Source organism: Narcine bancroftii, chromosome 3 (assembly GCF_036971445.1).
Source record: "Narcine bancroftii isolate sNarBan1 chromosome 3, sNarBan1.hap1, whole genome shotgun sequence".
In the NCBI taxonomy this organism is placed as follows: Eukaryota; Metazoa; Chordata; class Chondrichthyes; order Torpediniformes; family Narcinidae; genus Narcine; species Narcine bancroftii.
In genome coordinates this window covers 441,665-561,025 of record NC_091471.1, presented here as the reverse complement: position 1 = coordinate 561,025, position 119,361 = coordinate 441,665, and the positions used below count along the sequence as shown (strand labels likewise).

The window sequence follows — 119,361 nt, the reverse complement described above, 5'->3', positions numbered from 1 at the left end:
AGCTTTGATTGGAATAGAACAAGCTTCTGATCTGAGTCCAAGATGCCATCTGCGTGCACCTCGATGATTGCTTCAACCACGTGCCTCCAGATTTCTAAGCGTGTTTGGGCTTCCAGGTGGTGTGGGTCAACTTCGAGGCTCCCTGCACTCAGGAATTTTTCCATAGCAGCCGTGGGAAAAAGTTTTTGTGGATTAAATTGTGGTGCACTGTTAGACAGAACCAGACACACACAAAGTAAAGACTATACAACAGGCTTTAATCAACAAAGACTTCCACAGAGCCAGGCTGGCTGTTGCTGCAGTAACTCTGACTAAAACTTCGGAGGCTCTCTCTTTGGACCCAATGCTCTCTCTAATTTCCCTTGTTATCCACGGTTGAGTCACCTTTTTTGGTTTATTTTTATGCCAAACCGGTATAAACGATTTTTGCAATTTCTCCATTAGATCTGTGAATGCTTTCCATTGTCTATCCACAGTCAACTCCCCCATAAACACCACCCAATCAATCTTACTCAACTCCCGTCTCACACCGTCATAATTCCCTTTATTTAAATTCAGGACCTTAGTCTCGGTTTTAATTTCATCACTCTCCATGTCGAGTGAGAATTCGATCATATTGTGATCGTTCCTACCCAAAGGACCTCGTACAACAAGATTGCTGATTGTGGACTGATTATGAAAAAGTGTTTTTTTATATATTGAACTATCAGCTGGTGGGGATGGGGGATGGTGGACGACTCTGCATCTTCCAATGTCGTCTGCCACTATGGTGTTGACCACATCCGGTCTATAGAGGGGGGACCACAACGGTGGTTTTTTTGTTGTTGTTTTAGGGTTTTTTTTATTTTAGTTTTATATATTGCTAGTTTTAGGTATTTTTTTAAAGGAACTTCAATTTTGTGTAAGGGTTTGTTGGGTGCCACTTGAAAGGAGAGAATGAGTAAATTGAATTTTGCGACATTTAATGTTAAAGGGCTTAATCATCTGATAAAAGGAAATGTGTGTTAGATAATATCAAAAAGATGAAGGTGGACATTGCATTTTTACAAAAGACTCCTCTGATGGAGGAAGAACATCTGAAATTAAAACGGGATTGGGTCAGGCATGTGATAGCTTTTTCTTTTAATTCCAAAGCTCAAGGAGTAGCAATTTTGATACGTTAAAAAAGTGCCTTTTATTTTGGAATCTTATTTTGCTAATGTAGGTAGAGTCATGAAGGTTAACTGTAAATTATTTTCAGAAGTGTGGACTTTGATGAATCTGTATGCACCGAATGAGGACGACGTAGAATTTGTTACCGACGTGTTTTTGTATTTGAATCAATCCAATGAGAAAATTATGATTGCAGGGGATTTTAATTGTTGTTTGGATCCATTGTTGGATAAATCTCCAAAAATTGTGAAGAAAACTAAAATGGCAAAAAGAATATCTGAGTTGATGGGCGATTTATATTTAGTGGAAATATGGAGACAGATGAATCTGACTGAAAGATTTTTTTCTGCACGGCACGATTTGTTTTCAAGAATAGATTTTTTTTGGTATCACCACATTTGTAGGGTTGAATTGGACAAGCTGAGTATAAGAGTAGGATTTTATCTGATCATTCACTATTGTTAATTTCATGTAGTGGCACTGAGGTGCCAGAAATTATTTATCATTGGAGATTTAATGAAATGTTGTTTGAAAAAAAAACCTTGAATTTGTTACATTTGTAAGAGACCAGATCAGGCTTTTCTTAGAAATGAATGAGGGGTCAGTTCTGTTATGAGCCCAAAGGATCCCAAAACCCAGCAGCAATAGACATTCACCAAGACAAGTAGTTTTTAAAACAAAAGTTAATTTTAATCAACTTTAAACATGAAAATAGAATCAAACTTTAACTTAACTCTATACTTATACTTAACTATACTCTATACTAATCTAGATTAACCCCCTTCTAATTCTAAGCGCACGTGTATGCAATGTGTGTGTAAATTCAAGAAAAGTTATTTGGTTCACAGTTCAATTTCACTTCTTCTTCCAAGTTCTCTGGTTGCAGGCAATTTTTATACTGTGCACAGAATTTAACATGTATAAAGTTCACCAGGCTTTGGTGCTCAAAAGGTCAATGTTTACCACTCAGGAAGGTTCTTGTAGGGTTTGCAGAGAGAATTGTTTGTTGTTCCAGGATTTCCACAATTGAGGTATTACCATTAGTCACCTCAATGTCTCGTGGATGAAACTTGCCCCATCAGGGTTTTCCAGGTGGTAACCTCTTCCTCTGAGCCACCACAAAGCTCCACTCTGTTCCTTTTATTGCAAGAGAAACATCAGTTAGATGGCACTTCCAGTCATGCTTTGGAACTTTTCATCAGTTCTTCCTGGATTACTGTTCAGATGCTTTTCAGTGTCACACACACAGACTGACTGAGAGAGCTTGTGTCCTCTATCTCTCTCTCTCCAATGGAGATGCCAGTAAAAAGCATGTGACTCATGTGACTTGCAAAAGCCCCACCTTCTCCAGCAAACAACAGGAGTTCTTCCTTCAGCTCAAGTTGTTATCCTAAATATAAACAAAACCCAGGAGTGACCTTTCTGTGAGCACTTTGCAGAAAGGGTATTTATCGACAGCCTGACTCCAGCAAGACAATGGTCAAGCATTTTGTGAGCCGTTGGCACCTACTGGTTGAAATAACAGAGATCCTGCAATGTGAATTCTTCAGTCTTTCAAATAAGATCGGTTTTAAAATGTGTGGATGTATGTGACCGACTCTAAATCTCACCAAATTCCCCAAAATATTATAATCATTACAGTTCAAAGTAAGTTTATGCTATGGGATACTTTCAAAGCATATTTACTATGCCAAATTATTAGTTATTCTCCAAGAGTGAAGAAGCAATATATGGCAGAGATTCGGGATTTAGAAAAGGAAATTGCAGCTTTCGAAAAAACATTTCAGAAAAATGCAACTGAGGATAATAAAATATACTTATCTAAATTGAAACTTTGGTACCATACAATGCAAACTTATAAATATGAAAGAATGATCCAGCGATCCAAACAGCGGTATTATGAGCTGGGTGAAAGTACATAAGTTTAAGCTTGGCAATTGAAAACTGAACAAGTTTCTAGAAATATTAATGCAATTAGGAGTTGCCACAAGTGGGGATGGGTGTTTCATAAGCTGATATTTGGAAACTCAAGGTGAATGAATGTTTTCCGAACCAAGGGGCATGGGGTGCAGGTGGGCATTTGGAGTTGTGTCGCGGATCAGCCTTGATAGGTCATAAGTTCTGCAGCACATAAAGCAGGCCCTTTGGCCCAGCTTGTTCATGCTGCCCCATTTGGCCCACACCCCTGTTACACCCTTCTGATCCATGTTGCTGAATATATGTCTTCTAAGTTCACCCACCTCCACTACTTCCTCTGGCAGTTAATTCCACATGCCCTCATTCTTTACTCTCTGTTTAAGGTTAACTAGGGGAGTCTGTAAATGCTGGGACTGCAGAGCGATACTGGAGAAACTCAGCATCCCTAGGGTGACCAACGTTTTGGGCCTGGCCGTTGATTGGGTCTGAGCTAAAAGCAGGGAGACACCTATATAAAAAAGAGGAGGAGGGAGGAACAGGGGAAGCAGAGACATGATATAGGGAAAGAGAGGGACTTGGGGGAGGGGTTTAATGGAAACAGGAGTCGATGTTAATCCCACCTGGTTGGAAAGTGTCTGGATGGAATATTAGAGGTTCCTTCAATTTGCAGGCAGCCTTGATTTGGCCGTTCATGAGGCCATGGACAGACGTGGGTGTGGGAATGGGACCTAGAATTGAAATGGTTGCTCACTGGGAGATCAGTTATTTACAGCAGACAGAGGGAAGGTATCTTGACTAAATGATCTCCCTGTCTTGCGTCCAGTCTCTGACATAGAGGAGGCCATATTGGGAACAATATACCTCTGAGTCATGGTGTCCCCCTTGCGACTGTTCTAAACCTTGCCCCTCTCACCTTAACTCTCTGCCCCCTAGTTTCAGATCCCCTCTGTCCTGGGGAAAAGATGATGCTTGATGCCCTTCTCCGTACCCTTCTTTGGCTTGGCTTCGTGGATGAAGATTTATGGAGGGGTATGTCCATGTCTGCTGCAGGCTCGTTGGTGACTGACAAGTCCGATGCGGGACAGGCAGGCACGGTTGCAATGGAAAATTGGTTGGTTGGGATTGGGTGTTGGGTTTTTCCTCCTTTGCCTTTTGTCAGTGAGGTGGGCTCTGCGGTCTTCTTCAAAGGAGGTTGCTGCCCATCGAACAGTGAGGTGCCAAGATGCACGGTTGGAGGCAAGATCAGCCCACTGGCATGCCCTTGGTGATTTTATAAATCTCCATAAGGTCCTGCCTCCCTCAGCTCCAGACTCTCCTGACAATTCACAAGAATGTTGAATCCTTTTTTTGGCTCATTCAGCCTGTTATTAACCAGGGTCCTCTCTGTGTGTGTGTGTGTGTGTGGTGTTTGTGTGGGTGTGTGTAAGTATGTGTATGTTTGTGTGTGTGTATGGGTGTGTGTCTGTGTGGGCGGACGGATGTGGGTGTATGGGTGTGTGTATGTGTAGGTTTGTGTTGTAGGAGTGTCTGTGTGTGTTTTTTCCCTGTGTGAATTCTATAGTTTACACTAAGACATGCCCAGGACTTACTGCTTCGTGAACCCTTCCAACATGTTCCCACCATCATGGCCCTCTGTCCTCATCCCCATCACCTCTCAGCTTCTTTCCCTACCACCTGTACCAGCCTGTTACCCCCCCCCCCCTCAGTTTTCATTGCCACACACACCCTCCAACTTGCTTTACCATCTCTCTGGTCCCTTTCCTCCTCGTTCCCCTCCCCTGAACCACCTTCCCTTCCACCAATCAGAATGCACCTTTCTCAGCCCTCTGCCCCTTTACTCCCTCCCCCTCCATCACCTCATGGCCCTTTTGCTTCTTCCTCCTGTCACCTGTCACCGGCCAGCTCGTGCCCCTTCCCCACCACCCAGCCCATTTCTCGGGTGAAGGGTTTCTGCTCGAGACGACGACTGTTGATTTTGTTGCACAGATGCTGCCCGACCCACTGAGATCCTCCAGCGTTCTGTGCCCTGTTCCAGCTTCCCAGCATCTGTGGGCTTCTCGTCTGATCTCCTTCACTACTGGATCCCCGTGTGGGTTTGAACATCTTCGATCAGTGGGTGGCCCAGTTCACCCATGTGAGCTCACGGCTCTTGGTTCAAATCTCGTCTGGAGAAAATCCACCCTTGACTCTCCACCTTCCCCTCATCCATCTTGCTGTATTCCTGTGTCCACGTTTGAGGAATTGGAGAGAACAGGAAGGGGAAGAGGCTGAAAGAGCAGAGCACCCTTGTGGCCATTCCTCTCAACAAGTACACTGTTTTAGATACAGGGACAAGTAGAGGTGGTGACATCTCTGGCACAGAAGCTAGCCCCCCACCCACCACACAGCTCAGAAGGGAAGGGGAGAAGACAAGAGCGATGGTGATTGGGGACTCATTGGTTAGACAAGTGGATAGGAGATTTTGTGAATGTTTTCAACGTCAGGGACGTCTCTGATTGAGTTCATTGCATTCTAGAGTGGGTGGGGGAGCAGCTGGATGTCATGGCCCATGTGGGGGACCAATGACATAGATAGGAGTGGGGATGAAGTCCTGATGAGGGATTATAGGGAGTTAGGGAAGGAGTTAAAAAGCAGGACCTTGGAGGTGGTGATCTCAGGATTGCTGCCTGTGCCACGTACCAGAGAGGGTAGGAATAGGAAGTTGTGGCAGATGAATGTGTGGCTGAAGAGTTGGTGCTGGGGGAAGGGGTTTGGATTTGTGGATCATTGGGATCTCTTCTGGGGAAGGTCTGACTTGTACAAAAAGGATGGGGTGCACCTAACTGGTGCCAATATCAGGGAACCAATATCCTGGTGGGCAGGTTCACTAGAGCTGTTGGGGAGGGTTTAAACTAGTTTGACAGGGGGTGGGAATCAGAAAGTGAATGCAGAGATTAGGGTAGAAGGACAAAAGCATGATGCTATGTGTTCTGAGTTGGGGAGGAAGGATGGGCAGGGGACAAAACATAGAGGGAGAGAGTTAGAGGGGTTGAAATGTGTCTGTTTCAACGCTAGGAATATTAGGAATAAAGGGGGTGAACTTAGAGCTTGGATCAGTACGTGGAACCACGATGGTGTGGCCATAACAGAGTCTTGACTGAAGGAAGGGCAGGATCGGCTGATATAGGAACTGGAGTTTAGGGATTTTAAAAGAAATAGGATGGGAGGGAGAAAAGGAGAAAGGGTGGGAGTAGGATTACTGGTCAGGCTGTAGAAAGGGAGGGTCCACTGAGTCAGTGTGGGTGGAAGTCAGAAACAGGAAGGGAGCTATCGCTGTGCTGGGAGTTGTCTATAGGCCCCAAATAGCTCTCGGGACATCAGGAGCAGATGAGCAGGCAAATTTTGGAATGGTGGGAAATACAGGGTTGTAGTTATGGGTGATTTCATCTTCCCTAACATTGACTGGCACCTCCTGACTGCAAGAGGGATGGATTGGGCTGAATTTGTCAGGTGTGTTCAGGAAAAATTCTTTACATAGTACAAGGAGCGGGTGATGAGAAAAGAGGCCAGACTGGATCTGGTTCAGGATAATGAACCTGGTCAGGGGGCGGTCCTCTTGGTGGCAGAGCATCTTGGTGAGAGTGACCACAACTCCCTGAGCTTCAACAAAGCCATGGAAAAGGATAAAAACAGCCAAACTGAGGTAAGTGTTTAACTGGAGAAGGGCTAATTATGTGTATGTGAAGAACAGGATGTTGAGAATTAAGGTGGCGCCACTCAAGGATAAAGGAGGCAACATGTACCTGGAAGAGGAGGTGGTTGTGCAGGGGGATCCTAAATGAATACTTTCCGTCAGTATTCACAATAGAAAAGGTCCTTGATCAGGGTGAGGTCAGAATAGAACAGGCCTGTGTACTCGACAGTGTGGAGATTAAGGAAGTGTTGGATCTGCTTAAAAACATCAAGATTGATAAGTCCCTGGGGCCGGATGTGATATACCCCAGGCAGCTGTGGGAAGGGAAGGAAGAGATAGCTGGGGCAGTATCTATGATCTTTGAATCCTGTTTGGCTGCAGGGGAGTTGCCAGAGAATGGCAAATGTCATCCCCTTGTTTAAAAAAAGGTAATAGGGAGAATCCTGAGAATTCTAGAAGACCGTGAGTCTTACGTCAATGGTGTGTAACCTATTGGAGAGGATTCTTAAGGATAGGGTCCATGGGCATTTGGAGAAGTCCAGTCTACTCAAGAAGGTCTATGGGATTCTGGGATTCATTTATTGGGGAATTGAATTGAAGAGTCGAGAGGTCATGTTACAACCCTATAAATCTCTGGCGAGACCACATTTAGAACATTGTGTTCAGTTCTGGTCACCTCATTACAGGAAGGATGTGGAAGCTGTGGAGAGAGGCAGAGGAGATTTACCAGGATACTGCCTGGATTGGGAAACAAGTCTTATGAAGCAAGGTTAGCAGAGCTGGGCCGTTTATCTTTGAAGCTTAGAAGGACAAGAGGAGACTATAGATGTCTACAAGATTATGAGAGGCAGAGATAAGTTGGACAGACAGCGCCTGTTTTGCAGGGAAGGAACAGCAACACCAAAGGACGTGTACAAGTGAAGGGAGGGAAGTTTAGAGGAGATGCAGAGAGTTGTGGGGGCCTGCAATGCCTTGCCGGGGATGGTGGTGGAGGCTGGAACATTGGGGGCATTTAAGAAACTCTTAGGGTTACGTCTCAAACCAGCAACAACAGAAGATGCAATTCAAAATGGTTAAATTTTATCTCTATTAAATGACTATTATCCATAATATCTAACACAATTGACCCCTTTATAAGTATCTTTTGCAAATGGACACATCATATATGTAGAATCAGAGGGTTTGTGAAAACCCCAGACCATTACAGTCTGTGCCCAAGAGGTGCATCCAGCTGCAGCTCCTGACAAACTGAGTTAAGGAACTGGAGCTGGAGTTGGATGAACTCAAGATCATTCGGGAAGCAGATGGGGTGATAGTTTTAGGGAGGCAGTTTACCCTGGGAGACAGGCAGCTGGGTGACTGTCAGGGGAGGCAAGGGGAAGAGGGAGAAGGAGCAGAGTACCCCTGTGGCTGTTCCCATCAATAATAGGTAAACCGATTTGGATACTGTTAGTGGTGATGACCCACTAGGGATAAGTTGTAGTGGACATGTCTCTGGCCCTGAGACTGGGCCTTTGGCTCAGAAGGGAAGGAGGGGGCAGAGGAGAGCAGTAGTGATTAGGGATTCAATAGTTAGGGGATCAGATAGGAGGTTCTGTGGGAGAGATCGAGTATCTTGGATGATCTTTTGTCTCCCTGATATCTCAGATCGAGATCTCCTGGTACTAAGGGGGGAGCGTGAGCAGCTTGATGTCGTGGTTCATGTATGGCCCAATAACGTGGGTAGGATGGGTCTGGAGGTCCTGCTAGGAGAGTTTATGGAGTTGGGTCAAAGTTAGAAGCAAAGGACCTCCAGGGTGGTGATCCCAGGATTGTTATCTATGCCATGTACTAGTGAGGCTTGAAACAGAATGAAAATACAGTTAAACACGTGGCTAATGAGATGGTGCAGGAGGGAGGGCTTCATGTTTCTGGATCATTGGGCTTTGTTCCAGGGAAGGTGGGTCTTGTTCCAGGGAAGGTGGGTCCTGTTCTGATGGGACGGTTTGATCTGAACTAGAGGGGAACTAACATCCAGCCCTCCCACTTATTGGCTGGGTCTCCCATACTGCAAAAGGACTGGATGGCTTGGAGTTTGTCAAATATGTTCAGGAATGTTTTCTACATCAATATGTACCAATGAGAGAGAGGGCAATACTGGATCTCCTACTAGGGAACCAGGCAGGTCAGGTACAGAAGTCTGTGTAGATGAGCATTTTGGACCCAGTGACCATACTGTCATGAGTTTCAAGTTCCTTATGGATAAGGATAGGTCTGGTCCTCGAGTTGAGGTCCTAAATTGGAGAAAGGCCAATTTTGTGGAAATGAGAAAGGATCTCAGAGGAGTCGAGTGGAAGAAGCTATTTTCTGATAAGGATGTGTCCGGAAGGTCAAGGCCTTCATGTGAAGGTAAATCCAAAGGGTTTCTAAAAGTACGTTAAGAGAAAGAGGAAAACAGGGACAAAACTGGTCCCCGAGAGGATCAGATGATTAACTATGTGGAACCTCACGTAATAGGGGAGTTTTTTTTCATCAGTATTTACTCAGGAAACTGGCAAAGTGTATGTGAATGGAAGGGAAACAATTGGAGGGGTCATGGAACATTCAGAGATTAAGGAGGAGGAGGAGGAGGTGGTGCTGCCTTATAGTGGATAAAGGGAGACTAATCCCCTGCACTGGATGATATTCCCTCGCACCTTGAGGGAGACAAGTCTAGAAATTGCAGGTGCCCTGACAGATATATTCAAAATGACCTCAGGCAGGGTAGAGGTACCAGAGGATTGCAAGGTAGCTCACGTTGTCCTGTTATTTAAAAAGGGCTCCAAAAATAAACTAGGTAAATATTGGACAGTGCACCTGACGTCAATAGTAGGTAAATTATTGGAAGAAGTTCTGACAGACAGGATATTTATGTTTAGACAGCCATGGGCGGATTAAGGACAGTGAACATGGATTTGTGCGTGGTAAGTCTATTGTCCATCACCGGGCCACGCCTGACTTATGCCAAGCCTGGACCCATTCAGCCCCACCTACCCCCTGCTGAGCCTGGACCCCCCTTCCACCTGCCCCTCACCAAACCCAGACCCCCACACCTGCCATTCAACAAGCCTGGACCCCCCTCCTGCCCCTTGCACAGTCTATTTTCTCTATTTCTGCCCAGTTTTATCCAACACACCCATTTCCCTTCTTTATTACCTTCTCCCCATTGCCCCTTTATCCTCCCTTATTCTCCTCCCCTTTTCCCCTTTATTCCTTGTTCCCCTTCCCTTCGCCCTTTTATCCCCCCCTTCTTCCCCTCCCCCTTTGACCCTTTATCCCCCCTTGTTCCCCACCCTTTATCCCCTCCCCTTCACCCCTTTATCCCCCCCTTGTTCCCCCTCCCTGACCTTTTTTAACCCCTGTTCCCTTATCCTTCACCCCTTTATCACCCTTGTTCCCCTCCCCTTCACCCTTTTATTCCCACTTGTTTACCTCCCCTTCACCCCTTTATCCCTCCTTGTGCCCTCCCCTTTGCTCCTTTATCCCTCCTTGTGCCCTCCTCCTTTGCCCCTTTATCCCCCTAGTTCCCCTCCCCTTTGATGGATCCTGGATTTCCTCACCTCCAGACCACAATCAGTGAAGGTCGGGAAGAACATCTCCTCCACAATCTCCATCAGTACCAGAGCACCACAGGGCTGTGTTCTTAGCCTCCTGCTCTGCTTACTTTACACTTCTGATTGTGTCGCTCTGCGTGACAATAACCATTGACAATTTGCTGACGATCCCCCCAAATTAAAGGGGTGATAATGTCAGCGGGCAGGAGAGACTCAATGTCACCAAATCCAAGAAAGTGATTGTGGATCTCACGAGGGGAAAACCAGAGATGAACGATCCAGTGATCATTGGGGAATCAGAGGGTGAGCACATTTAAATTCCTGGGAGCCACTATTTCTGAGGACCTTTCCTGGACCCAACACACGAATGTCATGGTGACGAAAGCACGTCAGCACCTGCACCTTCTTCAGAGTTTGCGGAGGGTTGGGACGACATCAAAAACTGGCCAACTGATTGAGAGGGTTGTGGAAAGTGTGAGCCTGGTCGGTGGGCACCAATAGCCCTGAGCGGAAAGATCTGCAAAACATCATGGACACAGCCCAATACATCACTGGCAAAAGCCTCCCCACCATCGAGGACACGGATGGAGAGCAGCAGCGACCATCAAAGACCCACCCCACCCAGCAGACGCTCTGTTCTCGCTGCTGCCATCAGGAAAGAGGGGTCGGGGCCACAGGACTCCCAGCAGCAGGTTCGGGAACAGCTGCTCCCCCTCCACCATCAGACCCGTCAACGACTCGTTGAAGGACTCTCACTTTGAACTTGATTTGTTCTTGGAGATTTCTTTCCTGCTTTGCATCGTTCGTTTGTTTGCACCAAGTGAAACCCGGAAGTGCAGACCCCGGGGTTGAAGTGGAAACACACAAGGCGGGAGAAACTCGGCAGCTCCAACCGTGTCCTGATGTAGCAAAGGGAACGATCCAGGACGGAGGTTCCGGGCTGGTTCCCATCATCCAGGGCCCTTCCTCCCCCTCCTGACAGTCGCTCAGACTCTGTCCCCCCTTCCTCGCTGCTTTCTTCCACCTTCTTCCCGGTCACGATTCACACTGCGTTTCCCCGGGGGCAGATTTCACCTGGGAACGTCTCGCTGACCCGGGCCGGCCGCTCCTCTGATGGACAGCTCACACGCCCCGCCTCCTCTGATGGACAGCTCACTCCGCCCCCTCCTCTGATAGACAGCTCGCCCGCCCCGCCTCCTCTGATGGACAGCTCACACGCCCCGCCTCCTCTGATGGACAGCTCACACGCCCCGCCTCCTCTGATGGACAGCTCACCCCGCCCCCTCCTCTGATGGACAGCTCACACGCCCCGCCTCCTCTGATGGACAGCTCACACGCCCCGCCTCCTCTGATGGACAGCTCACCACGCCCCCTCCTCTGACGGACAGCTCACCCGCCCCGCCTCCTCTGACGGACAGCTCGCCTCGCCCCCTCCTCTGACGGACAGCTCGCTCAGCCTCGCCCCCTCTGTTGGACAGCTCACCCCGCCCCCTCATCTGATGGACATCTCGCTCAGCCCCGCCTCCTCTGATGGACAGCTCACCACGCCCCCTCCTCTGACGGACAGCTCACCCGCCCCGCCTCCTCTGACGGACAGCTCACCCCGCCCCGCCTCCTCTGATGGACAGCTCGCTCAGCCTCGCCCCCTCTGTTGGACAGCTCACCCCGCCCCCTCATCTGATGGACATCTCGCTCAGCCCCGCCTCCTCTGATGGACAGCTCACCCCGCCCCCTCCTCTGATGGACAGCACTCCAGCCGCGCCTCCTCTGATTGACTCCTCGCCTCGTCTGATTGACACCTCGCTCCGCTTCCTCTGATTGACAGTGTCCTCCGACCTTACTCTAATTGACAGCTCGTTCCGCCCCGCTCCTCTGATAAACAACTCCAGCCCCGCTTCCTCTGATGGACAGCTCGCTCCACCCCTCCTTTTCTGTTGGACAGCTCGCCCCGCCCTGTCTCATCTAATTGATGGGTCGCCCGCCCCTAACTCTCCGATTGACTGCTCGCTCCACCCCGCCTCCTCTGATTGGCAGCTCCCTCCGCCCCTTCCTCTGAGTGACACCGCTCTCAGCCACGCCTCCCAGGTTGCTGCTGCCCCGACACGTGATGCCGGAAGCGACGTTTGCGTCATGAGCACAGTTCCCTCAGTGACGGGCTGGGTTTGGTGAGGCGTTGGGAGCCCGGTTGTGAAGGTGAGACTTCTCCTCGACTCAGCGGCTCCGGGGTGGGAGTGGGTGGGGCTCGTACTTTTAAAAGGAGGAGGTGGTCACGTGCTGTTTAAAGTGGGGTCACGTGTTCTAAAAAGGGTGGGATCACGTGTTCCTAAAGGTCGGGTCACGTGTTCCTAAAGGTTGTTGGGGGGGGGGGTGTTCCCGTCTTCTGAAAGGTGGGCGGCGTTAAGGCGTGTGTGAAATATAAAGTGTTCACAATCACTCCTCTGGAGACAAAGTCTTGGAGAACAGGTTCCGCGTTATTTCGAGTCGGGTGTCCCTGGTCTGGAGACACATCGAAGGTTCAGAATCATCACTCTTTTATACAATCCCAGGCTCAACATCACCCCACCTTCATTTACCTTCTTCCAATCAGAATCCCAATACATTACAATGTTCTCCTTCTCCCTTCCATCAATCCAGGTCTCACTCAGTTCCTCCCTCTTCATACATCGCATGTTATGTTAATTAGTTCATTCTCTCCTTGTCTCTATTAAGCAAGTGCAGTACTAGCTTTAGACTACCTTAGGTCACTGTACCAGACTGAACCAGATCCTTGCATCCCTGGGGCTCCTGATAAGAAAGGGCCCACTAGCCAGTACTGTCTACTCTCAAGCTTTTATCTACATACTTTGCATTCCATCCCTTTTCACAGAATGGTGTGAGTTTAATCATTTTCATCCATATTTCACAATTCCTCCTTTTCTCTTTACCGTGTATTTCTATTAAACTGCATTATTGATCACCTATTGTTTCCTCAAATTGTTGTAACATGAGTTGATATTGTCGTTCTTCATCTGCCATGGGGTTTTTTAATACCATCTGCTTCGCTCCAGTAGCTGAGTAGATGAATCTGGTAATAACACATCGTAGGATGGCCAATCCAATAAATAAACCCACTATAATCATTAAACCAAGGTGCATTAACCATGGGCCCCAATCTTCGAAATTCCAATCTCCCCATGTCCAATCTCCCCATACACCTCCTTTTTGATATTTGTCTCCAGCCTCTCAGATTTTCTCTCTATACTTTTTAATATGGATCGCCAAATCTGTAATATTAGCTGATTCATCCGGGATGTATGTGCAACAGCGTATTATTGAAGTTTTCTTTTCTGTCCCTTTTTACTCGTCTTTCTTTGGTGGGTCCACTGGTCCCTTTATTTTTGAAGCGTATTCTTGAACCGTGTGTCCACCCTTTTTCCTTCATTCAGACCGCTGTTTCTGTGGTCAACGGTACCACAGATATGATCCGTTCCACCGGGGCTGACGCTTTTCCTCTTTCCATGATTTGATAAGGACCCATTCACCAGCATTCACAGAGTGGATAGGGAAATCCAGAGGAGGGCTCTGTGCCAGCAGACCCTTAGCTTTTTAATCTGCAAGAGAACGAGAGACTGCCAGTAAATAGTTCCTTAAAAACACATCATTACTTTAAACTGTAGGTCTTCCTTCTACCCGCCCCAAATATGGGAGTTCAAATAACATCTCGTAACGGGATATTCTAATGTCTTGTCTTAGGGTTAGGGTTCAGGGTAATTTAGTCTCTTCTTTTAGTTTTATAATTTGCATTTTTAAAGTGGCATTCATTCATTCGCTCCACTCTTCCCAAACTCTGTGGATGCCATGGTGTATGCAGCTTCTATTTTATCCCTAAGGCTTCACAGACCAGGTTGTGAATTTTAGAAGCGAAGTGCATTCCTCGATCTGAATTGATGGACTCAGCTATTCCATAGCGGGGTACAATTTGCTCCAGAATTATTTTTGCCACTGGTTGTGCAGTGGCATTGACGAGGGGGAACACTTCAACCCATCTTGTGAAGTGGTCCACTATTACTAGTAGAAATTTCCATCGCTGGACCTGAGGGAAATCAGTGAAATCCACTTGTATCTACTGAAATGGTCGGATTGCTAAAGATTGTCCTCCTCCAGGCATAGCTTTCATAACTTTCTTATTAACCTTTATACAGATCAGGCTAAAGAGATGGTGCAGGGGAATTCTGGATCATTGGGATCTCTTCTGGGGAAGATCGGACCTGTACAAAAGGGACGGACTTCACTTGAACTGGAGGGGGACCAGTGTGCTGGAAAGCACATTTGCTAGAGCTGTGGGGAAAGGTTTAAACTAGTTTGGCAGGGGGGTGGGGAACAGAGTGTGAGTGCAGTGTCAAGGGAGCATGGCCACCTAGATAGGAATAATAATGATAACAAAGGTAGGATGAAGATTAGGGTAAAAGGTAGAAAAGAGAATATAGGTGAGGGTCATTCTCTGAAATGCATATATTTTAATGCAAGAAGCATAGTGAACAAGGTAGATGAGCTTAGAGCATGGACAGATACTTGGGGTCATGACATTGTGGCAATTAGTGAGACCTGGCTACAGGAGGGGCAGGACTGGCAACTTAATATTCCAGGATACATTTGTTTTAGATGTGATAGAGCAGGGGGTAAAAAAGGGGGAGGAGTTGCTCTGCTTGTTAAGGAGGGCATTACTGCCGTGAGGTGACAGGATGGTCTGGAGGGATCGTCCAGTGAGACTGTTTGGGTGGAATTGAGGGGTGAAGGAGGCATGAGGGTGCTAATAAGGGTGTATTACAGACCACCAAATGGGCCAAGAAAATTAGAAGAACAAATTTGTAGGGAGATAACGTATATGTGTGAGAATCATAAGGTAGTGATCATGGGAGATATTAACTTCCCTCACATTGATTGGGATACCCATACAGTTAGAGGGCTGGATGGGCTAGAGTTCATTAAATGTGTTCAAGATTGTTTTCTAAATCAATTAGTAGAAGAACCGACTCGGGACGGAGTAATACTGGATCTCCTGTTAGGGAACGAGCTAGGTCAGGTATCAGACATTAATGTTGGAGAACAAATTGGGTCTAGTGATCATAGAGTTAGTTTTAGGGTAGTTTTAGGGAAGAGCAAGGAGGGGCCTAAAGTTGAGGTTCTGGATTGGAGAAGAGCAAATTTCAAAGAAATAAGGGACTTGGGGAGTATTAAGTGGGACAGGATATTTTCAGGTAAGGATGTAAATGAAAAATGGAGGATATTCAAAAGAGAAATTTTGCGGGTACAGAGTAAATATGTCCCAGTGAGGATCAAAGGAAAGGCTGGAAGTCATAGGGAGGCTTGGTTTTCGAGGAATATTGGAAATTTGGTTAGGCAAAAAAGGGAGGTGTACAAGAGGTATAAAGAGCAGGGAGCTGAGAGTTTCAAGGAGGACTACAAGGAGTGTAGAAGAAATCTTAAGAAAGAAATTAGAAAGGCCAAAAAAAGGCACGAAGAGGCTTTGGCTGACAGAGTAAAAATAAATCCAAAGGGTTTCTATAAGTACATTAAAAGTAAAAGATTAGTGAGGGATAAAATTAGACCCCTTGTAGATAGCGAAGGTAGGCTGAGTGAGAAGTCAGAGGAAATGGGGGAAATTTTGAATGATTTCTTTGCCTCGGTATTCACGAGGGAAAAAAATATTGAACCAGTTGAAGTAAAGAAAAATAGTGGGGAGGTCATGAAGCATATAAGGATAACCGAGGAGGTAGTGATGGCTGTATTGAAAAAGATAAAGGTGGATAAATCTCTGGGACTGGACAAAATATTCCCAAGGACACTCAGGGAGGCTTGTGGACAGATAGTGGGGCCATTAACAGAGATATTTAGGATGTCACTGGTCACGGGGATAGTGCCAAAGGATTGGAGAGTGGCGCATGTGGTTCCGCTGTTTAAGAAAGGGTCCAAATTTAAACTTGGGAATTATAGGCCCGTGAGTCTGACGTCTGTGGTGGGTAAGTTGATGGATAGTGTTCTGAGGGATGGTATTTACAAATATTTGGAGGTACAGGGATTGATAGGGAGTAATCAGCATGGTTTTGTCAGGGGTAGATCATGCTTGACAAACCTGATTGAGTTTTTCGAGGGGGTTACAAAAAAGGTTGATGAAGGGAAAGCTGTGGATGTTGTCTATTTAGACTTTAGTAAAGCTTTTGACAAAGTTCCCCACAGGAGGTTAGGAAAAAAGGTGGAGGCATTAGGTATAAATGAGGAGGTAGTGAAATGGATTCAGCAATGGTTGGATGGGAGGTGTCAGAGAGTAGTGGTAGAAAATTGTTTGTCCAATTGGAGGCCAGTGACTAGTGGAGTTCCTCAGGGATCGGTCCTGGGTCCACCATTGTTTGTTATATATATTAACGATCTGGAAGTAGGGGTGGAGAATTGGATAAGCAAGTTTGCGGATGAATCAAAGATTGGTGATGTTGTGGGCAGAGAGGAAGATTACCGTAGATTAAAAGGTGATTTAGGAAGGCTGGAAGTGTGGGCTGAGAAATGGCTGATGGAATTTAATACAGATAAGTGTGAGGTGTTACATTTTGGAAAGGCAAATCTAAATAGGTCATATGCATTAAATGGTAGGCTATTGAGATGTGCAGAGCCACAAAGGGATTTAGGAATGATGGTAAATAGAACCCTCAAGGCTGATACTCAGGTAGATGGTGTGGTGAAGAAGGCATTTGGAATGTTGGCCTTCATAAATCGGAGTTTTGAATTCAAGAGTAGGGAGGTTATGATGAAATTGTACAAGGCATTGGTGAGGCCAAATTTGGAGTACTGTGTACAGTTTTGGTCAACTAATTATAGGAAAGATATAAACAAAATAGAAAGGGTACAGAGAAGGTTCACAAGAATGTTGACAAGATTTCAAGGTTTGAGTTACAGGGAAAGGTTGTGCAGACTGGGGCTTTTTTCTCTGGAGCATAGAAGATTGAGAGGGGACTTGATAGAGGTGTTTAAGATTTTAAAAGGGACAGACAGAGTAAACGTGGATAGGCTTTTTCAATTAAGAGGGGGAGATTCAAACTAGAGGACATGGTTTAAGATTGAAGGGGGAAAATTATAAAGGGAACATGAGGGGAAATTTCTTTACGCAGAGGGTGGTGGGGATGTGGAATGAGCTTCCGGCAGACGTGGTCGAGGCGGGATCGTTGGTTACATTTAAGGAAAGACTGGATCGTTACATGGAGAGTAGAGGAATGGAGGGGTATGGACCGGGTGCTGTTCAGTGGGACTAGGAGGGTGGGAATTTGTTACGGCATAGACTAGTAGGGCCGAACTGGCTCGTTCTGTGCTGTAAGTGGTTATATGGTTATATGGTTAGATCACACAGCGGTTCACTGTCTGCCTTGCTAGGGTATAGATTCCTCTGCAGGCGTAAGTTCGTAACATTGCATCACATAGTGCTTGCTCTCCCAGTGGGAGCATGAGTGCAGTTCCCCTAGTATCTGCTGGGTGATTTCTTTATTTAACAATTGTCTTCCATCAGGGAGCCACCATTTTCCATCTTCCGTCTTTGCTCCCATCTTTTCCACTTGTTCTTCTTCAGGGAAGGAAAGATAGGCACCTTCTTCAGCCCTTCACTGAGAGGTATCACTCATCATGTGCACTGTTCCTGATTATGCCACTTGTCGGGCCAGTTCATCGGCCATCCGATTTCCTCGTGCTTCTGGTGAGTTCCCCTTCTGATGTCCTGGTACATTTACTATGGCAATTCTTTCTGGTTTGATTAATGCTTCTAAAGTTTTTCATATAAGAATCGGACTTTTTGTGTATATCTATCAATCCACTGTCGCCAATACTCGATTAATCCGAGGAACTTCCATATCTCTTTCTGATTTTTAGATATAGGTGGACCGGTGATACCAGAAATTCATTCAGGTCCAATTCTCTTTTTCCCTTGACTCATCAAGTGTCCCAAATACCTTACTTCCTGTTCCACGAATTGCAGTTTTTTCTTAGAAACTCTTAACCCTTTCTCTCCCAAGAAGTTTAGCAACTCAATAGTGGATTCACAAACTTCATTTTCTTTTGTTCCAGAAATCAACAGGTCGTCTACATACTGTATTAACTGTGTTCCTGTAGTGCTTGGGGGCTCTTCTAATACTTGCTCTAAAACTTGTCAAAATAGATTGGGAGATTCTGTTAAACCTTGGGGGAGGACTATCCATCGATACTGCTGTTTTCTTCCCGAATGAAGTCCTCCCACTTGAATGCAAACAAGTCCCGACTATTCTCATCCAAGGGGAAACTCCAAAAAGCATCTTTCAAATCAACAACACTAAACCACTAGTGTTCCAGGGGAATTCAATTCAATATGTTATAGGGGTTTGGGACGACTGGATGTCGCGTCTGAACAATCTTATTTAATTCTCATAGATCCTGGACCAAGCAGAAAGTCCCATCTGTTTTCTGTACAGGGAGGACAGGCATGTTATAAGGGGACATGCAAATTTCTAGCATTCCATCTCGCAGCAAATTTTCATTAACCGGCTGGAGGACTCTTCATCCTTCTACCGAAATAGGATACTGTTGTTTCACCCGTACTGGCTGGAACCCCTCCTTTAGGGTTATTTTGAGTGGGGTTATTTGCAGTCCGCCCCTGTTTCCCTCTCCAGCCCAGACACAGTCCCCAATGCCCTGGATATCCTCTTCCCTCAACGGGTACAATCTCACCATTATACGTCCTTGAACTGGAGCGGTTCCGACTCCTAGTCTAATTTGCAGATCTCGTCCCATCAGCTCCACCCCAGCTTCAGGAATCAGATTCAGGTCTTCAATTGCCTCCCCGTCTTGATACTTCACACAGACACCCTGGATCAGAGGGGTCTTCATGACTCTCCCCCAGTACTCCCGATACCTTTAATTGTGGACTAGTGAATCTAACTCCCTCTGGTATAATGTTTAATGATGACCTCGTGGCCTCTGTGCCCACCAGAAAAACGGCATCCTCTTTGTTGGGTCCCACCTGGAAGAAACCCCTGATAACTTTAATCCTCCCCAAAAGTCATCAGAAGGATCGCTTCCCTTTCCCTCTTTAATTTGGGACATTCCTGTTTGAAATGTCCCACTTTCCCACAATAGTAACCCCCTGCCTGCTGGGGTTCCCCAAAACTCAAGTACATCAACATAATCCCAACCGGAATATTTCCATTGCTCAATTTCTCTATCAGAGGCGTCCCTCTGGTGGAGTCTAATCTCCTGGATGGTAGGTATAAGGCTCGTTGAGGAGACTCATGTTGAACTAAATCTTTGGGGTCCCAATCCTGATAACCCTTTAGATACTTTATCTGCTGCCTCATTAAGTTACAAAATCACATCTTTATCATGGGTATGTGCTCAACTTTAAACTACAAACAAATTGGTATCTTGTATGGCCCCTTTAAGAGTATTCCTGGCTGTCTTCGTTCTCTGCTCTGTCGTGTTCTGCACAAATTGGCTGCGTTATCTCTTCTAGGCTTCCTGCCAATTTGCCTGGCTGGTATCTTATGTTTTTCTGCTGGGTTTTCTCTGTCCTCATTGAGAACAGCTTAATTTTTAAACTGTGCAAATGCAGATAAACGTATTTTAACAAAAACTTCTAGAATTTTCCATAGACTTTCTTTAAATCTTCACTTCTTTGTTACAGTGATTTATCATGGCTCTGGATTCGAGCATTAACAGGATCCAAAAATACTTTGGGTATTGCTGGCTAGGGGTCTAGATACAGGCAGATAATATATTAGTGGTGGTCCTTAGGGGGTCCCCAAGGAGTACTTGGGGTCACTCATCTCTCCCTCCTCCATCAACCTTAGGACTTCCATTTGACTACGTAGTCTTTGTTTATCCTCCTGTGCAGGAGGCTTCTCCTCCCTACCCTTTGCTTTTTTCCTTTCCTGATTTTTCCTGTCCTGCTCCTTTCTATGTGCACATTCTTTCTGGAGGACATCCATAGCTTTACTGCCCCACTTTCTGCCAGTTTTACAGCATTAGTTTGGCAACCTGCAAGCCTATCTCTTTTCTTTCTTGTGCTAACAGGCGCCACTTTCCAATGAGCCCTTTAATGAATTCATCATCCCAAATGCCCCCCAACGGCCAGCCTTCACTTCTTAGTCTTTTATTTAATGTCTCAGAAACTTTTTGAATTATATTTTCAACCTCTAGATAGTTGTATCTACACAATTCCCCATTGTACCTCAGGTTCCCAAAACCTGAACTCCCTGAGCACATACATACATACACACAAACACACAAACACACTAACGGTCCCTGACCGGACTAGTTTCCTGAACTCTTAACTGAGCTCCCTGAGCTCCTATCCAACCATGGTCCTGGACTGTCTAGTTCTCTGAATTCTCCCTGGAGACATTCCTTGGTCTCTGACCCAACCGTTTTACGCCTGTTTCTCTTTTTCTCATGTTTTTTCTGCCTGTCCGAGTTCTGTCCTGCCTTCTCCAACTCTGGGGCACAGGCCTCTACCCCTCCATCGGACTCTCTCACCTGTTGATGTTCCTTGGGAGGGATATCACCAGCATCCTGCTAATCCTCCCCTCCCCTCTGACTGTCATACGGCGGGGGCAGGTGCTTCAAAGGATCCCAGGGAGGTCCGTCTTCCTCCTCATTTTTTCACAGTAACCTTAAACAATTCGGTCACCCGGATCCAACACGCTGCATAATCTGACTCCTCCGGGTCTGGAGGGCTTCTTTCATTTACGAATAAGTTTAATTTCTGACATATCCAATCTTCATCTGACCCATGTCGGGGCCACCAAACCGAAGACCCCAGAATCGGAGTCTGAGGCCATTTGTAATAACAAAACTTTATCATAGTTTCCTTAGTCTTTCCCTGGGTCCTAACATCCGCCCCAACAGACTATCGAGCGGAATATCAATCCCGGGACCCCCACTTATTACCCATATCCCTGTCAGATCACTCACGTCTGACAGAATACCGGTCGCCCGAATAGTACTTAATAGTCAATTTTTAAAAGGTGGGGGGTTCTTCCATATAACCATATAACCACTTACAGCACAGAACAGGCCAGTTCGGCCCTACTAGTCCATGCCGTAATAAATCCCCACCCTCCTAGTCCCACTGACCAGCACCCGGTCAATACCACTCCAGTCCTCTCCTCTCCATGTAACGATCCAGTCTTTCCTTAAATGTAACCAATGATCCCGCCTCGACCACGTCTGCCGGAAGCTCATTCCACATCCCCACCACCCTCTGCGTAAAGAAATTTCCCCTCATGTTCCCTTTATAATTTTCCCCCTTCAATCTTAAACCATGTCCTCTAGTTTGAATCTCCCCCTCTTAATTGAAAAAGCCTATCCACGTTTACTCTGTCTGTCCCTTTTAAAATCTTAAACACATCTATCAAGTCCCCTCTCAATCTTCTATGCTCCAGAGAAAAAAGCCCCAGTCTGCACAACCTTTTCCTGTAACTCAAACCTTGAAATCTTGTCAACATTCTCGTGAACCTTCTCTGCACTCTCTCTATTTTCTTTATATCTTTCCTATAATTTGGTGACCAAAACTGTACACAGTACTCCAAATTTGGCCTCACCAATGCCTTGTACAATTTCATCATAACCTCCCTACTCTTGAATTCAAAACTCCGATTTATGAAGGCCAACATTCCAAATGCCTTCTTCACCACACCATCTACCTGAGTATCAGCCTTGAGGGTACTATTTACCATCACTCCTAAATCCCTTTGTTGCTCTGCACATCTCAATAGCCGACCATTTAATGCATATGACCTATTTAGATTTGCCTTTCCAAAATGTAACATCTCACACTTATCTGTATTAAATTCCATCAGCCATTTCTCAGCCCACACTTCCAGCCTTCCTAAATCACCTTTTAATCTACGGTAATCTTCCTCACTGTCCACAACACCACCAATCTTTGTATCATCTGCAAACTTGCTTATCCAATTCTCCACCCCTTCTTCCAGATCATTAATATATATAACAAACAATAGTGGACCCAGGACCGATCCCTGAGGAACTCCACTAGTCACCGGCCTCCAACTGGACAAACAATTTTCTACCACTACTCTCTGACACCTTCCATCCAACCATTGCTGAATCCATTTCACTACCTCCTCATTTATACCTAATGCCTCCACCTTTTTTCCTAACCTCCTGTGGGGAACTTTGTCAAAAGCTTTACTAAAGTCTAAATAGACAACATCCACAGCTTTCCCTTCATCAACCTTTTTTGTAACCCCCTCGAAAAACTCAATCAGGTTTGTCAAGCATGATCTATCCCTGACAAAACCATGCTGATTACTCCCTATCAATCCCTGTACCTCCAAATATTTGTAAATACCATCCCTCAGAACACTTTCCATCAACTTACCCACCACAGATGTCAGACTCACGGGCCTATAATTCCCAGGTTTACACTTGGACCCTTTCTTAAACAGCGGAACTACATGCACCACCCTCCAATCCTTTGGCACTATCCTCGTGGCCAGTGACATCCTAAATATCTCTGTTAATAGCCCCACTATCTGTCCAGAAGCCTCCCTGAGTGTCCTTGGGAATATTTTGTCCGGTCCCGGAGATTTATCCACCTTTATCTTTTTCAACATAGCTTCAACTGGCTGAATATTTTTTTCCCTAGTGAATACCGAGGCAAAGAAATAATTCATAATTTCCCCCATTTCCTTTGACTTCTCACTCAGCCTACCCTCACTATCTACAAGGGGTCCAATTTTATGCCTCACTAATCTTTTACTTTTAATGTACCTATAGAAACCCTTTGGATTTATTTTTACAGTCTGCCAAAGCCACTTTGCGCCTTTTTTTGGCCTTTCTAATTTCTTTCTTAAGATTCCTTCTACACTCCTTGTAGTCCTCCTTCAAATTCTCAGCTCCCTGCTCTTTATACCTCTTGTACACCTCCCTTTTTCTCCTCACCAAATTTCCAATATTCCTCGAAAACCAAGCCTCCCTATGACTTCCAGCCTTTCCTTTGATCCTCACTGGGACATATCTACTCTGTGCCTTCAAAATATATTTTTTGAATATCCTCCATTTTTCATTTACATCCTTACCTGAAAATATCCTGTCCCACTTAATACTCCCCAAATCCCTTCTTATTCCTTTGAAATTTGCTCTTCTCCAATCCAGAACCTCAACTTTAGGCCCCTCCTTGCTCTTCCCTAAAGCTACCCTAAAACTAACTCTATGATCACTAGACCCAATTTGTTCTCCAACATTAATGTCCGATACCTGACCTAGCTCGTTCCCTAACAGGAGATCCAGTATTACACCGTCTCGAGTCGGTTCTTCTACTAATTGATTTAGAAAACAATCTTGAACACATTTAATGAACTCTAGCCCATCCAGCCCTCTTACTGTATGGGTATCCCAATCAATGTGAGGGAAGTTAAAATCTCCCATGAAGGATGAGGGGGGACATGATTGAGGTATACAAAATCATCAGGGGGATAGACAAGGTGAAGTCTGATTACTTGTTCCCAATGATGGGGGAGACGAGGACGAGAGGGCATAGTTTAAGAATACAGGGTAGGCCCTTTAGGACGGAGATGAGAAAACATTTTTTTACCCAGAGAAGTGTGAATCTGTGGAATGCTCTGCCACAGAGGGTGGTAGAGGCAGATTCGCTGATTATGTTCAAAAGAGAGTTAGATAAGACTCTAGTGGGCAAAGGAGTTAAGGGTTATGGGGATAAGGCTGGAAAGGGGTACTGATAGTAGTGATCAGCCATGATCTGTAAAATGGCGGTGCTGGCGTGATGGGCCGAAGGGCCTACTCCAGCTCCTATTGTCTATTGTCTATTGTCATGACTACCTTATGATTCTCACACATATATGTTATCTCCCTACAAATTTGTTCCTTTAATTTTCTTGGCCCATTTGGTGGTCTGTAATACACCCCTATTTGCACCCTCATGCCTCCTTCACTCCTCAATTCCACCCAAACAACCTCACTGGACGATCCCTCCAGACCATCCTGCCACCTCACAGCAGTAATGTCCTCCTTAACAAGCAGAGCAACTCCTCCTCCTTTTTTACCCCCTGATCTGGTGTCTCGTGTTCTAAACGGTGGTGGGGGGGGGGGGTTGCATTGCCGTGTCCTAAAAGGTGGGGGGAATTCTTGTGTTGTAAAAGATTGGAGGGCATGTTCCTGTGTTCTAAAAGGTGAGGGGGTCGTTCCCTTGTTCTTAAAGGTGGGGGGGGTGGTGTTCCTGTGTTCTTAAAGGTGGGTGGGCATCCCTGTTCTAAAAGGTGGAGTGGGGGTTGTCCCGTGTTCTAAAAGGTGGGGGAGCGTGTTCCTTTGTTCTGAAAGTTGGTGGGTGTTCCCTGTTCTAAAAGGTGGGGGTGTGTCCCATATTCTAAAAGATGGGGGGCATATTCCTGCATTCTAATAGGTGGGTGGGGGGGTGTTCCCGTATTCTAAAAGGTGGGCGTTCCCGTGTTGTTAAAGATGGGATGGAATGCTCCTATGTTCTAAAAGGTGGGGGGGTGGCATTCTCGTGTTCTAAATGGTGGGGGGGGTGTTCCTGTGTTCTAAAAGGTGGGGAGTGTTCCTGTCTTCTAAAAGGTGGGGGCGTTGTTGTGTTGTAAAAGATGGGAGGCCTGTTCCTGTGTTCTAAAAGGTGAGGGGGTCATTCCCTTGTTCTTAAAGGTGGGGGATGTTTCTATGTTCTAAATGGTCTGGGGGTGATCCTGTGTTCTAAAAAGGTGGAAGGGTCATATTCCCATATTCTAAAAGGTGGGGGGGGGGGGTTCCCGTGTTCTAAAGAATGGCGAGGCGTGCTCCCATTTTAAAAGGTGGGGGGTGTCCCTCCCATGTTCTAAAAGGTGGGGGGGGGTGATCCCTTGTTCTAAAATGTGGGGGGGTGGCTTTCCCATGTTCTAAAATGTGGGGAGGGTGTTTCCTTATTTTATGGGTGGCTTTCCCGTGTTCGAAAAGGTGCAGGGGCTTGTTCCCATGTTCTAAAATGTGGGTTGTTGTCCCATGTACTAAAAGGTGGGGGTGGCATTATTTGTTCTAAAAGGTGGGGGGGCTATGTTCCTGTGTTCTAAAGGATGACCTGGTGTCCCGTGTTCTAAAAGGTGGAGAGTGCATTGCTGTGTTCTAAAAGGTGTTCTCGTGTTGTAAAAGATAGGGGGGAATGTTCCTGTGTTCTAAAAGGTGAGGTGGTCGTTCCCTTGTTTTTAAAGGTGGGGGGGGGTATTCCCGTGTTCTTAAAGGTGGGTGGGGGTCCCTGTTCTAAAAGGTGGTGGGGGGTTTTTCCCGTGTTCTAAAAGGTGGAGGGAGTGTTCCTGTGTTCTAAAAGGTGGGGGCCTGTCCTGTATTTTAAAATGTGTGGTGTCCCATGTTCTAAAAGGTGGGGGAATGTGTTCCTTTGTTCTAAAAGTTGGTGGGTGTTCCCATGTCCTAAAAGGAGGGGGGATTCCATGTTCTAAAAGGTGGGGGATTGTCCCCTGTTCTAAGAGTTGGGGGGGGGCATGCTCCTGTGTTCTAAAATAATGGTGGATGTCCCATGTTCTAAAATGTGCATGGGCGTGTTCCCATGTTCTAAAGGATGGTGTGGTGTCCCTTGTTCTAAAAGGTGGGGGTTGATCCCTTGTTCTAAAAGGTGGGGGGGGGGTGCCATTCCCATGTTCTAAATGATGGGGAGGGTTCCCTTGTTTTATAAGGTGTGGGAGGTGCTCCCGTGTTTTAAAAGGTGGGGGTTGTCCTGTGTGCTAAAAAGATGGGGGGCATGTTTTAAAAGGTGGGGGTAGGGTGTCCCATGTACTAAAATGTGTGGGGGTGTTCCCATGTTCTAAAAGGTAGGAGGTTGTCACATTTTGTAAAAGGTGGGTGGAGTTCCATGTTCTAAAAGGTGGGGCATTGTCCCGTGTTCTAAGAGGTGGGGGGGGGCATGCTGCTGTGTTCTAAAAGAACAGTGGATGTCCCATGTTCAAAAATGTGGATGGGCGTGTTCCCATGTTCTAAAGGATGATGTGGTGTCCCGTGTTCTAAAAGTTGGAGGGTGTTTTCACATGTTCTAAAAGGTGGAGGGGGGGTTGTCACATTTTCTAAAAGGTGGGTGTGGTTCAATGTTCTAAAAGGTGGGGGTGTGTCCCATGTTCTAAAAGGTAGGGGGCGTTCCAGTGTTCTAAAAGGTGTGAGGGGCGTGTTCTCATGTTCTAAAAGGTGGGGGGGTGTCCCATGTTCTAAAGAGTGGCGAGGCATGCTCCCGTTTTAAAAGGTGGGGGGAGTCCCGTATTCCAGAAGGTGGGGGGTGGGGGGTGCTCCTGTGTTCTAAAAGAATGGTGGATGTCCCATGTTCTAAAAAGTGGATGGGCGTGTCCCATGTTCTAAAAGATGGTGTAGTGTCCTGTGTTCTAAAAGTTGGAGGGCGTTTTCCCGTGTTCTAAAAAGTGGGGGGGGGGTTATCACATTTTCTAAAAGGAGGGTGGGGTTCCATGTTCTAAAAGGTGGGGGATTGTCCCGTGTCCTAAGAGGTGGGGGGGAGTATGTTCCTGTCTTCTAAAAGGTGCGGTTTGTCCCAGGTTCTAAAAGGTGGGAGGTATTCCTGTGTTCTAAAAGGTGGGGGGGTATTCCCATGTTCTAAAAGGTGGGGGGGGGCGTTCCAATGTTCTAAAAGGTGGAAGGGGGCGTGTTCCCATCTTCTAAAAGGTGGGGGGTGTCCCGTTTTCTAAAGAGTGGGGAGGCGTGCTCCCGTTGTAAATGATGGGGGGTGTTCCCATGTTCTAAAAGTTGGGGATGTGTTCCCATGATCTGAAAGGTGGGGGTTCTCCTGTGTTCTAAAAGATGGGGGGGTGTCCAGTGTTCTAAAAGGTGGGGGATGTTCCCATGTTCTAAAAGGTAGGGGGTGTCCCGTTTTCTAAAGAGTCGGGAGGTGTGCTTCCATTGTAAATGGTGGGGGGTGTTCCCATGTTCTAAAAGTTAGGGGTGTGTTCCCTTGTTCGAAAAGGTGGGGTAGGTGTTCCCATGATCTGAAAGGTGGGGGGTTCTCCTGTGTGCTAAAAAGATGGGGGGCGTGTTTTAAAAAATGGGGGTGGTGTCCCGTGTTCTAAAAGGAGGGGGGGTGTCCCGTATTCTAAAAGGTGGGGGGGGGGATTCCAGTGTTCTAAAAGGTGAGGGTTGTCCCGTGTTCTAAAGAGTGGCGAGGCGTGCACCCGTTTTAAAAGGTGGGGATGTGTCCCGTGTTCTAAAAGGTGGGGAGGTGATCCCTTGTTCTAAAAGGTGGGGGGGGGGGTCATGTTCCCACGTTCTAAAAGGTGGGTGGGTGTGCAGTGTTCTAAAAGGTGGGAGGGGCATGTTCCAATGTTCTCAAAGGTGAGGGTTGTCCCGTGTTCGAAAGAGTGGCGGCGCGTGCACCAGTTTTAAAAGGTGGGGATGTGTCCCGTGTTATAAAAGGTGGGGGGGCACGTTCCCGTGTTCTGAAAGGTGGGGGGTCCCGTGTTCTAAAGGTGGGGGGTCCCGTGTTCTAAAGGTGGGGGTGTTTCCATGTTCTAAAAGGTGGGGGAGGATGCGGGGTCCCGTGTTCTTAAAGGTGGGGAGGTCCTTGTGTTCTCAGGGACTGGGTGGGCTGCGAGTCCGTGTTGTCAGGGGAAGGGGAAAGCGAGTCCTTGTTGTCGGGGGAGGGGGTAGCAAGTCCGTGTTGTCAGGGGGATGGGGTAGCGAGGCCGTGTTGTTGGGGGAAGGGGGAAACTAGTCCGTGTTGTCAGGGGGAGGGGGATGTTGGTATCCCGAGTTCACTGTCGCATCACACTCTATGTTAAATGAATTCAAGTTTTGCAGAAATTAAATAAAGCTGTACTTTTAACAAGGTTACGTCCTGAAATTTGTTCAAGGTTTAGAAGTCTCGAAAACATTAACACTTGTCCTTCTTAGCAGGCTCTCAATTTAGGGGTCGCGGAGCAGGAGTGGGCGCAGAGCAGGAGTGGGCTGAATAAGCGGCCATCGCCAGTCTGTGGAGACAGAGACCGAGGGGCCCACAAGGTAAGATTACCTTGGTCTCGCTGTTATCGTTAGTATGGTGTAGTCCCTTTCCCCTGTCTGACCTGGACAAGTATGACAAGATCCTTAGAGACCCTGGTAGTAAAAGGTGGGGTTGATTTTCCATCCCAGCTGTTGATTACAGATGATGTAAGAGGAAGAGGAGGTATTGTTGTGTTGAAAGGGCGGTGAGTTCAAGTCTCACTGAGTTATGATTAAAATGAAATGGACGGGTGTTTCAGAGAGTACACCTATACCCCCCTCTACAAAACTAGACCGTCCCTACAGAACCTTTCGTAAGCCGAAATATCAAATTGAAGAGGCGATGTGACAGCCCCCTCTGGCCGTGTACTGACCATGGCAAGGAATTGGGTGGCCACTGGGAGATCTACACCACTGCGGGGGACAGAGCCGATGTGTTTTACGAAACAATATCCCATTCTGGTCCAGTTTTTCTGATGTAGAGGAGACCACAGCAGGAGCACCGCCAGTAGATGATCACTGCAGATTCACAAGTGAAATGATGCTTCAGTTGGAAGGACTGTTTGGGGCCCCGAATGGTGCTGAGGGAGGAGGTGTAGGTGCAAGTGGAGCATCTCCTGCAGACATGGGTAGGTCCCAAGGGGATGATTGGCGGGAGAGTGGACAAGGGAGTTATGGAGAGGCCGGTCCCTGCGGAAGGTGGTGAACACCTCAGTATTGAGGTAGGGTGAGGGGTGTGGTGCCTCAATGGTGGGAGTACCTGGAGCAGCAATGAGGGCTCTTGCAAACTCCCCTGCAGTCCGAGAGTTAATAATCAGGATCAAGCCCACCCAGAGGTGAGCACACCCCTTTCGATTGGCCCTTTGAAAATGTACACACCTTGCCCCAGGCTCCCTTAATTACCTGCCCTATTTTGGGCGTACCTGTGATGGCGCCATTAGCCGGATGGGGTATAAAGCCAAACACGAAGAGGAACTGGGCCTCTTTACTCCTGGGAACAAACCTGAGCTCCACTCCAGGTTGAAAACCATGGGTCATTTGCAAGGTGTGTGCTGGTAATGGGCTGGGGGCTTATTGTGGTTCACGCCTGTGTTGCTGATGGCGACAAGCATCAAATCACACAAAGCAGAATGCAGGTCAAACGCTAGTTTTAATAGACTAATATATGCAGCTAGGTCTTGTCTCTGTGCAAGTCGAGGCCAGAATAAGGGGGGGATGGGTGTCCACTGGTTTATATATGCAAGGACACCAGATGAGACAGGGATCAAAAGAATAGAAAATTGTTTTTCAGGAAATAGATTATTATCCTTTGAACAAATGAAAGATAAATACAATATAACTCAAGATACAGTGCTGGCATATTACCAATTGAGATCCTTCTTGAAGGACAAATTAGGAAGCAGTCTGAGTTTGCCAGAGGGAAGTAACTTTGAATATGTGATTACAGATACAATGATAATCAAAAGATTTATAACAAATATGTATATTAAACTGCAAGAAAAGGAGAATGAGGAAACAAATGGTAAAACTAAACAAAAATGGGAACAAGATTTAAATATAAAGATAAAGGAAACATGAGAGAAGTTATGCTCTGGAACGATGAGAAATACAATAAATACGAGGTTACGTATGTTACAATATAACTGGATACACAGGCTATACATTACACCTCAAAAGTTAAATAAATGGGACCCAACAGTATCTGACAGATGTTTTCGTTGTAAAAAAGAAATGGGAACAACAATTCATGCAATCTGGACATGTGAGAAAGTAGAAAAATTTTGGGAAGATCTAAACCAGATATTAAATAAAATTACAGAAAACAATATACCAAAAAACCCAGAGATCTTCCTCCTTAGTAACATAAAAAACAAAGAATTTGGACTTGATTTGGATCAAAAAAGATTTGTTAAGATAGCTCTAGCCGTAGCAAAAAAATGTATTATGTCAACCTGGAAATTGGAAGATAATTTGAGAATACAACAATGGTATGTAGAAATGAATAAATGTATTCCATTAGAAAAAATAACATATAATTTAAGAAATAATATTGAAATATTTGAACAAATATGGGAGCCATACATGAAACACAATAGAGAAAACCTACCAGGGACATCTACCACCTAAATTAACGAAAGGAGAAGGAAATGAAAAGAATTGACTCAGCGGAATTTCTTGTTTATTTTTATTGAATGACAACATTGGTTTAATGTGTCTTAGATTTTGTACTTTAAATGAATAGGGGGGAGGTAGGGAGGGTGGGATGGGAGGAAGGAGGGGGGAGAAAATGATACTGTATATATTTGAAAAGGAAAATGTATGTATCTTGGTCAATGTGGTTTATGGTGTGAAAAATAAAAAAATAAAAAAAAAAAAAGAAGGGAGGGAGAGAAAAATCAGGAAACTACAGACCAGTTAGCCTGACATTGGTAGTAGGGAAGGTGCCAGAATCAGTTATTAAAGATGTAATTGCAGTACATTTGGAAAGTAGTGGTATCATCGCACAGAGTCAGCATGGTTTTGTGAAGGGGAAATCACGTCTGATGAATCTAATAGAGTTTTTTGAGGATGTAACCAGTAGAGTGGATAGGGGAGAACTAGTGGATGTGGTATATCTGGACTTTAGTAAGGTTTGATAAGGTTCTGCACAGAAGACTGGCATATAAACTTAAAGAGCATGGTATAGGAGGTATGGTATTAACCAAATATAACTATATAACAATTACAGCATGGAAACAGGGCAATTTGGCCCTACTAGTCCACACTGATCCAAGTACCCTCCTCTAATCCCACTTACCAGCACTCTGCCCATATATATTTCCAACTCTTTCTTAAATGACAAAATTGACCCTGCCTCTACCACCTTTCCCAGAGCCCATTCTACACAGTAACCACTCTCTGAGTAAAGAAGTTCCCCATTATGTTACTCCTTAGAAGGTATACGGGATAATTTTTTCACCCAGTATGTTGAAGAATCAAAGAGGGAACAGGCCATTCTAGACTGGGTTCTGAGTAATGAGGAAGGGTTAGTTAACAATCTTCTTGTGCGAAGCCCTTTGGGCAAGAGTGACCACAATATGGTGGAATTTTACATTAGGATGGAAAGTGACAGAGTTAATTCTGTAACTCAGGTTCTGAACTTAAAGAAGGGTGACTTTGAGGGTATGAGACGCAAATTGATTAATGTTACTTAAAGGAATAACTGTAGAAAGGCAATGGCAAACATTTAAGGATTACCTGGATGAAATACAGTGTTTGTTCATCCCAGTTTGGAAAAAGAATAACTCAAGGTGGGTAGTACATCCTTGGATAAGAAGGGAAATCAGGGAGAGTATCAAGTGTAAAGAAGAAGCGTATAGACTAGCCAGGAAAGACAGAATACCAGAGGATTGGGAGAAATTCAGAGTTCTACAGAGGAAGACAAAGACAAAAGGAAAGGCAAAAGAGATTATGAACGAAAATTGGCAGGGAACATAAAAAATGACTGCAAAAGTTTTTATAGATATGTAAAGAGAAAGAGACTAGTAAAGACAAATGTGAGTCCCTTGCAGTCAGAAACAAGTGAATTGGTAATGGGGAACAAGGACATGGCAGACCAATTAAATAACTACTTTAGTTCAGTCTTCACTAGGGAAAATATGTATAATCTTCAGGAAAAAATAGGGGACCATGGGGCTAATGTGATGGAAAGACTGGGGAAAATAAGTATAAGTTATGAGATTGTGTTGGATAAATTGAAGGGATTAAAGGCAGACAAGTCCCCAGGCCCAGATATCCCAGAGTGCTAAAGGAAGTAACCCATGAAATAGTGGATGCATTGTTGATAATATTTCAAAACTCTTTAGATTTTGGAGTAGTTCCTGAGGACTGGAGGGTGGCTAATGTAACTCCACTTTTTAAAAAGGGAGGGAAAGAGAAATCAGGGAATTATAGACCGGTTAGCTTGACATCGGTAGTGGGGAAAATGTTAGAGTCAGTTATTAAAGATGTGATTGCGACACATCTGGAAAGTGGTGAATTCATTGGTCAGAGCAGCATGGTTTTATGAAGGGAAAATCGTGTCTGACTAATCTTATTGAATTTTTTGAGGATGTAACTAGTAGAGTGGATAGGGGAGAACCAGTAGATGTGGTTTACTTGGATTTTCAGAAGGCTTTTGATAAGGTCCCACACAGGAGATTACTATACAAACTTAAGGCACACGGTATAGGGGATATGGTATTAATGTGGATAGAGAATTGGCTGACAGATAGGAAGCAAAGAGTAGGAATAAACAGGTACTTTTCAGAATGGCAGTCAGTTACTAGTGGGGTCCCACAAGGCTCAGTGCTCGGACCCCAGTTATTTACGATATATATTAACGATTTAGATGAGGGAATAGAAAACAGAATTTCCAAGTTTGCAGACGACACGAAGCTGGGTGGGATTGTAAGCTGTGTAGAGGCTGTTAAGAGTGTGCAGGGTGACTTGGACAGGTTGGGTGAGTGGGCAAATGCATAGCAGATGCAATATAATGTGGATAAGTGTGTGGTTGTCCACTTTGGAGGAAAGAATGGGAGAGCTGAGTACTATCTTAATGGTATCCAAAAAGGAAAAGGGGAGATGCAAAGAAACCTGGGTGTCATGTCACTGTGCATCAGTCATTAAAATTGGGCAGGCAGGTGCAGCAAGCAGTTAAAAAGGCGAATGGTATGTTGGCGTTCATATCAAGAGGATTCGCGTTCAGGAGCAGGGAGGTATTGATGCAGTTGTACAGGGCCTTGGTGTGACCTCACCTGGAGTATTGTGTTCAGTTTTGGTCTCCTTATCTGAGGAAGGACATCATTGCCATGGAGAGAGTGCAGAAAATGTTGACCAGATTGATACCAGGGATGGCGGGACTTGCATATGAAGAAAGGCTAGAACGACTGGGAATGTACTCGCTGGAGTTTAGACGATTAAGAGGAGATTTAATAGAAATGTTCAAAATTCTTAAGGGAATTGACAGGCTGGATGCAGGAAGATTGTTCCCAATGTTGAGCAAGTCTAGAACTAGGGGTCACAGTTTAACGATAAAGGGGAAGACCTTTAGAACTGAGATGAGGAAGAATTTTTTTCACTCAGAGGGTGGTGAATTTATGGAATTCTCTGCCACAGGAAGTGAGTGAGGCTGGTTCCATAGCTATATTTAAGAGAGAGTTAGATTTAGTACTTGTGACTAGGGGGATCAGGGGGTATGGAGAGAGAGCTGGAACAGGGTACTGAGTGGATGATCAGCCATGATCAAAATGAATGGCGGTGTAGGCTTGAAGGGCCAAATGGCCTCCTGCTACACCTATTTTCTATGTTTCCATGTTAAACCTTTGCCCGTCAACTCTCAACCCATGACCTCTTGTATCCATCTCTCCTCTCAATGGGAAAAGCCTTTCCACATCAACTCTATCTGTCCCTCTCATTATCTTAAACATCTCTATCAAATCCCCTCTCAACCATCTACATTCCAAGGAATAAAGACCTAATTTGCTCAATCTTTCCTTGTATTCCAGATGCTGAAACCCAGGCAACATTTTTGTAAATCTTCTCTGCACTCTCTATCTTGTTAATATCCTTCCTATAAATCAGTGACCAGAACTGCACACAGTACTCTAAATCTGGCCTCACCAATGCCTTGTACAGTTTCATCATTACTTCCCAACTCCTATATTCTATGCACTGATTTATATAGGCAAGCATACTAAAGGCCTTCTTCACCACCCTATCCACATGAGCTCCTACCTACAGCGAACAATGCACCGTTATTCCTAGATCTTTCTGCTCCACTGCGTTCTTCAACGCCCTCCCATTTACCACATATGTCTTGCTTTGATTATTCTTTCCAAAATGAAGCACCTCACACTTATCAGCATTAAACTCCATCTGCCATCTTTCTGCCCACTACTCTAAGCAGTTTAAATCCCTCTGCAATCTTTGAAAACCCTCTTCATCATCCACAATTCCCCCTATTTTAGTATCATCTGCACATTTGACGATCTCCAAATTAATACCCAAGGACTTAGCCTTCCCAACTAACCTCCCATGCGCAACCTTATCAAAGGCCTTACTGAAGTCCATATAGACAACATCCACTGCTCTACCCTCATCAACATTCCTCGTCCCCTCTTCAAAAAATTCAACAAGATTGGTCAAACATGACCTTCCACGCACAAATCCGTGTTGAGTGTCCCTGATCAGACCCTGTCCCTCCAAATACTTACATATACTATCTCTAAGAATGCTTTCCATCAATTTACCTACCACAGACATCAAACTTACAGGCTGATAAATGCTAGACTTGCTCCTCGAACCCTTTTTAAACAAAGGAACCACATGCGCAACACTCCAATCCTCTGGCACTATTCCCATCTCTAATGACATTTGAAAAATCACTGCCAGAGCCTCCGCTATTTCCTCACTAACTTCTCTCAAGGTCCTGGGGAAAATCCTGTCAGGACCTGGAGACTTATCCACCTTTATATGTTTCAAAAGCTCCAGTACTACCTCTTTCTTATATAGTCTCCTTATATACCTCCTTTCCTTCCTTTACCTTGCACATAAATACTGAGGAAAATAATTGTTCAAGACCTCCCTCATCTCTTTTGGCTCCACACACATTTGTCCTTTCTGATTCTCTATTGGACCAATTTTGTATCTCACTTCCCTTTTGCTATTTACATATTTGTAGAAATCCTTTGGATTTATTTTCTCCCTGATAGAGAATTGGTTGAGGGACTGGAAGCAAAGAGTAGGAATAAATGGGTTCTTTTCAGAATGGCAGCCAGTGACTCGTGCCAGCTCCCCACCATGACTACCAGCCCCCCCACATCTCCATCGGGCACACAAAACTCAAAACGGTCAACCAGTTTACCTATCTTGGCTGCACCATTTCATCGGATGCAAGGATCGACAACGAGATAGACAACAGACTCGCCAAGGCAAATAGCGCCTTTGGAAGACTACACAAAAGAGTCTAGAAAAACAACCAACTGAAAAACCTCACAAAGATAAGCGTATACAGAGCCGTTGTCATACCCACATTCCTGTTCGGCTCCGAATCATGGGTCCTCTACCGGCATCACCTACGGCTCCTAGAACGCTTTCACCAGCATTGTCTCCGCTCCATCCTCAACATTCATTGGAGTGACTTCATCCCTAACATCGAAGTACTCGAGATGGCTGAGGCCGACAGCATCGAATCCACGCTGTTGAAGATCCAACTGCGCTGGGTAGGTCACGTCTCCAGAATGGAGGACCATCGCCTTCCCAAGATCGTGTTATATGGCGAGCTCTCCACTGGCCATCGTGTCAGAGGTGCACTAAAGAAGAGGTACAAGGACTGCCTAAAGAAATCTCTTGGTGCCTGCCACATTGACCACCGCCAGTGGGCTGATATCGCCTCAAACCGTGCATCTTGGCGCCTCACAGTTTGGCGGACAGCAACCTCCTTTGAAGAAGACCGCAGAGCCCACCTCACTGACAAAAGACAAAGGAGGAAAAACCCAACACCCAACCCCAACCAACCAATTTTCCCCTGCAACCGCTGCAACTGTGTCTGCCTGTCCCACATCAGACTTGTCAGCCACAAACGAGCCTGCAGCTGACGTGGACATTTACCCCTCCATAAATCTTCGTTCGCGAAGCCAAGCCAAAGAAAATATATCAACGACTTTGATGTGGGTGGCAGGGTTACTTGTGTGGAGGATGCTAGGAGAGTGCAGGGTGATTTGGACAAGTTAGGCGAGTGGGCCAGGATATGGCAGATGCAGTTTAATGTGGATAAATACGAGGTTATCCACTTTGGAGGTAAGAACAAGAAAGAGGATTATTATTTAAATGGTATCTGTTCAGGAAAAGGGGAGATGCAGAGAGACTTGGGTGTTGCTGTGCATCAGTCGTTGAAAGTGGGTGTGCAGGTGCAGCAGGCGGTGAGGAAGGCGGATGCTATGTTGGTGTTCATAGTGAGAGGATTTGAGTCCAGGAGTACAGAGATCCTGCTACAGCCTCGGTGAGACCACATCTGGAGTGCTGTGTGCAGTTTTGGTCTCCTTATCTGAGGAAGGACATCCTTGCCTTGGAGGGGGTGCAGAGAAGGTTCACTAGGCTGATACTGGGGATGGAGGGACTCGCATATGAAGAAAAGTTGGATAGACTAGGGTTGTATTCTCTGGAATTTAGAAGATTGAGGGGGGATCTTATAGAAACTTATCAAATTCTTAAGGGTTTAGACAGACTAGATGCAGGAAGGTTGTTTCCAATGCTAGTAAAATCCAGGACCAAGGACCATAGTTTAAGGATAAGGGGGAATTTTTTAGGACTGAGATGAGGAAAAATTTCTTCTCTTTGAGAGTGGTAAATATGTGGAAATTCTTTGCCACAGGAAGTAGTTGAGGCTGGTTCCCTGTCAATATTTAAGTGTAGGTTAGATTTGGCCCTTGTGGCTAAGGGGATTAGTGGGTATGGGGAGAAGGCAAGAATAGGGTACTGATCTGCCATGATCATAATGAACAGCGGTGTAGGCTTGAAGGTCCAAATGGCCTACTCCTACACCTATTTTCTATGTAACATTGTCCAGGTTTGGGAACACCGCCTGTAAGTGGTACTCATCCACTATATAGTTCATCTCCCGCTGGAACAGGGATACCCCTTTGGTGATGCCAAAGGGGAGGCAGAGGAACTGGTACAGCCTGCCATCCACCTCGAATGGCGTGTATATCTGGTCACTCTCCTTAATGGGCAACTGGTGGTACGTAGCCTTGAGATCAATGGTGGAGAACACTTTGTACTGGGCAATGCTGTTTACCATGTCCGTAATACGTGGAAGCGGGTAGGCATCCAGCTGCATAAATTTATTGATCGTCTGACTATCGTCCACAGACATGTGCCTCTTTTCCCCAGACTTCACTACAACAACTTGTGCTCTCCAGGGGCTGGAGCTCTTCTCTATAATGACCTCCTGCAGGAGTCTGTGGACTTCTGTTCTAATGAACTCCCTGTCTTTTGGGCTGTACCTCCTGCTCTTAGTGGCCACTGGGGTGCAGTCGGGAATGAGGTTTGTGAATAACGGGGATGGTTCTATATTCAGGGCCATAAGGTTACAGTGTTGGCCATTTCTAAGGAGTAGTTGGGGGGGGAGCGGGCCGTCACGCACTATTGCGATGCTTTTCAGCTGGCACTGAAAGTCCAGCCCCAGCAGTACTGGCGCACAGAGGCACAGGAACACCAGCAACTTAAAGCCCTCATACTCCATACCCTGTATCTCCAGTGTGACCCTGCAGAAATGTTTGACCTTCGTTACATGTTTGTTAGATGCCAATAAGATTTGGTGATCACTCAGGTACATTTTTAACGCAAGGCGCTCTACTAGCCCTTGTTCTATGAAACTCTCCATACTCCCACTATCCACTAAACAATTTGCAGTGGACCAGTTAATCTTAATACGAACGGTCGCGTCCAGTGAGGCCAGCATGGCATGTCCTCCATTTTGGTAGGAGTCTGCATCTTGGTCATAGTAGCATTCGGCATCGTATTCGTCACGCAGTTGCGATGTCCTCTGTCCAGCGTCCCTTTCCCAAGATGGCCAACAGCTCATGGCACTCTGCTTCTGCTTGCCTGTGGGGGAAGGAAAGAACTTTCCCGCCTCTCATTTGCATGAGAGAGGGCTTTGGCGGGACCCTTGAGGCTTCTGCAGACTTTCGCATAATGCCCCTTCTTTCCACACCTCGAACAGTCCTTCTCCCTAGCCATGCAGTGAGCTCTGGGATGCTTTAGCTGCCCGCAGAAAAGGCACTTGGAGTGCTCCAGTGGGGCTGCTGCCCTTGATCTCCTGTGTATCTCTCCCTGTAAGGGGCTAACCAGTCCAGTTTTGAGTACTCCTCTAGTTCCCTCCGAGAGTTTCCGCAATAGTTTCTGCCTCTTCAAGCCTAACTATCCTCTTTTCCAGCAGCCTTATTTTCATCGATCTGACACTGGTCACAATTCTGTCCCTTACCAGGTCATTCTCATACTCTTGGGCTGATACTGCTTTAAAAGTACGGGCCCTCGCTAAATCTTTCAGCATGAGTATGAAGTCTAACAGACTCCCCTGCCTGCTGCGACATGGTCACAAGCCGATGCCTGGAGTGCAGCTCTCTGTGCCCTCTATTATTGTGTCTCTGCAGAGTGTTCATCATTTCTTGATATGACTTAGTGTTCTGTATTAACGAGTACGGGTGATCCCCCAGCAGAGCTAACATAGCATCAGCATCTTCTCCTCTGACACTCCTTCCATCCCCGCATAATTTAAAAAGCATCTCTGCCACCGGCCAAAGTGCATGCTCGCTCCGGGGGTTCTGGGATCCAGCTCTAGCCTGTTGGTCCTCAGTACTTCGCTGAACCTCAGCCTGTGGTTCAGTAGCTGGGAGGGGAAGGGGTGCATACTGGTCCTGATCTGGGGACGGTTGGGGGTGGCTCTAGGGTAGTAGTCCGTCCCCACAGTCCTGCCAGTAAATCGCAACTTTCCACACACCTTCCACCTGCATTTGGCGCAACTCTTGGTTGTACACCAGGAACCCTGTGGGCTGTACGGCCGGTCGTGGTCTCAGTGAGTTAGTTAACAGGCAGGGCTCTCGGCCATTCATTACCTGCTCCGGGGTGCTTCTTCCCCTTCTGTAGTCCACCACGACCATTGGATGAGTGTCTCTCTCTCGATCCTGATCTTGCAGCTCTCCGTCTGATTCGTTTCTGGCTGCACATGCGTGGGGCCCATCTCTGTTCCTGGGTCCCTGAGTCAGGACTCGGCTGAGTCGAGAGCTGGTGAGGCATCCATTCTGGATATGTATTAGTCTATTAAATTGATGGCTACTAGCATCAAATCACACACCAGGTGAGCCACCTGGTGACCTAGTGGTGTAATAACATACCACCACAGTTGAGACCATCACTGACAGTATTTTCCCTGACTAATCAGGGTGCTGTACCTGCCCAGATCGATGGTGGCAGGTATTGTTTGTTGCATCTTTTAACTTTTTAATTGTCTGTGATAGTAGTGAGTGCCAATTGTTAGTGGTGTCCAATGTAAGTGTATTGTGTGTCCCTTGTTTGTGTGCATGAGCCAAGGCAGCCATGTGGCCAGGGACTCTCCCGGCTGTCATCTATAGCGATTTTCCCCAGCCCAGTCAGCTTTTTGGGGAAACTCGTGGCACCCTGACCCTCCTCTACCTCCCCATTGGAACAGACTGGTAGAGTGAATCTGTCCCATTGGGAAGTGGGCATCCTGGGAAACAACCTGCGGCTGTTGTCAGAAGTGGCTGGCCAGGGTGCATTCCTCTGGGACTGTGTGAGAGTGGTGGTCCAGGCCACGTCCCCCCTTTTAGAATGGGATCTGCAGTGCCAGGCAGAGTGGAGCGCACAAGAACGAGGAACCAGGGCTATCAGGGAATGGGCTCTGATCACTGGGTTCTACAAAGGCACCTACGACAATGACTTTCATGAAAGACATGGTAGAAAAGTAAAAATGGAGGACAGAAAAGAATTCAACACAATAGACTAAAAAGGCCACATTGCAATTTGATTGAAAAAGTCACCGAGTGTGAGGGCACTTTATCGGAATGTCCAGGGCACTGGAAACCAGGTGAATAAACCATTGGCACAAATCAGTCCAAAGGGGAGTGAGTTAGTATTGGCCATAACACAAAAGTAGTTGGAAATTATTGGGAATTAAATATAAGGTAATTTGAAGGACAGGCAGGAAGATAGAGGAGGTGGGGAATCTCTGTTGATTCAGGGTGAGAGGGTGACAGTGGGAGGTTATCTAGTTTGCGTTGGTTGATCTGGGGAGAGATCAGGGATGAGGTGATGTCATAGACATGTGGTTCTCACTGGTGGTTCTCAGCACCACCTGCTGGCTGCCTGGTGTATGCGCAGTTCATGTTGAGAATTCATCTCATTGGTCAGTTGTGGTCACGTTGTAGTTCGATCAATAACCACAACCAGACTCAAAGCTAGTGATTAAAGGTTTTAATAACCTGAAATGTCAGGTACTTCTTTACCTGCTACTTGCCCTGATCCAAGGCTGGTATTGAAGGAGGAGTCTTGGACTATCAACCTTTATTGGGAACCTTGCGGGGAGGAGTCACAGAGTTGGAGACAGGCCAGCCTGTACAGGGTATGAGGTCACCTCCTGCTCTACCATGTTCCACTTCATTCACCCCTTTTTCGAATGACTGGTGGGGTGAAGAGGGACTGCAGCCGTCATTATCAGTTATGCAGTCTTTCATAGTTTACAGATTCAGCTGGATGGTAGCTTTATCTGCGACTGTGATCACCACAGCACTGTTTGCTTTCTTGTTGGTTCCTGAGGGACCCTGATCTGTATGGATGGCAGAATGTCATGGGGCTGTACTGTGTTAGTCTGAATGGGTTCCAGGGGGTGTGGGGGTGTTGGGAGTTCAGTTTGTGGTTGTAGGGGTGGGTGGTGTGGGTGGAGGCCAGAGGGGTCATGGTGGTGGGTCAAGTGGTCAATTGACTGGACAATACATGGTACTGGCTGGTTGCTGACAAGGGCTTCTGGTGCATCTCCTGTGCTAGGGCCCCTTGTCTTCCTGCCCATCCAGGTACTGTACACGGGTATATTGGGGGTTCACATGCAGGAGATGCACTTCCTTGACCAGCGGGTCTACCTTGTGAGTCCTAACGTGTCTGCCGGGTAGCACTGGCCCTGGGATCGTCAGTCAGACCGACAGCATGGTTCCCGACAACAACCTCCTAGGGAAGCAAAACAGTTTCTTCGGGGTGGTGTTCATAGGTGTACACAGCAGAGACCTGGTGGCATGTAGCGCTTCCAGAAACACCTCTTGCCATTGGGAGACAGGCATCCATTTTGACTTGAAGGACATGGATGTGCTCCTCTTGATAGACCAATGCAGTCATATCTACGCACCCACAGGCTCATCCAAGCTCCCTCTTGGGCCTCACCAAGAGATCAATAGACTCACTGGAGGCCTGGTGCCAGGTAACCAGCAGGTGTTGTGCATATGTAGAGTTTTCAGGAGCACTGTCTATTGCTGCTGCAATAGGGCCATTAACTCATCATACTTTTCCAAGCCCCGTATTATTTGATAAGCTCAGTGGCCCACTGATGAAAAGAGCAGATCGTACTTGTCTACATCTGAGGAGATCGTGTGGCGTCTCATGTAGGCCTTTTAGCAATGAGCCTCATATCAAACGACGGAGGCCTCTAGGTACCTGGGGTCGGACTCCAGCTTCTCCACTCAGATTGCCTTGTCCATGGTAAGTAATCAGGTTATTAAATTATATCGTGATCAATAACGTGATTGACGGTTTTAATAACCTGAAGCATCAGGCATGTCTTTGCATGCTTCTGGCCTGGATCCAAGGTTGGCATGAAAGTAGGAAACTAGGGCCATCAGTGTTTATTGGGAAACTTGTAGGTAGGAGTTATGGAGGTGTCACAGGATCACAGATGGGCCAGCCTGTACTGTGTCGTGAGGTCACCTGCACTACCATGTTCTACGACAGCGTGTTAGGGCAGACGTGTTGGAACACTTCAACGCTGTGTGTCTGAGGAAGGGTTTGCTTGTAAGTTCATTTATTTTGTGAAGTTCTGTCTATATTAAGCACATTAATATGCATAAGTGATGTGAGCAGTTTATATTAGTTTTAACTGCTCATCTGGGGAATTCTGGCAGTGTTGGTTGTTATTTGTTGTGTAGGAGCCACATGATCGAGCATTGGAGCAGAGCTTCATTGGTTTACGATCCAGTTTGCAGTTCAAAAGGCAGAGAATAGGACTTTCAGTAAAAAAGGCAATTTAACTCTTGCCTCTTCTCTGGATAATTACTCTGTTTGGTGTTCACTGACTGTGCGAGGTGTGTGGGTGAAACACACTGAGGGCAGAATGAAGTAGAGATAATTACTTCCCTAGGAGGTTGTTGTGGGGAACTCGGCAGACACGTTAGGTCCCATAAGGCAGACCCGCTAGTCAAGGAAGTGCTCCTCCTGCATGTGAACCCCCAATAGACCTGTGCGCAGTACCTGGACGGACAGGAAGACAAGTGGCCCCGGCAAAGGAGGTGCATCAGAAGCCCTCGTCAGCAACCTCATCTGTGTATTGTCCAGTCAATTGACAACTTGAACCCACCAGCACGACCTCTCTGGCCTCCGCTCACACCACCCCTACAACCATAAAGTGAATATGTAGATATGTTTTTGGGAGATAAATTGGGAAAGGTTTGTTAGAGTAGATTACATACAAACACATTAAAACAGATCTTATTTGAAATACTGGAGCTCTGCAAATCCTAGACACATTGGCTCCACAGCTTTTGCAAGAGCTTTGGAGTGTGCTCAAGAGACTTCACTAATAGACTGTTGTTTACAAAAGGCAACAGATGAAAGATCTTTTGGAGCCACAGATGACTGGCTGGAAGAGAACTTGCTGTTTTTAGAGAGTCATTTGGTTTTGCAAGCAGAGAGAGTCAAAACTTCTTCTACAGTGTTACAGCCAGCAGAAGCAGCTGGGACAAACTGGCAAGCTTGTGGAAAGCCCCATTTTTAAGATGGCCTCGTCAAAGCCCTTGTGGTTCATGCAAGAGGACAGGCTGTCTAATGTTTCACTTGGAATAAGTGAAACAAGAAGGAACTCTGTGATGACCTGAAAGAAAGAGGTTATCATCTGGAGAACCCTGAGGGGGCAAGTTTTATCAACAAGACACTGAAGTGGATGATGGAAGTACATCAGTTGTGGATGACCTGGAACAACAAATCTCTCTGAAATCCGACAAGAACCTTCCTGAGTGGTAACCATTTACCTTTCAAGCACCAAAGCCTGGTGAACTTTATACATGTTATATTCTGTGCACAGTATAAGAACTGGCTGCAACCAGTGAACTTGGAGGAATGAGAAGTGAGATTGGACTGTGAACCAAAGAATTTTTATGAACTTACATACACGTACACTTGGAATTAGAAGGGGGTCAAGTTAGGTTAGTAAAGTGAATAGAGATAAGTTAAAGAGTGATTCTATTTTCATGTTTAAAGATAATTAAAGGCAACTTTTGTTTCAGTAACCATTTGTCTTGGTGAATATCTATTGCTGCTGGGTTTTGGGGTCCTCTGGGCTCGTAACATTTTCCCTGCTGCATTTCTGCCCTCGCCCCCAGCTGCTGAAAATTGATTCCTGTCTGGGAGGTTTGTTAGCTTTAAACTTGTAACCTGTTCTCTGGAAGCTTCTGACTGAGTAAAACTTGTGCTGGTTTTCTTCTAAATGATTTTTATAGCTATCTTATAAATACAACTTTGTCCACTTATCTGATGAATACAACCCTCTACATTTCTACATCTCCCTCCACCCCCCGACCTTGTTTATCATGACTATAATAAACCAAAAGGTCTGTGGAGAAAACTTGGACAGCGTTAAAACAGGAAATCTACAAGGGGAGCTGGGAGCATAGTAAGTTTTTCCCCCAGTGCCAAAGCTTTGTGCAAAGGGACAAGTGCAGCAGTCAGGCATTTCACACCAATTATACGTAAGCCCTGTATCCCTCCTTTTGCATGAGGTTCACCCATTCAGTGATAATTGTCCTAGCTTGACATACAGTTGTCTTGACCTATAATCTTACAGGTCTCCCCATGACCTACCGGAATAAAATCAGGGTCCATTGTCACAGTACAGATGGCAACCATCTCTGCTGACAGCTGAGAAACTACCTTCCCAGCCTTGGGGGTCCCTTAGCCAATCACCCCCCATTGCTGAGTTGGATGCCTTTCTCATACCATTCCAGGGGAACAGAATCATAAAGACCTGCTCCATCCTGGAGATGCCTCTCTTTGTCCTGAACCCGATTACCTCTGGCCAATCAGGGTATTAGTGTAGCTTCTGTCCATGAGGCATAGAAAAGAACCCACAAAAGAAAAACTCTCAAAAACCTAACTACCCAAATATGGGAAAGAATTCCCTTCCCACCAACGTCTTGGTCTAAACCTTTTGACGTCACAATGGCAGGTCTATCTGTGTATTAATGAGGCTCATTGGACAGAGTGATTTCTGGACCATTGAGAATTCTGAGTGATACTGCAGTCATTGATCTCAGAAACAAAAGCTGCCATGAGCATTCTGGTTAAAAGTCTGAAATAATTCCTGTGCTCTCTCTCAGATCATCAGGGTTTTACTAAAATGTGGTTTGCAAAACTAGAAGCCATATAACAGTAAATCCTGGGTTCATCATAAGTTCCTTCCTCTCCTCCTTTCCATCAAAACATATCACACACTGGCCATATTGATGAACTCCCGGGCAGCTTTCTCAACCCCATAATTAGGGAAAAGGATCATAAAGTATTGTTTCGTTCCTGAAATAACTCATTTCATTTTTGTCCAGTTTATTGGGTGATCAGCTGTTTCCCTGAAGTGATGGATGGCAGGGACCACCAGGGGTTCCATCACCGAGGAAGGTTCCATTCAGAACACGCAAGTGCTGAGGAGGTATTGGGCATGAGGCCTGGGGGTTTCTCTCAAACTGAGAAGTGACATTCGTACCATGATTAATCTCTGTCGATGTTTTATTCCCTCCGCACGTGCACATCCCACCCTTAGTCAACTTGTTCAACCTAATGTAGGAAGGTGTAATGGACAAGTTATATTCAGGCGTGTACCAATTATTAAACAGGTGGCTGGCAGGTCTACACTATTGGGTGTTTTTACTCTCTTTCCTGTCTGATTATTGTGTCACCTCCAAGTTTGGTGCTCTGTTTGATTAAATGGGATTGCTATCATAGGAACTCCCTGACCACTGCGGGATGGTAACTGGGTACAAACCCAACACTGAGACACTCCCATGGTCTTAACACGTAGGAGAGATGTACGAAAATATGTGTGGTCATGCGAAGGGCCCCCCTCATTCCCTATTACCAAGTATGTCAAAAAAAAATCCCAGAATCAATATATGCAATGTCCATGGTGTTGTAGCAGGCTGGGTCAACCCCGCACACGATGGGCTGAATTGCCGTAGCGAACAGCCAGCACGGAAGGGCACAGGGGCTTTCCCCCTACCGCGCAGAAGTTCCAGGCTGCAGGAGCGTGTTGCCAGGGGAACAGCCAAGCCTCACAGCAGCATTATGACATGACTCCCATGAGCCCGTCACCTCCCCTGAAAAGGAACACGCAAGGTTTGAATAAATGGCAATCACTGGTTTACTTGCTTGGTGTGGACAGCGTTTATTTCAGCAGCTCTGCCTTTAGCACTGATACAGTGGTGACCCTGAACAGGTTCTAACATCTTTAGAACCCACAACACACAGTAAGATGAATCCTGTTGACTCGTCCATAGCCCAAGCGGATCTCCAATAGATCTCCTGCGGCTGTTTACATCCCCAAATGTACAACGGACATTCGCCATGTCGCAGGGAAGTCCAACGTGGTAGCTGATGCACTGTCCAGGTCAACGGTCATTGAGACACAGCTCATCTTGCCAGGGACCAGGCTGAAGATGCCGACGCACAGGGATACCGCACCGCCATCACCAGCTTACAACTTGAGGAGTTTGCGCTGGACCCAGGAGGCCCAACACCCCAGGTCAATCCTGCCCACAACCTGTAGACAGTGGGTATTCAATGAAGAGCATGGACTCTGTCAAACTTCCAACAGTCTGCCTCATTTCTGACAGGTTCGTGTGGCATGGGATTTGATGCAAAGTTTCCCTTTTGGGCAAAAACCTTGAAGGATGCCAGTGAGCCAAAGCCCATTGGCACACTAAAGGCCCAGTGTAACATTTCCCACCTGCAGAAGGCAGGTTCGACCATATGCACATGGACATTTTAGGACCCCTTCCCATCAGTCGGGGATGAGTTAATTTTTCACCATGGTCAATCACTTTATACGGTGGCCAGAGGCAGTGCCCATGCCAGCCTGCAACATAGAGACCTGTGTAAGAGCCTTTACCTCACAGTGGGTTGCCCATTTTGGAGTCCCTTCACACACAACTTTGGACCAGGGAGTCCAGTTTACCTCTTCCCTCTGGGTGACCATGGCCAAATTCTGCGGCAGCCAGCTACACCACACAACTGCCTACCACCCTCAATCCAAAGGGCTGGTAGTGCTCTTTCACTGCCATCTAAAAGCAGCCCTCAGATCACTGCTGCATGGGTCCATCTGGATGGATGAACTTCCATGGGTCCTGCTGGGCATCCACACAGAACCTAAAGAGGGCCTCCCCACTTCATTGGCGGAAATGGTCTACGGTGCACCGCTCTCCATCCCAGGCAAATGCCCTGGATATCCTACAGAAGCTGAGGATCCACACCGCCTACCCACGTCCACAGCCAACCACCACACACGGGACGCCAACCAGCCATGTCCCACAAGAACTCAAAGGCGTGGACTTTGTCTTTGTGAAAGGGCTGTCAAGGTACTGAGAAGGGAGGGGGTTGTATATACTCTAGACATGGGAGGCAGGCATGACATGTTTACAGTCGACCACCTCAAGAAAGCACACTTGGATTGTTCAGAGCCTTTCCCTGCCCCTATATTAAGGCGCAAGGGGGGGGGGGTCACCTGCCCAAAGACAATATCCCAAACCTTACCCAAATAGACTACAATTCTGGGGGGTGGGGGGGGTGGTGTAGCAGGCCAGGTAAACCCTACACATAATGGGCTGAATCGCCGTAGTGAACAGCCAGCGCGGCAAGGCACAGGGACTTCCCCCCTCCCACTGCGCAGTAGTTCCAGGCGGCAGGAGCGTGTTGCCATGGGAACGGCCAGGCCTCACGGCAGCGTTATGACATGACTCCCGTGTGCCTGTTGCCTCCCCTAAAATGGAACTCGCGTGGATTGAATAAATGGCAGTTACTGGTTTATTTGCTTGGTGTGGACGGTGTTTATTTCAGCAGTTCTGCCTTTAGCGGGGCTAAAGTGTCCTGTTTATGAACGACTCTGGTTTCAGTGACATCACGAGTTCTCCCTTCTCTCACCAATCCTCTTACAGTCCTTAAAGTGTATCTACCGGGATTGCCCTTCGACCTTTACCACTGTGGGTATGGTAAGTAATACCTGAAATGGACCCTTCCACTTAGGAGCCAACTTCTGCCCCCAATTCCTGATCAATCCTGTTTCCAGTTGGACTTCCTTCCTTTGAGCATTCCGAACCTGTAAATATACAGTCTCAAGAATCTCAGTGAGTTGTCGAACATAGCTAATCATCTTTTCACTCAGGGGATGTAAATCCAGACAAGCTTCCATACTTTTAGCAGCTGCCCAAGGGGTATGTAATGGTTTCCCAAATAAAACTTCAGCTGGTGTTAATCCTGTACCACTGTGAGATGTCGTTCTCATTGCAAAGAGAGCCAGGGGGAGAACCTTTAAGCAATTCAATCCTATCTCCTCAGCTCGTTTAGCAAGTTTATTTTATAAAGTCGCATTTACGTTTCTACCATCCCTGCTGCCTGTGGGTGGTGGGCTCAGTGAAACTGCAGTTTGATCCTGAGATGTCTGCATACTCTTCATTTACTTTAGCTGTAAAATGCGGCCCATTATCAGAACTGATAATGGTTGGCAACCAGAACCTCGGTATTATTTCTTGCAGAATACCACCTCCTGTTGTTCCAGCTATGGCATTTGGAGCAGGGATACCCTCTATCCATCTACTGAAATGATCAAGTATCACCAGACAATATATATCGTTATGTACTCCAGGTAATTCAATAAAATCAATCTGAGCGCATTCAAATGGGCTGGTAGGCAGTTGTGACTTTCCCAGCATATATTTAACAGCTTTACCAGGGTTATTTTTCTGACAAATAGTACACTCAGATGCTTTTAGAAACATAGAAAAATAGGTGCAGGAGACGGCCATTTGGCCCTTCAAGCCTACACCACCATTCAATATGATCATGGCTGATCAGTACACGGTTCCTGCCTTCTCCCCATATCCCTTGATCCCCTTAGACACAAGGGCCAAATCTAACCTACTCTTAAATATTGACAAGGAACCAGCCTCAACTACTTCCTGTGCCAAAGAATTCCACAGATCCACCACCCTCTGAGAAAACAAAATTTTTCTCATTTCAGTTCTAAAAAGCTTCCCCCTTATCCTTAAACTGAACCAGCTCTGGTTTAAGAATTTTATAAGATCCCCCCTCAATCTTCTATATTCCAGAGAATACAAGCCTAGTCTATCCAACCTTTCTTTATATGCAAGTCCTTCCATCCCCGGTATCATTCTAGTGAACCTTCTCTGCACCCCCTCCATGGCGAGGATGTCCTTCCTCAGATAAGGAGACCAAAACTGCACACAGTACTCCAGATGTGGTCTCACCGAGGCCCTGTACAGCTGTAGCAGGATCTCTGTACTCCTGGACTCAAATCCTCTCACTATGAACGCCAACATAGCATCCGCCTTCCTCACCGCCTGCTGCACCTGCATGCCCACTTTCAACGACTGATGCTCAGCAACACCCAAGTCTCTCTGCATCTCCCCTTTTCCTAAACACATACCATTTAGATAATAGTCCTCTTTCCTGTTCTTACCTCTAAAGTGGATAACTTTGCATTTATCCACATTATATTGCATCTGCCACATCTTGGCCCACTCGCCTAATTTGTCCAAATCACTTCGCACCCTCATAGCATCATCAACACAGCCAACCTCGCTACCCAACTTCTTGTCATCTGCAAATTTTGAGATACTGCTATCCCCACATCTAAGTTGTTGATATGTAATCAACTGTGGCTCCAGCACGGAGCCCTGTGGTACCCCACTTGTCTGTATTTCAGCATTTAAATGATGGAGCCACCATGTCTAGCACTATTTTCACCATTTCCTCCTTAGCAAGGTGGGTCACAGTGTGTATATAGTTAAGCAACACAAGTAAAAATGCATCAGGTACACAGACTTGTCCAGCAGGGCTGGTCCATCATTCAGTTTCTGGATCTCTGACGCACCCCTGCTGTTTCCAGAGCTTAATCAAATGAGCAGGTGCATCCCCCTGAAGTTTTGCTACATCCCCCATATCAGGCAAGACTATTCTACAGGTGCCTAACCTTATTTTGGATTTTCGGGTCTGGACACCTGCCGTTGTTCAGAATCTTCTGGATTTCAGAATCATTTTGATTTCGATCCCTTTAAGTTCACCCAAGTAATACTGCCATCTCCCTCCCCCTTCTTACCCACCCGAGTCGCACTAGCATCTCTCTCTTTCTCTCTCTTCCCCCCACCCCCCCCCCCCCATGCTAGAGCTAGGAGAACAGCCCCCTTCTTGGTTCCCCTGTGCTGGCGCTGGCACAACGGTTGAGCTACCACTAGAGGATGTTGACAACTGTCAGAGGACTGAAAGTGGTGGCGGTGGGGGGGTTTGACAGCTGTAGAAGCGCTGGGCTACCACTAGTGGACATTGACAGCTGTCAAAGTGCAGGAACCACACGCTGGAAGTCGGTGGGCTTGCAGGAGAGTGAGCCTGCAGCTGCTAACCTCCCCACCAATGGAGAGAGCTGGAGGCAGCGCTGGGCAGCTTAAAAAACCCAGAGGATCATTCTGGAGAGGTTCATTGGTGGAGTGTGCAGGACTAACTAGTGTCTCTCCTGACCTCTTTCAAGGAAGAGGACTCATGTGCCAGAAGGGTATGACTGAACCCTAAGGAGGACTTTGGATGGTCACTCAAGAAAGGTGTCCGAAGAAGAGGACTCGTGTGCCAGAAGGTCACCTGCGAACCCTTAAGTTGGCTTCGGAGGTGTGAACCCCATCTCGTGACCAGGAAGTCATTGTGGAAATTCCTGGATAAAGGAAGTGGTAGCCCATTCAAACCCCAAGGCAGCCTTGTGTTCCCCTGACAGACTTGACAAGACTGACATGAGGGTTTTTGGTTTTGTGGTTAATTTTTGGAAATGTTGGTGATTTTTGGGGCATTACAGCCTGGACTGTAATGGTCTGGGTTTTTTCCACAATCGCTGTATATAAGTATGGAAGTATATAGAGTGGCCAATAAGACTGGTGATCTGGTGTTGGATTTATTGAGTTAATTCTATTATTGTTCGTTTGTTAATAAATTTTGTGTTAAACTTAACTCATTCGTTTGTGTGCCTCCCAATTCCTGCTGGGATGTGTAACTTTATTTTATGTTGTCTCTTCTCCCTTTGATGTGCGTTGTCCATCAGGAAATGGCGTCACAGAGAACACTGCCCACCGGCCAATCAGTGCCTCCCACGGCTGTTAGTCCCACCTGTGAGCGGATTGGCAGATGCAGCGTCCAACAGCGTGTGAGCTGGTGTCAATCAGAGAAACACAAGCAACTGCAGCAAATACACGGACGTGCTGGAGAAACTCACGCATCCATAGGGAGTAAAGGGAACCAACATTCCGGAACATTCTCTCTTGCCCTCCTCCTCCATCTCCTTCCCTACATCCCCAGCCCCTTCTCTCCGTTTCCTGTCAGAGCATCCCCTTCTCGGTCCTATCCTCGCCCCATCCCTTCTCAGCTTCTCCCCCTCCACGTACATCCTCTAATGTTCTATCCTGGGTTCCTCCCCCCACCTCTTTATTCAGGGGTTTACCTGATTCGTGACGGGGGGCTCAGGCCCCTAACATTGTTTACCTTTTACTTCCTATGGATGCTGCGTGACCTGCTGAGTTCCTCCTGCCCTCCACTCCAGCATCTGCAGATTTTCTTGTTAACAGACTGAGAAGTGGGAAATTTGTGCAAATTTACCACATAGCAGGTTATGTAAAAAGGCCACATGGGAAATTATTAGCTCATTTCCATCCCAACATTTTTCCCGCAGGAGCCCTAGAAATGTTTGCGGACCATCTGCAGTCTGAATTGAACTGCAAGCTGTCCACAACAATACGCCAATGAATATGATTTACCTGAGGATGCACGATGACAACGTTCAGCCCATCATGCGTCATCACCAACCTCCCCACAGCCTGTGTCTCACTGAGAGGATTCAGACAAGTCGTTGGATCAAAACCGCAAAACAAACTCACTGGTCCCAAATGAATTTTCAAAAGCAAATCCATTGGTGATTATCAGATTGATTTCAATATCTAAAGCAAACATGGCGGGGGGATAGCGGACGCATTGCATTCAGCATAATTTAAATTTATGGTTCAGTCGGGTGTGGTTTAATTCATGCCCTCTTCCCCCATGCCCAACTATTCATGGGAAGGAAATTCAAACTATTACTGCACCAAATCTTTGGCCTCCTCTAATTATTTTCATCTCTAACTTGCATACTTTTGTGATCCCATTCTGGTACGGAACTTAAAATAACATTAGGCTCCTGATTGCAAATAGACAAACATTTGTTCCTGTGACCAACCTCTCTCACTACTCTGCAAACTTCTGGTGAATGAGAGGCAATCATTTGCTGAATATAAGTCAACATACTAGGATTAAATGTGGCAAAATGAGTGTGTTTAGTGGATCCCAGGTTACATTTGACATTGATGTCGCTGACAACATTGATGTAGTGATACTGTACATTGACATAAGTTGCACATCCTAGTTGATGTCAACCCTCCAGCATCACACAACAGAGGAAGTCAGTGTAAACGTGCTTCCAGTGTGAACAATCATCACTCCAGAGGTAAATTTATTTTGGGAAGTTATCAGAACTTGTGTCTAAGAACCATAAAAGGCTCGTTGCTTTGTCTTTTGTTGAATGTTTTGCTGAATGTTTTCCACTGGTTATTTGCATCGTCGGACAGACAAAGGTGACAATTGGATATGGATGGGTGGGTAGGCAAGAAAAGGTTATGATTGATGTGGAAAGGAGATTGGAGTGTGGAAGCAGAGCTGGGGGAAAGGAGACGGAAATGGGAAGAGAGATTCCACTTTGTATCCGGAGGTGCCAGCATCCAGGCCTGTGTACTCTCCTTGTTCCTTGCCCATCACCCACCCCATTATCCGGCATCTGACCTTACTCAGCTCTTGGATGTGCTGAATTCCTGCCACCAGCAGCATCTTTTCAAAGGAACCATTGCTGCTCGGGGATCCCCGTGTGCAGTTGGGAGCGAATGTGATTGACTCTTGGACGTTGTCATGTGGGGTGGTAGTGATTGAGTGACAGGTCCCGAATGTGACTGTGGGTGGGTCGGGTGGTTCCAATTGGTTGGAAGTTGTTCATCCTTTTGACATCACAGTGGGAAGTTGATGTGGGGATACAGTTTACATGTGTGTTGTTGAGGCTCTTTTCTCAGAGCAGTTTCTGGACCAATAAGGATTCTGGGTAATAATGCAGTTATCGACCTCCCAAACATGAGCCTTCTGCTTAAAAATGTGAAATATTTCCTGCTACGTCTCTCATCGTTACACGTTTACTAAAGTGTTGTTCACAGAAATAGGCCCATAGAACAGTAAATCCTGGGTTCATAATGTGTTGCTTGGTCTCCAGTGTTTGTTGCTTCCTCTCCTTTCCATCAACACGTGCTAAATTTCACCCACATGTGTCTACATGTCCGTACTGATCCTCCTCACAGTTCAGGACACTCCACGGTTTGTCATATTACTGGCCATGTCTCCAGGGTGTCGTCCTGGAACATTGGCTGCAGAGAATGCCTTGCTCCCTCTCACTCCACCATCTTCTCTCCACAGGGTTAAGAAAGCAGCGTGTTTCCAGGCAGGACGCTTCAGACAATGCCACGTTGTGGTCTGATCCTCTGCTGGGATTTCTCAGTGAATTAGGAGCACAGAGATCACTGCATGGAGAATTCCTACACCCGCTGTGTGCGTGTACTGGACTTCAGCTGATTGGTCGACATGGAGGGTCAGGTGACTAGTGATATGGCAGATAAAACACTCCAAAGTGAAGTGTGTGGTGAGGAGGGGCTTCCTGTGGACTTGCTGGAATCACATCCCTGCGCTCACCCTGGGAACCCACCGTTCCCCTGTTCCGAATGTGGGGAGGGATTCGCCAACACTGACGCAATGCGGCAACACCAGTGTGTCCCCACGAGGGAGAGCCCATCCCCCTGCTCTGACTGTGGGAAGAGCTTTCCCTCCAAGGATCTGGAGGGACACGGGTGCATTCCCCCTGGGGAGAGTCCATTCACCTGTCACGTGTGTGGGAAAGTGTGTGTACCCCCTGGGGAGGGTCCGTTCACCTGTCACGTGTGTGGGAAGGGGTGTGTTTTCCCTGGGGAGGGTCTGTTCACCTGTCGCGTGTGTGGGAAGGGGTGTGTACCCCCTGGGAAGGGTCCATTCACCTGTCATGTGTGTGGGAAGGGGTGTGTTCCCCCTGGGGAGAGTCCATTCACCCAGTCCTCCAGCCTCCTTCAGCACCAAAATATTCACTTCGGGGAGAGAGGCTTTAAATGCTGTGTGTGTGGGAAGGGGTTCTCTCGATCCTCCTTCCTGCTGCAACACCAGAGAATTCACACCGGGGAGAAACCATTCACTTGCTCCCTGTGTGGGAAGGGGTTCTCTCACTCCACCACGCTGCTGAGGCATCAGAGAGTTCACACTGGGGAGAAACCGTTCACCTGCTCCCTGTGCGGGAAGGGGTTCTCTCAGCCCTCTGACCTGCTGAGGCACCAGAGAGTTCACACTGGAGAGAAACCATTCACCTGCTCCCTGTGTGGGAAGGGGTTCTCTCAGCCCTCCGATCTGCGGAGGCACCAGAGAGTTCACACTGGGGAGAAACCATTCACTTGTTCCCTGTGTGGGAAGGGGTTCTCTCAGCCTTCCAACCTGCAGGCACATCAACGAGTTCACACTGGGGAGAAACCGTTCACCTGTTCACTGTGCGGGAAGGGATTCTCTCGGCCCTCCAACCTGCAGGACCATCAGTGGGTTCACACTGGGGAGAAACCATTTACATGCTCACTGTGCGGGAAGGGGTTCTCTCGGCCCTCCAGCCTGCAGGACCACCAGCGGGTTCACACTGGGGAGAAACAGTTTACATGCTCACTGTGTGGGAAGGGTGCCTCTCGATCCTCAGACCTGCTGAAGCACCAGAGAATTCACACCAGGGAGAAACCATTCACCTGCTCCTTGTGTGGGAAGGAGTTTTCTCACTCCTCCAACCTGCTGAGGCACCAGAGAGTTCACACTGGGGAGAGACCATTCTCTTGCAGCAAGTGTGGGAAGGGATTCGCTGATTCCTCCTCTCTGGAGAGCCACCGAAGAATTCACACCGGGGAGAGACCATTCACCTGCTCAGTGTGTGGGATCGCATTCATCCGGTCATCGTATCTTCTGAGGCACCAGAGAGTTCACACTGGGGAGAAATTATTCACATGATCTCTGTGTGGAAAGGGGTTCTCTCGGCCCTTGGGCATGCAGGTACACCAGCGGGTTCACACCAGAGGGAAACCATTCTCTTGCAGCAAGTGTGGGAAGGGGTTTGCCCAGTCTTCCACTCTAGAGGGTCAGCAAAGAATTCACACCGGGGAGAGACCGTTCACCTGCTCAGTATGTGGGATCAGATTCACTCGGTCCTCGTACCTTCTGCGGCACCTGAGCATTCACACTGGGGAGAAACTGTTCACCTGATTTCTGTGCGAACAGCAATACTCTCAGTCCTCTGGCCTTGAGGCACACCAGTGGGTTCACACCATGGAGAGCTCATTCACCTTCGCCCTGTGTGGGATTGGATTCAATCAGCCCTTGGGCCTGCGGACCTATCAGCAATTTCACACTGGGGAGAGACCGTTCACCTAATCTCTGTGTGGGAAGAAGGGTTCTTTCAGTTCTCTGGCCTGAGAACATAATCAACATGTTGTTTCTGCCATATTTGTTTGTATATATTGTATAAAAAAAGTAAAATCTACCAGATAAATGGTAGATTGGAGTTTAGGGTCACACACATTTACAGAAGATGCACACGGTTTGCATTCAGACAGAGAGGACATTTTAGAGTCACCGTGGCTGAAAAACAGGACATAATGGAACTGAAGCAGATTCTTAATTGATTCCAGGACAATGGGTGTGGATACCCAGCATTTTGCTGGCAGCTGTTCAGTCAAGCAAGCTTTCCCTTGAGTGACATGGGCTCAGACTGTCCGAAGCCATAACCACTTGGACAGAGATGAGGTCTAATGTTTTTGTGGATTTGAAGTGGTAATTTGAAGGAAGGCAAAAGGTCATCTGGGTTTCGAAGACTAACATAGTTGTTCCTCTCTCTGCGAGCAACATAAGACAACTTCAAATTTTGTGCTCTTTCTCTCTCAAAGATCTTTTGGCTTCAGTTTACCAAACAAACTGAATTTTGTTTATGATCTTTGCTTCATTTGAGATTGAAGTTTTGTGAGTCTTATGTGTTTTGTGTCTAAGTTTTTCTGTGGGCTGGTTGGAAATATAACTTTGGCTTTAATTACATATGTTATATTTAGCCTGGGGAATTTATTAGTTTTACACGGTTGTAGAAATTTGCATAGTAACAAGTGGGCATTGTTATAATTGGGGGGGATTTTGAACTGAAGTTTGAAGATGAATTTTTTGTTAATAAAGTAATTGTTCATCTTTACCCCTGTGTGATCTGCCTTCTTTGTGGTTGCTGGTTTGATCTTGTAACATAATTTGGGGGAATCATCCGGGATCAAACCAATTTGGAAGCTTTATGGCGATTGACTTGTGCTTAGTTATCAGTCGTCTGAGTTTGACTCAACCTCCAGCTTGAAATTAAAAATAAACGGTAAGTGTATAAATCACCAGCAGAAAAACCCTGCTCACCCTTCAGTGGTTAATTTAAAAATGGCTAAAAAATCAGAACTGATGGTTATAGCTGGCAAGTTAAAACTTCTTACAGTAAGAACTGGGATGAAAAAAAAGAAAATTGCCCGAAAGATTGTTAAGCACTATGTAGGAAAGGGGGTATTTGAAGAAGCTGCATTAGAACAGTTTCCAAAGGAGAAAACTTCAGAGGAAGTAAAGTTGTCTTTGAGAAAACTAGAGTTAGAGGAAAAAAGAGAGGCAAAAAGGAAAGCCGGACAGGAAGCAGTAAGACAGGCAGAAATGGAGGAGAGAGAGAAAGAACGGAAACATAGCTAGAACTAGTTAAATTGAGGTAGACCCTAACCCAAGGAGAGGGAGAAGCTCAAAACCCATGTGCCAGTCAGGAGGAGAGGTTTCTGGTCAGTGAGGTTAGTTCCTCCATTTGAGGTAGCTGAAATAGACCAGTATTTTCAGCATTTTGAGAAAGTAGCTGTAAATTTAAAATGGCCACCAGACCAGTGGTCACTCTTCCTACAAAGTGTTCTTAAAGGGAAAGCCCAACAGGTGTACTTGTGTCTCGCTGTACAACAAGCAGCTGATTACAAATTTGAAAGCAGGCTATACTCCGATCTTATGAACTAGTCCCAGAGGCTTATAGACAAAAGTTCAGGAGTTTATAAAAAGCAGCAACCCAATCTTACCTGGGTTTTCCTTATAGGAAGTTTGTGTGTTTTGATTGGTGGTGTGCTGCAATGAAAGTAGAAAATAACTTTGATTTATTAAGGGAAATCATTCTGATTGAGGAGATTAAAAATTGTGTTCCTCACGATATTCAAGTGTACTTGGCCGAGAAAAATATAAAAACTTGGCAATAATTGGCTAAATTCACAGAGGAATATGCTTTAACCCACGAGTCGAAGTGGACACCAGGGAAAACCTTTCAAAGGAATACTGCTGATAAATCAAGTAAAGTAGAAAGAAAATCTAGAAGTGAGGTTAAAGGAAGAGAGAAAGAGAAATGGGTGAAGAAATTTTTTTCGAGAGTTATTTGCCACTATTGTAAGAAGCCAGGGCACATAATAGCAAACTGTCCTGCACTGAAAAGGAAGAAAGAAAAAGGGGTGGTACCAACTGCCTGTGTTCAGAGTGAGAAAGTTAGGGATATTTTTAAACCATTAATGACTGAAAGTTTCATTTCAGTTAAAGAAGGATCCAATCAAGTGCCAGTTAAAATCCTGCAGGATACGGAGCAACCCAATCATTTGTATGAAGCTATATTTTGAATTTTGGTGAGGAGACCGATATTGGAGATGAGGTGAAGCAGAGCCTATACCTTTCCATAGAATAGTGATGAAATCAGACTTAGTTAATGGCCTGGATATGATAGGGATAAGATCAAATCTGCCAGTGGATGGAGTTTCTCTTTTGTTAGGAAATGATTTAGCAGAGGGCAGAATCATACCTGCGATGAAACTCACAAATAAGCCATTGGTTTAACCATATAACCATATAACCACTTACAGCACAGAACAGGCCAGTTCGGCCCTACTAGTCCATGCCGTAGCAAATCCCCACCCTCCTAGTCCCACTGACCAGCACCCGGTCCATACCCCTCTAGTCCCCTCCTATCCATGTAACGATCCAGTCTTTCCTTAAATGTAACCAATGATCCCGCCTCGACCACGTCTGCCGGAAGCTTATTCCACATCCCCACCACCCTCTGCATAAAGAAATTTCCCCTCATGTTCCCCTTATAATTTTCCCCCTTGAATCTTAAACCATGTCCTCTAGTTTGAATCTCCCCCTTTCTTAATTGAAAAAGCCTATCCACATTTACTCTGTCTGTCCCTTTTAAAATCTTAAACACCTCTATCAAGTCCCCTCTCAATCTTCTACGCTCCAGAGAAAAAAGCCCCAGTCTGCACAACCTTTCCCTGTAACTCAGACCCTGAAATCCTGTCAACATTCTTGTGAACCTTCTCTGCACTCTCTCTATTGTGTTTATATCTTTCCTATAATTTGGTGACCAAAACTGTACACAGTACTCCAAATTTGGCCTCACCAATGCCTGTACAATTTCACCTTAACCTCCCTACTCTTGAATTCAATACTCTGATTTATGAAGGCCAACATTCCAAATGCCTTCTTCACCACACCATCTACCTGAGTATCAGCCTTGAGGGTACTATTTACCATCACTCCTAAATCCCTTTGTTGCTCTGCACTCCCCAATTGTCTACCATGCAATGTATATGACCTATTTAAATTTGCCTTTCCAAAATGTAGCACCTCACATTTATCTGTATTAAATTCCATCAGCCATTTCTCAGCCCACACCTCCACCCTTCCTAAATCACCTTTTAATCTACGGTAATCTACCTCACTGTCCACAACACCACCAATCTTTGTGTCATCTGCAAACTTGCTTATCCAATTCTCTACCCCTACATCCAGATCGTTAATATATATAACAAATAATAGTGGACCCAGGACCGAACCCTGAGGAACTCCACTAGTCACCGGCCTCCAATTGGACAAACAATTTTCTACCACTACTCTCTGACACCTTCCATCCAACCACTGCTGAATCCATTTCACTACCTCCTTATTTATACCTAATGCCTCCACCTTTTTTCCTAATCTCCTGTGGGGAACTTTGTCAAAAGCCTTACTAAAGTCCAAATAGACAACATCCACAGCTTTCCCTTCATCAACCTTTTTTGTAACCCCCTCGAAGAACTCAATCAGGCTTGTCAAGCATGATCTACCCCTGACAAAACCATGCTGATTACTCCCTATCAATCCCTGTACCTCCAAAAATTTATAAATAGCATCCCTCAGAACACTTTCCATCAAATTGCCCACCACAGACGTCAGACTTCCAGGCCCATAATTCCCAGGTTTGCATTTGGACCCTTTCTTAAACAGAGGAACCACATGCGCCACCCTCCAATCCTTTGGTACCACCCCCGTGGCCAGTGACATCCTAAATATCTCTGTTAATGGCCCCATTAACTGTCCACTAGCCTCCCTGAGTGTCCTAGGGAATATTTTGTCCGGTCCAGGAGATTTATCCACCTTTATCTTTTTTAACACAGCCATCATTACCTCCTCGGTTATCCTTATATGCTTTATGACCTCCCCACTATTTTTCTTTACTTCAACTAGTTCAACATTTTTTTACCTAGTGAATACCGAGGCAAAGAAATCATTCAAAATTTCCCCCATTTCCTCAGACTTTTCACTCAGCCTACCCTCGCTATCTACAAGGGGTCCAATTTTATCTCTCACTAATCTTTTACTTTTAATGTACTTATAGAAACACTTTGGATTTATTTTTACTCTGTCAGCCAAAGCCTCTTCATGCCTCTATGTCATTGAGACGCCTGATCGTCGAAGAGAGTCACAGGTCTGTCACGTGAACCTTACTTTGAGAAAATGACTGAGGAGAAGATTAGGATTCCAACCAAGGTGCTAGTTATAGAGGAAAGTAAGGAGGAGATAAGTTTCGTGGGAGGTCATGGAGCACAGAAAGTGATAAGCCCCAGGCTAGAAAATTCTATAGTTTTGCAAAACTTAGACACCAAGTTAATGCATTTGACTAAATCAGAAAGGGGAGAAATGAAGACATTACTTATGAAATTTAAGGATATATTCTCAGATGTTCCAAGAAGAACTACCATGGCTTGTCATGATGTGGAGGTCAGTGATGCTAAGCCTATTAAGCAGCATCCTTATCGAGTTAATCAGGAAAAGAGCAGATTGTTGGATCAAGAGGTGGATTATATGCTCAAAAATGACATCATCTGAAAATCAAGTTCAAATTGGAGTTCACCCTGTGTTTGTCTGCCTAAGCGAGATGGCTCAACTAGGTTTTGTACAGATTATCGAAAGGTAAACATGGTGACAAAGACTGATGCATTCCCTATTCCCAAAATAGATGATTGCTTAGATAAGGAGGGGAAGGCTAAGTTTCTTACAAAGATTGATCTCTTAAAAGGATATCGGTGTGTTCCTTTGACAGAGAAAGGCAGGAAGATTTCTGCATTTGTTACACCTTTGGGATTGTATGAGTATAATGTTATGCCTTTCGGGACGAAAAATGTACCTGGTACATTTCAGAGAATGATTAATGCAGTAATTCAGGGTTTGGAGCACAAAGGACCATATACCGATGATTTAGTAATTAGTACGGATACATGGGAAGAACACATGCTTGAATAGAGCAGTTATTTCAGAGATTTGTGGAAGCACACCTCACAGTGAATTTGCACAAGAGTGAGTTTGGACATGCCACTGTAATTTTTCTGGGTTATGTGGTAGGACAGGGACAGGAGGCATCAAATGGAGCAAAAGTATTGGCTATCACTGCGTTCCCTATCCCCGGTAATAAGAAAGCTCTTCGGAGATTTCTAGGTATGATTGACTACTATTGTAGATATTGTAAAAACTTTGCAGAGATTCCACTCCCATTAACAAAACTACTTGGAAAGAAAGAAACATTTATCTGGTCAGATGCATGCCAGGAAGCGTTTCTGAAGTTAACGGCCATTTTATGCCATCATCCTGTACTTGTGTCCCCTAACTTTGAAAAGCCATTCTCTTTAGCCGTGGATGCCAGTGATGAAGCGGTTGGTGCTGTACTGTTATAGAAGAAGGATGGTGATGGATAGAACATCCTATTTCATACTTCTCAAAAAAGTTTAACAACCATCAATGAAATTATTCAACCATTGAGAAGGAGTTATTAGCGCTTGTTTTAGCATTGCAACATTTTGATGTGTATATTTGTACTGCTCAAAAACCATTAATATATACTGATCATAATCCATTAGTTTTTATATTTAAAATGATAAATAAGAACAGATGGTTATTGAACTGGAGCTTACTGTTACAAGAGTATGATTTAATTATTACACACATAAAGGGGATGGATAATGTAATAGCAGATTGTTTGTCAAGACGTTAATCTGGGTAGATATGAATCTAATCACATACTGTAAAAAAAATGGAGTGTTTATTTTATTTATGTAATACTTCCATTAATTGTTAAAAATTTGTTCTTGTGGACCAATTTTTTTTAGCAGGGGTGGTGTTACAGAGTTCTGTGTTGTGTATTGGCCTATGTGTTGTGTGGTTTTGTGCTGAAAAGTGACAATTTGCCTTAGAGAGTCAAGGTGAAGGTGGACTGCTGAGAGAGTGGGAGACAGACTGAGCATGTGCAGAAAGTGATCTAAACATTTCTGGATTTGGACGATTATCCACCACTGGGTGGCGCTGTGGAGTGGAAGAAGGTCCAGAGCATGAGTCATGGTCTGGAGGACAGTTTAGAATATTGGGATTTCAAAAAAGGATGAACATTCCGAAGGCAGCCAGAAGGATCTGGACCAAGCCGTTGTTCCTCTCTCTGCAAGCAACACAAGACAACTTCAAATTTTGTGCTCTCTCTCTCTCCCTCTCAAAGATCCTTTGGCTTCAGTTTACCAAACAAACTGAATTTTGTTTATGATCTTTGCTTCATTTGAGATCGAAGTTTTGTGAGTCTTATGTGTTTTGTGTTTGTTTTGTGTCTAAGTTATTCTGTAGGCTGGTTGGAAATATAACTTTGGCTTTAATTACATATGTTATATTTAGGCTGGGGAATTTATTAGTTTTACATTGTTGTAGAAATTTGCATAGTAACCAGTGGGCATTGTTATAAATGGGGGGGGGGGGGGGGATTTTGAATTAAAGTTTGAAGGTGAATTTTTGTTAATAAAGTAATTGTTCATCTTTACCCCTGTGTGATCTGCCTTCTTTGTGGTTGCTGGTTTGATCTTCTAACAGTATTAAAGAATGAGAAAAGCACCATGTTTCCAAGTCCTAATTGTGTAAGTGCATAAACAACAAACGTAAGATACAATTGTTACCCTTCTTCCATTGTATTTTTTTTGTTGAATTAAATTCTTGACTTTGTTTCATAACTCAAAACTTTTGTCCATTTCTTTCCCTGGCTTGTCCAACAGCCAATTCTAATATTTTTTCTCTTATTGGATAGCGTAGCAATTTTACTAAAATAGATTGTGGTTTTTGATTTATTTGAGGTTTTGGTGTCAAAGCCCTGAGCTCTTTCATTTTCAATACCATCTTGAGATTCCTCAGCTCCTAAGAATTGTGGGATCCATTGTTTTAAAAAATTCTTTGATGCCTGTACCCTAATCGCCCTCATTCAAACCTACTATTTTTATATTGTTGTATCTACTAAAATTTTCTAAAGCATCAATTTTCTGACCCAGTATTTCTTGTGTCTTTATTCATAATATGTTTTTTTCTTTCAAAACATCCATATCTACATCCACACTTTTTACTCTTTCTTCCACATTTTCAAATTGTTTTTTTCATGTCCATCATTATATTTTCCACATGTTGTATTTTAACATCCATTGCTAATATCAGGACATCAGGGTTTCCATTAACAGTTTTAATTGCTTATTAAAATATTGTATATCCACTATTTGAGTTTGAAGTTTACCTTTCTCTTTCTTTATTTTTTTTTTGCTTCTAATATTTCTGGATCCAGTTCTTCACTTGACATAGACTGTGTTCCAGCAAATGTTTCTTGTAACTGTGGCCAGAAATGTTACATGAGGAACTGAACTCCCACTCTTGGTAACCTAGAGTAATGAAACCACAAACACAGGAGATTTCCCTGAACACTGTGCTCTTTACTACAATTTCTCCAGATATAGACTATTATACAAAATGGCATTAACTATTTATAATATTTACACAAAGCTTGTGACTTAAAGTCACAAGGCAATCTCATGAGTCCTGGTGACAGTGGGACACTCAGATTAGGACTCCCTAGCAGTTTCCAAATTGAATTCCATTATATTTGAAACAGCCTGTTGCCGACGGCCTCCTTCTTCAGTGGCCAGTTTGAAATGAGTTCTGTGCATGCTTCTGGTGTAAACAAGGAATTGATTGTAGTTGTGGCCACACTGCTAATTGAGGGATCACACAACCAGATGGGTTGAGTTTAGTGAGCAAAGACTGATTTATTGCAGGCTGCCTGGCTCGTCTTATACTCCCAGCCCAGACCTGGCTGAGAACCGCGCTGGGGGGCCCCCAACGTCACTGGGGCATCACATGGGTCCCCAAGTGTGGGCTTCTGAGCCCGGTGCTGAGGTCGGGAGGAAACCCCTGATGGCGCCATTTTGGCTGGCTGCCCCACCACATGCGTGACAAGCGGGACCGGTTCGCCTGCCTAGTGGTGTACCGCCTCACAGACTCCCCCTCCCCAGAACTGGCACCAATGTCCTTTTTTGCCGGGCAGCCTCACTTCTTGGGTGGGGCCACAACTACTAGTTCAGTGGAGTCAAGGTGGGCTGGCTTTAACCTGTCCACCGTAAACAGTTTCCTCTTACCACCGATGTCCAGTGTGAAAGTGGATCCTGAACGCTGGACGACTTTGTATGGCCCTTCATATGGTCTTTGTAGAGGTGTCATGGATGGGCCCTGCCTGATAAAAATGTATTCTGCGGAGTTCAGCTCGCTGGGGATGTACGAGGCCTGTGTGCCATGTCTGGGTGGTGATGGGAGCGTGAAGGAGTCCAAATGGGCCCAGAGGTGGGGAAGTAGACCATACGGTGACTGCTGGGGGTTGTGAGGTGCGTTGACGAACTCACCGGGTAGGGCTAGCGGTGCTGTGTAGACCAGCTCGGCTGATGACTGGGCAACCCAACCATTCAAAAGCGCTTGGGTGCAGGAGTCTGTGGAGACATCTGGCATCGGGATCACCTCGGGCCAACGAGTGGTGTGGTCTACCACTGTGAAAAGGTAACAGTTACCTTGGGAAACGGGCAAGGGTCTGACAATGTCCACCTATATGTGGCTGAACCATTCCCGGATGTGTTCAAAATCTTGTATGGGCACCCTGGTGTGCCTGTGTACCTTAGAAAGCTGGCAATGGATGCAGGTTCTGGCCCAGTCCACAATCTGCTTCCGAAGCTCGTGCCAGACGAAATGTTTTCCCACCAATGGACCATGGACCTGATGGAAGGGTGGGAAAGGTCATGGATATGGTGGAAGACTTGCCTGCGCCACTGCTGGGGAACCACTGGCTGCAGGGTGCCCTCACCGTGAGGAGTGGGGAGGTACTGGAACTGCAGGCCCGTGATGGCAGTCCTGAAAGCCTGCGTCTCCTCGTCATACTTCTGATCCTGGGCAAGCTGGTCGAAGTCGAGGTCAGGTGTCAGTGCGCAAATGGCCAGTTCTCTTTCCCCGCTTTGTGCCAAATGTCGGTGGTGAACTCCGACACAAAGGAGAGGTGACACTGTTGGAGGGCCGACCAGGGATCTCTTGCCATAGCGAGCACCTGAGTGAGGGGTTTGTGGTCGGTAAAAATGGTGAAAGGCCTCCCCTCCAAGAAATAGCAGAAATGATGCACCACCAGGTACATGCCCAGCAACTCACAATCGAAAGCACTATACTTGCGCTCTGGTGGGCGAAGAAGTCGGCTAAAGAATGCCAGTGGTTTCCACTGTCTGTTCACCTGCTGCTCCAGGATGGCGCCGACAGCTGTGGCAGAGGCATCGACAGAGAGCGCCATATGCAGGTCGGTGCATGGGTGGACGAGCAGGGTAACCTTCGTGAGGGCATCTTTCGTGGCTTCAGATGCCCTGCTGGCCTCTGGAGTCCAGGCAAGTGTCTTGACTTTGGCACAATGAGGGCAAAGAGTGGCTGCATGATGCGCACAGTGCATGGAATGAAGCGGTTATAGAAATTGACTATACCCCTGAACTCCTGTAGCCCCTGAGGTTGTCCGGGCGTGGGAACTCCCTGATTGCAGTGACCTTCATAGCAGCACGTGTGGCTCCTTTGGCCATGATGGTATGGCCCAGGAACTGCATGAACTCTTTCCCAAACTGGCACTTGGCCGGATTGATCGTTAGGCCGAATTCAGCCCGTTGGGAGAAGAGGGTGCTTAGGTGAGACTTGTGTTGTGCCCAGTCTCTGTTGGCGACAAGGATGTCGTCCAGGTAAAGGAATACGAAATTCAAATCCCTGCTCACTGTGTCCATAAGGCACTGGAAGGTCTGGGTGGTGTTCTTGAGCCTGAACGGCATGCATAGGAACTCAAACAAGCCGAAGGGGGTGATGATGGCCATTTTGGGTATGTCCTCGGGGTGCACCGGGATTTGGTGATACCCACGCACCAGGTCGACCTTGGAGAATACCCTTGCACCATGCAGGTTGGCTGTAAAGTCCTGGATGTGAGGGATCAGGTAATGGTCAGGTACCGTCGCATCGTTAAACCGTTGATAATCTCCATGGAGGTGCCAGCTGCCAGAGGCTTTTGGGATCAGGTGGAGTGGTGAAGCCCAAGGACTGTTGGGGCGTTGAATGATCCCCAGCTCCTGCAGATGCGAGAACACTTCCTTCACTATGTGGAGCTTGTCCGCCGGGAGCTGGCGTGCCTTGGCGTGGACCGGTGGGCCTTGGGTGGGGAAATCGACACCCAGGATGGCGGTTGGAAGGGATGAAATGGTGAACCTCCTCGAGAACTTCTGCTGGCCGATCTGGAAGTGGATAGTCTTGTCTCCATACGTCTGGATCTCCATCAAATTTGCTGCATGGAGGCTGGTTCTGGGACTCGATAGCTGTGGCCAGGATGAAGCTGATCTGGGCCCTGGTGTCAACGAGGAAGCGTCGGCCACTGACTGAATCCCACAGGTAGAGGAGGCTGTGTTCTTGGCCAGCCGCTGCAGCCATCAACAGCACTTGGCCTGCTCGTTTCCCTGGAAAGAGCAAAGCTGACAACACTTCCGAGCCTTGGCTCCCCAGCGCTGGTGGAAGAAGCAGAGGCCTGAAATGGACGACTTGCTTCTGGCTATGCTCTTTGAGGCCCCTGCAGGGGGCAGGTGTTCCACCGCAGTGCTAGAGGAAGGCTTGGCGTGGTCATGCCCGTGACTCATAACCTGCTGAGCTCTCCAGGTTGAGTTCAAGCCATAGCTCCTGAGCCTTTTGACCGACCTTCCTAGGGTCAACAAAGCTCTCCTGGGACAGTAACGGCCAGATGTCTTCAGGCAGATTGTTGAGGAAGATGCGCTCGAAGAGTGGGCAGTTGGTGTGATCACCCTTGAGCGCAAGCATCTCATCCATCAACTCGACTGGAGTTCTGTCCCCTAAGCCGTCGAGGCGCAGCATCTGAGTGGCACGCTGGCACCTCGAGAAGCTGAGTGGGTCGATGAGCACCCACTTGTTGGTCCCGTATTTATCTTTCATGGGTGGGTGCTGAATGAGGTGCAGCACTCATTTGATGGTGGCCTGGTTCAGGCCAGCAACCACATGGTAAAACTTGGTCGAGTCCAATGAAATCTGGCAGAGGTGAAACTGAGCCTCTGCATGGCTGAACCAGGTCTCCAGCTCCTGAACCCATAAATCAGGAAGCTTGATGGCTATAGCATTGATCGAAGGGTCGTTCATGTTGGGTTCAAAGACATTTGAAACTGTCGGGGTCATCAACTCTAGCAGCTGCTACACTGCTAACTGAAGGATCGCACAACCAGACGGGTTGAGTTCAGTGAGCAAAGACCGATTTATTGCAGGCTGCCTGGCTGGTCTTATACTCCCAGCCTGGACCTGGCTGAGAATTGCACTGGGGGGCCCCGACATCACTGGTGCCGAAATTAGGAGGTAATTCCTCCCAACTGAGCCATTTTGGCTGGCTGCCCCGCCGCGTGCATGACAAGCGGGGCCGGTTCACCTGACTAATGGCATACCGCCACATGGTACTATATTCAACTTGGACATGTGAGAAAGTAAAATTTTTCTGGGATGAATTGAATCTAATATTATAGAATTTTTTTTGGATCTTTAGGGTTTTTTGTTATTTGATTTAAAGTAATGTAAATGATGCTGCATCGAGTCCACGCTGCTGAAGATCCAGCTGCGCTGGATGGGTCACGTCTCCAGAATGGAGGACCATCGCCTTCCCAAGATCGTGTTATATGGCGAGCTCTCCACTGGCCACCGTGACAGAGGTGCACCAAAGAAAAGGTACAAGGACTGCCTAAAGAAATCTCTTGGTGCCTGCCACATTGACCACCGCCAGTGGGCTGATAACGCCTCAAACCGTGCATCTTGGCGCCTCACAATTTGGCGGGCAGCAACCTCCTTTGAAGAAGACCACAGAGCCCACCTCACTGACAAAAGGCAAAGGAGGAAAAACCCAACACCCAACCCCAACCAACCAATTTTCCCTTGCAACCGCTGCAATCGTGTCTGCCTGTCCCGCATCGGACTTGTCAGCCACAAACGAGCCTGCAGCTGACGTGGACTTTTTACCCCCTCCATAAATCTTCGTCCGCGAAGCCAAGCCAAAGAAGAATGTAAATGATAAAGACTTACAGTCAATAATTGGATAATAACCAGATGACACCTTTTTTTAAAATTTGGGGGGTGGGGGGGGGGAGGAGAGATAGGGAGAAAATGAAAAATGTCACTATTTATATGAATTTATGTACATAAAACATTTAGTTTTGAATTATTGTAATTTATTAAATAATTTTTTTTAAAAGATGTTAGATTTGCAATGTTGCAAAAAAGTTACTTTTATCTGTATAATGTATACATTCAAATGTGGAATAGGAAAGAAAAATTGTGAATTGTTGTTTAAAATTTTCTTATTAAAACTCAGAAATTTCTGTTGGAAGGAGGTGTCACAGGCTTATTTTTATATTTTTTAGTCAAGTTACTTTGTAGGTTGGACAGGGAAACACCATGTGAAGCAGATGCTGAGGCCCCTTCAAGTTCAGAGCCATAAAACCAGTTATTGTTCACCATTGAAAGCCTGAAACAATGGACTGTTTGCTAAGACAACATCTCTTCAAACAAACAGAAGGCAATCTGCCATGAGCTATGCTTTTGGGAAACTGAAACTAGAACAGTATTGCTCAAGCCAGTCATGGGATTCAGACTTAAGGAAAGCATTTAAGTATCATCAGAGATTCACCTTGACACAGAATTAAAGTGGTCTCTTTCGGCTGCCTCTCTTTGTCAAGACAGAGCTGTGATGCTGTGGCCATTATAATGGTCACTTTGACTCATTCCTACCTTGGTAAAGATCATTCTTGCATTTGAATCAGAATCATTTTGAATGGTAATTTTATTTAACCCTTGTCTGGGTTTGTGAAAACATAACAGAAATCACAAGTTCCATAACCTCTACGCAAAAGAGGGGAATGGTGAAAAATTATTTGCAAGAAACATTTCTTTGAAAGCAACTTGACAAGAATTCATGAGTTTTGAGAAGTCTGATGACTTAGTGCCTCAAAATACTTGGTAATCACTTCTGAATATCCATTTAAAGATTCTGAATTTCAACACGTTTAAGACTGAACTTTGAATGACTTTTCAGAATTGTGCCCGAGCTGTAATGCTTTGGGATCTGCCATACACACATTGCGCATAGTGGGGTTACGTTTTAGAGTTAATTAAGATATTATTAATAAAATTGTGTTTGAAGATACCGTTGTCTTGTTGTTATTGTTGCTGGTCCACGATGTAACAATTGGGCAGCTTTTACAAGTCTCAGAATCCTTTACAATGTCACAAAATAATGTTAAATTGCTCAAACTTTAACATACTAAGAACAGACAAAAGGCCTCTGCCCTGGAGTGGACACTGGCGGCTCCTCGGGTTGGAGGCCTAGGCGATCTTTTTCCCGCATTCGGAGTGGGTGAACTGCTTCTCCCTGGTGTGAACCTGCTGGTGTCAGCAGGTGGGAAGTCTAGGTGAAGCCCCTGCTGCACTTGGGGCAGGTGAAGGGCCTCTCCCCAGTGAGGAACCGCTGATGTTTCTTTCACTGACGTTCTTCCAGCAGTCAGAACACTGAAGCAGGTTCATCTCTGTGGGGACAAGAGGTTGTGACCTGGGGATAAATCAATGCAATCCTGCCCAGGGCTGCTTGAGAGGATGTGACCAAGGGATAGATCAATGCAGCTCTGCCACAGGCCACACGAGAGGATGTGATCAGGGGATAGATCAATGCAGCTCTGCCACAGGCCACACGAGAGGATGTGATCAAGGGATAGATCAATGCAGTCCTGCGCGGGCTCAGCCCGATGGAGGCTCCCGCAGAGCTGGGTCGTGGGATAAATCCAGCCCGAGGCTGGGCCTAGTTCTGGGCCCACGGGAGCCCTGGGTTCCGGGATCCGGTGCTGAAACGCCTCCGGTCCATCCCAGTGTTTGTCCTTCCTCAACCTGCTCTCGGCTGTTCGTCCATCACTCGGCTCCACCTCGAGAGCTGCGGCCGCCCCGTCACGTGACGGCGTCCCCCGCCCAGGCGGCGCACTGACGTCACCGCGCCCGCCCGCCGCCCTGAGCGCCGTTCCCTCGGCAACAGGCCGGTCCACGGAGGAGGCCGCGGCCTGGGGCCCGGTGGTGCAGGTGAGACTCGTCCCGGGCGGGGGAGCCGAGCCTTGGTGGAACCGGTGCTGCCGGGAGGTGAGCGGCACCAAGGACCGGGCGGGACCTCGTCCCCGCAGTCGGGCCGGGGAGGGGGGATCCGCCTCCTGTCACACGGGGGTGGAAATCAGAGCGAAGGGACCCTGATAACGGCCTGGGCAGCGAGAGTGTCCCGCCGCAGCCCCCCTCTTCCCACATCCCACCCCAGACCGCCCCCCGCCTTGCCCCCCCGCCTCCTCTTTTCGTGGGGCAGTACGAATTCTCAATAAGGCTAGGGGCAGACACTTTATCCAAGGCATTTTAGTTTCCACCATTAACTTTGTCAATTGGATTTTTAGTGTTCCATTCATACGCTCGACCTTCCCTGAGCTTTGTGGATGCCAAGGGGTATGTAATTTCCAAGAGACCTGTAATGCATCACAAATCAATTGCTGGATTTTTGAAGAAAAATGTGGACCCCTGTCTGAGTCTATAGAATCCATTATACCATATCTGGGGATTATCTGCTCTAGGAGGAGGCGAGCTACTGTAGAGGCTGTAGTATTTATTGTTGGGAAGGCTTCTACCCATCGGGTAAAGTGATCTATTATCACCAACAGATATTTCCATCTTTGGACTTGAGGTAACTCTGTGAAGTCGATCTGGATACTTTGAAAAGGGCGTATGGCTAATGGTTGACCTCCCATGGTCCCTGTCCTCATTACCTTTTTATTAATTTTTGTGCATAGGTGACAGTTCTGCACCTCCTGTTGGGCCAAGGTGTAGATTCCCTTACACACATATTCTCGAAGCACTGTGTCACATAAGGCTTGGGTGCCCCAGTGGCTCTGATGATGCAGGTGTTTTAAAATATTGCGAGTTATTTCTTTATTTAGAACCATTCTTCCATCTGGTGTTTTCCATGTTCCATCAGGTAACTGGCTTGCGCCCAGCTGATCCATGTCCTTTTCTTCCTTAGCAGTGAAAATGGGAGCCTTCTTTATGCCTTGTCTTATTGGGATTAAGGTCAGCAAACGGACTTCTTGTTGCATGGTTGCCCTTTTGACTTCTTCATCAGCCAGTCTGTTTCCAATTGCTGTCGGGGTATCTCCCCTCTGATGGCCTGGTATGTAGACCACTGCTATTTCTTGGGGTAATGTTAAGGCTTCTAGAGTCAGAGTAATCATCTGTTCGTGTGCCAATTCCTTTCCTCTTGATGTAATTAGACCACGCTCCTTCCAGATCTTACCAAAGGTATGCACTACTCCGTATGCGTATTTGGAATCTGTGTAAATCGTTCCAATTTTCTTTGCCAGTATTTTGAGGGCTCTCTGCAAGGCATATAGTTCACAGGATTGTGCTGACCAGCTTCCGGGTAGTCTCGTGGATTCTACTACTTTCCAAGTATTTCCTTCTATTATAGCATACCCATTTCTTCTCATTCCGTCAACACATCTGGCGGAGCCATCAATGTAGAATTCATATCCTTCTCCCAGCGGAGTATCGCAAAGGTCTTCTCGGGTCTTGGTCTGAAGATCTGTCAACTCGACACAGTCATGCTCCACCTCTTTCTCTGTTTCACTGCCGTATAAAAACTGAGCTGGGTTGCAGCTATTAATTTTTGCAAACTGTAAATCTTCTCCAACCATTAAAATGGTTTCATACTTTAATATACGAGAATCAGTCAGCCATCGATGGGCAGTTTGTGTTAATAAAACACTCACAGAATGGGAGGTGTACACAGTCATCTTTCCTCCAAAAGTAAGTTTACGTGCTTCCTCTACCAACAGAGCAGCAGCCGCTACTCCCTGGATACACGTCGGCCATCCGCGAGACACTGGGTCCATCATTTTGGAAAGGAAAGCCACTGGGTGTCGCTGACCACCTTTTTCCTGTGTTAAAACTCCCACAGCTGTTCCTTGGTTATGAGTGACAAATAGCTGGAAGGGCTGTTTTAAAGAGGGCAGAGTGAGTACCGGGGCTCGTGTCAGGCGATGCTTCAAGTCCTCAAACCATCCCTCCTCCTCCTGGGTCCATTTCAATGGATATTCATTTTCATTTGTCAGCTTTTCATACATAAACTTCACCAACGCTGAGTAGTCCTCTATCCATAACCTACAGTAACCTAAGAGTCCCAGGAATTGTCTTATTTCCTTCTTATTACGGGGTAACGGCATTCTAGTGATTCCCACAATCCGTTCAGGGGTAATCTGTTTCTGTCCTTACTTATCTGGTGTCCCAGATATACCACAGTTCTCTCAACGAACTGTAACTTGTTTCTGGACACCCGTAGACCCTTTTTCCCCAGATAATTCAAGAGTCTAATTGTATCTCCCCTCATTTCTTGTTCCTTGGGTCCTGATAATAGTAAATCGTCCACATACTGTATTAGTTGGGAATCATCAGATTGTGGATAGTCCGCCAGGATTTGTTCTAGCATTTGTCCAAACAGGTTCGGAGATTCAGTGAACCCTTGGGGCAATACAGTCCACCGAAGCTGTCTCCGTCTACCTGTCCATGGATTTTCCCATTCAAACGCGAACATATCTCTACTTTCCTCTTCTAATGGACACGTCCAGAAGGCATCCTTCAAGTCGATAACACTAAACCACTCATGGTCTGGGGGAATCTGACTCATAATAGTATAGGGATTAGGCACCACTGGGTGGCGGGTCTGAACAATAGCATTCAAACTTCTTAGATCCTGAACTAGGCGATAGGATCCATCTGACTTTTTCACTGGGAGTATAGGGGTGTTATAAGGTGACATGCATTCTTCTAATAGTCCGTCTCGTATTAAAGTCTCAATTACCGGCTGTAGCCCTTTTCTCCCTTCCAAAGAAATAGGATACTGACGTTTCCTTACCGGCTGATGACCTGGTATTAATGTGACATGTAAAGGTGGGATGTCCAGACCTCCTCGATTTCCCTCCTTATACCAGACTCTCTCGTCAATCTGCCGTTCATCCTCTTCCTTTAAAGCGCAGAGGTGGACTCGCACTTCTCCGTCCACAGGGAGAGCACCCAAACCTAGGAGAGCCTGTAAGTCCCTTCCTAGGAGGTTAAATCCAGCCGAAGGTAATAACAAGAGGTCTTGTACCCCTTCTCTTTCTTCCAGTTTCACTGTTACTTGGGGAATTATTGATACCATTCTGGGAGCCCCTTCTATCCCAGAAATTGTCAAATTACTTTTTACAGGTTCAGTCCCGATTGGCACAGTTATTACACTACTTCGTTCCGCTCCTGTGTCCACCATAAACACCACCTCTTCTCCCTTGGGACCAATTTTTAGTTTTACCAGGGGTTCCCTCTTATACTTGGTCCCCAACATTTGGAACCCCTGACCCCCCTAATCTTCTTCCATAAGTTCGAGGGCACGCAATTCCCTCTTGTATCGGGGGCATTCCCTCTTAAAGTGTCCTTCCTCATTGCAGTAGTAGCACTTAACGAACCTCCGGGGTCTTCCCTCTCTTGGATATCTTGGATTGTTTAGAGGAAGGTTTTGTTTTCTTTCCCCTCTGGATTCGGCATTCATCTGTCGGATAGTCTGTACCATAACCTTTGTCGCCCTCTTTTGATCTTCTTCTTCTCTCTGCACATATACTTTTTGCGCCTTTTTTAACAGGTCGCTTAGGGGTTTTTCGCTCCAGTCCTCCTCCTTTTCTAGTTTCTTTCTAATGTCCTGCCATGATTTGGAAACAAATTCAATTCGAATAAGCTGTTCACCCATTGGTGTACTAGGGTCCACACCAGCATACTGTTGGACATTCTTTCTCACCCTCTCCAAAAAATCAGTAGGGGACTCGTCTTTCCCCTGGTGGTTCCCAAATGCCTTGGTAAAATTGTGACCCTTTGGCACAGCCTCCCGTATCCCTTTAATTGTCCACTCTCTATATTGTCTCATACTTGCCAATCCCTCGGGTGTTCGTTTGTCCCACCTGGGTTCATTTAAGGGATATTTTTGTTCATGGGGTCTAGGGTCCCCAGGTTGTTCATATTCCCACATGAGGAGGGCAGCCCGTCGAATCATCTGCCTCTCCTGGGGTGAAAATAATGTTCCCATTATTGCCTGCATCTCTTCCCACGTATATGTGTTTGGTCCCAAGAATTGGTCAAGCTGTTCAGCCAGTCCTATAGGATCTTCCAATAACTTTTTCATTTCTTTCTTAAATCCCCGCACCTCTGTACTAGTTAGGGGAACATTCACATATCCCGTTCCCCCTCCCGGTCCTCCCATAGGAACTTCTCTCAGGGGATTTAGGTTTATTGAAAACTTTGATGGTCCTGGAACAGTCTGGGATCTTGTCCAGGGTCGGTTTACTGGTGGAAGTTTAGGGTCCGACTCCCTTAATTCATTCTTTTTTTCCCGGCCCCTTTCGGGGCAATCAGATTCATCACCTTTCCCCTCCGGTAATGAGCTTTCCTCGGGCGCAGTAGGCACCGGGGGAATATAAGGAGGGGGAAGGTTGTCCAGAGGTTCCCACTTCTTTTCTCCCGCTACCCTCAATTTAAAACATTTTGTTAAGGATCCTGGCCAGGGAACCCAACAAAATGCATATGGTGACTCTTCTTGATTCACCTTTGGTCTTGAATTTACATATATGTTTAATGCTTGTCTAACCCAATCCTCATCAGATCCAAATTTCGGCCACCAGACCGAGGAACCTTTAATAGGTTGTTTCGACCAAAGGAGACAATATTGAACCATCTTTTTCTTGTTTTTGTCTCGATATCTTTTACTAGCCCAATTTTCAAACATTCTCCCCAAAGGGCTGTCAAGGGGAACTCCCAGGAATTGTCCTGAATTTTCAGACGAGCCCTTAGATTTTGATCCTCCCATTTTCCCACCTAGATCCGTTTATCGTTGCTGAGGACCCTCTCGTTCTGGACCCTACTCCCTTCTTCTCAGACGCCTCGTCGGAGGTACTGTCCCTCCTTCGGTTACCGCTGAGGTTTCCCTGGGGTCGACCCCTCTCTTCTCGGCACTTCGTCGGAGGTGCTGTCCCTCCTTCGGTTACCGCCGAGGTTTCCCTGGGGTCTATCCTAGAGTCCCACGACAGGGTCCTCACGCCACGACAAAAGCTCTATACCTGATCTATTACGTTAGGTTTTTTTTTATCCTAACAGGTGTATCCCGTTACACCTGTTACCCAATCCCCACACCACAATCGTAAGTCGTCACTTACCGGTGTCTTCCCGGGGATTGAACCGTCACCCTTCTCCTCTCCGTCTTGTCGTGTCACCCTGTCCGGATACCACTCGCTCAAGCCGCCCGAAGCGACGAGCAAGGGACTAGGAGCCGCTGAACTCAGCGGGGTGCACCGCCTCCGATGTCCCTCTTCTCGCCTCCCCCCACGGCTGGAGTGTAGATCCCGGACGAGCCCCCATTTGTCAGAAATAAAACTTCTCACACATGAGTCTCTTTAAAACTGATGACACGACAAGCTTTATTTACAAGTCTGCAGAGTTGGACTCAACTGGTTTCTCACCAGTTAAGCCCCGATACATACAGTGCATTGATTTTTATACCTTTTTTGCTTGTCCTTCCCCTCCTCTTTAACACTGTTTTAATTGGTTAGTTTTTGCAAAATCATTCTAAGTACACTTGCATTTGTAATTATCATGTTAGTCAAGTACACTACGAACTCTGCACACACTAAATTCTGTTTTTCACTCTTTTATCAATCTTTGGCTCCTACATGTCTCTTTGTGACCATGAAAGATCTCTGTTTGTTATAACATTGTCCAGCTGAACTTTTATGGTAAGCTCCCTGTCTATTCTGGCTTCCCCTTTTATGATTAATCATCACATTTTAACTTAAGCCATTTTAACCTAAATTCTATATATATAACACTGCCCCCCCGCCTTTCCCCCCCGCCTCCTGCCCTGCTCCCCCCGCCTTGCCCCCCCCGCCCCAGACCGCTCCCCCGCCTTGCCCCCCCACCCCAGACCGCCCCCCCGCCCCAGACCGCCCCCCCGCCCCAGACCGCCCTCCCCGCCCCAGACCGCCCCCCCGCCCCAGACCGCCCCCCCCGCCCCAGACCGCCCCCCCCGCCCCAGACCGCCCCCCCTGCCCCAGACCGCCCCCCCCGCCCCAGACCGCCCCCCCCGCCCCAGACCGCCCCCCCCGCCCCAGACCGCCCCCCCCGCCCCCCCGCCCCAGACCGCCCCCCCGCCCCAGACCGCCCCCCCGCCCCAGACCGCCCCCCCGCCCCAGACCGCCCCCCCGCCCCAGACCGCCCCCCCGCCCCAGACCGCCCCCCCGCCCCAGACCGCCCCCCCCGCCCCAGACCGCCCCCCCCGCCCCAGACTGCCCCCCCCCGCCCCAGACCGCCCCCCCGCCCCAGACCGCCCCCCCGCCCCAGACCGCCCCCCCGCCCCAGACCGCCCCCCACCCCAGACCGCCCCACCGCCCCAGACCGCCCCACCGCCCCAGACCGCCCCACCGCCCCAGACCGCCCCACCGCCCCAGACAGCCCCGCCCCGTCTCCTCCCCCACCGCAGCCCCAATCCTGTCTTCCCCCCATCTTGTCGCCACGCCCCCCACCCCCCGCCTTGCCCCCCCCCGCCTTGCCCCCCCCGCCTTGCCCCCCCCGCCTTGCCCCCCCCGCCTTGCCCCCCCCGCCTTGCCCCCCCCGCCTTGCCCCCCCCGCCTTGCCCCCCCCGCCTTGCCCCCCCGCCTTGCCCCCCCGCCTTGCCCCCCCGCCTTGCCCCCCCGCCTTGCCCCCCCCGCCTTGCCCCCCCCGCCTTGCCCCCCCCGCCTTGCCCCCCCCGCCTTGCCCCCCCCCGCCTTGCCCCCCCCCGCCTTGCCCCCCCCGCCTTGCCCCCCCCCCGCCTTGCCCCCCCCGCCTTGCCCCCCCCCCCCGCCTTGCCCCCCCCCCCCGCCTTGCCCCCCCCCGCCTTGCCCCCCCCGCCTTGCCCCCCCCGCCTTGCCCCCCCCGCCTTGCCCCCCCCGCCTTGCCCCCCCCGCCTTGCCCCCCCCGCCTTGCCCCCCCGCCTTGCCCCCCCGCCTTGCCCCCCCGCCTTGCCCCCCCGCCTTGCCCCCCCGCCTTGCCCCCCCGCCTTGCCCCCCCGCCTTGCCCCCCCCCGCCTTGCCCCCCCCGCCTTGCCCCCCCCCGCCTTGCCCCCCCCCGCCTTGCCCCCCCCCGCCTTGCCCCCCCCCGCCTTGCCCCCCCCCGCCTTGCCCCCCCCCGCCTTGCCCCCCCCGCCTTGCCCCCACGCCACCGTCTCCCCGCATCAGCCGCATCCCTGGCCCTGCCACTGGGGCTGCTGTGTCGCACGGTAGCACTCTGACCCAGTGACCATTGATTGGTGTCTCTGTGGTCCAGGACACAAACACACATTTGTGTGAAGGGGAATTCAGGATAGGAAGTTGCTTCCTTGGTGCTAGGGTCACGGATGTTTCACAGCAGGCTCAGGGTACAGAATCCTGGCTGGGTAGAGGGAGCAGCTGGAGTTTGTGATTCATTTTGGTACTGATTCTATTGGCAGGAAGAGTGATGAGATCTTGCAGATGGAATTTACAGCATCAAAATTAGAAATGCAGTGTTGTCATCGCAGGATGCCCTGAACCAGTGAGGTAAGAAATTGGAAGACCACCTAGCTTCCAGTGAAACATGTGACTAAGGAGTTGGTGCAGGTGTGATGGTTCAGATAATTCCAGAGGAAGCTAGAGAAAGAGGTAGATGCATGCCAGCTATGGCAGGAAGTGCAGGCCATTACAGCCAACAAAGCGATCGCAAACATTATAGATGGCTTTGTTGCTTCATTACCAGATGAGCTGAACACCTTTACCCGCTTTGAGAAGAACCAAACAGTGCCTTCCGGAATCCCTGAAAAGGTGAGGGTGACAGATAATTCAAAAATGTGAACTGTCGCAAGGCGTCAGTCAGTGATGACGTACTTGGTGCAGATTTTTAGTACCTGGCTAATGAAAATCTGTGCTAACCAACTAGCCAGAGGATTCATTGATAATTTCAAACTCTCATTGTTGCAGTCAGAGGTTCCCACCTGCTTTAAAAGCACATCCAGGTACAGAAGAAGAGCCGAGTGAGCTGCCTCAATGATTATCTCACAATCTCTTGTGATTAAGTGTTTTGAGAGGCTGGTCATAGCCAGAATTAACAAATACTTTAGCAAAGATCTGAACTTGCTGCAAGTTGCCTATCGTCACCATTGCTCCAACGCAGTTGCAATATTGCTTGCTCTGCACTTGCCTCTGGATCACCTCAAAAACAGCAACTCATACATATGGCTGCGCTTCATCGACTACAACCCGGCCTTCAACACCATTATCCCCTCAGTGCTGGTCAAGAAGCTCCAAACTTTAGGCCTCTGTTCCCACCTCTGTTACTGGATCCTTGACTTTTTCCATTGGAAGACCACAGTCAGTATGAATTGGAAACAATGTCTCCTTCTCACTGATCAACAACACAGGCATACACCAAGGATGTATGCTTAGCCCACTGCTCTACTCTTTATACACCCACATCCGTGGGCAGCCAGAATTCCAATGCTATCTACAAATTTGCTGATGACACCACAGTTGTCAGCAGAATCACAAACGGCAATGAGGAAGCGTACAGGAGGGAGAAAGATCATCTCATTGAATGGTGTAACAACAATGCACTCAACGTCAGCAAAATCAAGGAGATGATTGTGGACTTCAGGAGGAAGTCAGGGAAATACAGCCCAGTCCTCACCGAGGGCTCAGTAGTGGAGAGGGCAAGAACTTCACATTCCTGGGTGTCAGCATCTCCGAGGATCTGTCCTGGAGCCTCTACATTGATGCAATTACGAAAAAGTCTTGCCAGTGGCTATACTTTGTGAGGTGTCTGAAGAGATTCGGTAGGTCACCAAAGACTCAAACATCTACAGGTGGACCGTGGAAAGCATTCTGGCTGGTTGCATCACTGCTTGGTACGGAGGCGCCAACTCTCAGGACAAGTATAAACTCCAGAGCATTGATAACTCACCCTGCGACATCACAGGCAACAGACTTCACTCCATCAAGGATATCTACATGAAGTGGTGTCTTAAAAAAAGCAGCTTCTCTCCTCAAAGACCCCCACCACCCAGGCCATCCCCTCTTAACTCTTCCACCATCAGGAAGGAGGTACAGGAGCCTAAAGATGAGCACTCAATGGCACAAGGACAGCTTCTTCCCTGCTGCCATCAGATTCCTGAATAATTAATGAACCAAAGATACTGCTTCTTTTTCCGTGAACTATTATTATTTATATATATATATATATATATATATATATATATATATAGTAAGGTGGTTATAATATGCACTAGGATACTGCTGCAAAACACCAAATTTCATGACTTGTTCATGAGAATAAATTCTGATACATGGACTACTGGCCTCTCTTCCACAGTAGATGGGATGTGTACAATATGGGCAGATCAGAGTGGTTCTTTGTACCAATTATGTCGGAAACAAACAAAATGAGGTTTTTTCAAAGAAAAATTCAAGACTCGAGTAACAAGTTAAATGACATCAAGTATTCCGATCAAAGGTTACTCCACATGCCACGGAGCGGCAAGGAATTGAAAGACAGTGAAGTTGTTTCTGAGGCTGAGGAACTGGTGCAGGGTGGGGGCAGGCGGGCCTGAAGTGGAGGAAGAACCCAGATCATGTCAGGGAGATGTGTTTGGTCTGGTCTGGCAGGAGGTTTTGACCCAAAACAGTCATCTTGCAGATGGAAAAGCTGTAGCTGATAAAGGATGCAGGTTGAGTGGACAGGAGGGGCAGAGGCAAATAGGGATCAGTGCTGGGCCCTCAACTATTCACAATATACATAAAATGGAAGTGTGGACAGAGTCGTGTATTGAAGTTTGCTGATGACACCAAATTGAGTGGAAAAGCAAATTATGCAGAGGATCCAGAGAGGCTGCAGGGAGATATAGACTGGTTGAGTGAGGGGGCAAGGGTCTGGCAAATGGAGTACAATGTTGGTAAATGTGAAATGACCCACTTTGGAAGGAAAAGTAGAAGATCAGATTATTATTATTTAAAAGGGAGGTGATTGCAGCATGCTGCCATGCAGGACTTGGGAGGGCTTGTGCCTGAATTGCAAAAGGTTGGTTTGCTGGTGCAGGCTATCAAGAGGTAAATGTTGGCCCTCATGACTGGAGGAGTTGAATTTAGGAGCAGGGAGGTCATGCTGCACTGAATAAATACAGGTGAAGACACATCAGGAGTACAACTTGCAGTTCTTGTCTCCTGACTTGACAAATGAATTTGCTGGGTTTGGAGGTGTTGCAGAGGAGGTTCACCAGTTGATTCTAGAAATGAGGGGGTTAGCCTATGAGGAGAGATTGCTGGAATTTAGATGAGGAGATCTTGCAGAAAGGTATAAAATTATGAAAGGCATAGATAAGACTAAGGTGGGAAAGTTATTACCATATGACCATTACAGCACAGAAAGAGGCCAGTTTGGCCCTTCATGTCCATGGCGAACACCTCCCATGTAGTCCCATTGACCCACACCCAGACCATAACTTCCCTTACCTCTCTCCATATACCTATCCATCTTTTCCTTAAATATTAAAATTGAGCCCACATCTACCACTTTGGCTGAAAGCTCATTCCACATTGCCTCAGAGGTGGCTCTGAGTGAAGAAATTCTCCCTCATGTTTCCCCTATACTTTTCCCCCTTCGATCTCAATCCATGTCCTCTTGTTTGAATCTCCCCCACTGTCATGAAAAAAGCCTGTCCACATCGACTCTGTCCTCCCTCATAATTTTAAAGACTTCTGTCAAATCACCCCTCAATCTGCTATACTTCAGGGAATAACTTCTCTCTGCAACTCAAACCCTGAAACCCAGTTAACATTCTTGTAAATTGTCTCTGCACTCTTATATTCCAAATTTGGCCTCACCAATGCCTTGTACAACTTCAACATGACACCCCAACTCCTGTATTCAACACTCTGATTTATGAAGGCCAACATACCAAATGCCTTCTTCACCACCTTATCTACATGTGATTCAACTTTTCAGGAATTATGTCCCAGAACTCCCAAATCTCTTTGTTCCACTGCACTCCCCACTTGTCGACCATTTCATGTGTTTGACCTTTGCTGATTAATCCGACCAAAATGTAGATCCTTACATTTATCAGTACTAAACTCCATCTGCCATCTTTCAGCCCCGTCCTATATCCCACTGCAAGCTTTAATAACCTCACTGTCCACAACATCACCAATCTTCGTATCATCTGCATACTTACTAATCCAATTTACCACCCCATCATCCAGATCATTAATATATATGACAAACAACAATCTGAGGCATTTCACTAGTCTCCAGCCTCCAATTCAACAAACAATTTCCCATCACTACTGTCTGGCATCTCCCATCCAACCATTGTTGAATCCATTTTACTACTTCATCATTAATATCTAATGAATGAACCTTCCTCACTAACCTCTTATGCCGAACCTTATCAAAGGCCTTACTAAAGTCCAAACCGACAACTTCCACCACCTTCCCTTCATCCCTTTTTAGTAAGGTGAGAGATAATAGACTATAGGAAGTAAAGCTAGTATGAATGAAATAAGGAATACTGGACTGGACTAGAGGAAGTTAAGTAAGTGCTGAGTAGGGATGAATTCCGATAAGAGTGTGAGGAAGGGTTACGCAAGTATAATAATATAAGGGTCTTATAGTGATAGAAAGAATTAGCAAGTTCTGCATATAGAATTAGTAAGTCCTGGGGGTTGAGATGTGTGAGTAAGGGCAAAGGCAGATTCATGAATAAGGACAATGACATGCTGGGACCCAGACAGGATACCCCATGGTCTTTCAAGTTTACAGAAACTGCACTTAAGCAGACAGAATTACCAAATCCCAAACCAATCCAGGAGGCAGAAGAATGTTAGGGGGGAAGGGTACCTCTTCTTTCTTTCTTTGGCTTGGCTTCGCAAACGAAGATTAGTGGAGGGGTAATGTCCACGTCAGCTGCAGGCTCGTTTGTGGCTGACAAGTCCGATGCGGGACAGGCAGACACGGTTGCAGTGGTTGCAAGGGAAAATTGGTTAGTTGGGGTTGGGTGTTGGGTTTTTCCTCCTTTGTCTTTTGTCAGTGAGGTGGGCTCTACACTGAGGGTACCTCTACACTGAAATGAACTGTATAAAAGTTGGGTGAGCCCCAGTATCTGTGTGTATTCCCAGGCAAGGGGAAGCACCCAACTTTGCACTGTTGTACAATAAAAGTTCTTTGTTCTCAATTTTTGTCTCGAGCGAAATCTGTGAAGGTACTTCTGTTTCTCACAGTAACCTCCTTGAAAAATTCTTTTTGATTTGTTAAACATGATCTACCACACACAAAACCATGTTGACTACTCCTAATCATCTCTATCTATCCAAATAATTGTATATACATCTCCAAGAACACTCTCCATTAATTTACCCACCACCGATGTCACACTCACATAATTACCAGGTTTACTTTTAGACCCTTATTTAAAACAGTGGAACAACATGAGCTACCCTCCAGTCCTCCGGCACTTCCCCCATGGCCAGTGACATTTTAAATATTTCTGTCAGTGTCCCTACTATTTGTACACTAACCTCCCTCAGGGTCCAAGGGTCCCAGAGATTTATCCATCTTTATTCTCGTTAAAATAGCCAGTACGACCTCCTTATTAATCTGTATTATCTGTGACCTCACTACCAGATTTCCTTACTTCACCTGCCTCAATATTCCTTAGTGAATACTAAAAATCATTTAAAATGTCTCCTCATCTCTTCTGATTCCTCACATTCCCGACTCCTCTGATCCTCACTATTCTTTTACTTTTAATGTAGCTGTAGAAACCCTTTGGATTTATTTTCACCTTTTTTTATTTGCATTCCTTCTATTCCTCAAGCACCTCATCTATTCCCTCTTTCTCCAAACCAAGTTCCCAATATCCCTTGAAAACCAAGGCTCCTTATATTTTCTAATCTTTTCTTTAATCCTCACTGGGACAGACCAACCCTATACCATCAATATTTCCCCTTTGAATATCCTCCATTTATCTGTTACACCCTTCTCAGAAAATCTTTTCACATCCCCTCAAAATTAGCCTTGTTCCAATCAAGAATCTCAATCTTCGTCCGGCCCCATTCTTCTCCACAATTAACCTAAAACTAATAGTATGATCACTGACTATGATCAAAGTCCCCAACATAATCCTCTGTCCCCTGATCTATCTCGTTCCTAATAGGAGATCCAATCCTGCCCCCTCTCTAGTCGGTTCTTCTACATATTGATTTAGAAAACTTTTCTGAACACATTTGACATCCAGTCCTTTTACAGTATGGGCATCCCAGTAAATGTGTGGAAAGTTAAAATCTATAATCAATACATTATGTTTACTACACATATATGGTATCTCCTTACAAATTTGCTCCTCTAATTCTCTCTGTCCATTAGGGGTCTATAAGGGGTCTATAATACAGTCCCATTAGTGTTTTCATGCCTTTCCCATTCCTCACTTCCACCCAAATATCCTCACTGGACGAGCCCTCCAATCTATCCCACCGTGGCACCACTGTAATGTTTTCTCTCACAAGCAATGCAATTCCTCCACCTTTTATTCTCCCTGTTCCATCACACCTAAAGCAATGGAATCCTGGAACATTTAGCTGCCAATCAAGCCCCTCCTGCAACCAAGTTTCACTGATGGCTACAATATCATTTCCATATGTCAATCCATGCTCTAAGTTCATCCACCTTTCTTACAATGCTCCTTGCATTGAAATATATACACTTGAGAGAATGTCTCGCCAGGATATTGGCTCCCCCTCCAGTTCAGGTGCAGATTGTCCTTTTTGTTGAAGTCAGACCTTCCCCAGAGGAGTTCCCAATGATCCACAAATCTGAACCCCCTGCACCACTCTTCAGCCACATGTTCATCCATCACATCTTCCTGTTCCTTCCCTCTCTAGTGCATGGCACAGGCAGAAATCCTGACATTACCACCCTTGAGGTCCTGCTTTTTAACTTCTTCCTTTACTCCCCATTTTCTTCCTTGAGGACATCATCCCCACTTCTATCTAGGTCATTGGTTCCCACATGGACCACAACATCTGGTTGCTAACCCTCCCTCTCCAGAATGCTGTGTACTTGATCAGAGACATCCCTGACCCTGGCAGCTGAGAGGCAACATTACATCTGGGATCCTCGATCTCATCCAGGAAACCTCCTATCCACTTGTCTAACTAACAAGTCTCCAATTACTATTGCTCTCCTCCCTCTTCCCTTCTGAGCCAGGGGACCAGCCTCTGCACCAGAGACATTACCACCTCAACTTGTCCCTTGTAAGTTTCCACCAAAGATATCCAAATGGTGTTTCTGTTGATGGGAACAGCCACAGGGAACTCTGCACTGTCTGCATCTTCCAGCTGCCTGCCTCCTGAATTATAGGGGTGACTGCTTCCATGGCACTTCGGTCTGCCACTACCTCTGCCTCCCTCAAGAACCATATTTCATCCAACTCCAGCTCCCTAACTCAGGTTGTAAGGAGATGCAGTTGGATGCACCTTTTACAGGTATAGTTGTCTGGGACAACTGCACTGTCCCAGATTCTCACATCCCACAACCAGAGCAATCCACTGCCCTAGCTGACTCCATTATCTAAATTTAATTAAATGTTTTAAACTATCTCACCTGGCCTTACCTCTCTGGTAGCAAGCTCTTTCTCAGCCTCTGCTCACCAAAACCTCAAGCTCCACTCTATCACTGGTCCTTTAGCTACCCCTCATTTTATTGAACCCTGCCGATTAACTCAATTACCAAAGTAATCATCACTCAGCACAATTCAAAACTTAGCTTAACTCTTTGACCTCCATGCCCTTTTTAAACTGTTCTCCAAGCACTTGTTACTCACCAAACACTCAGCATCTCCAAGTCCGACCTCTGACTGTAAATGACAGTGCATCCCATTGGTAGGGGAAACTAGAAGTAGGGACATAGGCTCAATATTCAGGATAGTAGATTTTGAATGGAGATGAGAGGATCTGGTTTTCCCAGAGGGTGGTTAATCAATGGAATTCTCTGTCCATTGAAGCAGTGGAGGTGACCTCAGTACATATATTTAAGATGGGGTTGGATCAATGTTTACATGCAGTTAATGTCCTAAAATCCAGACTCTTTGGGGATCAGGTCAGTCCTGATTTTTGGATGTTCCCAATTCTCAGGCAGTACTTGTAAAACTCAAATTTAAGGAGAATAAACAGGTACATTTTAATAGACAGTTTTCATCTCAAATACAAAATACAAAAAGCATCAATATTTTGTCTTGCATTTCCACGACTTCTGCATGGTCACTTGTTGCCGCTGTGCTTGTGTGGCACTTATGCATGCACGCACACAGAAGCTGATTATTTTTGAGAGGTCCGGATTCTTGAATGGTCCGGATTTCAGCTAAGAGTTTCTTGGAATTAAGTCTGCATTTTTGGACTTTTACTGGACTAGTGAAATTAAGGGTTGAATGGAGGAGGAAGCTTGATGGGCAGCTACATTTGCTCTTGTTTCTTACATTCTCATGCTTCTCTCTCCACAGACACTTTCCTGAGCTACTGAAGATTTCCAGCAGTTTCTGTCTTTATTTGGGATTTCCTGCATCTGCAGTGTTTTCTTTCCTATTTCTGTAACTGGAGCCTGAACTGAATGGGGTTGGCCTGTACTTGCTGGAGTTGAGAAGGATGAAAGGTGATCTGATCGGATTCTCTTGTGGTTTGAAGATGGATGTGGAGAGATGGAGAAGGCAATGATTGCATCAAATGAGCTGGTCCTTGCTCTCTGCCATTCCCTTGTGGGTCTGTGACCTGACGTGGGCCTGACTGTTTATCCACTGTGGACCTTGGTGCCTTTTCTTCCAGCCTGGTGGGCAGTGAACAGTGAGTATCTGTCAGAATCATATTCAGGTTTATTGTCTTGAGCAGGTGTCACGAAATTTGTTATGTGGAGCAGTATTGTGCATTGCAGGTGTAAAATTCCTATAAATTAGGGTTCTGTAAATACAGTACAAGAACCAAAGAACCATAGAATATGCTGCACACAAAATAGGGTGTTCAGCCCATCCAGTCTGTGCCAAACTATAATCAGCCCAGTTTCACTGACCTGTACCCAGTCCATATCCCTCCATTCCACTCCCATCCACACACATGTCCAAATTTTTCTTAAATATTGAAATAAGCCCACACTCATCACTTCAGCTGGCAGCTCATTCTGAACTCCCACTATTCTCTGTGTGAACAAGTTCCCCTTAATGTCCCCCTAAACTTCTCCCTTTTCACCCCTAACCCATGTTCTCTGGTTTGTATCTCACCTCAGTGGAAAAAGAATACTTGCATTTACTCTGTCTGTACCTTTCATAATTTTGTATACCTCAATCAAATCTCCCCTCATTCCTCATAGCTCCAGGGAATAGTCCCAACCTGTTTAACCTTCCCTTATAACATCGATATTCCCAGATCCCTGTCTACCTCATTTACCATGAATGTCCTAACTTGGTTTGTCATTTCAAAAGGCAACACCTCACACTTGTCTGCATTAAATTCCATCTGCCATTTTTCAGCCCATTTTTCAAGCTGGTCCAATTCCTTCTGCAAACCTTGAAAACCTTAGTTGCTGCCCACAACATCTTTAATCTTAGTGTCACCTGCAAACTTGCTGATCCAATTTACCACATTATCATCCAGATCACTGATAGAGATGACAAATAACAATGGTCCCAGCACCAATTCCCCACTATTCAGGAAGCAATCATCCACTACCACTCTCTGCCTTCTCCCATATTGTCAATGTCAAACACAGTTTACTGCCTAACCATGAATACCGAGCATCTGAAACCTCATGACTGACTTTGTCAAAGGCGTTACTAAAGTCCATGTAGACAACATCCACAGTCTTCAACATTCTTGGTAACCTCCTCAAAACACTCTATAAGATTGGTTAAACAGAACCTACCATGCACAAAGCCATGTGGACTATCCCTAATCAGTCTCTGGCCATCCACATACCCATATATCTGATCTCTTAGAACACATTACAGTAATTTACCTTCTACTAATGTCAGGCTCATCCGCCTATAATTTCCAGGTAAATTTCTATGCTAATGTCCCTCAAGCTGCAAGGGAATATCTTCTTGTCAGGCCTTGGGGATTTATCCACCTTCATTAGGTTTTAAGAACCCAAGCACCTCCTCCTCTTTAATCTGTGTTGGTTCCATAAGTTCACTGCTTGTTTTCCCTCTATCACAAGTCTCTGTGCCAGATTCGTGAGTAAATAGTAAATACTGATGCAATAAAAACCATTCAAGATCTCCCCATCTTTGTGGCTTCATGCATTGCTGACCACTCTGATCTTCAAAGGGACCAATTTTGTCCCTAACTACACTTTTGTTCTTAATATTCCTGTAGAAACCCTTAGGATTTTCCTTCACATTGTCACCAAAGCAACCTCGTGTTCTTTTAGCCCTCCTGATTTCCCTCTTGTTTTGCCTCCATTTTATACTCCACAAGTACCTCATTTGCTCCTTGTTGCATATTCCTTAGATATGTCTCTCATCATCTTAACCAGTTGTCCAATATCCCTTGAAAACCAAGGTTCCCTTCACCTTTAATCCTGTCAGGAACATACAAACTCTGTTCTTCAAAATATCGCCTTTGAAGACCTTCCACTTACTGAATACATCTTTGTCAGAAAGGAAGTTAACCCAATCCACACTTTCTAGATCCTTTCTCATTTCCTCAAAATTAGCCTTTCTCCATTTTAAAATCTCAACCCATGGACTACTTAAAAATAAATATTCAGTGCAAAAGAGAGAAAAGGTGAGGTACTGTCTTCAGGTTCATTGTCCGTTCAGAAATCTGATGGCGGAGGGGAAGAAGCTGTTTTTGTACCATTAGGTGTGTGTCTTCAGACTCCTGACCCTCTTTCCTGATTGTAGCAGAGAGAAAAGGGAATGGGCTGGAGGATCCATGATGATCGCGGCTGCCATCTTGAGATGCCACCTCTTTAAGATGGCCCACGTGGGGCGTGGCAAGATGGCGTAGAGTCTAGACGTGCAATCTCGACCTCTCTGGCCAGACTTTTAAATACCTGTTTTTTTAATCCTTTGTTTCCAAGTTTAAACTTTTTAAATTTTAATTTAAAGTATTAAGGAATTATTATGGCCACTAATGGTAAAAAAACTAAATCTCAAGTCCAAAAGAATAAACATTTTCGAAGTGTTGAGATCTGGGGCCTAGACGGCTTGAAACAGCCCCAGGCTTAATTTCTTCATTGCCTAAATCCCAAAAACCGCCTGTGGAGGCTGAAAAGGAAATGCATCAGGCAGCATTACAATCTGAAGAAATCGGTTTTTTTTTGCGAATTGATGAGAAAACAACAAGATGCGGGGGAAGACCAGCGGCGACTCCCTGAAGAAGTCGGGATGCCGTCGCTGGGAGTCCAGACCCGCAGTAAAACTTTTAAAATTCCTTCTGTTGAATTGCAGCAGGAACCATGTCAGAGAGAGCAGAGCTGAGATTTACCGAATCACAGTGTATTCAAATGAATACAGTTATTCAAGCTGTTATAAAACCTGGAATGGATTTGTTGACATCTCAAATGAATGAAATGGTTCAAATGAATGCTGGTATAAATTCAGAATTAAATATGGTTAAGACACGTGTGGATGCATCTTATGAAGTATTTAAAAATTTTCAGACTGCTTTTTTGGACTGTGAACAACAGAAAAAGTGTTGAAGGTGGAAAAATCAGTCATAGAATTAGGAGATCGTGAGAAGGAGCTAGAAAGAAAAATAGATTATTTGGAAAATCAAAGCAGAAGGAATAATGTAAAAATTATTGTTTTGCCAGAAGGTATAGAAGGACAAGATCCTCTTCATTTTTTTAAAGACTGGATTCTGCAAATATTAGGGCAAGAATTTTTCTCTGGGGGATTGGCACTGGAAAGAGCCCATCGAGCTTTAAGAATACTCTCAGCTGGTCAACCCCCGAGACCGGTAATAATTCGATGTCTGAGTTATTTGGATAGAGAAGCAATACTTCGACTTGCAGTACAAAATGTGAGAAAACGACAAACCCCATTATTGATTCAGTCTTTTTTAATCCTGATCTGAGTCAAGATGTCATTCAATGTCGACGTCGATTTAATCCAGTTAAAGAAGTCTTGTGGCGTAAAGGTTATAAGTACTTTTCGTTACCCTGCAGTGTTGAAGGTCTTTTATGGAGACTATCAATTTCAGTTTTTTGAAACTGATTGTGAAGCAATGATTTTTGCTGACTCATTGCCAGATATAAAAGGACAAAGACGTAGCTCACCATTATCTCCTAAAGAAAAGTCTGGTGGTTCTGGAAATGGAGGAAATGGCAGAAATGGGAAAAATGGGAATGGAAAGAGTCCACCTCCTTCCAAAATGGGATCTTTGAGATTGGAGTCTTTTGGATGAAAAGAAGAATTTTCTTATTTATTTTTTCTTTTGTTATTATGATACTTGGATGTTACTGATTGTTTGGGTGGGGAGGGGGAGATCTGCACTAAGTTCTTTACTAGTCATCAGCCACTGGTGGGTGATCCACACCCAATTTTTGTTTAGGGGATTACTACCTTTTGGTAGTTTTTTTTTGGGGGGGATGTTTTTTAAATTGCTTTTTTATTTTCATTTTTTTCTTAGTTTTTAATTTGTGATTTTTTTTAATTGGAGGGCCTATATACGTTGTTTTGAGTTTTTATATAAAGATATTATTGGTATTTAGTAATAATAGTAGATATGTCGAAGTGAGGTTTGCTACTTTTAATGTTCAAGGATTAAATAGTCCAATTAAGCGTAAGCGAGTATTGGTGTATATTAAGAAAATGAAAATTGATATTGCCTTTTTAAACATTTAATGAAGTTATGGATAAAGAAAAATAAAATGATAGGCTCTCGGGGTAAATTATTGGCTTTGACTCCACTGTATAATGATCAACTTATTTCTTTTTATATCAATTGTATTTGATACCTGAAAAATAAAAAAAAAAATGGTTTTAATGAATCAGATTTGTGTTTTAGATGTAGTGATACGGTTGGAACTTTTTTTCATGCTGTTTGGTCATGTATACATATACAATCTTTTTGGAATAAAATTCAATTGTTTTTAGAATATCTGTTTAAGATTAAAATAGTTTTAGATCCAACAGTATTTTTATTGGGTAGTTTGTAACCTCTGAAAGGTTTGGGATTAGATAAGTTTCAGCTTGCTTTTGTATATTTAGCTTTATCCGTAGCAAAAAGATGTATTGCTAGTAACGTGGAAAGATACAAATATGATTGATATTAATAGATGGCATAATGAGATGAAATATTGTTTAATAATGGAAAAAAATTACGTATGTTTCACATGATAATTATAATTTTTTAATTAATGTGGCTGTTATACTCGGAATATTTACATTTCAATTTATATTGATTAGATTTTAATATGTATATTTAACTTATTTTAAAATATTCTTTCTTTTTTCTTTTTTAATGGCTCTCCTTCGGAGAGTTGGCTCGGGGGGGGATTTTCTTTTCTTTATTTCTCTTTTTTACATATAAAAAAAGTTCATGTTCATGTTTAAATGCTGTACATGTCATATATTATTTGTTTTTTGAACAAATAAATAAAGTTTTTTTTAAAAAATCTTCACGATGTCCAGACCTGGCGAACCATTGACATGGTTGGATCCACATGATGGATCCAGGATAGATCTTCAGAGATATTGACAGCCAGGAATTTGAAGTTCTCTTACGCTCTCCAATGCTGACACGTCAATGAGGACTGGTTTGTGTTCTGCCTTCCACTTCCTGAGGTCAACCATCATTCCTTAGTTTTGCAAACATTGAGTGCAAGGTTGTTGATGAGACACCACTCAACCAGCTGATCGATCTCACTCCTGCTTCACTCCCCCGGCCCTTGCCTCAGATTTAGCATTCCCGCGTTCAGACCCCTCCTTGGCTCTCGCCTCCTCATTCTCTCTGTAACCTCCCCCAGACCTGTAATCCTCTAAAATCTCTCCTCCCCCAACTGTGACTCTACCTTGCATCCCTGCATCTTTTCAGAATGAAGCCTGTGACCCGTGGTGTGCCGCAGGGATTGGTACTGGGTCCTCTCTTGCTTGTCAAATATATTAATGATTTCCATGAGAATGTAGGTGGCAGGATCAGTGAGTTTGCAGAGGACACCACAGTAGGTGGTCAAGTGGACAGTGAAGAAGCTTGTCTCAGGTTACAACAGGAGAGAGATCAACTGAGAAAGTGGACAAAGGAATGGCAGATGGAATTTAACTCGGACTAATGCGATGTGATGCATTTTGGGAAGTGAAACCAGGGCAGGAGTGTTGTGGAGCAGAGAGACCTTGGGGTACAAGTACACAGTTCCCTGACAGTGATGACACAGGTAGACAGGGTGGAGAAGGTGGATACATGCTTGCCTTCATCAGCCGAGGCAATTTGTGCAGAAGTTGGGAAGGGATGTTCCATTTGGCCAAGGTGCTGGTTAGTCCAAACCTGGAATGTGACGTGCAGTTATGGTGTCATGCTGCAGGAACGATGTGATTAAACTGGGCCGTGTGCAGGAAAGATTCACAAGATGGTGCCAGGATTGGAGGGTCTCAGTTACAAGGAGAAATTGGATTGGCTGTTTCCAGGTTTCCCTCAAGTGAAGGAGGCTGAGGATTGACATGAGAGGGGGACAGAACCATAAATCAGACATCATGGTTTCCCATGTTAGGAGTGTGTAAAACTGGAGGGAATGGGCTGAAGGTGAGAGGGAGGAGGTTTAAAGGGGATCTGAGATGTAAATGTTTCACACACAGTAGTTGGTGTCTAGAATGAGCTGCCAGAGGAGGTGGTGGAGGCAGGAACAGTCACAAAATTTCAGAGGCATCTGGACTGGTTGAGCCATAGAACAAAACAGCACAGAAACAGGCCCCTTCAGCCCTTATAGTCTGTACAGAAACTTTTTTTTGCCTAGTCCCTCTGACCTGCACTCAGTCCATAGCCTTCCACACCTCTCCAATCCATGTACCTCATAAGGTCTTTGCATGGCAGTTGAAAACAGAACAGGCATGTAGGACAATAAATGCTATTCGATATCAGTCAAAAATTACTAATAAACCTCAGGAAATGAATGATGAGTTTTGTAGGTGTTATGAGAAGTTGTATACATCTGAGGTAGGGCAGGATGAGGTAGCTATTGATGATTTTTTATCTGGTTTAACTTTGCCTACTTTAATTGATAGGGATGTAAAGGATTTAGATACTGGTATTCTTTGGCTTGGCTTCGCGGATGAAGATTTATGGAGGGGGTAAATGTCCACGTCAGCTGCAGGCTCGTTTGTGGCTGACAAGTCTGATGCGGGACAGGCAGACACGGTTGCAGCGGTTGCAGGGGAAAATTGGTTGGTTGGGGTTGGGTGTTGGGTTTTTCCTCCTTTGTCTTTTGTCAGTGAGGTGGTATTACTGTTAGTGAATTAACAGAGGCACTTTGAAATATGCCAAGTGGTAAATCCCCTGGCGATGATGGGTTTACTTCTGAATTTTTATAAGGTGTTTCAAAATTTGTAAGTTCCTTTGTTGATGGATGTTTTAGACCAGTCAACTAAAGTTGGTTCCTTACTGGACTCTTTTTCTAAAGCAATTATTACCGTGATTCCTAAGAAGAATAGGGATCCCTTGAATGTGGGATCATATAGACCTATTTCTTTGTTAAATGTGGATTATTAGTAGCCAAGGTTCTGGCTAATGCTTACCCGATTTAGTTCATGAGGGTCAGGCAGGTTCTATTAAGAACCGTTATTCAGCAGACAACATGGTAAAATTGATTTCTTTGATCAATACTTCATGGCAGCAACCCGACCTACCAATGGTAATCTCTTTGGATGCTGAAAAGGCCTTTTATTGAGTTGAGTGGGGCTTTTTGTTTAAGGTTCTGGAAAAGTTTAAATGTGGGCCTCTTTTTATTGGTTTGGTTAAGGCTTTATATAAAAGTCCTACTGCGAGAGTGGTGATGAATGGACAGATATCTTCACCTTTTACATTAACTAGATCAACGAGACAGGGTTGTCCTTTGTCACCAGCTCTGTTTGCATTAGTTATTGAACCTTTGGTGCAGATGATTAAGCAAGATGATGTGATAACAGGTATTAAGGTGAATTCTAATGAATGTAAGATAAATTTGTTTACAGATGACGTGTTGATAGATTTAACTCATCCTTTACGATCTTTGGAGACCTTACATGAACATTTGCAATAGTATGGAGTGTTATCTGGTTATAAGGTAAATTGGAAGAAGAGTGAAATTATGCCTTTGGTGGAGATGGATTATTTGTCATATAGACATATTGTGAAGTTTAGGCAATCTGATCGTATTAAATATTTGGGTATTATTGATAATAATTATGATCATTTATTTATGTTGAATTATTTACCATTATTGACTAGATTTAAAGATGATTTGATTAGGTGGAAGGACTTATAATGTTAATAGGATGGGTGAATTGTATTAAGATGAATATTTTTCCTTAAATTCAATGTTTGTTTCAATCCATTCCATGTAAGAGACCTTTTAAATTTTTTAAGGATATTAACTCCTTGATAAGAAAATTTTTGTGGAAAGACAAAATGGCAAGAGTTTCATTACAAAAATTAACATGGAAATATGCATTGGGTGGTCTGCAACTACCTAACATTCAGCACTATTATGAATCAGCTCAAAATTTATAAATAGAATGTTTCAAGTGGATACTCCTTTGGTTTGGGCCACTATTGAATGATCTCACATTGGTGAAAAGAGGATGGATCAATTTATTTATCAATGGAATTCTCAGTTATTACATAGCTACAATTTACCGACATTGAAGCATCTACTTGAGTTATAGATAAATAAGAATGAACAGTTAGGTACGGAAGGTAAAGTCTGGCACTTCAATTTCAAAATAAACTTTTACGATTTATGATTAATAATCAATTATTGAAGTTATGGGAACAGAAAGGAGTGAAATTGGTAGAAGATTGTTATGAGGCAGGACATTTTATTTCTTTTCAAAGAATGACAGAGAAATATGATGTACCTTTGAGTACTCTACTTATTATCAAGCTAAAGCTTTATTGTTAGATAATTTTGAGCGTAACTTGTGTCTTTCTAGAAGATCTAAATTTGAGAGTTTATTTATTGATGGTGCTGGGAAGGGTTTCATATCAAATATGTATAATTTATTGCAGGTTAAAACCCCCAAGCCAGATGTTGATAAGACTAGAGTGAAATGGGAGAAAGATTTGGGGATAATTATCCCTCCCCGGAAGAGTGGACATCGATATGTGAAGATAGTATGACTAAGATTGTGAATGTGCGGTATAGATTGGTTCATTATAATTTTATTATTCATCAGTTATATTTAACTCCAGAGAAATTAAAGAAATGTAAATATGTCACTTCAGATTTATGTTTTAGATGTCACAAGGAAGTTGGAACCTCCTTACATACAGTTTGGTTATGTGAGATGGTTAAACTCTTTTGGAATAAAATTAAATAATTTTTGGAAGTTATGTTTAAATTTAAAATTCCATTTGACCCTATGATATTTTTATTGGGTTATATTAAATCATTGTGTTTAGAGTTGAAATTAGATAAATTTCAAATTGCCTTTTTGAGGTTGGCTTTAGCAGTAGCTAGGAAATGTCTTTCAGTTACATGGAAGAATAAAATTCAATTGAATATTCAACGATGGCATGCGGAGATGAGGTCATGTATTCCTTTAGAGAAGATAACATATAACTTACGAAATAATTATCCTTTATTTTGTCAAAGTTTGAAGCCCATATATGGATGGATTGGATGGGTACTAATTGTTAAAATATTTTCCTATATATGGGTGGTGTGGTTCCAAACCACAACACATATCTAAATGTTTTGTTTTAATTATTCTCCTCCATCTTTTTTTTTTGGGACTAGTATGGGGTGGGGTGGGTGGGATGGGAGGGGGTTTTTATGGGATAAAATATGTATTACATTGTACTTTATATGTATTATCTATTATTGATTATAAATAAAGTTTTCAAAAAAATGAGGAGGAAAATGATCAGTACAGTAATGGAGGGGAGATGATGGAAATAAATCATAGAGTTGACTGTAAAGATAGGGACAAACAGAGAGAAAGATGTGGGAAATCTCTGAAATGCATTTACTTTAATATTGTAAGGAAGGTGGACGAGTTGAGGGTATGGATCGACACTTGGCAGTATGACATGGTGGTGATTAGTGAAACATGGTTACAGGAGGGTTTTGACTGGCAGCTAAATATTTTGGGATTTCACTGCTTTAGGTGTGATAGAATTGGAGGGGAAAATATTACAGCAGTGCTGATGCGAGAGAGATTGGAGGGCTTGTCAAGGGAGGCGATATGGGTGGAACTAAGAAATGGGGAAGGAGAAGTTACACATAGGGGTGTATTATAGACCACCTAGTGGGGAGCGAGAAATAGAGGGGTAAATTTGGAAGGAAATAGCAGAGATTTGTAATAAGCACAGGGTTGTGTTAGTGGGGCATTTTAATTTTCCTAATATTGATTGGGCAACACATTCTATGAAAGGAATGGATGGATTAGAATTTGTAAAATGTGTGCAGGATAGTTTTTTGCAGCAATACATTGAGGTACCCACTAGGGAAGGGCAGTGTTGGATCTACTGTTGGGGAATGAGATAGGGCAGGTGACTGAGAGGTGTGTTAGGGAACACTTCAGATCAAGTGATCATGGTACCGTTAGTTTCAATATAATTATGGAAAGGGATAGGTCTGGTCCGACGATTAAAGTTTTTGAGTAAGGGAAAGCCAGATTTGATGAAATGAGAAGGGATTTACAAGGAATGGTTTGGGCTGATTTGTTTTATGGGAAGGAGGTGGAGGAGAATTGGAGGGCATTTAAAGGTGAGATTTTGAGGGTGCAGAATCTTTATGTTCCTGTTAAAACAAAAGGCAGGGCCAAAAGTTCGAGAGAACCGTGGTTTTCAAGGGAGATTAGAAATTTGGTTTGAGTAAAAATGGAGGCCAACATTAAATATAAGAAACAAGGTATAAACGAGATGATTGGAAAATACATGGATTGTCAAAAGAATCTTAAGAGAGAAATTAGGAAAGTTAAAAGAAGGTACAAGGTGGCTATAGTGAACAGAGTGAAAGTAAATCTGAAGAGTTTTTACAAATATGTGAATAGCAAAAGGAGAATGAAGGATAGAATTGGTCCACTAGAGAATCAGAACGGAAGACTGTGTACGTTGCCAAATGAGATGGGGGAGATATTGAACAAGTTCTTTTCTTCGGTATTCACGAGGGAGAAGGATATGGAATTGTGCGGGGTAAAGGAAGCAAAAGGGGTAATTGTGGAAAATGTAGGGATCAGAAACTTTTGAGGCATATAAAGGTGGATATGTGTCTGGATCCCCATGAGATTTTCCCCAGGACCTTGAGGGAAGTCGGGGAAGAAATAGCAGAGGCTCTGACAGTCATTTTTCAAAAGTCATTAGAGGGGGACATAGTGCCGGAGGATTGGCATATCGCACATGGAGTTCCTCTATTTAAAAAGGGTTCAAGGAGTAAGCCTAACAATTATAGGCCTGTAAGTTTGACATCGGTGGTCAGTAAGATAATGGAAAGTATTATATGAGAATCTGCCACTCCAGGGATGTAATGAGTATCTAGAGTGGCAGGGTCTGATCAGGGACATGCAACATGGGTTTGTGCAGGAAGGTCACGTTTGACAAATCTTGTTAAATTTTTTGAGGAGGTGACTGGGAAGGTTGATGAGGGTAGAGCAGTAGATGTGGTCTATATGTATCTCAGTAAGGCCTTCAATAAGGTTCCACATAGAAGGTTGGTGAGGAAGGTTCAGGCACTAGGGATTAATTTTGAGATAGTCAAATGGGTTCAACAGGGGCTAGAAGGTAGATGCCAGAGAGTCATAGTAGATAACTGTCTGTCAGGATGGAGGCCAGTGACGACTGGTGTGCCTCAGGAATCGGTATTGGGTCCCTGATTTGGATGATGGAGTGGTAAATTGGGTTAGTTAATATGCAGATGATGAGTGGAATTGTGGATAATGAAGAAGGTTTTCAGGGATTGCAGAAGGATTTGGACGCTTAGAAGAGTGGGCTGAGAGATGGCAGATGGAGTTTAATGGTGAAAGGTGTGAAGTGCTTCATTTTGGAAGGAATAATCAAAACAGGACATACGTAGTAAATGGGAGGGCATTGGGGAATGCAGTAGAGCAGAAAGATCTAGGAATAACGGTTCATCGTTTTTTGAAGGTGGAATCTCGTGGATCGGGTGGTAAAGAAAGCTTTTGGTATGCTGGCCTTTATAAATCAAAGCATAGGATATAGGAGTTGGGAAGTGATGTTGAGACTATTGAAGGCATTGGTGAGGCCAAATTTAGATTACTGTGTGCAGTTCTGGTCCCCAAATTATAGGAAGGACATCAACAAGTAGAGATTTACGAAAATGTTACCTGGATTACAGTATCTAGAGTACAAAGAAAGATTGAGTAGACAGAGTCTTTATTCATTGGAGTGTAGAAGGTTGAGGGGGGATTTGATAGAGGTAATTTAAAATTATGAGAGGGATGGATAGAGTAGATATGAATAAGCTCTTTCCCTTGACAGAAAGAGAGATTGAAACAAGAGGTCACAAGTTAAGGGGGAAAAGTTCAGAAATAACATGAGGGGAAACATCTTCACTCAGAGAGTGATGGCTGAGTGGAATGACCTTTCTGGAAGAGGTGGTTGCAGTAAAGTCAATTTTATCATTTAAGGAAAGGTTGTGTAGGTATACGGATGAGAGGGGATTGAGCAAAATGCAGGTAGGTGGGACGAGAGGAGTTCACTTAGGTCAGCACGGACTAGAGGGGCCGAAATGGCCTGTTTCTGTATTGTAATTGTTATATGGTTAATTGGGTATAAATTTGGAAGCACGTATTTGTGGACCGAAAGAGCCTGTTACCCTGCTGTTTGTCTAAATAAAAGTAGGGATGTAATGAGGCTTTATGAAGCATTGGTGAGAGCACAGCTTTGGGCTCCATATCAAAGGAAGGGTGTGTTGGCATTGGAGAGGTCCCAGAGGGGGTTTAAATAGATGATCCCTGGAGTGGCAGATTCTCATATAAGGAGAATAAGAAGACTTTGGTATTGTACTCGCCGGGGTTTAGATGAATGAGGGCGGGCTCTCATTGAAATCCATGGAATACTGAAAGGCCTGTAGTTGACATGGAGAGGATGTTTCCCCTGGTGCGGCTGTGGGGCAGAGGGGGGGGGGGAGGGGGGAGAAGGCAGGAGAATGGAGTTGAAAAGGATAGTAAATCAGCCATGATGGAATGGCAGGGCCATTCGATGGGCCGAATGTTCTCATCCAATTATGATCTTCTTGTGTTACAGTCAGCAACAGACATCGCGTCCATCAACTTCGCAGCATCGGGAGAGGCTTCCTCACCTGGATTTTAAATCATTCCCTGTGTGTCAGAGGCAACCCCAACTCCTAGCACTCGGCCATCACTCTCCTCACCTGCATTTTCAAGGCGAAGTTTGCTCGCCACCCACGAAGCATCTGATGAATGGAAGCTTCTCTCACCACAATGCCCTGCACTTGCCAAAGGGCTCAACGGCCTCCATACTGAACAACGTGCATGCTCCTTCTGGGGAAGTTGGCAATGCATCCCGGGTAAGGCGCTTGTCAAGGACTAAAGGCGATTCAGTGTTGGGAGCAGAGCGTAGCATCGAGTCCTGGAACGGAGGGCTTCCATGGTTCTGGGTTTTGCAACACCCAATTAAAAGACACTTTGCTCATGGTCCTGGCCTTAGTTCCAGCCTTGGTGTTGATTTAACCCACTGCCCCCCTCTCTGGGAGCCTCTATCAAGCTGAACACGTGCTGTGTGCCCCAGGGCAGGACTGCATTGATTTAATCTTTTGTCACACCCTCTTGTCCCCACAGCAATGAACCCGTTTCAGTGCTCCGTCTGCGGGAAGAACTTTAATGGGTCAAATGAGTTAACGAAACATCGGCGGGTCCACACCAAGGAGAGGCCCTTCACCTGCTCCATGTGTGGAAAGGGCTTCACCCAGGCCTCCCACCTGCTGACCCACCACCGGGTCCACACCAGGGAGAGGCCATTTGTCTGCTGTGAGTGTGGAAAGGGCTTTACCCAGACCTCCCACCTGCTGACCCACCAACGGGTCCACTCCGGTGAGAGGCCATTCACCTGCCCCGAGTGCGGGAAGGGCTTCACCCAGGCCTCCCACCTGTTGACCCACCAGCGGGTCCACACCAGGGAAAGGCCGTTCACCTGCTCCGAGTGCGGAAAGGGGTTTGCCCAGTCTTCCAACTTGAGGAAGCACCAGCAGGTCCACACTGGGGAGAGGCCGTTCACCTGCCCCGAGTGTGGCAAGGGCTTCAGCGAGCGATCAAACTTGACCACCCACCAGAAGATTCACAACAGTGACAGGCCATTTGTCTGCCCCGAGTGTGGGAAGGGCTTCACTCTGTCCTCCCACCTGCTGAGACACCAGCGGTTCCACACTGGGGAGAGGCCCTTCACCTGCCCTGAGTGCGGAAAGGGCTTTGCCCAGTCCTCCCATCTGCTGTCTCACCAGCGGGTCCACACTGGAGAGAGGCCATTCATTTGCCCCGAGTGTGGGAAGGGCTTCACTCAAGCCTCCCACCTGCTGACCCACCAGCGGGTCCACACCAGAGAGAGGCCATTCACCTGCTCTGAGTGCGGGAAGGGATTTGCCCAATCCTCCAACCTGCTGAGACACCAGCGGCTCCACACCGGGGAGAGGCCTTTCACCTGCCTTGAGTGTGGGAAGGGCTTCACCCAGTTGTCCATCCTGAGGACCCACCTGCAGCGTCACACCGGGGAGGGGCTGTTCACCTGCTCCGAGTGCGGGAAGGGCTTCACCCAGTCCTCCCACCTGCTGATCCACCAGCGGGTCCACTCTGGGGAGAGACCATTCACCTGTTCTGAGTGCGGGAAGGGGTTCACCCAGTCAAACAGCCTGGTGCGACACCAGCGAGTTCACACATAAAGTTTGCAGAGTGTGGAATATTTAAACATCACTCACTCCAAAACCAGGATGGACTGGAGTCTGTGGTCATTGAGGCAACAAATCAAAACAGGTTTTGGTTTTGTTGTCAATTTCTAGTATGTTTTCAGGTTCAAGTTTATTGGGTTGGGAGGATTCAGTTTCTAAGAATGAATATATGGGTTGGCACAACATCGAGGGCCGAAAGGCCTGCACCATGCTGTAGAGTTCTATGTACAAAGGTGCATCGAGAAAGTTTTGAAGCAGCCCAGTTAGACATCCCGAACATAGTCCAGAAAATAGATCACGGTGCAGGAGTGCAGTTACAGGGACAGATCAGTTGGGACAAGGCAAAAGCAGCTTTATTTTACAAGTGTGAGGATCATTCAAGAGTTTGATAACAGGGAGATAATAGGGAGATAATAGGGGAGAGGAACTGTCTGTGAATCTGGTGGTGTGTGATCTCTTCTCCTTGGGGGCGGGAGGGTAAAGGGAGTGGGTCTGGGGAGAGGGACTCTGTTAATATGTTGGTTGCTTTTCCAAGGCAGCGGGAAGGGAAGGGGGAGTGGATTCTCTCTGTCAATGTTAGTGTTTGTGATTAGCAGGGTTGAAGGCTCTCGCCCCCATGAAACCCGTGCTGCCCAATTACCTGACCAATCACAGGGGGAACGAACACACTCCTTTCAGGCAGGATTGGATTCGAACCTGGGTCGTTGGTGCTTTAATACATTTTGTTACTATGCCACCCAATGACAGGAACTGAGTCATATCCTGGATCTGGACCAAATAAAGCAGATGTGTTTGAAACTGTGTCTCACCCCCTTATATCTCTGTAACACACTCAATGTTAAGAACAAAGACAAGGCAATTCAGTCCAGCTGGGGCCACACTGGGAGCATCCTGCTATCTCCCCTCCTGTCAGGGTTTCTGCTCCATACCAGACCCCAACCACCTCACCCTGCTGGAATACTCTCCGCTTTCTTCCTCCTCTTTGTGCTCACTGAGTTTCCGCTTCTAGATAGCTGCACTGTTCACCTCAAGATAAGAAACAGGAGCAGAAGTTGGCCGTCCGGCTCCTCGAACCTGCTCTCTTATTCAATAAGATCATGGCTGTGGGCTCAGCTCCACTTACCCACTCGTTCCCTTCAGTCTCTAATTCCCCAATCCATTAAAACCTACCCATTCCCGTCTTACATATTTTCATCAAGGCAACCTCCACTGCTTAATTGGGCAGAGAATTCCACAGATTCTCAGTGAGAAGCCAATTTACGGTTCCACCCAGATGGCGAGACACAATCAAGCATCAAGTGAAGGGGAACCAACGTTTTGGGCCTCAGATGCTGCGTGACCTGCTGAGTTTCTCCAGGAAGTTTGTGTATTGTACTCAAACCCCCACGTCTGCAGATGTTCTTGGTTGACTCCAAACAGATGGTGTCAATATTGGCCTCCAATTTTCAGTAACAACCCCTTCTGGTCTCTCTTTTTACCCACCCCTCTGACTTCCTTTCTCCAGCTCCCTCCCTGTTACGAATATCAAATTTTATAACAACAATTTTAGCACGGAAACAGGCCATCATGGCTCTTCTTGTCTGTGCTGAAAGGCTTATTGTCTCCTAGTCCCACTGACCTGCTCTCTGCCCATAACCCTCCATATCTTTTATATCCACATACCTATCCAAATTTTTCTTCAAAGATAATATTGCTCATTCCACACAGACGCCACTCTCTGAGTAAAGAAACCTCCCCTTGTGATGCACCTAAACTTTTTCCCCCAACTCTCAGCTCATGTCCTCTTGTTTGGATCTCCCCTACCCTCAATGGGAAAATCTACCACATCTACTCTATTTGTCCTCCTCAACATTTTCAAGACCCCTATCAAATCCCCCCTTGGCCTTCCACACTCCAAGGAATAAAGACCTAACTTGTTTAACCTTTCTCTGTAACTTAGGTGCTGAAACCCAGGTATCATCTGGTGAATCTTCACTCTATTTTGTTCACATCCTTCTTATAATTTGGTGACCAGAACTGAACACAATATTCCAAATTTGGCCTCACCAGTACAATTTTAACATGACCTCCTAAATCTTATAGTCTAGGATCTGATTTTTAAAGGCCAGCATTCCAAAGGCCTTCTTCACTACCCTATCCACCTGAAATTCTATCTTCAGGGAACTGTGGACCATTATTCCTTGATCTCTCTTTAACATCCTCCCATTCACCATGTATGTCCTATTTTGATTAGTACTCCCAAAATGTAGCACCTCACACTTCTCAGCATTAAATTCCATTGGCCAACTTTCAACCCACACTTCTAACTTGCCCAAATATCTCTGCAAGATTTGAAAATCTTCCTCACGATCCAGAACACCACCTATCTTAGTATCATCTGCATATGTACAAATCCAATTCACTACCCCATCGCATACATCATTGATAAATATTACAAATAGCAATGCATCCATTTCCGATCCTTGAGGCTCACCACGAGTCACTGGCCTGCAACCTTACAAACAGTTCTCCACCACCCCTCTCTGGCACCTCCCATCCATCCACTTTTGAATCCATTTTACTTCTTCCATAACAAAAGGAACAGTAATGGAAAATTCAGCAGACAATGGTAAATTCAAAATAATACTTTTTATTAAACTATTAATAACATAACATTTCGTACTTAACTCTAAATTTAATGCCACTGCGCAAATGTAAAATGTTTGTACAGTGTGTAGGTGTGTGTGTGGCTAAATCCCAACCATTACAGGTTAGGTATAATTTTGAAAAATCCATTTTATATTTCAGAATCAAACATCATATGTTGAACTTGAAAATTTTTAAATTGCAGCTCAAAAGTTATTATGAAGCATCATGTCTTCAGACCTCTTTAAACTCATGAATTTCTTGATGAGCTGTTTTTCAGAGAGTTATTTCTTCATCCAAGTGATTTCATAAACCCCCTTATCTTGCCTAAGAGTTACAGAGTCAATTTTCCATGATGATTTCTTTCTTAACCAAGAGTGATCTTTTTTCATGGGAGGTTGCCCTCTTTTAGAGGCAGTTGTTGTGGCTATTTCTTTTAAAATACCACTTTTGGTGTTCTTCCTTTTATACAGGAGAACACAGACAGCCTTCCATCTCTTAAGAAATTTTCTCAGGATGGCCAAGTCTTCTTCATCTGATGCAAGAGTGTCTGATTTCGATAATATTTTCTATACAGATCTTTTATGTCACATGCTATGACTTCATAACATTTTTGAAGTTCTTCTGAACCTTTTAACATCTTCATGCTAAAAAGCATAATTTCTCAAGTAAACAGTCCATTGTTCTTTTCTCAAGAAACAAAAAAATATTTTCATCTCTCTGCTTCAGATGCAACCAGCAGACTTTCTGACTTTCCAAATGGTTTCTGTATGTAATTGTGTTTAAAATGCAAATATCTCTTGATAATGAGGCCAGCTGCTATCTTCAAAGAATCTCTCCCTGTATATAAAACACAGATGTGTTCTCTTTGTGCCCCTGAAACCAAACCCACAAAATAACCATATAAATATGAAATATAGTTTATCATTAAACTAAAGATTAATCTTGACACACTCCCCCATTCCTTTCCCTTACCAGGGAGCATCTCTTTCAGCCCTATGACCCCTACCCCATCACCTCTCTATTCCTTACACCTGTATCCACTTGCTGATCTTTGCTCCTCTACCCCCCCACCCCAAGTTATTTGCATATTTACTTGCTTGTTGGCATAATTAATAAGGGCTGAAACCCAGAACATACTGCCTATCGCTTTCCATGGACGTGATGTGAGTGACTGAGATCCTCCAGCCCTTCTTGCCTTTCCCGATATTTTTGCATAATTAAGAAGGACTCAGGCCTGGAACGTAAACTGCCTATTGCTTTCCATGGACGTGATGTGAGTGACTGAGATCCTCCAGCCCTTCTTGCCTTTTCCGATATTTTTGTATAATTAAGAAGGACTCAGGCCTGGAATGTAAACTGCCTATTGCTTTCCATGGACGTGATGTGAGTGACTGAGATCCTCAGCCCTTCTCTGCCTTTCCTGATATTTTTGCATAATTAGGAAGGACTCAGGCCTGGAACGTAAACTGCCTATTGCTTTCCATGGACGTGATGTGAGTGACTGAGATCCTCCAGCCCTTCTCTGCCTTTCCTGATATTTTTGCATAATTAAGAAGGACTCAGGCCTGGAACGTAAACTGCCTATTGCTTTCCATGGACGTGATGTGAGTGACTGAGATCCTCCAGCCCTTCTCTGCCTTTCCTGATATTTTTGCATAATTAAGAAGGACTCAGGCCTGGAATGTAAACTGCCTATCGCTTTCCATGGACGTGATGTGAGTGACTGAGATCCTCCAGCACCTTCTCTGCCTTTCTTGATATTTTTGCATAATTAAGGACTCAGGCCTGGAACGTAAACTGCCTATCGCTTTCCATGGACGTGATGTGAGTGACTGAGATCCTCCAGCCCTTCTCTGCCTTTCCTGATATTTTTGCATAATTAAGAAGGACTCAGGCCTGGAACGTAAACTGCCTATTGCTTTCCATGGACGTGATGTGAGTGACTGAGATCCTCCAGCCCTTCTCTGCCTTTCCTGATATTTTTGCATAATTAAGAAGGACTCAGGCCTGGAATGTAAACTGCCTATCGCTTTCCATGGACGTGATGTGAGTGACTGAGATCCTCCAGCACCTTCTCTGCCTTTCTTGATATTTTTGCATAATTAAGGACTCAGGCCTGGAACGTAAACTGCCTATCGCTTTCCATGGACATGATGTGAGTGGCTGAGATCCTCCAGCCCTTCTCTGCCTTGACCTTGTTATTCCTGTTTTCTATCTACTCCCCTGTATCTGGAGCTTCTGTTCCCAGTTCTGGGATCTGCTGACAGTGGAAACAAGCTCCCTGCTTCTATCTTGTCTATTCCTGCCATGTGTTAAAAGTCACCGACTATGATTTGTCATGTGTTGAGGTGGTTTTCTCTCAGTCGGAGCTGATATGTATGATCTCATATTCATTTTCTCTTTTAATTAATTTTATTTATGATTATAGGTTTTCTTTACAAGTACCTTTCAGCTGCAATGGTACATTTCTATCCGGTCCAAACTGCTCATCATCACTCACCTTCAATAATGACCATCCTGACCTACCAACTTTTCTCTGCTCCACATTCCAGTTTCTGCAGCTGATCAACGGTTAACCTAGGGATCCACAGGAGAGATTTTGTCACAGGTTCAGACTTATCAGAGAGGAGGTGGGACTTCCAGGAGGGTGACCACTCTTTCCATTCCAGCAATGGTGGCCCTTGGGGGTCTGGGTTGTTTGATGGGTGGGAGGGCATAAACATAGGAGGACATTGAAGTTTGATACACAAAAGTGCAGGAGAAACTCAGCAGGTCACACAGCAAAGGGAATAACTAACAAATCAAAGGTCTGAGCCCTGCATCAAGGTGTGTGGAGACAGCAGGCCCTTGTGGGTGGAGCACAGGCCAACAGAATCAGAATTTAAGGTGAATATATCATGAAATTCATTGCTTTGTGGCAGCATTACGCTGCAAATATTGCAATAACATTTAAAAATAAATAGTGCAAAAGCTAGAAAGTGGGGCAGTGTCTGTGATTCATTTTCCATTCAGAAATTTAATGAAGTTGTTCCCTCAAGTTGGTTCTCTTCAGGCTCCTGTAGCTCCTTCCTGATGGTGGGAGGGTGGGGAGGGTTCTTGAGGATTGAGGCTGCTTTGTTAAGACCCCACCTCCTGTAGATGTCTGTGATGGAGTGGAAACAGATGCCCACGATGGTGCTGGCTGAGTTCACAACTATCTAGTCTGTACCCATCCTGTGCATTGGCAGCTCCGTACCAAAGTGATGCAACCAGTCAGAATGTTTTCTATGGTACACCTGTAGAAATCTGCATGTTTTCCGCTGATCTTCCACGCACAAACCCATGTTGAGTGTTCCTGATCAGACCCTATCTCTCCAGATAAATCTACAGGTACACAATCCTTTATCCAGACATCTAAAATCCGGAAAGCTCCAAAAACTGGCATTTTCTTCCGGGTGCTGGTACAGCGGATGGGGAGGGGAGAGGGAGAGAGAGAGAGAGAGAGAGAGAGAGACAGCGTGACTAGGTTGGGGGGGGAGAGAGAGACAGCAGCATGACTCGGGTGGGCAAGGGGGGAGAGAGATGACAGCGTGACTCAGGTGGGCAGGGGGAGAGAGACGGCAGCGCGACTCGGGCGGGCGAGGGATAAGAGAGATGGCATTATGATTCAGGCAGGCAAGGGGGAGAGGCGGCAGCGCGACTCGGTGGGCAGGGGGGAGAGAGACAGCAGCGTGACTTGTGCAAGTGGGGGTGAGGAGAGACAGCAGCGTGACTCATGCAGGTGGGGGGAGGAGAGACAGCAGCGCGACTCGGGTTGGCAGGGGGGAGAGATGGCAGTGTGACTCGGGCGGGCGAGGAATGGATTGGGACAATTGTTTTATGGGAAGGATGTAGTAGGGAAATTGAAGTTTTGAAGTGAGATTTTGAGGGTCCAAAATCTTGTTCCTGTCAAAATAAAAGGCAAAGTTAGAAGTTGGAGAGAGCCATGGTGTTCAAGGGATATTGGAAACGAGCCATGGTCTTCAAGGATATTGGAAAGTTAGTTCGAAAAAAGAGGGAGACCTACATTAAATGTAAGAAACAAGAAGAAAAGGAGATGTTCAGACAATACATTGAATGTAAAAAGAAACTTAAGAAAGAAATTAGAAAAACTAAAAGAAGGTACAAGGTGGTTATAGGAAACGGAATATGTTTATAGCAAAGGGAGAGTGAGAGATAAAATTGGTCCTGAGAGAATCAGAGCGGATAACTGTGTGTGGAGCCAAAACAGATGGGGGAGGTTGTGAACAAGTCCTTTTCTCCGGTATTCACTAGGAGAGGGATATTAAAATGTGCGGGTAAAGGAAGCAATGAGGGTAATTATGGAGAATGTAGTGATTAAGAAAGAGGAAGTCCTGGAGCTCCGGAACCCTTGGGAGACAGTATGTTCATTTTGTTTTTTTTCCGGATTTCAGGACAAAAGCCAGCTGCCCCAGATTTAAGCCCACCTGAATTGTGCTGCTGTATCCAGCCCCTTCCAGTCGCGTTGGCATCTCTCTTGCCCCTCGCCCACCCGAGTTGCACTACCGTCTTTCTCCCCGCCCACCTGAGTCGTGCTGCTGTCTCTCTCCCCCTCTCCCTCCCACCCCCTCTTCCCTCCCTCCCCCCTCTTCCCTCCCCCCCCTCCCTCCCTCCCCCTCCCTCCCCCCTCCCCTCCCTCCCCCTCCCCTCCCTCCCCCTCCCTCCCCTCCCCCCCTCCCCCCTCCCCCCCTCCCCTCCCTCCCTCCCCTCCCTCCCTCCCCTCCCCCCCTCCCTCCCCTCCCCTCCCCTCCCCTCCCCTCCCTCCCCCTCCCCTCCCCCCTCCCCTCCCCTCCCCCCCCTTCCCCTCCCTCCCCTCCCCTCCCCTCCCCTCCCCTCCCTCCCCCTCCCCTCCCCCCCCTCCCCTCCCCTCCCCCCCTCCCCTCCCCTCCCCCCCCCCTTCCCCTCCCTCCCCCCCCTTCCCCTCCCTCCCCTCCCCCCCCCTTCCCCTCCCTCCCCTCCCCCCCTTCCCCTCCCTCCCCTCCCCCCCTTCCCCTCCCTCCCCTCCCCCCCCTCCCTCCCCTCCCCCCCCTCCCCCCCCCTCCCCCCCTCCCCCCCCTCCCCCCCTCCCCCCCTCCCCCCCTCCCCCCCCTCTGCTATACCAGCACCAGGAAGAAAATGCTGGTTTTTGGAACTTTCTGGATTTTTGATGTCGAGATAAAGGATTGTGTACCTATACATGTATCTGAAGTGGATGATCCATTCGCATCATCTCAAATCTAGCTATTCCCTGCTTGAAAACCTCAACCCTAGGTCCTGACCTATCCCTTTCCATATTTACATTGAAGCTAATGGTACTATGATCACTGGACCCGAAGTGCTCCCCTACACAAACGTCTGTCACCTGCCCTATCTTATTCCCCAACAGTAGGTCCAACACTGCCCCTTCTCTAATTGGTATCTCTATGTATTTGCTAGGGAGTCCTAATCTGAGTGACCCACAGTCACCAGGAGTTGCCATAGGAGCCATCCATTAACTAAAGGACTCACGAGATTGCCTTGTGACTTGAAGTCACAAGTTTGTGTAAATACTATAAATAGATTATGCCAGTTTGTGTAAATAGTCTTATCTGAGAATCCAAGTAAAGAGCATGGTGTTTTGGAAAACCTCTGTGTCTGTTGTTTCATTACTTTGGGTAACCAAGAGTGGGAGTTCAGTTCCTTATGTAACATTTCTGGCCATGGTTACAACATATTTTGGTGTCAATAATTGATTTCAACAACAAATGTCAGTAACAATGGAACAGCTCAAGGCCATCCTCAAAAAGCAGCAAGAGCTTTGAGCTCATTCAATTACAATCAAAATTAATGGACCAGCTGGCAACAAAAATGTCTGTGGGAGCTTTAATTGGTGAGGAAGGCGAGTCTACACTTGAAACAAATTCTGCAGATGCATTAATGAACTCTATCACTGAGTTTAATTATGACTTGGAGTTATGCACTTTGGAAACTTGGTATAGAAAGTATGAAGACTTGTTTTCAGTAGATTTTTCCAAGTTCAGTGAGGCGTGGAAGATTAGGCTGTTGCTGAGGAAGTTAGGCATTCGAGAACGCAAGCGCTACATAAACTTCATTCTGCCAAAACTTCCCCAGGAGCTCAGTGTCAGGGAAACATTTGAGGTAATGGCAGAAATATTCAGTGAACAAAATCACTGTTCAACATTCGGTGTCAGTGTTTAAAAATGACCAAGAGAGATACCGAAGATTTCATGGCATACACGAGTAGGGTAAATCAACAGTGCGAGTGTTTTAAACTCTATGTTGACTGAAGACCAGTCCAGTCTTTGTACCAGGAATGCGGTCGCAACAAGATGTAGATCTCAGAACGCGGTGCTGGTGAAGATTGAGCAGGAATCTGACATGACCATTCGAAAATTAATCACTGAATGCCAACCCTTAATTAATTTGAAACATGACAGCAAAATGGTGGAAGCACTGCACTCATCTTCAAGCGGCCTCCAGACAGTCGTCAGTAGACCCTGCTAGACCAAATAAAAGTGTGTCCCACCCAGCCAAACCGCCCAGCGCTTGTTGGAACTGCAATGAGTGGCACTACACTCGTGACTGCCCATTCAGATGGCAGCGTTGCAGTAAATGCAAGCGTCGAGGACATAAACCGGAATGCTGCAGAGGGAAAACACCCCTTAAGTTAGCTTCACACACAAAATTGAAACCAATCAAAGCAACGTTTAAGGTGGCAACCACCAAATGTAGGAAATAAGCGAAGGTGCACATTAACGCCATTCCAGTGAGGCTACAAATTGATACAGGGTCTGATATAACCTTAATATCAAAGAAAAATGGAAACAGATTGGTCAGCCAGAGGTGACTCCAACCAAAAACATGGCAAGGAACGCTTCTGGGGGGGGGGGGGGATCCTGGAGTTGTTAGGTTCAGTTGACTGTTCCATCAGCTTAAACGGCGCAGAAGGGAATGGATCATGTTATTTGATAAAATGTCCTAACCTCGATCTCATGGGCCTCGACTGGATCGAAAGGTTGAACCTTCTTGACCGTCCACTAAATGATATTTGTCAAAAGTTTGAAGTGGCATGTCCCCCAACAGTGGCAAATACAGCACAAGAGTTGCTGATACAGTTGAAGCAACACCAGGCACAGGTATTTTCCGAAGGCCTCGGATGATGCACTAAAACAAAGACAAAATCTGCCTTTTGCCAAATGTGAAACCGACTTTCAAGATGAAATGACCTGTCCCATACACAGCACTGCAAGAAGTGGAGCATGAATTGGAATGGCTGCAACATGAAGGAGTGATTGACTACTCATCTACAACTACTGTCATGGTGGTGAAGAAATCGAATGGATCCATACATCTGTGTGCTGATTTTTCAACTGGTGACTGCAGAATTGGACGACCATCAATACTCACTGCCATTGCCTGATGAACCTTTCGCAAAACTGAATGGGGGCAAATGCTTTGCGAAGATCAACTTAGCAGAGGCATATCTACAGGTGGAGGTTAATGCTGAATCCAGAGAATTGCTGACCATCAACACGCACCGAGGACTGTTCAGATACACATGTGTACCATTCGAAGTGAAGACTGCGCCAGCTATCTTTCACAGATCACCGAGACAATGCTGAGTGGTGTTCTGGGAGTTTCAGTGTACCTAGATGATATCCTGGTCATGGGAGCACATGCTCGTGAATTGTTTGATCGTCTTGATTGCATTTTGTCCCACATCAGAGTCTATGCGTTTCGAGTGCATCCAGAAAATTGCACATTTTTTCAAGAAATCAGTGAAATATCTGGGTTTCATTATTGACAAAAATGGATGGCGGCCAGATCCATAAAATACTGATGCTATCAGGCACATGCCTGCACCCACAGATGTGATCATGTAACATTCATTTTTGGGTCTTATGAGTGATTCCTGCTGGAGATGCATAAACTCCATGATCCACTCAACAAACCTCTTACACAGGGTAGCAAATGGAATTGGACTTCAAAATGTCAAGAGTCGTTCAATCAAGTTAAGACAATGTTAAAATTGAACCTTTTTTTGACGCACTGCAATCCAAATTTGAAGATTGTTGTAGCTTCAGAAGCATCACAGTCTGAGGTGGGTGCAGTCATTTCACATATATTCCCAGATGGGAAGCAAAAAGTCATAGCCCATACAGTACGCTCTCGAACCGCTGCAGACCGTAACTATGGACAAATTGAAAAGGAGGCTCTAGCAATTGTTTTTGCGGTGAAGAAATTCCATTTTGGAAATTTGGTTAGGAGAAAAAAGGTGTACAAGAGGTATAAAAAACAGAGAGATGACAATTTGAAGGAGGACTACAAGGAGTGTAGAAGGAATCTTAAAGAAATTAGAAAGGCCAAAAAAAAAGGCACGAAGAGGCTTTGGCAGACAGAGTTAAAATAAATCCAAAGGGTTTCTATAAGTACATGAAAAGTAAAAGATTAGTGAGGGATAAAATTGGACCCTTGTAGATAGTGAGGGTAGGCTGAGTGAGGAAATGGGGGAAATTTTGAATGATTTCTTTGCCTCGGTATTCACTAGGGAAAAAAGTATTGAACCAGTTGAGGTAAAGAAAAATAGTGGGGAGGTAATGAAGCATATAAGGATAACCGAGGAGGTAGTGATGGCTGTGTTGAAAAAGATAAAGGTGGATAAATCTCCGGGACCAGACAAAATATTCCCAAGGACACTCAGGGAGGCTAGTGGACAGATAGTGGGGCCATTAACAGAGATATTAAGGATGTCACTAGCCACGGGGATAGTGCCAAAGGATTGGAGGATGGCGCATGTGGTTCTGCTGTTTAAGAAAGGGTCTAAATGTAAACCTGGGAATTATAGGCCCGTGATTCTGACGTCTGCGGTGGGCAAGTTGATGGAAAGTGTTCTGAGGGATGGTATTTACAATTATTTGGAGGTACAGAAATTGCTAGGGAGTAATCAGCATGGTTTTGTCAGGGGTAGATTATGCTTGACAACCCTGATTGAGTTTTTCGAGGGGGTTACAAAAAAGGTTGATGAAGGGAAAGCTGTGGATGTTGTCTATTTAGACTTTAGTAACGCTTTTGACAAAGTTCCCCACAGGAGGTTAGGAAAAAAGGTGGAGGCATGAGGTATAAATGAGGAGGTAGTGAAATGGATTCAGCAATGGTTGGATGGGAGGTGTCAGAGAGTAGTGGTAGAAAATTGTTTGTCCAATTGGAGGCCGGTGACTAGTGGAGTTCCTCAGGGATTGGTCCTGGGTCCACTATTGTTTGTTATATATATTAACAATCTGGAAGTAGGGGTGGAGAATTGGATAAGCAAGTTTGCGGATGAATCAAAGATTGGTGGTGTTGTGGACAGTGAAGAAAATTACCGTAGATTAAAAGGTGATTTAGGAAGGCTGGAGGTGTGGGCTGAGAAATGGCTGATGGAATTTAATACAGGTAAGTGTGAGGTTTTACATTTTGGAAAGGCAAATCTAAATAGGTCATACGCATTAAATGATAGGCTATTGAGATATGCAGAGCAACAAAGGGATTTAGGAGTGATGGTAAATAGTACCCTCAAGGCTGATACTCAGGTAGATGGTGTGGTGAAAAAGGCATTTGGAATGTTGGCCTTCAAAAATCAGAGTATTGAATTCAAGAGTAGGGAGGTTATGATGAAATTGTACAAGGCATTGGTGAGGCCAAATTTGGAGTACTGTGTACAGTTTTGGTCACCAAATTATAGAAAAGATATAAACAAAATAGAGAGAGTGCAGAGAAGGTTCACGAGAAGGTTGACAGGATTTCAAGGTTTGAGTTACAGGGAAAGGTTGTGCAGACTGGGGCTTTTTTCTCTGGAGCGTAGAAGATTGAGAGGGGACTTGATAGAGGTGTTTAAGATTTTAAAAGGGACAGACAGAGTAAATGTGGATAGGCTTTTTCAATTAAGAGTGGGGGAGATTCAAACTAGAGGGCATGGTTTAAGATTGAAGGGGGAAAATTATAAGGGGAACATGAGGGGAAATTTCTTTACGCAAAGTGTGGTAGGGATGTGGAATGAGCTTCCGGCAGACGTAGTTGAGGCGGGATCATTGGTTACATTTAAGGAAAGACTAGATAGTTACATGGAGAGGAGAGGACTGGAGGGGTATGGACCAGGTGCTGGTCAGTGGGACTAGGAGGGTGGGGATTTGTTACGGCATGGACTAGTAGGGCCGAACTGGCCTGTTCTGTGCTGTAAGTGGTTATATGGTTATTAAATGCTCTATGGATGGCAATTCACTCTTCTGACAGATCACAAGCCACTATTAACAGTATTTAGTTAAAAGAAAGGAATTCCAATTTACACGCCAAACTGACTGCAAAGATGGGCAAACATGCTCGGGTATAATTTCAAAATTAAATACCTGCCAACTACAAGTATCGGACAAGCTGATGCATTGTCATAAATCATTAGTGAACAAGAAACAGAGTCGGAAGATATTCTTGTTGCGGAACTATTGGTAGAGGCAGAAGTCAATCAAGTATTTAAAGATGTTATTAACTCACTGCCTGTTACAACAGAAAGAATCAGACAAGCAACAAGCGAAGATGACATTCTTCAAGAGATAATGCGTTACCATCGTACAGGGTGGCCAAAAACTTGTTCAAGAATGGAAATTCAACCATTTTTTTAAAAGACAAGGATCATTTGCAATCTAACCTTCTCCTGCTGTTCTCCTTCACTTGGCTCCCTTCCCCAACCTTTCTAGTTTAAAGTCTCCTGAGTAGCCTAAGCAAATGTCCCCACCCAGATAGGTCCCAGTGATCATTCACCATGTTGGGTGCAAGCCTGCCCTCTGCTAGACATCATGATGCCCACGTCATGATGTCACCCTTCCATATATATGTGTATGTGTGTGTGTCAGTAGCCATGTAAGTCTAACAGAGGTAAAGGATGAGAAAGCATCACATCTCTGAGTCTTAATTGAGTGAGTACAGACACAACAGTAGGAACAAGGAATGAAATAAACCCTACACATACTCCATGCACCAACCTTGAGAAGGAAAACAACGGAAGAAAGGTGGAAAATGACTACCTAACAACCCCAACAAATTCCTGACAAAAAATCAAGGCGAAAGTGCACCAAGATGATGGAGGAAAAGTTCAGGGAATTCAACAAAGTAGAGGAAAGTTGAGATAACTACATAGAATGGTTTATCCACTACTGTGTAGCCCACAATATTGTGGAAGGTCCAGTAAACCACAAAAGTGCCCTCTTCCTCTGTATAATGGGCAGCAAAACCTTTGACCTCCTTAAGACCTTGCTGGCCCCGGAGGATCCAGGGACGAAGACATTCAATGAATTATGCACGTCTCTAAGAAACCATTTAAGCCTGGGGGGCGTGGCAAGATGGCGTAAGGATCAGACGTGCCTTCCAGTCCTCTCCTGACTCTATCTTATTGTTTTGTCTAGAAATGCCTGTTAAAATTCTTTAAAAGTTTAGATAATTTCAGTGCTGTTAATTTAACTTATGATGGTACAATTGGTGAAAAAGAGCAAAAAAAAATGACAACAGATCATCAAAACCTACATTTTCCAAAAGTTCAAGTTTTGGAGCCTACCTGCAGGAAAGGCACCGGGACTCAGGAGAGAGGTACAGTGTTCGGATGTGGAGCTCTATGTTACATCGATAGAGCCCCCTAAAGAGGGCGCCAAACAGCCTTTAGAATAAAGAGTTACTCAACGGCATTTGTCAACTGTAGAGGTGGCGCTACAAACTGCACCTCTTGTGATAGAAGAACCTATACAACTTGATGTACTGGGAGAACTTAATACATTATGACTGGGGAAAACCCTGGCCAGCGTCCTCCAGTCACTGCTGGAGAAGCTGTGGCTGGGGTTTCCACACGCAGTCATACTACAAGGAAGGTAACCAGAATGAAGGAAGGAACAGAAGAACCTTTGGTTATGCAGAAGAAGCAGGAATCTGTTGAGCCAAAATCTCTTCCAATTGAAAAGATTTTTGTGAATCTTGAATCTAAATTATCTTATACAATGCAGGGATTATCCAAGATTATGACTGAACTTGGTACTAGGTTTAATACTCTGGTGAAAATACATTCTCAACAGATGGCTGAGTTTAGAGCTTTTAAGCTTGAAGCGAGAGATAAATTTAATTCGTGTGAAGAAGATATAGATGAAATACGGGATGAAGTTTTTGATGTGACCAAAATGGTCGAAGACTTACAAACTCAAAATAAAAATTTGGTGAAAAAGATTGATTATTTGGAAAACCAATCCAGACGGAACAATATAAAGATTATTGGTTTGCCGGAAGGTATGGAGGGACCAGACCCAAGAAAATTTTTTACTGAATGGATTCCGCAGATGCTGGGTCAAGAACATTTCCCAGAAGGTATAATACTGGAACGTGCTCACAGAGACTTGCATAGAAGACCTATTTCAGGTCAAAGTCAAAGACCTGTTTTGGTTCGTTGCTTGAATTATTATGACAGAGAAATAAATTTACGAGTGGCTATTAGAAATGCACAACAGAGAAAATCACCCTTGATGATTCAAAATAATCGAGTTTTCTTCTATGCGGATTTGAGTCAAGAAGTTATGTTCCAACGACGGGAATTCAATCCTTCTAAAGAGTTGTTGTGGAAGAAAGGTTACAAGGCAACCTTTAGATATCCAGCTGTTTTGAAGGTTTTTCAAGATGGTTAGCAACCAAAGTTCTTTGATTCTCCAAAGGAAGCTATAGCATTTGCTCAAAAGCTGCCAATTACTCAGTTTCAACAGAGACATAGTCCACCGTGATCTTTAAGGAGACAAGAGATGGAAGAAAAGAGCTGTGCTCCAAGAAGGAATGGTTGTAATGGTGACTCGGCAGTTGGAGCTGATTAAAAGAAGAGTTATCCTTTTTTTTTCTATTTTTTTTAAAAAAGGGATATTAAATAATGATGATGTTAATTTAAGATGAAGTGAGAGTTGGGGGAGAGAATTGGATAGGCACTATTTCCTGAAAGTCATCTGCTATGTGTGAGTTATCTCACACCCATTTTTTTTGGGAGTTACCGCATTGCGCGGTTTAGACGGGAGGGGGTATTTTTAACCTCCTACCCATTTTTCCCCCTTTTTTTTGTATTATTAGATTAAAGAGTGAAGGGGCTTTTTTTTGTTTAAATATAAAAAAAAGCATAAGAAAGTATTTGATTGTTTAAAAAACTAAAAATTGATGTGGTTTTTTTTGGTAAAGTTTATTCAGTAGATAAGGAACATCTGAAATTTAAATGTGAATGGGATGGATAAATTTTTTTTAACTTTAAGGTGAAAGGAGTGGTAATTCTGGTGTATATTATTTTGCTATTTTAGTTATAGAACGAAGGGAATAATGGTGAAAGTTATAAATTGAATTGTACAATTCTTAATGAGACTTGAATTTTGTTTGTGGTTTATGCTCCATTTGTTGAAGATATAGATTTAGTTGTAGATGTGTTTTTATTATTTGGATATCTGAATTTTAACGTAATGATTGGGGATATTTAATGTGGTATTGGAGCTTTTATTGGATAACTATTCAAGAGTAAAAGGGAAAAATGGTGGAAGAGTACTAAAATTGAATTGTACAAAGCTTTTTTTAAAAAAATGTTTATTTTTCACATCATAAACCACATTAACCATGATACATACTTTTTCCTTTTCAAATATATACAGTGCCATTTTCTCCCCCCCTCCTCCCGTCCCACCCTCCCTACCTCCCCCTGTCCATTTAAAGTACAAAATCTAGGATACATTAAACCAGTCAAACAATGTTGTCATTCAATAAAAATAAACAAGAAATTCCACTGAGTCAATTCTTTTCATTTCCTTCTCCTTTCGTTAATTTAGGTAGTGAATGTCCCCGGTAGGTTTTCTCTATTGTGTTTCATGTAAGGCTCCTATATTTGTTCAAATATTTCAATATTATTTCTTAAACTATATGTTATTTTTTCTAATGGAATACATTTATTCATTTCTACATACCATTGTTGTATTTTCAAATTATCTTCCAATTTCCAGGTTGACATAATACATTATTTTTGCTACGGCTAGAGCTATCTTAACAAATCTTTTTTGTGCATCATCCAAATCAATTCCAAATTCTTTGTTTTTTATGTTACTTAGGAGGAAGATCTCTGGATTCTTTGGTATATTGTTTTATGTAATTTTATTTAATATTTGGTTTAGATCTTCCCAAAATTTTTCTACTTCCTCACATGTCCAGATTGCATGAATTGTTTTTCCCATTTCTTTTTTACATCGAAAACATCTGTCAGATACTGTTGGGTCCCATTTATTTAACTTTTGAGGTGTAATGAATAGCCTGTGTATCCAGTTATATTGTATCATACGTAACCTCGTATTTATTGTATTTCTCATCGTTCCAAAACATAACTTCTCCCATGTTTCCTTTTTTATCTTTATATTTAAATCTTGTTCCCATTTTTGTTTAGTTTTACCATTTGTTTCCTCATTCTCCTTTTCTTGCAGTTTAATATACATATTTGTTATAAATCTTTTGATTATCATTGTATCTGTAATCACATATTCAAAGTTACTTCCCTCTGGTAAACTCAGACTGCTTCCTAATTTGTCCTTCAAGTAGGATCTCAATTGGTAATATGCCAGCACTGTATCTTGAGTTATATTGTATTTATCTTTCATTTGTTCAAAGGATAAGAATCTATTTCCTGAAAAACAATTTTCTATTCTTTTTTCTCCCATTGTCTAAAGGAAAGGTTATCTATTGTAAAAGGGAGTAAATTATTTTACATCAATATTAGTTTTGGTAATTGATAATTTGTTTTATTCCTTTCTACATGAATCTTCTTCCAAATATTGAGTAGATGATGTAATACTGGAGAACTTCTATGTTGTACCAATTTTTCATCCCATTTATATAAATATGTGTTCAGGTATCTTTTCCCCTATTTTATCTAATTCTAATCTAGTCCAATCTGGCTTTTCCCTTGTTTGATAAAAATCTGATAGGTATCTTAATTGTGCGGTTCTATAATAATTTTTAAAGTTTGGCAGTTGTAAGCCTCCTTGTTTATAGCATTCTGTTAATTTATCTAGTGCTATCCTCGGTTTCCCCCTTTCCATAAAAATTTCCTTATTATTTTCTTTAACTCCTTGAATAATTTCTCTGTCAAGTGTATTGGCAATGCCTGAAATAGGTATAATATCCTTGGGAAAATGTTCATTTTAATAGAGTTTATCCTTCCTATTAGTGTTAGTGGTAAATCTTTCCAATGCTCTAAATCGTCCTGTAATTTTTCCATTAGTGGATAATAATTGAGTTTATATAGTTGGCCGAGATTTTTATTTATTTTTATACCTAGGTATCTTATTGCTTGCATTTGCCATCTGAATGGTGATTCCTTCTTAAATTTTGAGAAATCCGCATTATTCATAGGCATTGCTTCACTTTTATTTACGTTAATCTTGTAACCCGACACTTCTCCATATTCCTTCAATTTCTTATATAATTCTTTTATTGATAGTTCTGGTTCTGTTAAGTATACTATAACATCATCCGCAAATAAACTGATTTTATATTCCTTGTCTTTTATTTTTATCCCTTTTATATTATTTTCTGTTCTTATCAATTCTGCTAGTGGTTCTATAGCTAACGCGGACAATAAGGGTGATAGTGGGCATTCCTGCCATGTTGACCTGCTTAGGTTAAATTGCTTTGATATATATCCATTTACTGTCACTTTTGCCAATGGCCCCTTATATAATGCTTTAATCCAATTAATATACTTCTCTGGTAAACTGAATTTTTGCAATACTTTGAATAAATAATTCCATTCTACTCTGTCAAAGGCCTTCTCTGCGTCTAAAGCAACTGCTACTGTTGGCGCTTTACTCCCTTCTACTGCATGAATTAAGTTAATAAATTTACAAATATTGTCTGTTGTGCGTCTTTTTTAAATAAATCCAGTTTGGTCTAGATTTACCATTTTCGGTACATAGTCTGCTAATCTGTTTGCTAATAGTTTAGCTATTATCTTATAATCTGTGTTAAGTAATGATATTGGTCTATATGACGCTGGTGCGAGTGGATCTTTCCCTTGCTTTAGTATTACTGTAATTATTGCTGTTTTACATGAATCTGGTAAGCTTTGTGTTATATCAATCTGGTTGATTACTTCCAGGAGGGGAGGAATTAATAAATCTTTAAATGTTTTATAGAATTCTATTGGGAATCCATCCTCTCCTGGTGTTTCATTATTTGGTAAATTTTTTATTATCTACTATTTCAAATGGTTCTGTTAATTTATCTACTATTTCAAATGGTTCTGTTAATTTATTTTGTTCCTCTATTTTTAATTTTGGTAGTTCAATTTTAGTTAGAAATTCATCTATTTTCCCTTCTTTCCCTTCGTTTTCAGTTTGGTATAATTGTTCATAGAATTCTCTAACGTTTTCCTTGATCTCCTTTGGATTATATGTGATTTGTTTGTCTTTTTTCATTGATGCCAATACCATTTTCTTAGCTTGTTCTGTCTTAAGCTGCCATGCTAGAATTTTGTGTGTTTTTTCCCCTAGTTCATAATATTTCTGTTTTGTCTTCATTATATTCTTCTCCACCTTATATGTCTGTAGTGTTTCATATTTTATTTTTTTATCTGCCAATTCTCTTCTTTTAGTTGTATCTTCCTTCATTGCTAATTCTTTTTCTATATTTACTATTTCCCTTTCCAACTGCTCTGTTTCCTGATTATAGTCCTTCTTCATCTTGGTTACATAACTTATTATTTGCCCTCTAATGAATGCTTTCATTGCATCCCATAGTATAAACTTATCTTTCACTGATTCCGTATTTATTTCAAAATACATTTTAATTTGTCTTTCAATGAATTCTCTAAAATCCTGCCTTTTGAGTAACATGGAGTTTAATCTCCATCTATACATTCTTGGAGGGATGTCCTCTAACTTTATTGTCAATATTAAGGGTGAATGGTCCGATAATATTCTAGCTTTATATTCTGTTTTTCTTACTCTATCTTGCATACGAGCTGATAACAAAAATAGGTCTATTGTTGAGTATGTTTTATATCTAGCTGAGTAATATGAATATTCCTTTTCATTTGGGTGTTGTTTCCTCCATATATCCAAAAGTTGCATTTCTTCCATCGATTTAATTATAAATTTGGTTACTTTGTTCTTTCTGTTAATTTTTTTCCCAGTTTTGTCCATA

At 45.0% G+C, this 119,361-nt stretch overlaps 1 protein-coding gene and 1 long non-coding RNA gene across 16 annotated transcripts; one reads left to right on the top strand and one right to left on the bottom strand.

The window, feature by feature from the left end:
* Window positions 1-11,670: 11,670 nt before the first annotated feature.
* Window positions 11,671-105,110, top strand: LOC138756910 (zinc finger protein 623-like). Of its 15 annotated transcripts, XM_069923314.1 has the most exons (8): window positions 11,671-12,507; window positions 17,906-18,028; window positions 28,228-28,335; window positions 44,703-44,806; window positions 51,092-51,331; window positions 52,906-54,405; window positions 57,075-57,089; window positions 98,458-105,110. In XM_069923314.1, the coding sequence occupies exons 6-8, from the start codon at window positions 53,071-53,073 to the stop codon at window positions 99,493-99,495; spliced, it is 2,388 nt and encodes a 795-aa protein (XP_069779415.1). In that variant the 5' UTR covers window positions 11,671-12,507; window positions 17,906-18,028; window positions 28,228-28,335; window positions 44,703-44,806; window positions 51,092-51,331; window positions 52,906-53,070; the 3' UTR covers window positions 99,496-105,110. The 15 variants fall into 15 exon arrangements, 11 of the variants coding, with proteins under 11 accessions (XP_069779415.1, XP_069779405.1, XP_069779410.1 ...); XR_011353233.1 differs by lacking the exons at window positions 57,075-57,089; window positions 98,458-105,110 and adding an exon at window positions 61,792-61,835 and having other exon boundaries at window positions 11,681-12,507; window positions 52,906-53,082; XR_011353232.1 differs by lacking the exons at window positions 57,075-57,089; window positions 98,458-105,110 and adding an exon at window positions 55,230-55,777 and having other exon boundaries at window positions 11,682-12,507; window positions 52,906-53,082.
* On the bottom strand, window positions 56,667-75,242 carry LOC138756911 (uncharacterized). Its single transcript, XR_011353235.1, has 3 exons — window positions 74,580-75,242; window positions 62,477-62,618; window positions 56,667-56,712 (listed from the first exon to the last, which is right to left on the bottom strand). It is a non-coding gene; the product is annotated as an uncharacterized lncRNA (long non-coding RNA).
* Window positions 105,111-119,361: the final 14,251 nt, after the last annotated feature.

Excerpts from the sequence above, each read along its gene's own strand:
- LOC138756910 (XM_069923314.1), top strand. The coding sequence starts at position 53,071 with ATGGAGGGTCAGGTGACTAGTGATATGGCAGATAAAACACTCCAAAGT.